This window comes from Gorilla gorilla, chromosome 3 (genome assembly GCF_029281585.2).
Source record: "Gorilla gorilla gorilla isolate KB3781 chromosome 3, NHGRI_mGorGor1-v2.1_pri, whole genome shotgun sequence".
Taxonomy (NCBI): Eukaryota; Metazoa; Chordata; class Mammalia; order Primates; family Hominidae; genus Gorilla; species Gorilla gorilla.
The window spans coordinates 205,745,468-205,889,646 of NC_073227.2; the positions used below are offsets into that span (position 1 = coordinate 205,745,468).

The window sequence follows — 144,179 nt, forward strand, 5'->3', positions numbered from 1 at the left end:
CCTATCAATGGCCAGTCTCACTACTATCGTTCAGTTCTAACCCTCCCCACCTCTCGAGCTAGCCCTTTCCTAAATCATTCTCTTTCTTTGCTGGATCACTCCCACCAGCATGTCATTCTACTCCAGTATCTCCCATCTTAGAAACCACCACTACCTGCAAGCAAAAGCGAACCTCTCAACCCCACATCTCTCTGCAGTTATCCATTCATCTCCACTTTCTTCACAGCAAAATAGAGCTATTTACCCTTTGTCCTGACCTCCTGGGAGTTCATTCCTCAATGTGCTCCAGCAGGCTCTGTCCTCCCTATTCTGCTGGAGCAGTTACTGGCAGGGTCACCACCACTGCTGAATGCAGTGGACTATCCCCACATTATTCTACCTTAAAAAAAAAATTCTACAGACAGAGGTCTTGCTATGGTTGCCCAGGCTGGCCTCAAACTCCTGGCCTCAAGCAATCCTCCTGCCTCGGCCTCTCAAAGTGTTGGGATTATAGGCATGAGCCACCGTGCCTGGCAACATATTCCGCTTTTAACAGCATATGCCTTAACCAGTGCCCCTTATGCCTTTCCTGCAATGCCTTTCTGCCTTGGCTGCAGGGACACCGCACTCTTGGTTTTTGGTCGTTCCTGCAAGGCAGGTAATTCTCAATCACCCTTGCAGGCTCCTTCTTTAACCCACTTGTCAGAGGGTCTCAGGACTCTGTCTTGGGTCCTCTTCTACTGCATTTCCTTTCTACACAGCTTCCCCAGGTTACCTGATAAGGTCCCACAGCTCTAAATCCCTTCTCTAGCTGATGGCTTTCTGAACTGTTCTCTCCAGCTGGAGCTGTCTCCTAAGTCAGAGACGCAGACTGGTGTGTTATCTTCAAGTGGTGGTCTGACAGGAACCTCAAGGGAAAACTTCCAGTCCAAGCTCTTGATCCCCTCCTCCTAAACACGTGCCTCGGCATCTTCCCCGCTTCAGTAAGCACAGCCCCACCATCTACCCCAGTATGCTCATACCTCAAGCCCTCTCTGCTCCTGGTTCCTCCCATGCAGTGGTTCTACCTCCAAACTGCTTTCAAATAAATTCCTTCTCCAGCCACTGCCACTTACTTGGCTCAAGCTGCCCTCGCACACTATACTATCTCCACCTGTCTCTGTACCTCTCCTCTTATCCCTCAGCAGCTGTTCCCAAAAGGGGAATTCAAGGAATGTCACTCCTTGCCCCAAACCCTTTCCTCCTGAACCAGGGGAAAACTGAGATTCCGTCTAGGGCGGCAGGGCCTGGCAACCTGCCCCCGCATCACCAACTTCTTTCCAGTCCACTCTCCCTTGTTCATGATGCTTTAGACACATCGGCTTCCTTTCAGTTCCTTGAATAGATCGAGCTCTTTCCCACCCCAGGGCCTTGCACCCACTACTTCTTTTGTTGGAAAACGTTTCCTCCAGAGCTTTGCAAGGCTTTCTGTTCATTCTTTGGCTTATCACCCCAAATGTCACTTCCTCAAAGAGACCTTTTTCTGACCACAACACTTAAAAATGGGCACTGTGAATACAACTGCTTTCTTCAAAGCATCCATCACAATCTGCAGTATTCGTTTGTTTTTTTTTTTTTTTTTTTTTTTTTTTTTTGAGACGGAGTCTGGCTCTGTCGCCCAGGCTGGAGTGCAGTGGTGCAATCTCAGCTCACTGCAAGCTCCGCCTCCCGGGTTCACGCCATTCTCCTGCCTCAGCCTCCCGAGTAGCTGGGACTACAGGCGCCCGCCACTACGCCCGGTTAATTTTTTGTATTTTTAGTAGAGACGGGGTTTCACCATGTTAGCCAGGATGGTCTCGATCTCCTGACCTCGTGATCCACCCGCCTCGGCCTCCCAAAGTGCTGGGATTACAGGCGTGAGCCACCGCGCCCGGCCTCGTTTGTTTTCTTGTCAATTGCCTCCTTCTCTCCATTAGGAAGTAAGCCTCCCAAGGGCAAGGATCTCGTCTGCCACACTCACTGCTGCACCTCCACAGCATACAATAGCACCTGGCCCTTAGTTGACGGTAAATACATCATTATGGACCGGCCACTCATCTAACAGGGGTTTTGTGAGAATTAAATGAGAGCATAAAGAGCACAGCATAGCATACTGCCCGTTAGCAAATCCACAATACCTATAGCTATTACTATCGCCATGCTTGGTGATTCGTGGACGTTCTGGGGAATCACATGAACCTGCGTATCTGTGACTCATGCATATGTTCCTCCTAATACAGAGTATCTGTTTTGTTTTTTTGAGACATGTTGTTGTTCCGTCACGCAGGCTGGAGTGCAGTGGCAGATCATAGCTCACCGTACCCTTGACCACCTGGACTCAAGGAATCCACCCACCTCAGCCTCCCAAGTAGCTGGGACTACAGGTGAATGCCACCATGCCTGGCTAATTGTTTTATTTTCTGTAGAGATGAGGTCTCACTGTATTGCCCAGCCTGGTCTCAAATTCCTGAGCTCAAGCAATCCTCCTGCCTCGGCCTCCCAAAGTGCTGGGATTACAGGCGTGTGCCACCACACCTGGTGAATGGTGTTTCTGTCAAGCTTTTGTTCTTGATGGATTTGGGGTTTCATTTTTGCTAAGTCGTAAAACCAGAATAAAACTCTGGGAAGTGGCATTAGCCTCTACTGGGGCAAGGCAAAGTCATTAGACTGGAATCGAAACCATTTGTACTGAAGCTTGGAGGCAGAATTGTTGGCACCAGGCAGTCCAGGTCTTGTCAGGAAGTTCAGTGCCAAAAACACACATGAAGGAACAGCAATCCACAGCATGAGGTTTCGAGTACAGTCTCTGGAGGCAGATGGCTAGCTCTAATTCTGTCTGGGGGCATGACGCTGACGAAATTATTGCTGTGCTTCCATTTCGTCAACTGTAAACTGGAATAATGGCGGCATGTGGCTCAAAAGTTTGTAAGTATAAAATGGATAATCTATGTAAAATATTCCTGGCGTGCAGCAACACATTTTAATTATTCCAATAATCTACAAATAGGGAGTGGGACAAAACTATTTAATGACCACATGCCAAAGAGACTTAAAAATAGATTGCTTTCTGAGTTTAGATGTAAAATGAGGGTATGGCAGAGCTGGGGCCTGGGAGGGGTCCCTGGGGAGCTCTGAGGGCAGCAGGGTGGCTCTTGCCAGACCCTCACTTCCCCACTTGGGCCTCCTGACTCAGGCCCTGCTGGAGACTTCAGCTCTCAGGGAAGTTACAGAAATAAGTGGTATTAGCATGCCAGGGGCCTGGACGGAAGAAAGGACTGGCACACAGCCAGGCAAACAACCATCTTGGAATCAATCATATTTTTTCTTTTCTGTTCTGGCTGGAGAGAGACCACTGGGCTTTTGAGGTGGTTTTGATTTGAGGGAAGAAGCACCATCACATCTCTAGTGCTGTCGAGGAGGCACTGAACCCAAGCAGGGGAGTGAAAATTAAGAATTAAAAACAGTGTTTAGGGATTAATATCTAGAATATATAGAGAACTCCCACAGCTCAATAACATAAAAACCCCAAGCGACTCACTTTTTAAAAATGGGCAGAGTATTTGAATAGACGTTTCTCCAAAGAAGAGATACCAATGGTAATCAAGCATGTGAAAAGACGCTCAACATGACTGACCATCAGGGAAAGGCAAATCAAAACCACAGTGAAACAACACTTCACACTCATCAGGATGGCTACTCCTGAAAGTAACAGAAAACAACTGTTAGTGATGATGTGGAGAAATTGGAACCCTTGTGCGTTGTTGGTGGAAATGTAAAATGATATAGTTGATATGGAGAACAACATGGCATTTCCTCAAAAAAAAAAATGAAACATAGAATTACCATATGATGCCGCAATTCTACTTCAGGGCATATACACAAAAGAATTGAAAGCAGGGACTCCAACAGAATTGCACACTAGTGTTCACCGCAGCATTATTCACAACAGCCAGAGGGTAAGAAGAGTATGAGTGAGTGCCTATCGACGGATGAGTGGATAGACAAAACGTGGCCGATACATACAATGGAATATTATTCAGCCTCGCAAAGGAAGGAAATTTCTGACACATGCTACAACATGGATGAACCTTGGGGACATTATGCTGAGTGAAATAAGCCAGTCACAAAAGGACAAACACTGTATGATTCCACTTATATGAGGTACCTAGTCAATTTAATAGAAACAGAAAATAAGTGGTGGCTGCCAGGAGTTTAACAGGAGGGGAGAACGGGGGGTTGTTGTTTAATGGGTACAGAGTTTGCCTGGCAAGATGAAGAGCTTATGCAGCTGGATGGTAGTGATGACAGCACAGCAGTGTGGATGTCCTGAATGCCACGAACTGTACACTGAAAAATGGTGACGGTGCTAACTTTATGTGAATTTCACCATGATTTTAAAAGAGCCCAGTGTTTATTATCCACCTCATTGCAAGAGGAGCTTTGTTCAAAATTTCAAGTATTTGTTCAAAAGGTTTATTTAATGAACATCTATTAGTTTCTAAGCCCTGTGTTCAGTGCTAAGGGAGAGGGGAGAAAGGAAAGGCCTTAAGAACCTCACACTTCATCAGGAGAGAAGGGGAGGAAAGTAAGCTGAGAAGAAATGAGAAGGATCTTCATTAAAAAAAATTCCTGCCAGGTGCAGTGGCTCACGCCTGTAATCCCAGCACTTTGGGAGGCTGAGGTGGGCGGATCACCTGAGGTCAGGAGTTCGAGACCAGCCTGACCAATATGATGAAATCCTGTCTCTACTAAAAATAGAAAAATTAGCTGTGCATGGTGGCATGTGCCTGTAATCGCAATTACTTGGGAGGCTGAGGCAGGAGAATAGCTTGAACTTGGGAGGCAGAGGTTGCGGGGAGCTGAGATCATGCCATTGCACTCCAGCCTGGGCAATAAGAGTGAAACTCTGTCTCAAAAAAAATTCTTTTAAGGGGCAGGCTGGACTCGAAATCCTGGGCTCAAGGGATCCTCCTGCCTCAGCCTCCCATGTAGCTGAGACTACAGGTGCACGCCACTGCCCCCTGCTAAGATAAGGATCTTAATAAATAAAAGTGGAAGAATGGACAAGATAGCATCTGCACATGGCTTGATGTACACATCATCACACCAAACAGAATTTAAGACAGGAAACTAGATTTAAACACAACAGGCTTGGAAGAAATTAGGGGGTTGATTCATTAATACCTGTGGAAAAGAAAATCTTTAAAATGGTAACAGAAGGAATAGGGTGGAGATAGAAGAAAAGAAACAAGAAAAAGTTGGCTGCTATAAAGAGACATCTGAAATAATTCTACAGTAAGAGAGTGACTAAATAGTGCTAAAATACAATAGTGGAATTAAATTCACCACAGAATCACCAGTTACAGCCAGCGTCGCCTGAAATATATTTTCCAGCAAGGAAGCTGCATTTTCAGGACCTTCTCTGTTATTCACACCATGACTTTCTTTTCCACAACCAGTTAGGACTTCTGCCACAGACAACCCGGTGGGAGGCTCGGGTCAGTGTCTGTCAGTGCCTGAGGCCAGCTGAGTTAGAGAAGGGTGACTAAGAAGAAAAGGAGACAACCGGGAAGGATTCCAGGCCCAGGGCCATTCTTGCTCTTCGCTTGTGCACATTACGGGCTGTTCCGAATATTAAACATGACATTAAAAAACATGCCTCACTCACCTGAAATGCAGAAATATTTATTTTGGTTTCCTTCATTGTTTTTGGAAATTTTGTTTTGGTTTATAAAACATAGAAATAGCCAACACTTAAAGCAAACATTCAAAACCCCAAGGTGACAAATTATTGACTTTTTGTGCAATTAAGAATACATATATGAAGTTAGGCTACCAAATAGTGTTATTACAATGACAATTCTTTAGTGCAAGCCCTGTTGTGCTTGTATATAATACATGTACTCTCACATACCCCAAAACAGCTGCTTTAAATGTACAAATGACAGCTCAATTCAGTCAAATGTGGCAAAGACTCACAATAAAGTGAACTGCTGTTAATTTCCCAAATTAACTTTAAAAAATCCCTGGAGAAGTGAATCCCAGGAAATGAACTTTCCAGATTTCTACATCCTAGAATTTTGGCTTGTCAAACACATTTCATAGAAATCAGGTAGCATTATAAGAACATTTGCTTATTACTGTCCATTTCAATAAGTACTCAAGTATATACTCCCTTAATAGCTTTAAAGAAATGCTTGCCTGAGAGTTTATTTTTTGGGGAAAAAGGCAAGTTAATCCCAACATGATCTTTTGATATGAAAACCACATTAAAAATCTGTTGGCCTTTACACAGAGTGAGTGGTTCAGTGAAGATAAAGTAGACAGTTATTCAGGCGTCACAGCTGAGCATGGCTGATCCAGGTAACTCTTTCCTGAAATGCTTGTCTTCACTATAGAATCTAAGGCAGATTTTTAAATAACCCCTGAAAAAGGATGGAGTGGGGGAATCAGGCCTGGAGAACCGAGTCCAAGAGCATTCTGCCATGAAAGAGAATCCACGCGTTCTGATGAGCACCCATTTGCCAGAGGCTCCTTATCTGCATGGTTCTGAGTTGGATCTGCCCTCCCGCTTACTGGAAACCTTATGCTCCAACAGAAACCACAGGGGACTGAAGAAGAACATGAGTTTCGTAACCCTTACGAATCAGAAGGGTTCTGTGAATGCCTGTGAGAAGGGACAGTAGCAGGGATTTAAAAAGATCTCTGGTCCGCTTGTGAGATTCTCCAGCCAGGACAGTTGTTCTTATTTTTAAAGGGAACACTTCCCTCTAGTGCACTGTACTCTTTAGAGCAGCAGACAGCTGCAGAATTTGCAGCAAGTAGCAGACATCTCAGAGATAGCAAAGTCCTAACCCCTTGATTAGAAAAACAGGGAGACAGAAGATTTAAAACCCACTTTTTAAACTGAGGAAGTCTCAAATAACTTAGCACATTTATAGTATCCCCTTTACAATTTTTAAGGCTCATTTTGGAAAGTGTGTATTACCATAAACATGGTCTGCAACACGAGGTGACTGTAAGGCAGTGTTCTGTTTCCTCTAGCATTCCTATGAGAAGAACCCCGAATGGACAAGTCAAACACGAACGCTTCCTTCCCTACACTTGCTGTATTCAAAATTAACAACATGAAGGCCATCAGCAGGAGAAGAGACTGTGGAACTGTGCCATTTCCTCTGAGCTTTCTTCTTCACACTAAACCTTGATAGTGGAATAGAGTTCATCTATCTGCGACCTGAAATAGTTCCGCAGCTCTGGCCTTTTCGCCTTCATTGTTGGAGTCAGAAGGCCATTGTCGATAGAAAATAATTCAGGGTGCAATGTGATGCCTTTGACCTGCCAATAAACAAGGCAGTTAAAAGAGGAAAAAGGACACAGGCCACCGGTCTCAAAAGCACGTAAGCCTTGGAGGGGATCAACACTCTCCAGCCATCCAATCCATCCTCTCATTTCAGCCAAGCTGCACCTTCTCAACAAAGGACAGGCGTCCTATTCTTAGGATAGGATTCGGGATCATATTCTGATGTCCAGGAAAAGAGAATAAATGCTTTTGATTTAAAAACCTTTCCCCTGTCAAACCACTCCATTATTTATTCCTCATGTATGTCTTTAGGTCACCCCATATATTTATATAATCTACCTGTAAAAAAATCTTAATGGAAAATTTATTTTACAGGAATTCACGCACTCAGATGAAGGTCATACCTGTTCAAATGGTTTCAGACCAGAATCCTTCCCAAGTCTCACCATATCTTCGAGGATAGCTTTTTTGACATCCTAAAAGGGTAAGAAAAATAAATTACTTCCTCTGTTGGAGGTCCCTGAATATCTACAGGTACATTTAATGCCAAGTTATGACGAGGACAGACTGGACCCTTCAGAACCTTACCTTATTTCTGCACAGTTCCTCAAACGACCCTTCAAATCCTCTCTTTTGGGCCCAGGAACATAATGTCTCAACATCTGGTACCACAATTGCAATGAGAAATGCCTTTAACACAGACAAATGAGTTATTACATAGCTTGATCCAAATGCTCTAAAATAGTGGTTCTTTATTTTTCCATCTCGTGGACCCCTGCGAGAATATGATGAAAGTTATGGCTCATCTCTTCAGAACATACTACCCCCTTCCCCCAGGAGTTCACTCAGCCCAGATTAATAACTCCTGGCTCTAAAATGTGGTAAGCATCAGGAATTTTGCAATTAATGTTTTTAAAAAACCACTGGAAATACCAATCTAACAAATCTCTAATTTGTATTTACTTTTATATACTTATTTTTTAAAAGCAGGGTCAAATAAACAAGGTGATGGATATCAGATAACTGCTTTTTAAAAAAAGGGAAAAAAGGAAGCCTGTCTCATGCTTGTAATCCTAGCACTTTGGGAAGCCAATGGGCATCACTTGAGGCCAGGAGTTCGAGACCAGTCTGGGCAATATAGTGAGACTCCATCTCTACCAAAAAATTGAAAATCAGCTGGGTGTGGTGGCTTGCACCTGTAATCCCAGCTACTCAGGAGGCTGAGGTAGGAGGATCCCCTGGAACCCAGCAATTTGAAGCTGTAATGAGCTATGACTGCCATTACACTCCAGCTGGACAACAGAGTGAGACCCTATCTTTAAGAAAATAAATAAATAAAATTTATATAGGTTCATTTTTAAAGAAAAATCTCTAATATCCCATTCTTTATAATCTACTAACAATAAAATTAAAAATCAAAAGAATGAGAAGATTCTAGATCAAACGAAAATAGCTGCAATCTCAAAGAAAAATAAGTGCATTCTCTTATAAGAAAATATCCTAAAATAATTTTAAAATCTAACAACTTTTTCTTTTTTTTTAAATTATATTTTAAGTTTTAGGGTACATGTGCACAACGTGCAGGTTAGTTACATATGTATACATGTGCCATGTTGGTGTGCTGCACCTGTTAACTCATCATTTAACATTAGGTATATCTCCTAATGCTATCCCTCCCCCCTCCCCCCACCCCACAACAGGCCCTCGTGTGTGATGTTCCCCTTCCTGTGTCCATGTGTTCTCATTGTTCAATTCCCACCTATGAGTGACAACATGCAGTGTTTGTTTTTTTGTCCTTGTGATAGTTTGCTGAGAATGATGGTATCCAGCTTCATCCATGTCCCTACAAAGGACATGAACTCATCCTTTTTTATGGCTGCATAGTATTCCATGGTGTATATGTGACACATTTTCTTAATCCAGTCTATCATTGTTGGATATTTGGGTTGGTTCCAAGTCTTTGCTATTGTGAATAGTGCCGCAATAAACATATGTGTGCATGTGTCTTTAATAGCAGCATGATTTATAATCTTTTCGGTATATACCCAGTAATGGGATTGCTGGGTCAAATGTCTAAAACATCAAAAGCAGTGGCAACAAAAGCCAAAATTGACAAATGGGATCTAATTAAACTAAAGAGCTTCTGCACAGCAAAAGAAACTACCATCAGAGCGAACAGGCAACCTACAGAACGGGAGAAAATTTTTGCAACCTACTCATCTGACAAAGGGCTAATATCCAGAATCTACAATGAACTCAAACAAATTTACAAGAAACAAACAAACAACCCCATCAAAAGGTGGGTGAAGGATATGAACAGACACTTCTCAAAAGAAGACATTTATGCAGCCAAAAGACACATGAAAAAATGCTCATCATCACTGGCCATCAGAGAAATGCAAATCAAAACCACAATGAGATACCATCTCACACCAGTTAGAATGGCGATCATTAAAAAGTCAGGAAACAACAGGTGCTGGAGAGGATGTGGAGAAATAGGAACACTTTTACACTGTTGGTGGGACTGTAAAGTAGTTCAACCATTGTGGAAGTCAGTGTGGCAATTCCTCAGGGATCTAGAACTAGAAATACCATTTGACCCTATTTTCCAAAAGGTTAATTTTCAGGAAACCAGATCCTCTCTTCCTTGGCATCATCTGTCCAACATTTTGGCAAATACCATACATGTTTCACTGCAATACTGATTTTGATTTTCAACTTTGAGTATTCTTGGTTCACAACCACCATTTGCTCAAAAATGATTAGGAAGCATATCATCAATAGGCTGGGTTTAATATGTTTGAAAATTGTAAACTTTCTCATAACCCATGTCAATATTTTCTTTCATAATTGGAAACATATATTACCCATGCCCCTGTCCCCCAGTATGTTTATCCAACCTCCCCTTGGTACATCAGACCTCTCTAAGTAAAATAAAAATGTGGAAATTAAAGAGAACAAATTTTTCTGAGTAGGAAATGCCAAGCAACAAAAATCAGTAACAGGTCAATGATATTCTAGCAGATTAGACATGAAAGCCAAGTGATAGGCATCTCAAACTTCCAATCACATTTAAAGCCCCTGGAGTACCAGGCAATGGCAATGTCTATGCAGCAAGATTCAAGACCCAGAAAGCACATACCTGCAGGCTTTCTCCGTGGACAAACACCTGAGCAACAGGCTCACTTCGCACGTAGATATTTTCAATCTTTTCAGGGGCTATGTATTCTCCTTGTGCCAGCTTAAATATGTGCTTTTTCCGGTCGATAATTTTCAAGGTGCCATTCTGTTGATCAGAGGGGAGGGGGTTATGAATGAGCTGATGGCTGGTTTCCAACCAGGATGGATCCCAGTACAACACTGAAAGGTATTTAATACACACTATTGATTAATTCTAATAACATCCCACAGAGGTCAGTTATGATCCCACTTTACAGAGAGGAAAACTAAGGCTTAGAGAGACTGAGGAACTTGTCCAAGGCTATTTGGCCAAGTGCAGAGACAGAGAAGGGGTCCTAGAGCCCGTGCTTATTCAGCGTCACCACTTGGCACCACTGACTGGTCAACACTAGCAAGGCTTTGCTCGCTCATTTAGCCTCCTGTCTGAATTAGGCGCGTACACATCTGGCTCACCAAGTGACTCAAGTTCCTTAAGAGCAGGAACACAACTTTTCCTTCCAAAGTGCTCTGCACAGAGTAAGAGTTCAAGAAATGTTTCCTACACAAGGGCCAAATTCCTGTTTTCTTCCTCGATGTCTGGAGGGGTGCTCTTGGCCCTTTGAGAAGAGTGAGTCAACTGCGGAAGTGCTCTACCATCTCTGGACCAGACCAGCCACATCCCAGTAGTGCCGTAAGCAAAACCCTAGTCCCACTTTTACCCCATCCCCACCTCGGGGCCACTCTCATGCCTCCAAAAGTCATCTGGAGAAAGTGTCTAGGGTTCTTTTGTTCCACACCAGTTCTCCATTTTCAAAAGGAGCAAACCAAGGTCCAGAGAGACTATGGGATGTGTTCGTGAGTGCCACAGTAGAATTGGAACTGACACTTAATCTCTCTTGAACCGGAAGAGGGGGACTTAATTTAGCTCTAAATAGTTTGGGTATTGCAAAATCTGAAGTAATTTTGGGAGGTATTTTTCTAATCAATACAAATTCCAGAGAAATAAGCACCTAAAATCTACAAGAATCTGCCAATGCACAATAATAAAAATTATATTTGTAATGTTAGGGCTTGCAATCAGCATCATAATAACTTCAAAACAGCAGGTTACTGGTCAAACCAACAGGTAGGACAGGTCAGGCTTCTTGCACAAGCTTCTCACTCTTAAGATAGACTCTTCAGAATTTCTCTACAGTAAATGGTTCTGAGACTACATTCAACTAAATTCAAGGAGTTCATCTAATCTGTGAAACACCCTATTTTTAATGAGATGACAAACCTAAGAAACACATTTATTCCCAAATCCTTACCCATCCTACATTGCTGGAAGTCTACCACAACTTCCCCCAGATCTTATTTAACTGAGGCCTCAACATCACGGCTCAGTACGGATATTGTAAAAAAGCCACTGTCTCTGTGTATTCCAGTTGAGAAGCAACAACCAGAATTGATGTCAAGCATCAAAACGGGCCGGGCGCGGTGGTGGCTCACGCCTGTAATCTCAGCACTTTGGGAGGCTGAGGCGGGTGGATCACCTGAGGTCAGGAGTTCGAGACCAGCCTGGCCAACATGGTGAAACCCCGTCTCTACTAAAAATATAAAAATTAGCCAGGTGTGGTGGTGGGCACCTGTAATCCTAGATACTCGGGAGGCTGAGGCAGGAGAATCGCTTGAACCCGGGAGGTGGAGGTTGCAGTGAGCCGAGATCACGCCATTGCACTCCAGCCAGCCTGGGCGACAAGAACATGATTCCGTCTCAAAAAAAAAAAACCCCCAAAAACACAACAAAGAAACAAAAAAGCATCAGAACAAAACATATTCGCTGAAGTGAAAGTGAAAATCCAACCAAGGATGCTAAGTGTAACCCTGTCCCCTGCAGGAAATGGAACAGTCTACATCATACCACTCACCAAGGAGGAAGCGAAAGAGAAAATTCAGGGTGCCACTGCCACATGGCAGCTGCACAGTAGATAAGACATTTTCTTCCCTACAGTGGAACGGAACTGTTTGTGACCTGAGGAGGCGGCAACTTACTGGTAACCATTTTCCAATGTCCCCTGTGTGTAACCAGCCGTCTTTGTCCAAAGCTTCTGCTGTTTTCGCTGGGTCCTTCAAGTAGCCCTGAAATACATTTGGCCCTTTCACACACACCTAAAGAAAAGAAGATCATCAGTGAACAGCATTTACTGGGGTTTTTCCAGAGAAAACTGGTGTGTGCATGTGTGTACGTGTGTGTCTGCCCCAACCTTTAGGTGGAAGCCCTAAACTCCAGGATGCAGAGGGAGTTACCAGAGCCCCACCAGGGTCTGCGAGGGATCTCCAGTGCCCCTACTTCCCTTCCTGAATTACCTCAGCTCTGGCCAGTTTGTAGGGCAAATGCTTGCCCTAGGTTCTGGCTCAAAGCTGTTGGAAAGCCCCGCAGGGGATGAAATCATTTTTAAGTAATTAGGCTTCCCATCCAGTAGCCAGCAGCTCACTAATAGGTACCCAGGGCAATCAACAGGCAGGACCTTCGTCCCAGGAACTGAGGCCACCGGGCCTTTCTTTGCAGGCTCTTGAGCCCAAATCCCTATGAGGCCTGGCAGAGGAAGACAGGCATCAGTGTCCCTCCTGCCCACTCCCCGAGAGCTGAACATAAATGTACCCTCAGAAAGAAGCCTGGCAGACTCCAGGATCACCAATGAAGTCAAGTTCAATGGCTTTATTGAGCTGTTGGGAAATACCACAGCATTCTCAAAGGCCAGCGATCACAGGAAACGGCAGCGAGGGAAAATGACTGACGGTTTTCACTCACCTCGCCCTCGCCCTCGGCAGCCATGTAATTCATTTCTTCCACATCAACAAGTTTTATCAAATTGCACGGCATCGGGGCCCCAACATGGCCTGTATATTAAATAAGCAAATGGTCATTCCTAAGGGAACTACTCATAACCTCAGGTCAAATTATTTTGATAGCAAACAGGATTCCACATAAGAAAAACGGCTGGGATAAACTTCTGATTTCTGCAATTATAGCCATTCTCTTCCTAGTATAATTTAAGAGAGTCTATTCTTAGACTAGGGAAGAACATATTTAGTGTCTTCAGGACCTTTTCCAAGTGTGATGCTCTGAGTTATTTATGAGTAATTTGGCCTCTATGTGAAGGTTCCTACAACCACCTGGAAGCAGCCTCTCTCAAACCTTCACTCGGCTTCCACCCTCCGATCGCTCCCACCCATTACTTGCACTCATCTTACACAGAATTCTTAGCATCCTGTTCTCTGTAAGAAGAGAGAACATATGCAGCTTTGGCAAACCTCACGCACCACCTGGTTCTGATCAACACGGCCTTTATTTCCTTGCGTATGAAGAAGCATGCCTTACAGTTTTTACTAAGACGGGACAGTGCTTATTTCTACAGCTAACTTAACTCTCTTGCCAAAGGCTGTTAAGACTGGGCTGTCTTTTCCAAAAGCAGCAACAACAGACATTAGATATGTTATATATCACATTAGATATCACAAATAATTCTTCCTATGTTTTAATAATTTGAGCTTCTAGAGATCAGTATTCCAAATTCTCTGTTAAGGAAACTGAGGTTGAAAATTAAACAAATACCATAAAGAAGATTCACAGACTGTCTGCGTCAATTCCAGTAGAATGATGTCAGTGGACAGTGCTAGGTTCTAGAATATACGTTACTAAATGGTGCTAAGACTTATAATACTCCAAATAAGCCGGGAAGTTTATTTATCACAGTGTAGAATTTACTACTCAGGTGACACAGAGGAAGCACAGAAGCTCTGCAGTCAGGCCGGGGTTGAAATCCTGGCTCCAAAGCACAATGCCGCGTAAATTCTCACACATCATTCATGTGTTACTGAAGCAACAATCTATAATTTCCTCTGAGAAGTATCAGAACTTATCTCACAGGGACGCTGTTGGGGTTACACTGACGTTAGGTGCATCCTAAGCACCCATCACAGAGGCTTACCCATGACAGATGCTCAATTATTTTTGTTTGTCCTCCTCCTTTTTCCTTTTGAGAAAAGACTCTTTGAGAAAAAGGACTTGTATTTATTCCTATCGGTAGTCCCAACACCTAGCACAGCACACAGTACAAATTTAATAACTATTTGTTGTTTGAAATGACCAGCAAATAACGAGACCCTACTCAATTACTAGGAAGCTCTGTTGGGCCAGACACTCTCAATCTGGAACACAGGGCCCCTCTCAGATGTCACTAGTAGAGTCTAGGCAAGTCTCTGCTGCCACCAGCTTTACAGTCAGATCCCCAGCGCCACCCCTCAGTTGCAGGAGGTGTTCTCCCCACAGTGCCCTGACTTACAAGAGTGTTTGCCCCCGGGGCCTAATGATCAGAAACATAGCACTTTTGTTTAAGATGGTTAATGAACCAGTCAGTGATTAACCCAATTCCAGACATACCAATAACCCAGGATGAATAACAAAATTCCAAAAAGGAGCCTCCCACAGCCATACCTGCGGTCCAGTCTCCAGGCATGGTCAGGCAGCACCCGGCAGTGCACTCGGTCTGTCCGTAGCCTTCATAAAACTGGGGCACCAAGAGACGCAACATTATTAAGGAGAGCACAATCACACCTTTACTGGAAGTGCACAAGCAATGAAGTCTCACTAACTCCCAAGTCATGGCTGACTGGTGAAATCTCATTTCAAATGGTCTGTTCAGTAAGTTCATTCAATGGTCCAGTGTGCTTTATGCCAACACCAGCTGTCACCCAGGTACACCTTCTATTTAACTTCCTGTGGCCAAGCGAGGGAGAACCCCTATGTGACCCAGCAGCAGTGAACTCCCTTGGCCAATTCACAGGACATGTACCCCACACATGCCCCGTCTGCCACCAAATCCTCCTTTCTCCCTTTACTACAGGTTGTCAGCATGGTGTGCGGCTAGGCTCATCACCCGTGACCCATTCCACAGCTGCATACCTGCTTCTAAAGGTTGTCTTGCACCTGATCCTAGAGAAAATTCAACAAATGGCAGACACACACATTCCCCTGCCTAGGGTAAAAAATATACATATGGTTGCTTCTCCAAGCAACCTAATAATAACATATCTTCCAAACAAACATAACACACACACACAAAGTAGGGGGTGGGAAGGATAGGGGTGATGTTGGTGAAAGGACACAAAGTCTCCATCAGGAGGAACTGGTTCAAGAGCTCCATAGCACCACGTGGTGACTACAGCTAACAACAATGTATCATATACTTGAAAACTGCCCAGAGGGTAGATTCCAAGTGTTCTCACCACGTGGGAAAAAAAAGTATGGGTGGTAAGACACATGTTAATTAGCTTGATTTAGCCATTCCACAATGTTTACATATTACATACATCAAAACATCATGTTGTACGCCATATAGATACGCTTGTCAATTAAGAACACACACACACACACACGCACACACACACGCACACACACACACACACAGACACACAGAGTACAGATGACTTTTGGTGCAGAAGAGGACTGGGCATCCTAGTGTGGGAGAATCAGGCGCTGTGACATCCACCTCACCTGACAGCCCAGGGCTGCTCTGAGGAACGTCAGCACAGTGGCAGACACTGGGGCCGCTCCTGTCACCATCAGCCGGACTCTTCCGCCCAGGCTCGACTTTCAGGGAGGGAGAGTGGGAGAAGGTGAGGGTTACACACCTGGAAGTCGGCGGCCTCTCCGCCAAGGAGGCCTGCTTGGGACCCCGTTCCCTAACCCATAGCTGCAGGCCACACGGAGGCCACACGGAGAACTCACAGCCCTCACGACGACAGCACAGGGCTACAGTTTGTTTCCACCCGTGACTGCCCTGTTCCCTCCCAACGGGGATGGAAGTCAGCCCCACCTCTGCAGAAGCTATTTCAGGGAATTAGAACACGACTGGGCGGATCTGTGGCAACTACCACAATTCTGGCCTTCTGGGGGGCATGATATTGTTACATGTTATCACTCATGCTTGAAAAATTACCTCAAGAGTGACACGCTTGTTCCGGAAAAACGCAACAAAATGGAGAATGAGAAAGGCTCCACTACCCTGACTCCTTTTCCCCCTAGATGGCTGCAATACTATTGATCTTAGAAACTGAGGCTTCCTTAATGGCTTTGCCTTAGTTTTTAAATGTGTGCCAGAATTAACAAAAACATGTTATTCTCTCCCTTACCTTCATCTCTCCCTCTCACAAAAAAAGCCCTCCCAGAACTCTGAAAAGCGAAGTCGGTTTCCACGGGAGCAGTGGCTGTGAGTCACGTGTACCTGTACTTTGTGGAAGATCAGCCGGTCCCACAGGCTGTTGTTTCTGATGATGCCGCTGCGAAGCTCTGCTTCTTTCCTCTTGGAGGCAAAGTCCAAGAGCCATCGCTTCAGCGTGGTGTTTGCTTGTCCGAAAATCTAATGAGGCAAGACATGAGAAAGTTTTCACACCTACTAGGATGGCCAGAGTCAAAGAGTGTGGAGAAATCAGAACCCTCACACACAGCTGGGGAACACAAAATGGCACAGCTGCTCTGACAGCCTGGCCGGCCCTCTAACGGCCCCACATGGTCAGCACAGGACCAGCAATTCCACACCTCGGTATACACCCGGGAGCAATGGACACATACATCCCCAAATGCCCATCGAGTAGGAATGCGTAGGCCAGGTGCGGTGGCCCACGCTTGTATTCCCAGCACTTTGGGAGGCTGAGGTGGGCAGATCTCCTGAGCTCAGGAGTTTGAGTCCAGTGTGGCCAACATGGTAAGACCCCATCTCTACAAAAAATACAGAAATTAGCCGGGCATGGTGGCACACGCCTGCGGTCCCAGCTACTCAGGAGGCTAAGGTGGGAGGACTGCTTGAGCCCTGGAGGTGGAGGCTGCAGTGAGCCATGATAACACCACTGCACTCTAGCCTGGATGACAGAGAGAGAGACCCTGTCTCAAAAAAAAAAAAAAAAAAAAGGAATGGATAAATAAAATGCATTATACCCATACAGTGGAATACTATTTGGCCGTTAAAAGGAATGAAGTGCTAATACGTGCTACATGGATGCTTGTGAAAGACGCCAGTCACAAAGGAGCACATATGGCATGATTCCATCCACAGAAAAGTCCAGAATAGAGAAATACACAGATTTAGAACACAGATGAGCGGATGCTGAAGGGTGGAGGGGGTCAGGGAGCTGATAAAGAATAGGTAAGGGTTTCTCTTGGAGGTCATGAAAATGTTCTAAAATTGATTGTAGTGATGGCTGGAGAACTCTGTGAATGTACTCAAAACCTTTGAATTACACACTTTAAATCAGCAAATTATACAGAGTGTTATATGTTGATAAAGTTGTTCTTTTAAAAAGAACCATTAAAAACATAAGAAGGTTCTGAGAGATAACAGAAGTCCTGCCTCAAAATAAAGAGTAAGTGAAAACTCTTTCTGGAGATTGCTCATGCCCCTCGCGCCTGGCCCTGGCTGTGTGGTCCACGCAATGATACCCAACGCAGAGGGGCTGGTGTTCTCTTGGGCTCTGCTGTGGCTTAGTCACTTCTTTCAGTGTGGCCAATTAAGTAATGTTTTACATGTCCATGCAAGGAGCTTTACAATGAAGAAAACCATTTCATAGTTACTATTCTTATGTGATCCCATTAGCAACTTTTGGAGACAAACAGTAGGAGAGAAGAGGTAACAGTCCATGTTACGCATGAGGAAGCAGAGGCTCAAAGTGTTTATTGTAAAAATAAAATGACCTCCCACATTATGCTTGTGTTGTGACCATGGTTTACAAAGTGTGTTCATGCATTTTCTCTTATAATCCTTATCAGCAACTCTGAGAGGTAAACGCATTCTAACTTTACAGATGAGTAAACTGAAGTTCTGCAAGATTGGGAGGATTGTCCAGGGTCATACAGATGGCACATGGCACAGCCCAATTCAAGCCCAAGCCCCTGCGTCCAAGTCAGTGCTCAGTCCTGGGACTTCGCTGCTTGGAACTTACTCGGTCAAACATCCGGTTCAGCAGTCTTGGAACCACGGGGAAGACAGTGGGTTGAAGCACCTTGAGGTCATCCATGAGCAGCCTGATATCTCCTTGGAAAAATCCAATTTTAGCTCCATGACACAGCATTACACACTACAGGCGTAATGGAAAAAACAAACATTTTATCACCACAGCAGGGGTTACACAACATATGGACAACATCCAACATTTCAGTTTTCGCATTTCAGGCCAGTTTCCAGAAATCTTGAATTTCCTAAATATAGGTAACTTAAAAAAATGTGCATTTACTAGTCATTGTACAACATGGAAATGTGGTATTTCTCTTGGTTATCCTGAAGATACGGGACTCAGTAAAAAACCAGGCTATGTTGTTTTTAGTGATGACCACAGAGGTTCTACTCTTTTAGTGCGGTGGTAAGTATCTGTTCAATGAATGACATGGTATTACATATTCTAAATATTTTTAGTGGCTGGGCGCAGTGGCTTACACCTATAATCCCAGCACTTTGGGAGGCCGAGGCAGGTGGATCACTTGAGGTCAGGAGTTCCAGTCGACCCTGGCCACGTTACGGTGAAACCCCATCTCTACTAAAACAAAAATTAGCCGGGCTTGGTGGCGGGTGCCCATAGTCCCAGCAACTCAGGAGGCTGAGGCTGGAGAATTGCTTGAACCCAGGAGGCGGAGATTGCAGTGGGCTGAGATTGTGCCACTGCTCTCCAGCCTGGGCCACGGAGGGAGACTCTGTCTCAAATATATATATATATATACAGCCTTCCAGAAACTTTACATTTAATTTATTCTCAGAATAAAAACTTAACTTCTTGCCTAGAGTCCAAGTTTGTTAAAGTCTCACTTTCTTTTGTTTGAACCTAACTAGAAGTTTCTGAAAGGCCACCAAGTATGATGAATTTGTGACACCAGGGTATCTAATATCAGAGTGGCTTGCCATTCAGCTAGAATACACTGCATGATTGTTTTCCTGTCTAGTACAAACCATGCTGGCAAGCCATATGGACCTGACAGTTTGCCTATTTTAAAATTTAAAAAGAAAAGATTCAAAAGATGACACAAGAGAAGTACAAATGTTCTCTGTCTTAGAAGCAGAAACCACGAGAAAGGTACACCATGGTTCACTGTTTAACAATTACAGCTCAGAAAGCTTTTGTTCAGTGTGGCCTGCCTTCTAGGCACACCTCTAAAACTCGTTAGGTACAGCAACTCATGTGAGATTGCTTTATAAACCCAGAAGATCCTGAGGTGTGCAGGAAGTAGAAGGAATAGATGGCAGATGGGATCTAATCGCCTTCGATCCTTTGGGATGAGCAAATCCGACAGGGCAGCTGTCATCCAAAGCATCGGCTGATAGTCACCTCTGTCTCCAACACAGCAGAGGGCACACAGCTAGAGCTCAGTAACTACTCACTAAATGAATGAATGGTGCTCATTGGTTTTTCCTACAGCATAAAATTCAAAATTGTCAAAGAAGGAAAAAAGGTGGTTCTTGGTCAGTTCTAAAATTAGTCACACAGTTGATTACAGGGAGCCTAGGCAAAGGTCAACTCAAGGATCATCCCCTTTTTCCAAGGGCACTTAGAATATTGCTGAAAAAATTAGTCGCAAGCCAACTTGTGCATTAGGAACAAGCACAATCAAAAATAGAGACTTCTCACAGAACGGAAGCCTCGCTGGGCTTTGTAGAACTGAATTAATAATGACTTTACCTTTATAGTTGGTTTTTCTGGACCCATGTCCACATTAGTATCCTTCAAAAGTCTGAACTCCTAATTTTAAAATGAGTGATTAAATTCCAGTATCCTGTTCATACTCAGAAAAAGAATTTATATTCTTTCAAATAATCTGCACCATTTCTAAAACGGGGCTGAGCAGAGAATTGTCTATAGGGATGACAGTCCGCACGCCACACTTACCTTCAATAACTGTTCATACATGTGAGCAAGTGGTAAATATGAAATGTGTGTGTCACTGGCACTCAAGGGAAGTGCTTTCTGTAAAACACAACAACTTAGCAGAACATACACAAACAAGCAAGGAAAACAAAATTAAATGCCTACCTCTACAACTCTCTCAAACATATGGGCGAGAGGCAAGAAAGATATCAAAGTATCATCTGGGCAAGGATTGACCGTATTCTGTAAGCAAAGACACCAGCAAGGCAGAAAAGCATTAAGACTCCCAGTGAAGGGGAACATAGCACACCGGGGACTGTTGTGGGGTGGGGGGAGGGGGGAGGGATAGCATTAGGAGATATACCTAATGCTAAATGACAAGTTCATGGATGCAGCACACCAGCATGGCACATGTATACATATGTAACACACCTGCATGTTGTGCACATGCACCCTAAAACTTAAAGTATAATAATAATAAAATTTAAAAAAAAAAAGACTCCGAGTAACCTTCCATTTTATTTCTGAGCACATAGTACCTCAACACTGAGGAGAAACAGCTTTTGCTTATGGTCTGCAATTTCTTCTCACCAAAGAATAAAATGAAAAACAAGGGGCATGGTGGCTCACGCCTGTAATCCCAGCACTTTGGGAGGCCAAGGCAGGCAGATCACTTGAGGTCAGGAGTTCAAGACCAGCCTGGCCAACATGGTAAAACCCCATCCCTATTAAAAATACAAAAATTAGCCAGACATGGTGGCACATGCCTGTAATTCCAGCTACTCAGGAGGCTGAGGCAGCAGAATTGCTTGAATCAGGGAGGCGGAGGCTGCAGTAAGCCGAGATTGCACCACTGCACTCCAGCCTGGGCAACAGAGTGAGACTCTGAATCAAAAAAAAAGCAATACTTTAATTATTCAAATAAAGTGGAAGTCACTCCCAATGACAAAGTAAATCCACTTCAGGGCTTTAATCAAAACAAGGAAAATTTTGCTCAAATTGGAAGGTTAAGGGATTATATGCTCTAATCAGTTAGTATTTCATCACTACAGTATCCTAGTACCCAGCAAGTTCAATTTTACCTTAAGAAATACAGGACCCATTTCAACATAAAATTGCATTTTATGTTGTTAAGGGAAAGGAGGAAAGAAGATAAAAGAAGGCGGATTTCCAAGGTCCTTAGAGTATTTTGAGTTTGATCAATATTTTTAATACCTTAAAGCCCTACTTTACATATCACAATTTGTTTAATGCAACCTCAGATCTGGCACCCAGGAATTTGCTCTCCTATAAAATGCTGATCATGATGGGTCCACAGACAGATTAAGTTTGGACATCTGGTTTCCCTCAGAATGGGCCTTACTTAGGGCAGGCACAGTGAGGGTTTGTATAGAATATTCATGTTATTAACATAAAGAATTCTGGCCAAAACAGAGGGTGTGCAACAGCAGCTGCTGTCATACCAACTAAGAAATGAGGGCATTGTCGTTACCTAGGGGATGATATACCAAGTTCTGAGCCATGCCCCTTCCTTTCCTAAAGCTGGGTCACCCTTAATAATAATGTGACAATGGATGAAAGCATCAATCCTGAGCAAACACAGCAGCCCCAGAAGCACTGGATGTGGGCTGAGCATGCTATAATCTCAGCTTGATTTTATTCAAGTCTGACAGGCATCCCAAGTAGTACTTCTCAGGATGAAATTGTTATATTAATATAATGAGAAATCAGACTCCATTCTATCTATACTTTTCAACTTTCTGACTTAGAACAAAAATATTGTCCATTATCATGATTAGACATCTTACAAAGCTGAGAAGATACTGATATTGTAATTGATTTGATATTGTAACTGACTTTAAACAAAGTTCTGTAATCATTTGCCTGAATGAGCCACCAATGCATTTTAAGTTTTCTTTGAAGGCCAATTAGGAAATTAAAATTTCACTTTGGTAAGGTACTAAATGTTGAACTCTGTTTAGAAAGTATGCACCTTTAAAAAGGGCATTTGGAAAGTGTGAGCCAAGTAAAGTAAGTGGCAAGATCCCTCAAAGATCAGTTTTCTGCAGCCACCAAACATGTCCATTCCCCAAAGCCATTAAGCTCAGGCTCCTGCTACAAAAAATCAGAGCTACAGAATACTTCCAAAGAGACTGCAAAAGCCAATTATGTTAAATGTAAAAAAGAGTATAAGGAAAAGGCATTATATGGTTCAATAAGCACCTTTTTAAAAGGCAAGTTTGGAATAGGCTGTTGGTGTTATGGACTGAATCACATCACCCCCTTCTAAATTCGTATGTCAACATCCTAACTCCCAATGTAGATGGGGCCCTGCTGTGACTGGATAGACTAAGACACTGGATAGTAAACTTTAAAAGTATGGGAAATTAGCTGAAGTGCAAGGCTTTACTACTTCTAGTGCAATGGAAGTCACACTGACCACAACAGATAATAATCATTCAAAAACTTTTAACATATCATTGCCAATTTAAAATAAATTATTTCCCAAATACAGGGACACTGGATAAAAACACAAGAGAGTCCATCTCTTCTCTGTCCTTTCTTGGACATGTTTCTAGGGCAATATCCAAATAGAGTTTCTCTATATAAATGTTGCAGTGAACTTCATCTGTCAATTCACCTTAATTATCATAAGGCAAGGGTTGGCGATTAGGTTCAAAGTGAAAAAAGAGAGAAGGTGGACTTGGGCCTAAAGTTCTGACCTTACCCATATGTCACATCGTTTCTAAATGCCACATGGACCTAACACAGTGGTGCCACCTTCAGCACTTTCATTCTCAAGGACTAATGTCAATCAATGAGGAAAGATGATGACATCCCAAAAAGTTACCTCTGTTGCTTTCACAAAAGCTGAACAATCGCTCACTATGTTTCGATGAGTGACCATTGCTCCTTTGGGGTTGCCTGTGGAGCACATATGAAGCAGAACAAAGTTAAAGAATGACAGAAATGAAGGAGGCCCAGAAACCTCACATAATTAGGGCCTCAGACACCTCTACTGTTAGATATATTGTGAAAGCCAAATGTTGAACACTAAATTCCTAAGCAACCTGCAATCCTTACACTGACTTATCTTTAAAAACCTTTATTAATATGGGCACATTTTAAAGGGTATATACGTAGTCATAAGAGAAGAAAAACCAGAAATTTTCTTCCTGGGAGCCACCGATATAGTCTGTCCTAGGAAGACAGGTGAATCTAATATCACCCTCAATAAATGTTTGAGGAATTATCCGGCACTCTTGGACTCCGAGAAGATCTTACAGAGCAACAAGAAGCCAGCACTTGAACCGCTTCCTTCTCTTCTGCTTTTGGTCCGTCTACTGTTAGCTGATAAGTCATCCAAAAGAGGTAGGGGAGAGTCCAGACCAATGGCTGCCACATGTAGAAGCAATTCTATCTCAAAACTCACCTGTAGTTCCACTTGTGAAACAAATTACTGCAAGATCTTCAGGTGCTGGAGGCTAAAGAACATTAAAAAAAAAAAAGCTGGTATAAATCAGAACAGAAAAGAGAACTATAAGCCACAAGGTACCAGGCTAGATATTGAAAACTACAAAGAGGACAGAGCAGGGTCTGACACGGTGTGCTTACCTTGGGATTCCGTCTGTTGGCTCTTCCCAGGTCCTTAATTAGAAGAGAAAAAAAGTCTTAAATGGAAACGTTTTCTAACTGTAAAGGATAAGGTCACATCGAGTCACTTAAAGCTGGCTTTACTGTGGGGTTCATTCACACCTGGCTCGAAAACAGCATAATTTTCTAATTAAGGAAACTATGGCGGTTTTAATTAACCAGAACCAAAATATTTATTCATTGTTCTGAGAAGCCATTTTCCAGTTACCTCTTCTCTTACATAAAACTACATAAACAGTATTAGGACTGGTCTTTGAAATAGGATGTATTAAAAAAAACAGCAGCCAAAGTCTTTACCATGCATTTCTGGTCCCCACTTCCACTTCTTATTAGGGCCTTTAATAAAGCCCTGTTCTTAACCATAACGAGATACTGCAGATACTCCGTAGGTTCCTCAAATCAGAGCACAGCACTACCTCACCCCCACATTCTGCACAACTGACATCTGCAATCTGGGAAGAAGAAAAATCAATCTCTGCTCAATTGAAATGCTAGGCATTTTGGAGAGGCTCAAATATCTCCCCTCGTAGAGTGGAGATAGGATTTGGGAGCCCCCAATTATAAAACAGGCCACAGCAGACCCTCTAAGACTTCTTCCTGAATGGACTTGAAGGTTAAGAATGACAGACGCATTGCGCGGGGACAGCATTTCCCAGCGGCAGGCTTCCAGTCACTACCACTGATGGGGTTCGGTTTACTGCATTAGGGCAGTCTTGGTGACCACTTTAATATCTATTAATTTTAACAAATGAACTATTTATATTCTTTTCCTATTAAAACGGAACAGCTTGAATGAGGATATGGAATGAACATGCCATTGAACACGCCATTGAACATGTTCAATTCACGTGGAAATGAGATGGGTGTGCTCAGGGCTTAGTGAGTTTCTGCCCAGCATACATTAAGTTTTCAATCTTAATTACATTTTAAATGATGTAGTGACAGACCACCGATTAAGAACAGGAACTAATATATCCAATTAGAGGTCAGCCAAAAGCTAAAGCAATAATTCTGTACATTTTTTTCAAAATAACCTTTATTAGCTCCAGATTTCTACTTGTCTATTAAAAATTCTTACATAACTTCTGGAGATGCCCAATTCTTCAAAAACTGATGTTAAATAAAATAAAGCACCAGTTACATACAATTTGGCTCTTAATTTATTGGGAACAAACATTATCCAAATTAGTGCACTGTTGCCACAAAAGTTTCACAGCCTTACATCTGTCTTACAGTATCACTTAGGAAAAATACTGCAATTATTATTATTTTTTGAGATGGAGTCTCGCTCTGTCACCCAGGCTGCAGTGCAGTGGCGTGATCTCTTCACCTTTTGCTCAGAATATTTTTAAAAACTAAGTATAGATCATATTAAGCAGGTAAGTGTAAAACAATGTCTTCTATAAATTAATATTTTAATATAAACTTTATATTATAGTCTTCAATCATCTAAATAATTTTTAAATTTCAACATTACTTCTTTATCATACAGCAGTCAAAAAACACCAGAAAAATTCCTGCATCTGTGGGAAGGTAAGGGAAAAAGAGATTACATTATAGTAAAACAGGGTTAAAAGTAAAAAAACAGAAGTGGGGAAACACTAGGTAAGAAGCTATAAAACCCCAATTCAACAAGGAAGCACCCGGGTCAGCACTTGCGGAATCATGTTCGATGCTACTGAGAGAGAGAGTTGGGCAGGGGCGCACCCACGCACGAGAGAGAAGCTTCTGTTAGAACACTCGCGCTTCCCTGTGCCTACTGGGTTCCTCAGGAAAGATTCTACAGATCCTTACTTATAGCCTCAAATTCTTTGTAGGAGGAGGAAAACTACACATAAAAATTTAAAATCCTATCTATAACAGTTTCAGAAAAATATTTCTAACACCTTCAGAAAGAGAAGAACTGACTCTGTTTTCCTATGACTTGTTATGATATGTATATGAAAAGATCTTCCTCCAGCCATGTTCCTTGGATGGAACTCTAATCCAAGTCCAACTGACGGGGATCAACTTCTTATATCATCTGACATCAAGCACCCAAGCTGAGCATGGACCACGCTCATTCTCCTGGAATGGCTGCCTTTAAACTTGTGATTGGTATGACTCTTAAAAGAGTCAATATGAAAACAAACCAAATCAAACATGTATGTTGGAAATTCACCAAGACTCTCCACGAGCCATCCAGGGAAAAGAACGATGAGGCTGATTTCTATATTTGGCTTGGCATTAGAGACAAATTAGTAAGTAAAAGGCATTAAAGCCCAAAGAAGACACAGAAACTGAAAGTTCCACCTGCCTGAAGCTGTAATTCCCATTTCTGGCATTTCCGGGCACAGCTTGTCAGTGCTCTGGAATAAATATTGGAGTGCTGAAAGCACTTGGGTAAGGTGTGATGTGTTAACACTGGGCACACATGTAGAATCCTTTTTCCAGCAATGAGACAGAAGTTTCTGCTCTCTTTCATGGGTTGCGGAGGCAACCGGCCAGCGCTGGGACTGCACGATAGCACTAGATAGCACTGGATAGCACGTGTGAGCCAACACGGCCCCAGGGAAAGCCTTCAGAGAAGGGAAGGAGGCGGGGCACTCACCTCCATCGCCTTCATGCTGGTGACTTCCACCCCACACCTCTGGCCTCGTTCCACCAGTTCACTGCCGTAGGCATCCATGACAACTATGATTTTAAGGCCTGGTATTAACTTATTTTCTACACCCTCTAATAAGAGTTTGGCCTTCTCTGGCTTGTCAACAAAAACCAGAGAGAGTTCAGCTGTAAATGAAGAGATACAATGAAGAATAAGCTCTGGGATGTTAGAAGATTCACTCTGTCATATCCAGCACAAGGATACTTGAAGTACTACATTCTTTGAATAAAAAGGTAGATATATATTTACATGTAAAATCTTTGTCAAATCAAATGTAAGCAAATGTAAAGTCACTGAACCTAACCAATAACTATGCCAATAATCCAGGCAAAGATCACAGACGTACCTTTGTTGACTATGTACGTGATGGCTTCATTTCCAAGGGTATCATAAAGTGGAACGATCACCATCGAATAAGCAAAGCATCCTTGTTCAATAATCACCCACTAAACAAACAGTAAAGGTCAGGGAGAGAAAACAGGATGTCATCATGTAATCAATAAGGAGAACAATACTCAAGAGAGATTCAAAGTGAAAACATTTGACGCAGCAAAATTAACATCTGTGTTAGCTACTACTCTGTGCCAGGTGCTGTAAGGGATTCAGAATGAGAACAAAACACCTGCCCCCTTCTTAAAAAGAAATTAAGGCCAGGTACACTGACTCACACCAGTAATCCCAGCACTTTGGGAGGCCAAGGTTGGGGGAATCAGTTGAGCCCAGGAGTTCAAGACCAGCCTGGGCAACATGGCAAAACCCTGCCTCTACAAAAGTTATCTGGACATGGTGGCACACACCATGTCGCAGCTACTTGAGAGGCTGAGGCGGGAGGATTGCTTGAACCCAGGAGGTTGAGGCTGCAGTGAGCTGTGATCACACCAGTGCACTCCAGCCTGGGTGACAGAGTGAGATCCTGTATGTATGTATGTATGCATGTACAAAGAGAGGGAGGGAGGGAGGGAGGCAGGGAAGGAAGGAGAGAGAGAGAGAAAGAAAGACGAGAGGACAGAGAGAGAAAGAGGAGAGATTAAGACAGAAAAGAAAAAAGAAAGGAAAGGAAAGGAGAGAAAGAGAGAAAGAAAGAAAAATTAAAATCTGCCTGAAGAATTGAGGCAAATATGTTAAAAGATAATTAGCAATAATTATCAGACAGGGACTGACTCAGAGATAAGAAAGCCCACCATCGGCCAAGGTAGCTACAGATGCTACTGGGAGGGTGTAACTGAGATTGCCTTTGGAAAGAGAAAGAAAGAGAGAGAGAGAGACAGAGACAGAGGGAGGCAGGGAGATGCTAACAGAGGGGATGGCAGGATCAAAAGCAGGGATAGTGAGAGCGATCTGACTGGCACAGATGGTTCTGGCTGGAGAGCAGGGAGCAGCCACTGAGAGTTTCTCAGCAAAACAGCGGCTGTGGGGCTCAAGGAAGACCCCTCTGGCAGCAGGGCACTGTATGCCCTGGAATAGGGGAAGAAGTACCTTGTCTAGCAGCAAAACTGTTTTGATAAAATCCCTCTAGAAAAGTGCAGGAAAGAAGTGAGACAATAACTGGCCACACTGCCACATGCAAGATGCAGTAAGATGTGTCTGAAGGCACTGGCCACATAGCCACTTGCCCTACCTACTGGACAAAGGTGAAAGATCACTCTTTCACTACCATACCCAGGGGTACCCCACTGCCTCCGGCTGCAGCTTTCTAATGAAATCATCTGCAGAACTCTGACACACAGGACAGATAAAGGCACAGCCGGGGGAAGGGGGCACAACCCACTCACATCCACTTGGCCTGGAACTAGGCTTCTGAGTTTCGTTTTTTTCCCAGAAGGAATTTTCAGCCAACAACATAGAGATCAGGTCCAAGGTCCTTAGGCACATGTGACGCATAAGGAAGGCTGTCTTTCCTGCCACTCCACCACATGAAAATGCTCCACTCCCAGACACAGGTGTGAACGTGGGCATTCCCTTGGCCTCCCCGCCCCTATTTCCTTTGAGATTCAACTCAGGTGCCACCTCCAGGGAGCCCTCCTTGACTGAGCTCCCATAATCCTTCTGCCCTGCGCCCACACTTACCACTTGACAGAGAAAGCACCGGTGTTTAGGTCTGTCTTGCCTTATGTGGTACCTCAGGAAGAGAGGCCGAGTCACTGTGCTTTGGCACCCCAACACAGTGTCTGACATATAGTGGGTGCTCAGCAACATTTGTTGAATGAACTCATAAATACAGGAAGGAACCTATTTCTTGAAGAGATTCGTTTTGCAGTTCTAGATTCATGATAAAATTCCATCAAAACAAACATTTTGATGTGTTCATTTGGGATGAAAAAAACTAAATTCTACAAGCCCAGTCACAGTCCAGCTGTGGAGAATGCTGTTTTCCCCTTGAAAGACCACAAAACTCTAAGAAGCCATCTTTATTTATAAAAAAAAAAAAAAAGTCAGTAGCACAGGGATTGAGTCAGCATGTCTTCTGGACACAAGCAGGTATAAGAATAAATTCGATTTCTTCAAGCCAGGTGCTTCCATTTTTCTAAGCCAGCTAGATCTACTAATCTGTTGAGTCATACCATAAGCAATACTTCCAAAAGAGCTGCTCATTTAAACTCAGTTTCTGATATGTTTTGGCTGTGTCCCCACCCAAATCTCAACTTGAATTGTATCTCCCAGAATTCCCATGTGTTGTGGGAGGGACCCTGGGGGAGGTAATTGAATCATGGGGGCTGGTCTTTCCCATGCTATTTTTGTGATAGTAAGTTTCATGAGATCTGATGGGTTTATCAGGGGTTTCTGCTTTTGCTTCTTCCTCATTTTCTCTTGCCGCCACCATGTAAGAAGTGCCTTTCACCTCCTGCCATGATTCTGAGGCCCCCACAGCCATGTGAAACTGCAAGTCCAATTAAACCTCTTTTTGTTCCCAGTCTCAGGTATGTCTTTATCAGCAGCGTGAAAATGGACTAACACACTTTTACACACTGGTTTACAGAAACCGTGCTGGGCTTAGACCAATGACAGACTGCCCAAAGGAAGGCTGGCTAGCAGTGAGTACTGTCCCCATCACCCATGGTATTTTAAACTCTAGAAACCAACCAGAGGGAAAGCCTCATACCTTTCAGAAAGGAAAAAAAGGAACCTGCTATTGACAAAAATGTATCTAAGTCTCTCTATAACTTATTAGTGCCATTTTTCTAACCACAGAGGTGACTCTTAAAGTAAAAAGACTCCTTTGTTAGTTATCTGTTCTAAGGATTTTATTTGGGAACCTGGTTTAAAAAAACTAAAATAATCCCCTCAAGAAAGTGATTTCTTTTTCTCTTAAAGGCGATTAAAAGGCCCTGGTTCAGGTTTTCCTTTCTTTTTTTTTTTTGAGACGGAGTTTCGCTCTTGTTGCCCAGGCTGGAGTGCAATGGCACAATCTTGGCTCACCGCAACCTCTGCCTCCCGGATTCAAGCGATTCTCCTGCCTCAGCCTCCCGAGTAGCTGGGATTGCAGATGTGTGCCACCAGGCCTGGCTAATTTTGTATTTTTAGTAGAGATGGGGTTTCTCCATGCTGGTCAGGCTGGTCTGGAACTCCCGACCTCTGGTGACCCACCCGCCTTGGCCTCCCAAAGTGCTGGGATTACAGGCGTAAGCCACTGTGCCCGGCGGCCCTGGTTGAGGTTTTCATATGTGTAACTTTCTAAGGTGTAACGTAAAGCTATACTTTTAGTAGAAATCAGACTACAAAATCTGGTCTCTAGCAGAAGTTAGGCTCTTATATCTGAGAATTCTCAAAATCATGCACAGCAAGTACCTACTGGTTCATACCTCAGGTCTATTTTGAGCAAAGATGCCAATGAACTGATCTGGGGCGGTCTTGAAGCCCTTCTGGATCAGTGCTGAGCCTATGCACTCCGACAATTCTGCAACCTAAAATGGAGAGGAAAAAGTCAGAAGCAGCATTGGGCCCCAACTCCAGAAACAAAGCTGACCGGATGGCAGGCTTGTATCTCAGCCAGCAAGCAATGCTGCACACAGAAAGGGAGAGGAACATGCAGGTATTCCTTTATTGATAGATTTTTTGGTAAAACACAAGGTTTTATTCACAAGAAATCAGAATTAAGAGAACTGACTGCAGGGTTCCTTCTGCAAAGCAAATTAATCTTATCCCAATGGCTGCAGGTCACAGATAATTATATGGCAGGGCTATTTATACATTTTTTTCTATTTTAGTTTTATACAATTTTAAAAATAATAGAGAGATGGATTTATTTATTTATAAAGCAGCCAAAACTTGTTTATTTGGTACAAACACAGAAACAGCAACTTTTGAGAGACCTATAAAAAATAAGAGCAAGCTCTTATCCTTAAGTTCTACAATTCCATTCTTGAGAATGTATTCTTAGGAAACAATTCAAACTCAGGAGGAGGTTTTTAAAAGCCTACATACAGGCCAGGCACGGTGGTTCACGCCTATAATCCCAGCACTTTGGGAGGCCACGGCAGGCAGATCACTTGAGGGAGTTCGAGGCCAGCCTGGCCAACATGGTAAAACCCCGTCTCTACCGAAAATAAAAAATTAGCCAGGCATGGTGGCGTGAAACTGTAATCCCAGCTACTCAGGAGGCTGAGGCAGAATTGCTTGAACCCAGGAGGCAGAGTCTGCAGTGCACTGAGATCACCCCACTGCACTCCAGCCTGGGTGACAGGCAAGACTCCATCTCAAAAAAAAAAAAAAAAAAAGCCTACATATAAACAATATGCAAATATTTCAAAATTATTGCATCAAAAATCTCTAGGGTAAAAAACCTAATCATGGCTGGATGATTAAGTAAATGATGGTAAATCACTAAGAAAATGCTACATAGTAAATATTATAATTATGAAAACTATCAAACTTAGGACAATATTACAATGATAAGCAACACATGTAAATATAAAAATGCATATTATAATAACTAAGTAAAAATTGATAGGTTTGCAAAATTCAGCAGGGTTATCCTATCCTCTCCCTGTTCCTACCCCAAATAAACTAAAATTTTTAAAAAATCTTAAACTTTGCAGTTCTTTTCTTTTCCTTTTTCTTTTCTTTCTTTCTTTCTTTTTTTTTTTGAGACATAGTCTCATTCTGTTGCCCAAGCTGGAGTACAAGGGCATGGTCTTGGCTCACTGCAACTTCCTCCTCACGGGTTCAAGAAATTCTCCCTGCCTCAGCCTCCAGAATAGCTGGGATTACAGGCACCTGCCACCACACTCAGCTAATTTTTGTATTTTTCAGTAAAGACAGGGTTTTGCCATGTTGGCCAGGCTGGTCTTGAACTCCTGACCTCAGGTGATCTGCCCCCGTCGGCCTCCCAAAGTGCTGGGATTATAGGCGTGAGCCATACCGTGCCTGGCCTGGAGTTATTTTCTTTATTCTCAGTTTGCAAATTCTCAAGAGTACTCTTAAAGCACACCCATACCCGTAGGAAATAAGGCCATACCTACTCCTGGCCTGGAACCCTACTGGTTCTGGGCCTTGGCACCATCCTGGCCCTACCTATGAGGAACAGACTGATCGTGGTAAGGTGACAATAGGATGACACAAACAGGCTCATTACTACTCTCTCCTTCACAGACGAGTTCAAAAGTCTTGGTTGCATTTAAGGAATCGGAGCCTGAGAAATGCCTGCAATTGGATGCTATATAGCTGGTAAATATGATTGAATAATACACGCACATTTATATTTCTAGATCGGTCATACATTCTTAAAAAAAAAAGAAACAACCCTTTAAGGCATTCCTAGCCACCAAAAGGTCATATTCATTGGATGATTGAAAAAAAAAAAGATTTGAATGTACAAATCCAAAGTTGGCTTCAGTTTTGTATCTTCACCTGCTTCCAAATGAAGTGTGCAAGTCATAGATTCACACCTTCAGAAACCCCAGTGATTTTCAATCTGCCTTGAAAACGCCTATCTGCAATGGACGTGTCTTCTCTCTTCCAGCCACTAAACAAAAGAAGTAACCCAGGAGGCAGAGAGGATTCCATGATGCCTCAGGACCATCACACACAACACACACATGTTCAACACACACAGGCTGTTCTTACACTTGTGAAAATGAGGGCTCCTGGAAACTACTATTTGTGCAAGAAACTACTATTTGGCTCTGACAGGACAGAATAAAAATGGGAAATCCTTCCAATCATGTGAGATACTGCTCCTAGCTCCTTCTACATGGGAGGTGTGAGAAGTTGCTTCCCCTTCTCTTGAGAGACAGATGAACACCTCTCAAGCAAAGCCTTCTGCATCCTGTCGACCCCAGAGGACGGACGGGGAGAAATCATGCACTTCAGTCTGAGAAGAACCAACAAGCACTACTGCAGGAGTGTGGCTCCGAGGCTGCAGAGAACGATCCCTTCCACAGACGCACCCCAAATACACCAGCTCCTAAGCTGCCCTTCACACAAAACCCAGAAGGAGGAAGTGCATTTGTATTCATGAATCCGCATGATTACCTGCCCCTAGAGCAGGAGAAGGGGGGCCAGGGACAGGAGCCTTTCCTGGACAGCTGTGTGGAAGCAGCAGGCAGCAGAGCTGGCATGTGTGGAGCACGTGCCTGTCCCGGGGTGCCGTGTGGACTGGGGAAGAGCTGTGGCACCCACATTCATTGTAATCATGATAAAAATAAAAATAAACAGCAACGTCTTCCTGCACTGCTACTGCCACTCATGAGCCGCTGTTTCAACAGCTGTAGCCGTCGATGGGTGGGGACTAGAGACCGACAAGGGCCACCATACTCAGATCCCAGCTTCCTTTGTGCTTATACAGTAACACAAGCGCCTTCCCCGAACATCTGTGTTCCTCTCTACAGCTGCCTGGGGGTAAGTGTCACACAGGTGGTGAGTTGGACCACAGCTTTGAGGGTCAGCAGCACGCACTAGGAAAGCCTACACAAGAGAGGCTGCAGGCCTTGCTTCTGGTCCTGGTTCTGCCACTAACCAGCTATGACCTTCGGTGAGTCACCTCTTTTCCTGAGACAGGTCCTCCTCACCTGTGAAATGAAGACGTATTCCCACGTTCCAGCTTCTGAGTTTTTCCAGAACCCCTCAAGTGCAGAGAAATAATCCTATGCCGCCAGGAGGACCGGGAGAGTTTCTAGAATTTTATCTTAAAAATTATACTTGACTTCACAATGTATCCACATCAGCTTTGAAATACAATGCTTTGAACCACCTGTGAAATTCCTTAACTTGTTCTCCCCAAACCTTTGTGTCAAGTTTCTCCTTGGATGCCCCATGCTTACGGCAAGGCTCTGAGCTGGTCCAGCACATACACTCTGGAGAAACCTTCCGGCTCCAAGAATTCACATACAGAAGCACCCCTGCTTGCAAGAGGAGTCCACAGAGCCTGTCTCATACAAACTCACCTGTTTATATGAAAGCCATTCATAGGGTTGGTCTGGTTTCCGAGAGCCTAAACAAGGGCCGTTATCTAAAAAAAGAGAAACAACAACAGATGGGCTGAACGTACATAAATATTCCTAGATTTTAATTTGTATCGCAACCCCACTCTATTAAACATCAGCTAGACTCTACTTTAGTCCTCAGATAAGAAATGGTGGCTTCAGATTGGAAATGTTTTCTCCCTCAGTTTTGGTCTGATTTTTTCTTTGCTTGTTTATTTCTGTTTTGTTTAAGTGGGGCAGGAGAGGGGCACAGAGGGGAGAAAAGGCAATATCCAGCTCTTAAGGGCACTTAATTTGTGATTCCTCTTTAACACCCTACTGGTTTAGACCGGAAGTCAGCAGATGAGTGGTAAAGAAAGCTGCTGTAGTGGTAAACAGATACCTTTTCAGAAGAGGTATTCATCAAAACTTTTCAAGAAGTCTAAAGCATTCTAACTCAGAATACGGAAAGGAAAATATAATTCTTTATGTGTCCAAATTTTGATGACCAAAGGTATCAAGAATTACCTGGAATCCTGGTTACATGGGTGAAGTCATGATTGCAGAAAAACAGAAACAAAGAAAAGATGCAAAATGAGGTGACGTGAAGCGGTATCTGTGAAGCAAAAGTTAGGAAATACCGAGATGTTTCCCGATTCCTATTCAGGTTTCAAAGAAGCAAAAGGGGACCATAGTGCATCTGGCTTTAGCATGTTAGGTCTGAGTGTTCGTGAGGAGGCTCTGATTTGATGTGAGGACCTAAGGAAGTAGGATGGAAGGCAGGGCTGGCCCCATCACACAGATCATGCCCCAGACAACGGCAGTGTGCTGCACATGCAGATTCAGGAATCAGCCACGTGGCTGAGGAGGACGCAGGCTGGACACACTGACTTCTTTGCCATCCCTAAAAACAGTCCTGATGAAAACAGGAAGAGCTATTCTCGGACCCTCTCCAATTTACAGAGACTGTAACAAGCACCATACAAGATGAGTCCAATCAGATGTTGCTTCCAGATGGGAAAAAAATTGCATTAGCCATATGAAATGATGCGATTTTATTCCTCAAAAACAGAGACGGGCACACTGCAGCCAAGGGCCAAATCAGGCCCACTGGCTGTTTTTGTAGACACAGTGATAGTGGCACACAGCCACACACATTCATTTTTGTTCTGTGTGAGGCTGCAGTTGAGTAGTTGCAACCAAGACCATATGGCACCAAAGCCAAAAATATTTACTACCAGGCTTTTTACAGAAAACATATGCCAGCTCCAGCTCCAGAACTAGCCGTTAAGCTGCAGGCTCACCAGGGGAACTTGATACTATACCAGGTTCTATTATACCCAGGCTCTAGAATTTTTTATTCAGTTGAATAGGGATGGGGCCTGGGCCTCAGTATTTTTTAGAAGCTCCCCGATGGCACAAAAGTGCAGCTAGAGATGACAGCCACTGAGAAGCAGGGAGCTCAATCTTTATAAATGGCTTCCTTGGTGCAGTTTTAAAGTACTAGGTTTAAAAACTCTAGGCGGGCTGCTTCTATCATTCAACAAACTTCTGACCCCTTATCCAAGTGCTGGGTCTTGCTCTTTTGTTTCAGTTTAATTCTACAGTAGCCTAAGAAAATCAAAGCTTAGAATAAAAAGATCCTCTGGGGGAAAAAGAAAAAAAAGGAAGCAAATCGAGACCCGCAAAGCAGCTCCCTTCAATGAGTACAGATCAGGAAGACTGGACATACTTTCCTTCACCTTCTCTGACACATCCATAAAAGGACTTTCATTTTCCAGGGGGAGCAAGCGACCAAAGAAAAGTTATGTGACTTGTCTTCAGATCAGAGGAGAGTCAAAAGCATAATGTAAGTCACCACGCTCCTCGATGAATGTATATACATTTACATGTATACAGCAGGTCCTCAAATAACGGCATTTCATTTGCACGTTCTCCCCACATCTATGTGGTTTTTCCTGGGAACTCTGGGTTCCTCCCACATCCCAAAGCTGTGCCTGTGAGGTGAACTGGTGCATCTCTATGGTCCCAGCGAGTGTGGGTGAGTGGAGTGAGTGTGTGAGTGTGAGTGGGTGTGAGTATGAGTCTCCCTACGATGGGAGGGTGTCCTGGCCAGGGCAGTTCCCACCTGACATCCTGAGCTGCCCAGATGGGCTCCAGCCGCCCATGACCCTTAACTGGAATAAACAGGTAAATATCTTACTTATTTTTATCAATTGTTCCTAAATGTCTGTATCGCTCACATTTATTTCATGTTTAACATAAGAAGTGTGGTCTTTATTTAGAAGTTTGGTGATGTTTTTGTGACTAGAAATACGCTATGGGAATTTAACTCTTGTTCGTATCAATTAGCCTATGGGAAAAATTGGTTTCATTATAGTCGTTTTCAAGTTGCAGTTTCCAAGAACCTATCAAAGACATTAACTGAGGACTTATCGTATACGTGCTCTGTGGTGGTGGTAAAGAACACACACACACACACACACACACACACACACACACACACACTGTTTCATGTGCCATATGTTAGGCTGATCCACCTGATGGATATTTACTATCACAGACAAACCCTGACCTTGACACCAACTTTGAAAATGTTCATAAATTAAATAATACACAAGTAAGCTTGCTTTTCCTTTGTAATAGGGCTTAATGCACGTGCTATGGGAACACTGGGACAAACTCGCCAAGCTGAGACATCCAATGTTACCAGTGTCAAGTAAAAAACAATAGGCACTTTTTTTTTTTTTTTTTTGAGGCGGAGTCTCGCTCTGTCACCCAGGCTGGAGTACAATGGTGCAATCTTGGCTCACTGCAACCTTCACCTCTCTGGTTCAAGCGATTCTCCTGCCTCAGCCTCCTGAGTAGTGGGGGTTACAGACATGCACCACCACGCCCAGCTAATTTTTGTATTTTTAGTAGAGACGGAGTTTCACCATGTTGGTCAGGCTGGTCTCGAACTCCTGACCTCGTGACCTGCCCGCCTTGGCCTCTCAAAGTGCTGGGATTACAGGTGTGAGCCACCATGCCCGGCCAATAGGCACTTCTTGAGTGCATATTACATGCAACGTATCATGAGGGATAGAGCCAGCAATACCGCATGGTTCCTGGCCATAAAAAGATTACAATCTAGCTAGCAGTGGCCCAAATAAAAGCTAAGCATCAGAGGATTTAAATAACAAAGCACAGATTCCAAGACCATTTTTAGAGAAGTACCTGGTATAAGCAAAAATGAAGTGGCTAAAATAGAGGGGTGGAGAAACCAGAGGTACTCCCTCCTTCACTGAGGATGCATTAGTGGGGCGGCGCTCACTGTGTGCCAGGCACTGTCAGTGCTGTGAAAACAGATGACTGATAGCCACCCTGTTCTTAAGGAGCTCGGGCTAGGGGGGGCAGAATGCCAGGTGAACACCTCTGTGCCATCAGGAGTTATGCAGAAGGAATATAACGTGCTGGGAGGGAAAAGGGAAGAAATGCTTCACTCGGAGGTAGGGGATGAAAATGATAGACTAGGAAGGTTTTAGATAAAAGGTGAAATGCAGTGAGTTTTGTAAGATTAAAGAATACATCAAGCACCCAGGCTGGGGGTAGAAAGAGGCTTTATGATCAAGAAAAAAAAGTGCACGGCCGGGCATGGTGGCTTGCGCCTGTAATCCCAGCCCTTTGGGAGGCCGAGGTGGGTGGATCACCTGAGATTGGGAGTTTGAAACCAGCCTGACCAACATGGAGAAACCCCGTCTCTACTAAAAAATACAAAATTAGCTGGGCGTGGTGGTGCATGCCTGTAATCCCAGCTACTCGGGAGGCGGAGGCAGGAGAATCACTTGAACCCAGGAGGTGTAGGCTGCGGTGAGCCAAGATCATGCCATTGCACTCCAGCCTGGGCAACAAGAGCAAAACTCCATCCAAAGAAAAAAAAAAAAAGTGCACAATTCTGGGCATGGTGGCTCACACCTGCAGTCCCAGTGCTTTGGGAGGCTGAGGCAGGAGAATCACTTGAGGTCAGAAGTTTGAGTCCAGCCTGGGCAACATAGCAAGACCCCATTTCTAAAAAACAAAATAGAACTGCACAAAGCCTCAGGGCTGGGAGAGAGCAGAGGAAGTCGTGGCTCTGCAGGAAGTTCAGTATGACCTGAGGGCCCTATACAGGAGGCCTGGGAGGGACAGAGGCTGGAAAGGAGGTATGCTGGATATCACAGGGTTTCTTACACTACAGTTAATAATTAAGGGTAATCCCATGAGCCAACATTTCCCAAGTATCTTTAACAGAACACTGCCATCCTGGGATGTCAGTATTTCTTTCTCAAAATATGGGTCTCATGGTCAAGTAAGCATGAAAAATGCAGGATTGGGCCCAGTTCAACAGATCTCTTTATTGCAGGAAACGTCAGAGCCTATTGTGCATTGGTGTGACATGTGACTCACCATAAAATACAGGATGTGACACTCACATATTTGACCATGGAGCCCCCAGGGCCACAGGGAACATCTAGAGGGTCCAGTGAGCTTTGGGACTGACTCTGGGAAAGTTACAGTGGACACAGAGGGGCCTGAGCGATCCTAAGGAGGCGAAAGATAGGAGCAAATGTGCATTTCTGAAAGGCCACTCGTTCTTCATGAAACACGGTGAGCGGGAGCCACGCAAATGCAGGAAAATACTTACTTGACACCTGTATTCCCCTCTGGAAACCTTCGTATAATGTTGTGACATCATCATAGAAATACACCAAGGGCTCGTCGCTGTCAAGTAGTGCGGATCTTCGTGCACCACCACTACCCTATCAAAAAAGAAAGGGGGGCAGGTTAGAAGGCAGTGAAACATCTATGCACTGTGGAATGGCTAAATCAAGCTAATTAACATATCCATTCCTTTACATTCTTGTCACTTATCTGTAGTGAGAACACTTAAAATCTATTCTCTTAGTAATTTCAGGTATATGGTACATTGTTATTAACTACAGTCACCAACTAATAGTGAACATAGTCACCATTTTTATTAAAAATAGATGTCCTGAACTCGTTCCTATTATACACCATAAATACACATAATTTGTATTTGTCCATTAAAAAATAAAATGCTTAAAAATTAAATATAAAGTCTAATATGCCCCTGTGGTATCCGCACCCCTCTAGGCGGCCACCTGCGGAACAGCTGCCCAGTGAGTAAGTGCTGAAAGACTGCAGTGCAAGATGTGCTGATGTAAACCAATCATTCGCCTGGAGGTAAACACAGGCTTCGGGGAACCACGGCTAAGTCAGAAAGATGCCTGAAGAGAGAAAACAGGTTTACAGACCTACAAGTGCTGGTCCTGCCGGATAAGGCCAAAGAGAGCAAGAGAAGAGCCACAAACTGCCACCACTACACACACTGACAGTTCTCAAGGCACTGCCATCCACAGCACAGAGGACTGATCCTGTTCAGCTCTGGTGGAAATGAAACCCCATTTGGTTATACTTCTAAAATGTTACCTATATTCTTTTTGAGACTATTTCCACTATTTTATCTCCTCACCAAGCGCAATATCATCTGTTAGAAACTTCACTTTCTTGCATAGCATCTCTAACAATTAAAATCATCAGCTACCAAACATATGCATGTGCAGAGACAGGTCTTTATTAGTTTTAGGTGCAACATTTATAGGTGTGCAGATTTGACATCGCTGTGCACCTTTCTCTAAGTCGTCTTCATCTGTTAGCTTCCTGAGTATATTTGCTATGTGCAAGAACTCCTAATGATGGATAAGGCGGCAGGGCCTAGCCTCCCACAGTAGCAGCAGTAGTCTTTACAGGTAGCAGGTCTCCAATGTGAGCTGCTGAGTCCTCTGGGGCCAAAGGACACTGTAAGGCATCCAGACATCCACAGAAAGCCAAAAAGCACTCTTTAGAGACTGATAAATAAAAGCTCAGTGACTATGACGTTAGAGCCTACCTTTTTTTTTTTTTAATTTCAGAGAGGGGCCTTCACTTTTACAACAGTCTGGAAACCCTTGGAGAAATTAGACTGTGATATGATAACTTCTGGTACCAACAGGAGAGAGCTGTCCAAAAGTGGAAGAGATCATTTCTGGCTTAAGGTGTGATGAAACAAAACAGGAGACACCAAAAAGAAGTGTGGAAAAGCTAGGTCTCAGAGCAGGGCGGCAGGCTGAGGAGGGCAGCGCTGAGGAGGAAGTGGATGGGTGCCAGGGGATGAACTCACAGGGAGACCCTTTAGAAGGTGATGACTGCCTGATCTGTTTCCATGGACTCTTCTATTTTTATTAGGATTATCCATTTCTCTTCCTACAAGCTCTTTTGCTTTTTGTCCACCCTTAAGTTATAATGTATATACTGTTTAAAAAACATTTAAGTGATACATAAGTATATCAAGGAAAAATGATTACTATTAGTAGTTTGGTAAATTCCTCCCAGTCTTTTTTTTTATGTTTATACATTTATAGACATTCTGTCAATATCTACTGTGCGCTACATATGTGTATTTAACTCGATCCCAAACTGCAAATAGTTTTCTGGAGTAAATATGACCTAATCATATCTTTTAATCATCACAATGTCTTCTCTCTCTTGGCAGAAACTTTCTAACACCTATGGCTGTGATTCCAAACATACTTACTAACTACAGCACGCCACTTTATAAAGCAAAAACGTTATTCTTTGTGTGCATAAGAATGGGAGAATATCTTTGTGTTAGTGTCACGCATTATTGTTACTTAATCGCTGAGTCTGTTTTCTTTTCTGTAAAATGGAGACATCATGAGTCCACTTCCAGGGTTATTTTTTGTTAAAGAGGAACTTTCCTGTAAAATATGATTGTGTAGAATATTACTTGTGCACCCAATAACATGCTCTAACTACAGTACAAGTCCATCACCTCAATCTTGACTCCAACAAATAGCCTGAAATTCAGAAGCAATTTTGTGGCTTTGTAGTGAATATCAGAAGCCATGAAGCCACCGAACACACCGAAGGCACCAAGGCTAAGGTAGGAAGAGAAAGGGGGAAAGGACAAAATGATAGAGAACAGGAAGAATGAGAGAGTGTGAAAAGAGATAAGAAAAGTACCAACTATGATGGTGAAGTGTGGTTGTCTCAGTATGGCCTAGAGGTACAGGCAGCCTGGCCGCCCGAAAAGTACCAAGTATGATGGTGAAGTGTGGTTGTCTCAGCATGGCCTAGAGATACAGGCAGCCTGGCCGCCCGAAAAGTACCAAGTATGATGGTGAAGTGTGGTTGTCTCAGCATGGCCTAGAGATACAGGCAGCCTAGCCGCCCGAAAAGTACCAAGTATGATGGTGAAGTGTGGTTGCCTCAGCATGGCCTAGAGATACAGGCAGCCTGGCCACCCAAAAAGTACCAAGTATGATGGTGAAGTGTGGTTGTCTCAGCGTGGCCTAGAGATGCAGGTGGCCTGGCCGCCCACAGGGAGGTCCTCACGATGCTCTGCTTACAATGGTGCCTTCTATACCTCTTGACACAACAGAAATGCATTCATGGTCTTTTTCAGTGCTCTTTCTTCAAAAGCAACACCTGCACTCTGCAGAGGAGTTCCCCTAGCTGTGAATGGGCAGATGGGGATAAGATGAACAAGACACAAGCTTGTTCTGAAGGAGCCCACGTCTTGTCTCTAAGTGACCACAGGGACTCCAGGGAACCCTGGCTGAGCAGAAGAGTGCAGGGAGAGTCAGGATGAACAGACAGAAGCAAGCCTGAAATCTCAGGTGCACAGGCTCATTCTAGAGCCAAGGTTCTCAAAGTGTGTTCTGCGGAACACCTGGCACTGGTTAGGAAAGCAAATCACACCAGACCTGCTGAATCCGAAACTCTGGGAATGCGATCCAGCAATCTGTGCTCTAAGAAGCCCTCCAGGGGATGCTAAAGTTTGAGAAGCACCTTCCTAGGGACAGCAGTTTCCAGCAGGGAAGTTTTCAGCAGGGAAGTGGTGAGGATGGGCTAATGGGTTAGAAAGAAATCTACAAGAAGTGTAAGCAGTGTGTGGAACAGGAGGGAGGGAAGAGACTGGGGAGAAACTAACTCCTACAGACCTGGATAGGGCAGTGGGAGTTGGGAGCCGGGAAGGACCAAGGCATTGGGCCGTGCTGCAGCACTCAGGAACAGATTTGACAGGTAATGGGGTGTAAGCAGAAAGCAGGAGGGCTGAGAAGAAAAACTGTTCCCTTTAATCAAATAGAAGACTGGGCACTGGGGGTAGGCTTCAGAAAAGAGATGAAGTTTAGCTTTGGACATACAGAGACCATATCCCTTCAAGACAGGTCAGCCACCTTGGTCAATGTCCCAAATTTTATTTTAAGAACCACTGCTCTGGAGGACCATTTTATAACAAACTTTTAGCTAAATAATTTTTTAGTTAGGTTTAAGTTTTTGGTGGTGTATAATCTTCTGGAATCCGAGAAACATAGAGGCAAACAAGCTAAATCAAAGTTAAAGAAGTGAATGATATCCCCAATAAAGCAACATCTTGACATGTAACCTGGGGCAAGATATTTATTATTACCCTAATTAGCAATTAGAATAATGAGAAAAGCTTGAAAATGAAGCAGTAAATGAGACATCTGCCAAAAGGAGACTGAAGGCTAATTGAAGGCTCGATGATACGGGATAAAAGGTCACACTGTCACTCAGTTGTCAGACATAACTGTAATTTCAAGAAAGGGGGTTGAATAAGAAGGGGAAGGGCACAAAACATTAGGATCTGTGCTTCAAAATCTGTGGCTCTATGAAAACACCACACATTCTAATAATGACTTTTTTTTTTTTTCGAAACAGGGGCAGGCTCTGTCGCCCAGGCTGGAGTTCAGTGGTATCATCAGAGCTCACTGCCGTCTCAACCGTCTGACTGAGCTCAAGCAATCCTTGCACTTAGCCTCCCGAGTAGCTGAAACCACAGACACGTGCCATCTCGCTTGGCTAATCTGTTTATTATTTGTAGAGGCAAGGTCTCACTATGTTGCCCAGGCTGGTCTCAAACTCCTGGGCTCAAGGGATCCTTCCGCCTAGGCCTCCCAAAGTATTGGGATTACAGGCGTGAGCCACTGCGCCTGGCCCAGTGTTGCTATTTTTTGAACAAAAATGCTATATTTAAAACTGGGTGTTAGCAACCTTAGTTATATCTACATAAGCAAGGGGTTGCAAGCTGAGTGCTGGGAAGCAAAGCTGTAACAACTGGAGTCTAAAATGCTTGTAGGTTTTACAAGACAGAATCACTTCAAAAGCTGGGGACTTAAATACTGTATTAGGTAAGTCCACACAGCTATTTCTAGGGATGCCTATTTAAATGAAAAATAGCTTAAATTTGGCCCTTATGGCCTTCTGACATAACCTACTGATCAGCAGGCAGTGTGTGGGGGTCGCCTGGGCTCAAGAAACAGGGCAAGCAAAGCAGACAACCCCAGCTGAATGTGTAGGAAATCAGTCATGAGCCAGTGAGTCAGCAGGCATTATGAGTCTTTTATTCCTCCTGCTATAGACCTCTTTAATGTGGTTACATAGTGTTCCCAGTTAAAAAAAAAAAAAAAAGATGGTGAGTCAAACCCACTACAGTGAAATCGGTGGTCATGAGTATATTCCGCAACATCTCTACAAGCTCAGGTTCCTCCTGAGGTCAGTCTCCCCACAAGCGCTGAATTAGGAAACAAGTTCAAGTTCCCCTTGGGGGCAGGAAGGGCAGAAAACCGTGAACATCTGCATATCAAAGGTTTCCAAGGCCAGAACTCTCACCAATATTTGACTAACAGGAACACAATGGCCAGTTATTTTGTGCCACTCCCCTATTTAAGTGCGAAAGCAAATGATGCCGTTGAGGATTTCTTAGGGGTAGAGAAGCCCAAGCTTTACCATTCATAGACTCATTCATCTCCATCTCCAAATGGGCATCTGCCAGCCATAGCAGTTAAATGCCCCTTGTGTTGCTATTGTTTACGCAGGAGAGGGATAGGGAGGTGGACGCAGGGCGAAAGGGAGAAGGGAGAGAGAGAGAGGAGGGAAAGGAGTAGAAGGGGGAGAGGCAGAGCCAAGTAACTTCTGAAGAGACTGCCAAAGACGTGGCTGGGTTCTAATGCGGGATCCATCTCTAGGGTGCAAAGGAGCATGTAGAACCACAGTCCGGGGGTAAAAATGATTCCTTTTTGTTCCTTCTAATACCTAACACGTGGTCTATACAGCTGTTCCCCTTCAGGATACCCAAATCCAGATGCTCAAGTCCCTGATATAAAATGCCATAGTATTTGCATATAACCTATGCACATCTTTCTGTATACTCTAAATGGTCTCTATATTACTCACAACACCTAATATGATATAAATAAGTAGCTGTTATACCGTATTGTTCAGGAAATAATGACAAGGAAAAAATGTCTGGCAATGTTCAATAGACAAAACCATCCATTTATTTCCATGGAATATTTTTAATCCACGGATACAGAGCGCCAACCGCATCCTCCTCAGCATTTACATTTTACACGCATCTTAGCCTGCTCAGAACTCCGTCATGTGCTTCTTTTTGTAAACAGACACAAAACTACTTTTCCATCCAGTGACCTTTCAGAGAGGAACTCTGGCCATCAATTCTCGTATCTAGCAGACTACATCTTTGATATATTACACTAGGTCTTTTAAAGGCCAGCCCCTGGGCAACTCCCCCTCCACAATAATTTCTAAATGACAATGGACAGATATTTTTAAAATTCCCAGATTCCCCCCAATACAGTGAACTGTAAATGTCACAAGGTAACAATGAGGCCTCACGCTCACTATTCATACTCACTATTGAACTAGCTGACTTCCCAAGATCCTTTCCTCCCAGCTGAGCACAGAAGGGCAGAACTATCCTGACACCGGCGTGCAGTAAAGATGGAAGGTGAGTGAATGTGTACGGAGCCTGCTAAAGGCCAGCCCCTCTCCACATGAGGAAGCTCAGACTTGGGGGGCCGCTTCCCTTCTCAGTCCCATGTCCACCACATAGTGGAGCAGAGCTTTGAACCTAGCTCAACGAGACATCCAGATACGTCAAGGTTTGCTTGGCGGTTCACAGGCAGGTCCCAAACGTGCCCACACCTCCTTCGTCTGTGTGTGGAGACATCCTTCATCTTTGAGGAGGCGGGGTCCAGGTCACCTGTGCCTGGCTGGGTTTTCTGATTTTTCAACCCTTGCTCCTAACCCTCAGAACCTTTTTTCTTTTCATTCCTAGTCCATCTCCAGTTTCCAACTTCCTGGCTCCCCACTATCCCAATCAGAGGATTTGCTGAAGAGGGACGGGGGGTAGGGGTAGGAGGCTGACACAGTACTTCGCAAAACATCTCATCACCAGAAAAAAAATCAGCTGACCACAAACCCGCCTCAATGAAAGGGAAGAAAATTTGAAGTCACAATGTCCAAATTCCTACAAATACACATTGTTCCAGAAAATAGGACTGCCAGTAGAAATTTTACATGCCAACCATTTGAATATACAAGGCATCTGCTTCACTTCTGCCTAGTTCAAAGGGAGCCACATTCCTATCTACTACCTTTGGTCGGCTTTTGGACAATGGGTGCTGAAGGTGTTTTGTCAAGAAACACAGTCTACACTGGTCATTTTTCATTTGGCACCAGTTGGTTCCATCTGGCTATTTTTAAACATAAGTAAATATTACAGCACGCATTTCTGTCCTTTATGCGTTTCTGTCATCAAACACGTTCTCTGTTTAATGAAGCCTGTGAGAAGTGACATCATTTGTACAAAATCAAATTGTGTTTTCAGACCTGCTTTATCATATTCCCTATGTATCTGTAGGGACCTTTAGCTTTTTCTTCCTGGGTAAAGAGAGCCCGGAAATAGTTTTTTAAATATAACAATCAACCTCTTTCTTTCTTTAAATTCCTAAGCCAGGCACTTAATACTCCTGTGGCCTGGTCTTGGCATAAAGATCAGAAACTCTGCCTTCAGTTCTCACCCTGCAGGCCACCCCACCCAACCACCACTGCTCATTACCAGCTCTAACACTTTTCCCACCTAATTCAGCCACCTAAAAGCGTCCCTAAGTCAGCAGACAGGTCTTACAGTCTCTTAGAAAGCAACTCAATTGTTTCCTGTAATGGAGATTTGTAAGAAAAAGTAATTTAGCAAGGTTTTTCATAACTTGTTATTAAGAAGCTCATTAAGTTTTAGAAAAGGTGCTGAAGTTACCTCAAGGCATGAAAATGCTGATGTTTGCACCCTGCCAGAATAACATTTCTAAATAAAAACACCCCCTCTAAGCATACTCTCTCCATCCCAGCTATGCTGGTTAATACTGAGTGTCAACTTGATTAGATCGAAGGATATGAAGTATTGATCCTGGATGTGTCTGTTGAGGGTGTTGCCAAAGGAGATTAACATTTGAGTCAGTGGGCTGGGAAAGGCAGACCCACCCTTAATCTGGGTGGGCACAATCTAATCAGCTGCCAGCATGGCCAAAATAAAAAGCAGGCAGAGGAATTTGAAAAGACTAGACTGGCTTAGCCTCCCAGCCTACATCTTTCTCCCGTGCTGGATGCTTCCTGCCCTCGAACATCAGACTCCAAGTCCTTCAGCATTGGGACTCGGACTGGCTTTCTTGCTCCTCAGTTTGCAGATGGCCTACTTTGGGTCCTTTTGATGGTGTGAGTTAACGCTCCTTAATAAACTCCTATATATCCATCCTATTAGCTCTGTCCCTCTAGAGAACCCTGACTAATACACCACCCCACTGCCCCAACTGCCAGGATTGCTTGCTGCAAATGTCCTCAAATGCTGGAATACTTTTCAGGAATTCTCTGAGCACCATGTCAGCAAAGTTGCTAGGGGTAGAATTAAAAGGGGAAATCTTTGCTCCCATCTTCATTTGACCATTTGCACAATTATGTTGCTATCAAGACCATGGAATAACAGGCCATGGGGAATAGTGACCCAGAATCTGCAATCACATATGGTAATAAATGGAAGTTAATGCCTAAAAACAGCCCAGATTTCCATATGGATGAAGGATAGGGATGTAACCAGAGCATTGGATCAGGAGATTCTTCTGAAGTCTCACACAGGCTTCTAGTTAAATACACATCAGATAACTGATTTCTGTTCCAAACCTTCCCAGAGATGAGAATTAGGTTTACATTTACAAATGACTGTAGAAACAGTATTTATTAGGTCATGTATACAAATGACTGCAGAAACAACCAGATGTTACTACTGTTCCTAATACTTGTCCCTTCCTCTCAGCGTTCACCTGATACCACCCACCTGGTTCAAAATCATTCATCTATTGCCCCGCCTTGCAACTGACTGTGACAGTCCTTCTTCAGACCCATCAGGCTGGTGTCAGTGAGGGCGAATGACACCACCATCCAACTCAACCCCAGCTGCCCTTCCTGGACACCTCCCTTCCTGCCCACTCCTGGCAGTTTCCACTAAGGCTTGTCTCTAAATGTCTGCCTCACAGACACGTGTAATCCTGCCCAGATCAACAAGAGCTCCCGCTCACAGCGGGCCCCAGCCACTCAAGTCCAGAAGGGTGTCTCGCCGCCCTTAGCGTTTCCACTGGCATGATCCCTATAGGCCCACACTTGCTTTACCTCCACAAGTCTGGTGTGAGTCTTCATAAAAACTTATGAATCAACGAGCTGCTCTCTTCTCCTGCAAAAATTACTTCTCCCAGTTTGCAAGTGGGCCTTTACATGCATACATGTGTGAAGTATGGTTACGTGGAAATGAGGGATTCCACCAGCCACACGGGGAAATCCTACTTGGTAATATGCTCCATATACACCCTCTAAACATGGATGAAGGATGCCAGTCCTTGTTGCAGTGTGCATGTGAGCTGGAGGTCTGTGGTTTGTTCATGCAGGCCATGACACTGAGAAGGCCTCTGGTGGAGTGTGACTTTTGAATTGTAAACCATGCTGTTGATTGAGCACGGCTCCCACAGCCTGGATATGCTGCCTTTAGTTTGCTTCTTCCAAATCCTTACCTGAGAATGAACCCACAGCTGTAGTTCTATGGCATGAAAACAAGTCACTTGCATTGACTGCTCTAGTCTCAAGATGGCTCTCACCCTCTGCCAAGGACAAGGGGTCCAAGTGGTACTTCCTGCTGGCCTGGAGCTCCCTGAGGGCAGCAGCCTTCTCTGCCCTGGTACTGTGCACATCATGCCAGAAAAACTCAAGTCCTTGCTGAGTGAATATAGATCTGATAACTATTCTCTGTGACTTGTGGAGAATGAAACCCAAAGCGCCACATCCTCTGTGGCAGGCTTTATGAAGCACAGGATTAAAACGCTAAAGCAAGTTGCTAACCATATATATGCTAACATATGGACGTATAAATTTCAATCTCTCATGCAAAAGGGCCACCGGCCAGCATGTGACCTGGAGGTCAAGAGATCGTTTGGTGTGGAATTTAGTCATCCAACTAGGAAACGAGATCAGTTATACCCAAGGAACTGGTTCTGTGTATTGTAAGATATGAACCCGTGCTGGAACCAAGGTCTGATAACAATCTAAACAGTGAATCTGTGATAGACTAACTGGGTTAGTCACCAGAAGTAAACCTTAATCCAGGTTCTGATATTCCTAAAATTAAGTCTTAGAAAAGACGTGAAGGCATAAAAAAGTTTTTACTTGCTAAAATTTATTCCCTTCTCCAACATCTAAAAACAAACAGATAACACATACCACAGGTTTTTGTTTAAGTACATTATGATCTTGTAGTAGTTGTCAAAAATCTTTCCGAACTAATTTGACAAGTCAGTCATCTCAATGCCCATACCACGGCTCTCATAAGGAGAGGAACTCACATATTCTCTCTGGAGGGTCTCCATCCCCCTGGCTTAGAAGGAGCAGGTGAAGGGCAGATGCCACTTGCATGGGGCTCATCACCAATGGCCCCCTCTGGCAAACAGGGCCACACAGCAGCCATTCCCATTCCCGGGTGACCCTAAGGCCCAGTATCCAAAATTACAGTGGCTCCCCTCGGTCCAGCGAAACTGCTTCCACAGCAAGCAGCCCTTGAGGATGCCTCCAATCCAGAGCAGGGCCAGGCTGGCTGTGCCAGCGTAGCACTGATTGTGATCATTGGAGTTGTAGCTGCAGACGGAGATAAGGTAGCCTCCAGAGCATCTCAGACATTCTGAACTTCTGTGAATGTCACAGGGGTCCGTACTAACTGGGAGCAGCAGGTCTTGCACACAGGACTTGCCTGCACTACTACCTCCTTCAGCAATTACAAAGGTTCTCATCTATATTCATAATGGTTCACGGCCTAAATCTCTCAACTCTGATAGGTGGACCTGAAACCACATCAACACCAACTCCTGCTCTGATTCCATCTATGTCTGACCTGGTTCAGGGATAGAGGATGAGGGAAGGACAGAGTCACTCAGGTTTTCACAGTCCTGTGCCCCTTTCATGCCAGTCCTCACCATTACCTGATTCTTTTTCTTTTTTTTTTTGAGATGGAGTCTCGCTCTGTTGCCCCCGCTGGAGTGCAGTGGTGCAATCTCGGGTCACTGCAACCTCCGCCTCCCAGGTTCAAGCAATTCCCCTGTCTCAGCCTCCCGAGTAGTTGGGATTACAGGCACACGCCACCACGCCTGGCTAATTTTTGTATTTCTAGTAGAGACGGGGTTTCACTATATTGGTCAGGCAGGTCTTGAACTCCTAACCTCAGGTGATCCATCCACCTTGGCCTCCCAAAGTGCTAGGATTACAGGCGTCAGCCACTGTGCCCAGCCCACTACCCGATTCTTGACAATTTCTGATCCTATACCCAACAGAACTTAGACTCTGTTTTTATTTTACCTGTCCCTTTTGCTCCTTCCATTTCCATCACTACCTTTAGACTCATTTGCCTGCATATCCATTTTCAAAAGATCCTGCTCTAGGCCAGGTGCTGTGGCTCACACCTGTAATCTCAGCACTTTGGGAGGCCAAGGTGGGAGGATTGTTTGAGCCCAGGAGTTTGAGACCAGCCTGGGCAACATAGCAAGACCTCATCTCTAAAAAAAATTTTTTTAATTAGCCAGGCATGGTGGTGCATGCCTATAGTCCTAGCTACTCTGGAGTTAGAGGTGAGAGAACCGCTTGAGCCCAGGAGTTTGAGGCTGTAGTGAGCTGTGACCACACCACTGCACTCCAGCCTGGGCAACAGAGCGAGACCCTGTCTCTAAATAAATAAACAAACAAACAAGCCTGCTCCTGGGTTTAGAGGCTCAAGTCACTGACTCTTCATATTGATCTGGACAGATCCAAACTTTCTATCCTGGTTTACTGCCCCCTTCCCCAAAGCCCTAGTTATAATATACAACTTTCTACTACTATAATGAAGGCAGCATAACAGAGTTCTGGACCTTCTACTAACTGTATGATATAATTTTACCTCTTTGGACTCAGTTTTCTTGTGTATAAAATATGAAGATTAAAAGACAAAGGGAAAAAAGTAACATTTGCTGCATACTTATTGTGGGCCAAGCAGACATTGCATAACTCTTCAGTCCTCTTAGCAACACTGAAGGAGGAAAGGTACTGTCACTTCTGTTTTCCATATGAGGAATCTGAAGGTCAGAAAAGCCTGGTGAACTTGCCCAAGGTTGCCTGGTCTAAGCTGGAGTCCAGTCCCACATCTGCCCCATCCCTCTTTTCCCTGGTCCCTTTCTGCTCCAACATGCTCCTGTACTTTGCTTAACTGCAACCACGTGTGTCTGGGGTCCGACCAATCCAAAAAGGTTTCCAGTCACTCCAGTGAAGATCATTTTCACTAGGGGGCCATGGGGCTTCAATCTCAGAGAAGAGGCTAAAACATGTAGCCAGGCTAAACCAGAACACTGGCTAACACCGGAAATCTTGCATTATCTGTGACAGTGATGTAAAAAGAAAGCAAACCCACAAAATCTGCTTCCATCCATTGCTCAAAGTCACAGAGCAGCAGCAGCAAAATCCTTCAGAAGATGGAAGCTCTTCCTTGGCACGCAGGGCGTCACAGTTATGACTGTGAGCTGCCACTACAGACACAAGGACGTGGTTCTCCAGACAGGGCCCTGATCAGTCCAGGCTCCAACACTTAGGAAACACTTTTTTGGATTCTGTTCCTAACCCAGCTTGTCTGTCCCGTTCTCTAATTTAGGTCTTCATTAGAGGTGACCAGCATGAGTGTTAACCTCCTCTTTACAACCCTGATTTTTATTTTTCTTAGGGACAAGGTCTCGCTGTGTTGCCCAGGCTGGAGTGCAGTGGCACAGTCATAGCTCACTGCAGTGTCCAACTCCTGGGTTCAAATGATTCGTCCACTTCAGTCTCCTGAGTAGCTGGGACTACAGCCATGAGCCACCACACCCAACTAATTAAAATAAAAAAATTTATAGAGATGAGGCCTTGCTATGTTGCCCAGGCTGGTCTCAAACTCCTGGCCTCAAGCAATCCTCTCACCTCGGCCTCCCAAAGTGCAGGGATTACAGTCATGTGCCACTGCACCCAGCTCTACAATCCTGATTTTTAAAAGGAAATTTCAGAAGGTATAATTTACAAAGAACCTCTGTGCTACTGCCTTAAAAATCAGTAGCTGGGAAACAGCCAGCGTGGGTTGTGATGAGAAGTGGCCAAACCAAAAAGTGCGGATTCTTCTCATTTTATTACCCGTGTAAACTTTATTGGACAAGGAGGGTAATAAAAACTGTGCATGTGAGATGGGGGTGCAGAATGAGGGTGGGAACTGGCAAACCCTGCTTACTTGTTTTCAAAGTAGGAACACAGCAACAATATTCCACTCCGGCCACCAGCCCCCCGCAGCAGTGCCAGATGCACAGGCTCTTCACCGGTACCTTATGAAGTGAATCAAGTTCCTCTTTCCCTGCCCTAGGTGTCCACAGGATGATGCTAGCTATATCAAAGCATCTGTAATTATTAAGCACCAGAATTCCAGAGCTACTTTTAAATTTAAATTTTTAACTTCTTTTTTAAAAAGGCAAAGCAAGCTCAGTATCTATTTCTAAGCCCCACAAATTCTGAAAATCAGAGCTAAATCAATGTCTATAAACAGAGAAAAATCAGGAAGCCTCTATACTGGGCAGTAAAATTATAGATTTTCATTTCTTGCTGCATACCTCAAGTTTTAAACTGTTCTAGAGAGAACATATGTAATTATTTTAATAAGGCACAATGCCTTTACGCTAAGCTAAAGTCTTAAAACCACAGGTAAGTGCCCCCACAATTTCTCATATAATAGGAATTACTCACTTCTTACAGTTACTGCTAAGTTATACATGTCTTAACACTGCACTTGCCAACAACTCTTCATGGAGATGGCAGCGCTGCCGTGACACATCAGGTGCTCTGCCAGTAGAGAAGGAATGCCAGAACCTCACAGGAATCCCTTAGGAAAAGGGAGATTCCACTCATTCCCCAGCCTATGTGATTAGCTGAGGTGAAATATTAAGGTACCCTGACCTTCTAAATAGAAATCAAGTAGAAAGTTAACTTTTCTCAGCTGTAGTTCAGTCATTCTATATTTATATTTTGGCATGAATTAGACTGAAGAATCTTTTATATATTTTAAGAGTTTCACATTAATGAATCCAAGAACTTGTCTAAAATAAAACAAAGACCTAGAATCCCATAAATAACAAAAATGCTGACTCCAGCCAGGGCTTTATGTGGAAGGGCACACACTCCCTCTGTGGCGGTCAGCCCGGGAGGGTGGGGGAGGCCTTCCATCTCTTACATCTGGAAGCAGTAAATGGGGGGATCTTGTGTTTCACAATGTTCTTCTGCGTATCTCCTGAATGCGGGAAACACTGAAGGGCGACTGACTTGGGTAGGGGAAAGCAAGCGACCACAGAGAAAACCAAAGAACAGGTGAGGAGTGGAAGCACCAGTGAGCATGCGGCCTCTTCATCTTCTCCACACCCTGCCTTTCTCACTAGGGAAGGCAGGGAGAGCAGGAGCACTGAGAATCTTCCTGAAAGGATCCTAAGGTTTCCTTACGCCATCCCTCCTATTAAGCCCTAATTGCCCGCGTTCCAGTTTCATTTTCCTAACATGAGAGCACAGCCTGCAGTTTGCCCAAGTCACACACAACCACAGCACTCAGCAGCCCAGCCAGACGCGCCTCTTGAGGGTTGTTTCTTCATGTCCTGCCCCGAATTCTGCAGCCGTGTTCTTCCGTCAAGTTCTTACTCCAGCCCTATTCTATTTGAAATCCCAAAGTCCCTTCCAACAGGCTAGGGATATGTTCTAAGTGTCAGATGTACCACGAGTGCATTCTTTTGGTAACATTTGTTTGAAAACTCTCATTCCTGCCAGAATCTAATCCCTGTGAGAACAGGGGTTCTGTGCTGTATTTTTCCTTATGGAATCCTCCAGGCTGACCACAGTGCCTACCACAGCATAGAAAAGCCTTCAACGTCATTTCTAGAATGATCTTCCATGTGACGGGAGGTAGACACCCAACCGACACCCTCTCATCTGTCCCTGTGCCTATATTTTGCCCTGTACCTCTATTTACCACCATCAGTAATTTGGCACATTTCCATTTACAAAGTGCAGTTATAAACAAATATTCGATCTTGATGGCTATCACATTCAACAGGGCTCAGCTCATCTGGGGAAATGCGGAGAAAACGCACGAGGCAGGCTGGGCCCTCCACTCACCGCCACTTCCACTGACTGCATGGAGAGGTCGCATGGCGGCTTCAGGGGTTTGGGTCTCGTGGCGTACCAGAAGGTGGTGAGTGCTGCAAAAGCTCCGAAGCCCATAAGCGTGTTGGTCGGAAGAGTACGCACGTACTGTCGGAAGTCAACCAGCTCTGGCATTCGAAAATACCGGAACAGCTCGTGGGCTTGCATTGTCCTGTGTTGATAGTTCTCTAAGCTGAATTCTGTTGGGAGAGAAAAATGTCACGTTCGTTCCAGGGAAGCAGGACCCCTCTCCAGAACTCCAAAATTCCACCGGCCAGCCATCTAATTGGGTAGCTGCTCGGCCAGTCCAGGCATTAAACCCACAATCTAACGATCCGGGGCTTTTCCTGGCTGTCAAGTGTCATTTTTCTAAAAACACTTTAGGATTTCATTTTCATTCTATTTCTCCATTACCTTGTATTGAAAAAACCCCATTCTCTTCCTTTCATTAACCATATTAAAAAGATTTTACTCAGGAAGAATTCTTCCCATAAAAACTCAAATAAGTAGATTTAAGTTTCTATTTTCTTCTTTGCTATTATGTCTCTGCTCTCGTCCATCCACCTAATCAAAAACACTCGACTCTCATTGTCAAGGCTAATGGGGATATGAGTGAAGGGGAAGTACAAGCCCAAACCACCTAAGGGCCATCAGTTTCTATTTCTTCCAACAGATCTCAGAACAAGTTCCCAAACTGGTTAAACACACCAGTGTAAATTTCACCTTCTGTACTCCTCACACGACAACAGTGGCAATATAAATGCTGGGAAACCCATAGTTGGCTATCTGGTAAGATGAGTTTCTTTTACACTCCCCAAGACATTATAGCCAAAAGAAACAAACAGATAAATTGGTGTGCATAAACTTTAAACCAACCACCAGATATCTAAAGAGGGAATACAGCACAGTGTTGGAGAGAAAGTACAGAATAGTATTTGAGATCCCAGATGCAGCCAGACGTGGTAGCTCACGCCTGTAATCCCAGCGCTTTGGGAGGCCGAGGCGGGTGGATCACCTGAGGTCAAGAGTTTGAGATCAGCCTGGCTAACACGGTGAAACTCCATCTCTTCAAAAAATACAAAAATTAGCCAGGTGTGGTGGTGGACACCTGTAATCCCAGCTACTCAGGAGGGTGAGGCAGGCGAATCGCCTGAATCCAGGAGGCAGAGGGTTGCAGTGAGCCGGGATCGTGCCACTGCACTCCAATCTGGGCAACAAAGTGAGACCCCATCTCAAAAAAGAAGAAAAAAGACCCTAGATGCTAGAGCCAAATTCTGCCTCCCTGGCCTATGAGCTGTATGATTTGGGACATATGACCTCCCTTCCCTGTGCCTCAGTTTCCTCATCTGTAAATGGAGACGGAAATAGCACCTTATCTCGCAGGGCTTTTCTGACTGCTAAATGACTCACGTAAAGAGGTAAGAATGATCTCACACACGTTAGAAAGTGCTCAAAAATATTAGATTTTATGATTATTTCCTCTACCAACGCTCTGTGATTCATCCTGAGTGCAGAACAAGTAAAGCACGCAGGTAAAAACACTGCCTACAAGGAGTGTTCAGACAAAATAAAGAAGCTTCTGCACAGCAAAAGAAACTACCATAAGAGTGAACAGGCAACCTACAGAATGGGAGAAAATTTTTGCAATCTATCCATCTGACAAAGGGCTAATATCCAGAATCTACAAAGAACCCAAACAAATTTACAAGAAAAAAAACAAAAATTTACAAGAAAAACAACAAACAAGTGGGCAAAGGATATGAACAGACACTTCTCAAAAGAAGCCATTTATGCCACCAACAGACACGTGAAAAAATGCTCAGCATCACTGGTCATCAGAGAAATGCATTGTGGTTTTGATTTGCATCTCTTTTTCTTTGTTAAAATACAGAAATTTTCTGCTAAAATTTAAATTTAAATGAAATTAATTTTAAATTTAATGGTCTCTGTTTTACAGGCCATTAATACTACCAGAACCAACATAATGTATTTGCTCTGCTCATTCAATCTCTGCTACAATGAATCCATGTAAGTGTACACACACACACATACACACACACAAGCACACACATGAAATTTCAAGGTTTACCATGACAGCAAAGAAAGAACAGATAAGCAGATTTCTTCAGGCCATGGTTCTGGAAAGAAGGCACCAGCACTTAACAAAACCACTCACCATCTGTGCCACCAACAGCTGACTACTAGGTGACACCCCACTGCAGACACAGAAGAGGGCAGTGAGCCTGGGAGTGGGCGGGGGTTAGCAGGGCTCAGCCGCGCTCCTCCAGCCTACCAAGGTCTCTCAGGGCATAAGTCACATGCCGAGCCCCACGCTGCTGCCCACTGGGCTAAAGGTAACTAGCAGACAAAATCCACACTTGACTTCTCAGGAGAGCAGAGGGTGGAGGATAGGCCAATGGGCAGCCAGCAGCAAAGTCACCCCACTGCTCCACCCATGGGCAGGGACAGGGACAGGCATCAGTGAGTGTTGCTGCCAGGACCGGTTCTGAAAACAGACACTGTTTTCTTTCTGCTCAGCTTCCCAATAAGAGACAATGGGCATATATTTTTTAAACCACTGAAATAAAGGATAGGATGCCGGGTGGTATGTCTAACCAAGGTAAGGCATACCAAGAAAGAAACAGATTGCCCAGAGCATGCTGACAGCACATTTATTCTAGACGAATACATAGGAATTGAGCTACTCCCGTCACTGCATATCTGAGCCTAGTGTGAGCCAGGCTTTGGCCAGGCGCTGGGAAGACAGTGTTGATGACCTGGTCTAGGCTTTCAGTGGGCTAACCTTCTAGCAGGGAAGATAAAAATCAAACAAGCAAGGTCTGCAAGGCACTGGGGAAGGCCTTTCTGAGGAAGGGATGTACACCAGGCGGGATAAGCAGACAAATCAAGTCCATGTCCTATTGACACTGAGTGTTCAGATTTCAGAAACAGTATTGCAACTCCACAACCTCAAAGCAGCCTTGGGAATATAATGTGCAAACTTGCCTTGCCCTCAAATCCTTCCACCTCTAGTTGTCTCTTCATCACCCTGCAGCACTCCAGGTCTGAATAGGAAGTACTCACCCCGACACACACTGCCATGCCTTTCTCTCCTCTCCCCAAAGCTCCTACAGTAACTCTCATAAAACCTAGATTGTGTGAATTTGCAGGTGCTGTTCAACAGGATCACATCCCTGAGTGAGAATCTTAAATAATTCCTCTGTAAACAAATACAGTCAGACACAGGGGATTAATTCATCTATTTTAAGCATCAGCAGTAGCCATGTTATAGACTGCTTTACACCAAGAAAGTTTATGAAATCTAAGAAAGAACACTTTAAAAAAAAACTTCAGAAAATTATGTATTTAGTAGCATGTGTACAAGAACATTTCATTGGATACTGATCTATAATACTAAGGGTTTGAATCCAGCCAAATTCCTATATTTAGTGGGTGATAATGACAAACTATAGCAGTTTAATTCATGCCTCTTAGATGGCAGCCAGGCAACAAGCTGCAAGCCAACTTTACTGAACAAACTGATTAATGCTATACATAGGAACACTATAGTCTATGCATAAAGAACTAAGACAATAGCTCATTTAGATATGTGTGAAGAACAACTCTTAGACACTGATAGCATTATAAATCTTTTCCCTTCTATTAACTGCTATTAAGGAAAAGGCACTTGGGGTATTTAAAAATGGAGGCACACCTACATCCAAAGAAAATCAGGCACAAGAAATAGTCTTTCAACGCTGTATGTGAACATAAGCATTAGACTAAGGGTCTCTAAGAAGGACTAAGACTCATACACTTGCTAACAAATGGTAAAACTCAGACAGATTGTATTCTTATTCCAGTAGTGTTCTGGTTTGAATATTTCTTTATTCTTTCAAAATCAAATTTCCACATAAACATCTAAGGAAATTTACAGCCTGGGCATGTAAATCATGCTGCTGTTTGCCAAAAATATAATTCAACTGGCTTAAAGGCTTAAGGAGACAGTATTTCCCAGCTGGGAACACATAAGGCTACTGACAGCCAGCTTCTCCTTCCTCTACAGCCACTCCTGTGTGCCCTCCTCCCCACTCTTACAGAAAGTGGGTTTGCTCAGCTGGGTTTTCTGTAAACCTGGAGTCTAAAACCACAGAAGGATAGGGAAGGTAACAACGGCCAAGGAAATCTGGGCACAAGCCCAGTGTAAAGATCCAGCACAGAAGATTCCTTTAAATCGACCTGGGCAGAGACAGGCATAGCGAGGCAGGGTGATGGAAACTGAACCGCACTGACTGTCAGAAACCGAAATCCTGGTACCCGTCTACCCAAACTTTGGATAGAAGAACTAAAAATGCAATTAGCATTTACTTAGTGTTTTGGAAAGGCTTTCATATCCAGTGTCTTATCTGAACATCACAAAAGCAAACTGATGAGGAAGAAACCAAGGCCAGAGACTTATAAGCCTTCCCCAGGACGTTAGTCAAGAACGGGACACCAACCAATGTGACTCTAAATCCAACCTATGCTAATAATTCTTAACTATGCTAAGCCACTGACCCTCTCCCCTGAGAACATACATAACTATCACAAGTCTCCTTTAGCCCAACCCAGGTTAGGAACCATGAGGTCAGGTTTCTAAAGTCCTTCCAGTACTCACACTCCCAGGTATTATGACAGCTCCCTGCTGAGGTCCATCTAAATGCTCAATGTCTTACAAAAACGTTAGCATTTATTCCATCACCCTGGCCTCTGAACATGTGGTGAGTTCAAGGCCCACTATACACAAAGGTTCACCTCTTCACCATTTTATTTGTACCATGAAAATAGTGGCTCAGGGCCAGAGGTGACTCACAAGGATATCATTCTCTTGAGGATACACATACACAAACATACACACACACACACACACACACACACACTGCCCCTGCAATTCTGCAAACTTTTACTTACATTAACATTGTATTCTCTTCATGTCATTTAGAAACCAAAAACCGGGTGGTCTGGATGTTTCTCTCCTTCTAAAGTTCCTCAAGCTTTCATCAAGATGAATAATGGCAGTTCGATGGAATACTTCACTAGGAATGCAGCCCTCAAACAAACCCATATAAATAACACCCTTGCCCCTGCAGTGGCAAATTTAAAAAGCCTGACATCTTTCCTTAACGCAGCAACCCAAGCTGGCAAGATGCTGCCATTCCGTGCCCCGCCTCCTCCCCTTGTACAATAGGCTATTTACAGAGGCTGAAAGCGCCCCCTTTGTCCTTCACTAGCTGGGCAGAGCTCAGGCTTCAGGGAGGAACAAGAGAGCAGCAGCCAGGCCATTTGCTGCTCTTTCAAAGCACCACTCCAAACCTGTTGGATTCGTGCTCCTTAACCCTGGCTTGGCAAATTCCCTAAAGTTAGATTTGCTTAAGCCATTCCCTTTTGAACCAAAAGAGCAGTCAGGCTCTGCCTAGAGAGAGGGAAGTACAGCAGCTCAAAAGAGATGCCAGTCTCCCAGCTGGAGAGGAAAGCAGAGGTTGCTGTCCAAACCCTACCCCACTGATCTCCCTGACTGTGGTCACTGCTCTGGGCCCATCTCCTCACTCTGAGCATCAGGAGAAAGATCTGGGATAACTTTGGGATCCCATCATAAACATGCAAGTGGTTCCACAAGGAGTCAGTTATTCCCACCCACTGCCTTGTGGCTTTTTCTTCCCAATTAAGTATAATAAATCTTAAACCCACTTAATTTTCATTAAAGTGATCTTATAGATCACCAACTGAATTTCCTAAGGACGTAAAAAGAACAAAGCAGATGCCCTGATTTTATTAATCTGACTTATTGAAATATTCAAGTCCAGCTGAATACTTCTACACTTAAACCACTCCCTGCCTATCCCCTTATAAAGTTATCAGAGAAAGAGTGAGACACAAAGCTTTGAACTGTTAACCAGTAAAATGAGGACCATACCTCAACCATTCACATTGGTCACAAATATCATATATGCCCCCCAAAATAAAGAGATCTCAAACACAATATGTCAAATTTGAACAGATAAATTTTTAGGATGCAGGGTCAAATATCTTATAGCAGTTTCTGTATTCATTAAACTACATCTCCAGTTAAATCACATGAAGAACTAAATTACTTTAGAAATACTGTTTTAAATTCACATTTCATTAGGCCGGGCGCGGTGGCTCACACCTGTAATCCCAGCACTTTGGGAGGCCGAGGCAGGCGGATCACGAGGTCAGGAGATCAAGACCATCCTGGCTAACATGGTGAAACTCCACCTCTACTAAAAATACAAAAAAAAATTAGCCGGGCATGGTGGCAGGCGCCTGTAGTCCCAGCTACTTGGGAGGCTGAGGCAGGAGAATGGTGTGAACCTGGGAAGCGGAGCTTGCAGTAAGCTGAGATCGCACCACTGCACTCCAGCCTGGGCGACAGAGCGAGACTCTGTCTCAAAAAAAATTAAAATAAACAAATAAACCACATTTCATTAATATGTTATTTGAGTTCTTTGAATATGCATCTTCAAAAACAGGGTTTGGGGCATCTCTACAGCCACTTTTTGAGGCATCGAATGGTTTTCTGTGGCATACATTCACATCTTCCTCTTCCACTGAAGTTGTTGAAATTGAAGCAGTTTTTGAAGTCATGTATGTGCTACTAGTGAAAAAGTTCTCCCAAGTCACAAGAACACATTTGAATGATATTAGAACAGGAGAAATTTTGTCCTATGGGTCCACATTTATCTAACTAAACCTCATACTCTATTTATTGCTTTTTAAACTGATTTTTAAATGCACTTTTCACAGTAACAACCAACATTTGCCTTTGTAAGGTGAAACCCTAAGAAATAATTACCCAGCTAGCATTAAATTTGCTGTAGAAAAAGTCTAATTCAGCTAGTTGACCTGTACAAGGACCCATGACTAGGACTGGTAGAGACGGTTTCAGGACAAGGTGCCTTCTCTCCCCGAGGCTGTTCCAAATACAGGGGCTGAGAGCACCTCATACTATGACAGCCTTGGTAAGACTTAACTAGGAAGGCTGAAGGAGAATTTTGGGACACTTTCATCTTATATTGGGACAGGAATCTTATATTGGGCTTGGAATTAAAAGACATAACATAAATGTATACACAAAATAGTGGATAACAGAGTAGCAGTAAGTGCAAGATGAATTCTGACAGGGAGCATTTGCTCTTAGGGAGGGTTGCATGGAGAAGGCACAGCTGAGCTGGTCCTTGACAAATGAGAATCATCTGGGAAAATGAGCTACCCTTCATGCCCCAGGGACAGAGACAAGGCTACTAGAAGTGCCTCCTGACCTCAGGGCTTGCACTTTCGCACATTAATCTGGAACAAACGATAGGGCTCAAGCGGATAGGATAGGATAGGATAGGATAGGAAAGGGGAAGGAAGATGTTTGGGGAAATCAGCTTAGCTATGATTTTGTTAGGAGCCACTGTGCTTAAGCACTTGCCGTGTGTCAGGTGCTGTGCTAAGGGACTGCGCACAGGGCTAAATGCGTCCTCGCCACAGTCCTGTTACTGCCTTCAGCTCAAAGATCAGGAAACTGTATAGGAGTCAAATGTCCTGCCCTAGTTCCACACGAGAACAGGATGAGTGCCTGGGTCTGAAGCCAAAGCCCACAGACCTCAAGAGCTGAGCACATCAGCCCAGTCGTGCGTGGGTGTTCAAGTCTAAACAGAGGGCATAGGTGACACTGACAATGACAAGCCATGACGCACAATGCTTTTCTTTTTTTTTTTTTTTTTTTGAGACAGAGTCTCACTTTGTCGCCCAGGCTGGAGTGCAGTGGCGCGATCTCGGCTCACTGCAAGCTCCGCCTTCTGGGTTCACGCCATTCTCCCACCTCAGCCTCCTGAGTAGCTGGAACTTCAGGCACCCGCCACCATGCCTGGCTAATTTTTTTTTTGTATTTTTAGTAGAGACGGGGTTTCACCGTGTTAGCCAAGATGGTCTTTATCTCCCGACTTCGTGATCTGCCCGCCTTGGCCTCCCAAAGTGCTGGGATTACAGGTGTGAGCCACCGCACCCAGCTGCACAATGTTTTAAGAGCCCAGGATTCAAACCCAAATTTCCAACAGATGAACGGATCAAAATGTAGTCTATACAATGGAACATTAACATTATCCAACCTTTAAAAAGAAGGAAATTTGGATACATGCCATGACATGGATGAAGCAAAGGACAAATACTACATGATCTCACTTCTAGGAGGTAACCTAGAATCAGCAAACTCACAGAGACAGAAAGCAGCAGAGAGGTTACTGGGGGCTGGGCAGGGGGAAGAGGAATGAGCGTTATTGCTGAACGGGTACAGAGTTTCAATTCGGGATGACTAAACATTCTGGAACTAGATGGTGGTAATGGTTATACAACCCTGTGAATGCACTTCATACCACTGTGTAACTGTATACTTAAAAATGATTAGCATGACAAATTTTATGTTACATGTATTTTATCACAATAAAAAAAGTTTAATTGTTTTTAAAAATTGCTTAAGTGGATACAAATGGACAAAAGAGAAATAATTTTGAGCCTGAGAATGAATGGCAAAACACTGAAGAGACACTGGGAGGAGGAGACAGGAGAGTGATTTGTGAGCAACCGGCCCAACCTTCCAGGGTCCTCAGGGCCCTCCTTCATGTGGGAGGAGGCGGCGGTTCCACAACCACCCAGAAATCTTACACAATCCCCTCTATGAGAAGCAATCAGTCCTTCCTCTGAACTCCAGGACTTCTTTATTTGTAACCCCTGTGTGGTACTTAGCACCCCCTGTCTTACACTTACAGCGAGTGGTACTTAGTACCTATGTAGATGCTTCTTCCTCTCCCCGGCCAGGGTCTCCTCCCATCTGTCTTTGTACGCCCTTGGTTCTTAACACAGTCCTGAGGCAAGGACAGGTGCTTAACAAACATCTACTGAGTCATGAATGACCCTCTGTGATTCTGACCGTGTCAGACCCTCTGTGATTCTGACTGTGTCTCTGCGGCAAGTCCCTGGAGGATATATTCATAGAACAGTGATTCTCCAAAAAGAAAGGGGGTATTAAGCATTTTCCAACTTCAGTAGCCTCCTTCTAGCCGCCACCAGACTCCTGTACAGCACACCAGAAAGGAGTAGGAACATCTCCTGGCTGACTGGGGGAAAAGGAAAAGGGTGCGAGCCACTGATTTAAAGGGGACATAAAAATATTCTCCTGCTCTTATTTTGATCATGTTTTATATTTCTCAAATTGTTTCACTTATGTAGAATGTCAGCCCAAGACTGCCGTCAACTCTAAGGGCTAGTGTCTTCAGAAGACGCTGAGATACAGTAAGATTTGGACAGACGACTGATGATTCATTTAAAACAAATCAAGGCTGCCCCGGGGGAAGGGAAGAGATCAAATAAGTACTTTTTTTAAGTAAAACAGCAAATATCAGAAAGGCTTGCGCCCAGAGCCCCATACCAGGGCTGGACTCCAACATCTGTGACTTTTCTATGACAGAAAAGAGAATCTTCCAAACCAGGGAAACAGACAAGACTCAAGCACAAGATCCAGAGTCCCATGCGAGGGCTCTAGTGAGGAGAATGCTCCCAGAAACACAGAGCTGGTGGGCGGCCACCTGAGATGTATGGAATGCTGACAACAGGATATGCCCAACATTCTCCAGAGCAAACAAAACAAAACAAAACAAAACATATAGCTCTCCTCCCTTCTCTCTTCACACACAGCTGCAAAGATCTGTCATGTACATCCACTTGAGAAAATGATGATTATAGTTAGGACATGCCCCATGAAGATATCCAGGTCATGTACAGCCTTTGCGTGGGACAGCAGGGCTAGATTTTGGCGGTACATATTTAAGAGGGCAAGTTTCCATTCAAAAAAATTCCTATGAGAAGAAAGATGATTCCACTTGTCTTCCAATACTGATTGAATAAGGCTAAGCAACTGTTGTAGATATGTCACAATGAGGCAGAGAAGTTTACTGATAAGAGCTAGAGAAGGCAGCCGACTTCGGCAGATAGCCTCCGTCAACAGCTTTGTGGCAGCGGATGGAGACAAAAAGATCCGCTTTTTAGGCTGACGCAATCCTTCTGCAAAGAGCAAGACAGAAAAGGCTTGTGTAGACTAAACTTCTCACTCATGAACTGGATCAATACGGCATGTTATTTCAGCTGATGTTCAGCACAGGAAGAGTCGGAATTGTGTCTCTATGACCGCAAGTTGAAGAACATGACAGCACGTTCTAAGGGTATTAGGCAAGACAAGCAGGGCCTGTTATTACAAAAGCTAAAGAAGGAAATAAAAGGCTTTTTGCCACTGAAATAATCCAGAAGACTCTTCACTTTACTGGACTCAGCTAACCACAAAGTAAGCCCTGAAGCAAGAGACCACACCAGGAGAAGAGAGCACAACTGAACAGCAGAGAGGATCAAATGTCCTTTCACAGTAGCCAGAGCTGGCTCCAAGCTATGCAGGCACTCTCCTCCGAGGGCCATGGATGGAGAGGAAGCTCCACTTGTTTGAGAAACTGCACGCAGAGAAGGTACCTAGATCCTGGGGTCCTCTCAGGTGCTCTGCCCAAAGTCAGGATCTTCCCATCTTCCCGTGGTGACTATGGAAATAAACAGAATATGAACATGTATGGCCGGGCGCGGTGGCTCACGCCTGTCATCCCAGCACTCAGAGAGGCCGAGGCGGGTGGATCACGAGGTCAGGAGATCAAGACCATCCTGGCTCACACAGTGAAACCCCGTCTCTACTAAAAATACAAAAATATTAGCCATGCATGGTGGTGGGCTCCTGTAGTCCCAGCTACTCGGGAGGCTGAGGCAGGAGAATGGCATGAACCCGGGAGGCGGAGCTTGCAGTGAGCCGAGATCGTGCCACTGCACTCCAGCCTGGGCGACAGAGCGAGACTCCGCCTCAAAAAAAAAAAAAAAAAAAAAGGAGAGTGGGAACAGAGGAGAGCTACGCCTCTTTCCATCATGAACATCATGGTAGCTTCTCCAAGACTATGTAAGAGAAGGGAAAAGATGGCCACACAATCCTGGCGTCCAGGACTAAACAATCAAGTTTCCACCTCATACCCAAAAGCCCCAGGGAACAGTGATATATGAAGAAAAGAGTCAATGTTAAAACCTTCAATTCTATGTGGCGAGTCTATGGGTGTTTTTACTACTATGTTGTTGTTCTTTGTATGTTGCTGTATTTTTCCCAATTTTTTACTATGGAAAAATTAATATAAAACTTGCCATCCTAACTATTAGCTGTATTTTTAAAAGTTTCTCCAGATAAAGAAGCTATAAGTGAGTCAGGTCAGTTAATGTCCTCCTGTATTTATGTATTTCCCACCTGCTCCATGAAGGATTTAGGTAGTGACCTGTCCTCAGAACAGAATGACAGATAGGATATAAACCCCTCCTGGAAAATATGTAGCTATGCTTTGCCCCGTCTGCCCACACTGGACCCGGCTCAGCCACTGACCTGCTATGTGAGCCACTTCCACTTTCATGCCTCTTTGAAAAAGGAGTCACACCACAAAAAAAGAAGCAACACTCTGAACATTCCAGGGGGATAACCAACTCTCCTTAGTTCCTGACAATCAGAAAGCCTGAGGATAAAGTACTTACAAGGTTTTCTTTGCCTTCAGCAAGTTTAGGATATCAATGAAGACGAACACACCTGCAAGAGTTAACAGAGCTACAGAAGACAAATCTGATAACCACGGCAGGTAGGGCCCTGGTGCTCCAGGAATCTAGGGGAGGGAGAAAACAGTACGCATGCACCAGGCATCCGAGGGAGGGCTGTCCAGAGAGCTGAGGGTGGAACCAGGCCAAGTCTGAACAGGCAGAGACAGGAGTGGGTGGAGAAACACCAGCAACAGCCAGACAGTGCTGCAAGCAAAGAGGCAGGGAGGAGGCCCTGAAGGAGCGGCAGGTGGGCTGGGGACTCGCAGCCGCATTGTAAGGCAACCGTCGGGAGCCTCTGCCTCTCTCTCTCATGACAGCATTCTTGTCAATGTCTTGGCTGAGTAAGAAACAGCTGGCTAAAGGAGGCTCGCCCTCGCCCAGTGGGTGTTTAGTTCACAGAGCCCTCCTGTCCCCGCCAGGACCCAGGCCTGGGGTGGGAAACTGGGAAGAGCAAGACCCAGTCCTTGTCTTCAAGGAGTCCACACCACCCCACAGCTCGCAGAGGTCACAGCTATCACGTATCCGTGACCTGGATAAGAAGGTTAAAAAGGGCAAAGGTTGGGTAGAGTTTCTCACACCTCTTAAAATAGACCAAGGTTTCAGAGTCTGATAACCACAGAAATGGCTTAGCAGGACATGGGTGAGAAGACAGGACACAAAGACCTCTCTGCCCAGGGAGAAGAAGATCAGCCTCTCACGAGTTTGGAGAAATCCACTTCTGAGTTGAGTTTTTACAGATTTCAACAGGTACCTGCTGTTACTTTAAAAAGCAGAGATGAGGCCAGGTTTACAGGTTCATGCCTGTAAACCCAGCACTTTGGGAGGCAGAGGTGGGCGGATCATCTGAGGCCAGGAGTTCAGGCCCAGCCTGGCCAACATGGCGAAACTCCATCTCTACTAAAAATACAAAAATTAGCCAGGCGTGATGGTGCACACCTGTAGTCCCAGCTACTCGGAGGCTGAGGCAGGAGAGTCGATTGAACCTGTGGGGGGCGCAGTGGCAGTGAGCCAAGATGGCACCACTGCACTCCAGCCTGGACAACAGAGACACCATCAAAAAGAAAAAAAAAAAAAAGCAGACATGAATGGAATCTAGAAGACAATCACAGGCTATGAGGTTCCCCAGGACTGGACACAGCCTGCAAAAACCACGGGACCCTGTTCTGACCTCTGAATTGTGCCTGTTATGTGGAAGACCTCAGTGGTGTTGGAGGAAGCAACAAGTGAAACAGCGAAAAGGTTAACCAGGATTTAGCTCATCGTATGGGGAAGGAGAAGAGAGGTACTGGTGACAACCACGAGACATGAGCTAAAATTACACAAAGAGCTCAGGTAACTATAAAAAGAGGTGACTGGCTCTGGGGAAGCCAAAATCAAAACAAACCTAACAAGTTGCAGAAGATTATAGAATAATGACCAGTGTTTAAAAGACAGAAAGAAAAAGAGACTATGCAGTTCGGCCATTACCTGCTCGGAATGGGTGATACTAGTTTGGGGTCTCTATATTCCCTTTATGTTTCACTTAAAATTTATTACGAAAATTCAAATCTATTCAAAAGTAGACACAGAAGTATAATAAAACTATATTTTATGTACCCGTGACTCCAACTTCAGCTTCAGTAATGATCAACATTTTGCTGTTTCATTATACCCACTTCTTAAAAAATTACTTTAAGTTACATCCCAACACCCTGTCTCTCAGGTGACATTTCTGAGGCCTCCACGGCTCTATGGTTCTACCGCGTGGGGGTATCATGTGCAGGACAGTAAAACTGACTGGCATGTAGGCTGCATCTTGCCAACTGCCCAAAGGTTTAAACAAAAGGAGGCAACCTGAATATTGACTTGAAGCATCCAACTCAGCATAATACTTAATTATCATGCAAGAAAAACGCCCATATATTTAATTTGCAAATATTGAGGATATGCAAGTCAGCTCCAGCCTCAGGGGATACGATAGTAAACAAAAGAGAAAAAAATAAAACCCTGATCCCAATGAGGCTTCCACACTGCTAAGTTTTGGGACCAGAGACAAAACATACTCTGGAGTTAACCTGACTCTCCTGAAGTCACAGGCCTATTTGACATGAATCACAACCTAGCCAGAGAGCAGTTTCTATTCCCCTTTAATTGACAAATTCTTTCCTTTTTAAAAAATGGCATTCAGAGGTCTCTCATGATACTGGTGCTAGAGAAGGAGTTAACTTTCTGGTTCTCTAAACTTCTGATGATGTACCCTAATAAATAAATGCACCCCTCACATTAAATGCTTTTATCTATAAACTATATACATGTACATTCTGCAAGTATTTTCTGACCATTAGAAAACACACAAATATGAATTTAAAAGATGGCCAAAAAATAACTATCCATAGAAGTTCTAATGTTTCTATTCTATTCTACACTCTAATGGATGGTCTAGGCAGCCACTATGGGGCATACACCCCACTCTGGAGACAGTCCTTCCATCTCCTGAGCAGCCCTGCAGCCTCTTTGGTGGCTTGCCTGCCTTGTGTCTCCATCTGTTCCCCACCATGGGCAACAATGCACGAAACTGCTAATGGAGGCACCCTGAAATGCGTGCCACACCTGGGAGGCAGAGGGACAGTGCCTGCAAAAGCCTGCAAAAAGGGACTGTCACATCAAAGAGGGAGGCAAAGACACTCAGCATCACCCAGTGATGGAGGGAAGCATGCCAGAGAGAGCAGGACGCTACTGGTGACCGTCACCTGGCCTGCCTGAGAGGGTGAGGAGACTGAGCCGGCCTCTCTGCAGGACAGAGAGGCTTGAGGCCGAGACCCACGCCAGGCTCCAGGGCTGGCCTCCTCTGAAGGTCTGTCCTGGACACCCTGAAGCTTCAGCCCTGACCCCAAGGACAAGGATCTTCACCCTGCCTGAACTCTAGGGAGGTCTTGGCATCGGCAGAGTTTGCCTCTGACTCACGTCAGGAGAGAAAAGCACAGACTGGCTGTCTTCAGAGTCTAACCTGGGAGTCTGGGCTGCTCAGCCACCCCCTCAAGAACTCAGTTCTGTCCACTGTGAGGTGCCTGGCTGGGCTGCTTGACAGATAAGGTCCCCCGCCAGCTCCCCATCCTGGGATGCCTCAGAAGCTTGCCTGAGGCGCTATGTAGGTAACTGTCCTACAGAAGGAACAACGAGCCATTTGACCATTTCACTAGTGGCACAGAAACAAGGGGCAATTTGAACACAAGCATACCAGGTAAAGGAAGACTACAGTAGAGTTATGTAACATCAGCTGGAGCTCAGCACTGATCTCCTCCCCTCTCGCACCCTGCAAAGACCACAGCCAGCTGCTTCTCCAACACAGCTGAAACTACACGGAAAGAAACGCCTCAGATGTACTCCGAAACACAAACTTCACCCAGTGAAAGCACAGGCTTAGGTCCACAGACTTTCGATGCCTTGATCTTGGCTGTAAGATCTACGTTTCGCACCGTATCAGAATAGACAAACCTGGAACATTGCGATGTATTTTCTTGTTAGGGACCACCTTCTATGGGACATCTGACCATCGGAACCTGCCCTACCCTCAATCTATCATTACATAATCTTACATGCTTACTAGCGATAAGGCCCTGTATTAAACGCTGCTGAAAACACAGAGATGACAATGACTAGGTCTCCCATGTGCCCAGAGCTAGGAGTGTGGCTGGGGTGCCAATCTGTGGAAGCCAGATATGCACTCATGAAAAGATGCACGTGGGACAGAGGCTGGGATGCTCATCAAAATATTTAATAGCCAGTACGGCCAGACACCAACCAGCCAGAAAAGACACAGGCCAGTGCACCAAAACAGGGCTCCAAAGTTCCTCTACTGCCCCATGTATTAACCCTTTAGTTTCCACAAGAAGGGTGGGGCACTTGGGTAGCAGCTATTCTCTAGCCAGGATGGGAGTATTTCGATATTTTAACCACTAGCATGATCGCTGCTGCATCTACAGCTGAATGACAGTGAGCGTAGGTGAGGAAGGGGAGAGTCACTCCAGGAAAAGTGCCTCTGAGGAGCAGGGCTCTGTGGGACAAGGAATGGCATTCCAAATAGGCCAACATGGGCATCGTACCATTTAGATGTACTTTTTTTTTTTTTTTGGAGACAGATCCTCACTCTATACCCCGGGCTGGAGTGCAATGGCACGATCTCGACTCACTGCAACCTCCGCCTCCCAGGCTCAAGGGATTCTCCTGCCTCAGCCTCCTGAGTAGCTGGGATTACAGGCACCTGCCACCACACCTGGCTAATTTTTGTATTTTTAGTAGAGACAGGGTTTCACCATGTTGTCCAGGCTGGTCTCGAACTCCTGACCTCAGATGATCCACCTGCCTTGGCCTCCCAAAGTGCTGGGATTACAGGCGTGAGCTACCACACCCAGCCTAGATGAACTCAACACAAACTTTATCCCAGCAAAAGCACAGACTTGAGTCTAGAGATTTTCAGTGTCTTGATCTTAGCTATAGGATCAAGGACACCATCGGACCAGGACACAGGAAGGTCAGTCAGGCAGATGACAGCACCCAGGTACAGTGTCTTGGGTACACAGACCCATTAACCCCATGCCACCAGAGTTTGCTTTCTAGAAGCCTCAGGATATGGTGGTTTGGAGAGGAGTGGAGATAGCAGGTAGGAAGCAAGCAGCAGAAGCCCCTGACAGGCAAGGTAAGTAAACACCTGGAGCCTTATGGAGGGGAGCCTGGAAGGCTTCTGCTTAGGAAGGATTTGATCAGAGCTGTGATTTAGAAAAAGCAACCATCCCCTCTGCACCCTGCCCCTCTTCCTAACAAAGGCCCTCACTGTTTAAATTGGGGGTGACAATTCTGGATCACGATGGCAATACTAAGAAGGCAAGGAGGAAGTGCATGTGTGTTGGGCAATACTGCACAGAGAGGGTCAGAATAAGCAGAACTGCTCACTGACTGGACTTCAGGGCAGAAACCAAGGGCAATACCGACGTCCAGCCATTCTTTGAACAGGCACAGGGCCCGGGAACAAACTCCACACGTGTGCATGGCCAGAGGGGCAGGCAGGTTGTGTCACCTTGGCCAAGTCACCCCCCTCCGATCCCTGCAGACTCCCAAGTAGCTGGGACTACAGGCGCCCATCACCACGCCTGGCTAATTTTTTGTATTTTTAGTAGAGACAGGGTTGCACCATGTTAGCCAGGATGGTCTCGATCTCCTGACCTCATGATCCGCCCACCTCAGCCTCCCAAAGTGCTGGGATTACAGGCGTGAGCCACTGCACCTGGCCAATCATGCGTCTCAATTGTTCTCCAGCCTTACAAGACCAATGTCCAGGGCAGGCAAAGCCTTTTATTTTTTAATTCTCTAGAAAGTCACAGCTACATAGCAAGTGATCTTATCACTCCCTGAGCCAAGCTGAATCAAAATTTGTGGTCTCTTTCAGCACTCTAGTGGTATAAAGAGATAATTCAAGGCAGAGTGTAAATGAGATGGGGGTAAAATCAAGGAGCAGTGACACCGAAGGAGACCCAGCTCTGTTCTTCCTGTCTTACTGCCAGCTGTATAACCTGGAACTTTCTTTTTTTTTCTTTTGGAGACAGAGTCTCACTCTGTCACCCAGGCTGGAGTGCTGTGGCGCAATCTTGGCTCACTGCAGCCTCCGCCTCCTGGGTTCATGAGATTCTCCTGCCTCAACCTCCCCAGCAGCTGAGACTACAGGCACGTACCACCACGCCCAGTTAATTTTTGTATTTTTAGTAGAGACGGGGTTTCACCATATTGGTCAGGGTGATCCACCCGCCTTGGCCTCCCAAAATGCTGGGATTACAGGCGTGAGCCACCGCACCTGGCCTAACCTGGAACTTTCTAGGCCCTCCCGGACTGAGAAACTTCTAGCTCTGGAGGGGCAGTAGAGCCCAGCAATTAGGAGCACAGACCCTGAAGCCAGACTGCCTAGGTTCAAATTCTGGTATGGGGAACTTAATCTTTGCACCTGTTCCTTTATCTCGTGTACAGTAAGGATAGCAGCAGGACCTACCTTACAGGGTTGCTGAAGGTACTAATGAGTTAACCCATCAGAAGCTTAGCAGCACCTGGCTCTGTCTGCTGCTCTCATCACTGCTCTGTTCCTAAGCCTGGCCGTGTCCAGGCTGTGGCTACCACCTCGGTCAGCTACCACAGCCCTGCTTTGTGGCAGACACCTGGACCCTGAAGGAGAAACTAGCTCCGGAAGCACTTTCTCATGACTCTGCTTAATAAAGGAATAAATAGTATTCAGAGTGTTTCAGTCCTTCTTATATGGACATTTCTCCCACAACAAACCTAAGGGGAAAGTGCCCATTTCTATAGCAGCCAAAGCTGTGCTAATGGATAGAGCCTACATTTATCAGAAGTCCCCTCCAGAATGAGGAAATGGTCTACAGGCAGGCCCCGTTTCCTCCTCTGATGCCCTAACTTCTTTCCATTTCTCTTTCCAAACCATGAAATCCCTATTTCAACTGCTTTTGACTAGAATACATGAACCCAAAAGTCCATTAAACCTATTCATTAGTAAAAACACTTTTCAAATTATTGTTAATTTCAAGAGTTTTAAAGCAGAACATTTTTTATTTTCTAAAGACGTATTTAAACATATAACAAAGGTTGGTAAACTGTTCTGAAAAATATCCAACAAATGGGGAGAAGTAACTAAATTATGGCCCATACAGCAAATAATGCAGTCGTCTTCAGAACTTATTTTTTGAAGAATATGTAACAACGTGTAAAAAAGCCCACAATATAACTTAGGTGATAAAGTTAAATTGTCAAAATTGTAATCTTTAATTAACAATGTATGCTTAAAATTTGTTTATTGTATAGGGAAAAAAGACTGGAAGGAAATATAACAAAATGTTAATAGTATTTAATCTCTGGAAGAGCTTAATTTTTCCTATTTCCTAAATTTTCTCCAGTAAGTATGTATGACTCTTAAAATATGAAAAACAAATACAGCTTTTCTGTGGCAAGTGGTTTTTAGATATTAGACAGCTTTCAGAATTTTATTTAAACTTGAAGACCAGCAAATAATTCATAAAGAGAATCAGCCCAGGCACCTGTATGGAACCACCAGTTTTGAGATTTTATCTTATTGTTTTTACTTTTTTTTTTTCTAGAGATGGGGTCTTGCTGTGTTGCCCAGGCTGGTCTTGAACTCCTGGCCTCAAGCAACAAGCTATTTGCCTCCAGATGATCACATCCTTCTAAGGCAGGCAGCACAGGGGAGCAGGGCCCTTACTCACCTCCACTGAAGTTTTTGTCCAAGGGTGACACCCTCCAAGCCAGCCACACTTCAAGGAGTCTCCAATATTTCACCCGCCCCTCTTGATTCCTCAAAGGTCATAAGTGAATCAATACTGTGTTGTTTCTAACACAGTCAAGAACATGAAAGTGGGCTGGGTGCAGTGGCTCACGCCTGTAATCCTAGCACTTTGGGGAGGCCAAGGAGGGCAAATCGCTTGAGCCCAGGAGTTCGAGACAACTGGGCAATATGGCAAAACCGCTTCACTACGAAAAAAATATAAAAATTAGCTGGGCATAGTGATGTGCGCCTGTAGTCTAAGCTACTGGAGAGGCTGAGGTGGGAGGATCAACTGAGCCCAGGGAGGTGGAGAGGCTGCAACAAGCCATGATCACGCCTGTACTCCAACCTGGGCGACAGAGTGAGACCTTATCTGGGAAAAAAGAAAAAAAAAGAAAGTGAAAATGTCATGATGTAGAAAATGAACATAACTCAGATTATGTGATAGTTTTCTCTTCTTGTCATTATATACAACCTAAGGCTTGCCACAAACTGAAATTTCTTATGCATTGACATTCAGCATTTGATGTAAAATGACAATCTTAGAGTTGCTGCCACAAACCCTGGTAAAACTGCCCCTGCCTTCTCCAGTTCACTAAGTTCAGCTACTCCTTCAGGGCTTGTGCTCCTTTAAAACTTTTCAGAAGCCCCTTGAAGTACCAACATGTTGAAACTCAAACTCAACTGCCTGCAGCTTCAGATCAGCTCTGGCCACTGAGAATTCTTCTCCAGGCCCCAGTGTCAAAGGCACTTTTGACCATCATGTGTTTGTCTGACTACCAAGTTGGACTGCCAACCTTCACTAAAAACTCCGGCACCTTTATCTACCTCCTGTCAGATCACTGCCTGTCAGAGAGGGAGGCCTAAAAAGGCTTTAGGATATCAACAGCTTTGAGCTGCCTTAGAGGAACTTCTTTTCTATTTTGTAGTACAGGAGCCTCATGCACTGCATCATCCAAACAAGACTCTCCACAAAACATTACTAATGGATTCTAATTGAACAGAGTTTGGTTACAAGAGACAGTAAACACAAATGGGCACCTGTTTTAAATGGCAAACTTACACAATAAATTCAATTGATCTTAAAAACTAAACATTCCTCTAAGGTTACTGACTATAAATATCTAGAAATTACTACTCCTATAGTCTTGCTATTTCCAGACAAGTGAAACTGGAAGGGAGAGAGGAGAAATACCCAGTTATAATGACAAGACAACCTTATCTTTTCTCAAAAGCCTCCCCAAACACACAACCATTTTCCACAAAACAGTTACATCAAAAAAGACGTAGCAAGACCTAGACATTAAGCATGCTAGAAAGTAGGGACAGTTTTACCAGTGTTTGTGGCAGCAACTCTGAGATAGTCATTTTACATCAAATGCTAAATGTCAATGCATAAGAAATTTCAGTTTGTGGTAAGCCCTGGGTTATATATAGTGGCAACAAGAGAAAACTATCACATAATCTGAATTATGTTCATTTTTCTGCATACACCATGCATGCTGGTACACTTTCAGTTAGCCTAAACTTCACCCAAAAGTAGAGGTGGCTATGAAAACTCTACCTGTATGGTATAAATAGATACCTATCCCTACATGCATGGGTCACTTGTATCTACCTCCTAAATACCAAAAACTTAGAAGCCCAGATTTTTCAGTCAGGCTGCCTGCGATAATAATAAAAATACTGCCAAAATAGGAACAACAGAGACAGGAAGGAAATATGTCAAAATGCTTATAATTGTGGGGAAGGGTAATTTTTTGTTTTGTTTTGTTTTTTACAGAGTCCTGCTCTGTTGCCCAGTCTGGAGTGCAGTGGCAGGATCTTAGCTCATCACAACTTCTGCCTCCTGAGTTCAAGCGATTCTCCTGCCTCAGCCTCTCGAGTAGCTGGGACTAGAGACGCATGCCACCACGCCTGGCTAATTATTTGTATTTTTAGTAGAGATAGGGTTTCTCCATGTTGGTCAGGCTCGTCTCGAACTCCTGACCTGAAGTGATCTGCCCGCCTCGGTCTCCCAAAGTGCTGGGATTACAGTGAGCCACCACGCCTGTCTGGGTAATTTTTTTTTTAAGTATTCTGTTTACAGTAAATTCAGAAAACAGAAGTCTTTAATATGTCTATTTTAAAGGGGAGAGGTATAAGGTGTGCTGCTAACAAGTTTATTTTTCTAGTCACAGAATTTGGACTCATGAAAGATTTTAGTCTAATGCAGTTTGTTCACACATATAAGGAGGGGGGCCTCAGACTAGGGAGGTGTTTTCCGAGTTGAGTCAGAACAAGAAAGTAAGTCTCCCAAGACCTGGTCCTTTTCCACTATATCACACTGCGCTGTCTGGCTCCAATCTGATGGCGAGCAATGGTTCCTTAAAAACCATCTTCTCAAGCCTACCCGGCATAGACCTACAACTCAAACTTTAAGTTTTAGCTAGCCTATTCTTCCACGTCCACTTGAAAAAAGAAAAAAAAGTAAGAAACAATCAACCAGAAGCCTTCGATTTTTTTGCTAGCAAGAAGCCAATAATTGTTTTCTTTGGGACAATCACAGGTTAAGTTGTGAAACGTGTGGCAGAAACTGCAAGATTTAACCAGTTTCTCTCAACGCTAATCAAAGGTCAAGAAAATAAAAGACAGGGCAGTGAGAGTCGCGGGACTTTAGACACTCCTGCACCAAGAAGCTTAAAAGTCTTAGCCAGGGCACTAGAGAACGCTTTTAGAATGGTCACTCTTAATTATGCTCCATAACCTTGAAATTGGACTCAGTGGGGAAGGGGTTTCCACACTCTCACAACGCACTGACTGGGCGAACGCCTGTCCCCAGACTCGAATCCACGTGTCCATTCAAGTCATCTACCGCCACTCTCCGTCTACGCTGCCAGGTGACAGACATCATCTTTGCTTCTCAATTTCAAAAAATGCCAGCACTCCTTAGATCAATGACTCCACGGCCAAGTGCAGGGGCCACGGGCACTCCTCTGGAGTCACCGAGAGAATGTCTGCCTCTGGCAGCGGCCTCTGAGCTGCCTGTGGGCCTCGTGCCGGCGCGCTGCGTGGGGCCGGCATCTCAGCGGGCGCGAGTGCAGTCTCGCCCCACGCGCGGTCCGAACGCCCACGAGCCCGGCCTCTGGGCAGGCGGGGGCCGCGGACGAGGGCAACGTCAGCGGCCCAGGGGGGCCACCTCCTCCCAGCCGAAGCGCGGCGTCCGGCTGCTTCGCCGGGCCGGTCCCCGCCGCCGCACACGCAAGGGTCGGTCCCGCGCGCATCCCCGGCCGCGCACCAGCCCCGCGCCCGCGCCGCCCGCGACTCAGACACAGGAAGCTGCGGCAGCACGGGCACCCTGGAGGCCTCCGGCTGCCGAGGGAAGCGGGGCCGCGGGCAGGAGGCCGGAAAGGCGGCGCGGCCCCACGAGCCTGGGGTGGCTCACGCGCCTCCGCGGCGGCCGCTGCTCCGGGCTCGGCCCTGAAGGGCAACGTGAGCCGGCGCCTCGGCCGGGGCCCGGGCACCGCCGCGGGAGCAGGCGCGGCTCCGCACGGCGGGCGCACTCACCTCCTCCGTGGACCGGCCGCTCCGCCGCCGGCTGTCACTGCAGCCCACTCCCTGCCCCACGCCGGCTCTGGATGCTATTTAAGGCGCCGCTGGCGCCGCCGCCTAGGCCCGCTGGTTGCGCCCCCGCCAGCACCGCGGCTGAGCCAGGATGCTGCTGGTGCGCTCGCCGCGCCGGCCCCGCCCTCCCGCGGCCCCGCCCCGCCCTCCCGCGGCCCCGCCCTCCCGCGGCCCCGCCCCGCCCTCCCGCGGCCCCGCCCCGCCCCCCCGCGGCCCCGCCCCGCCCCCCCGCGGCCCCGCCCCGCCCCGCCCGCAGGCCCCGCCCCCGGCAGGCCCCGCCCCACCGAGCGCCCGGCCGCCCTCCAGTCTGGGCGCGCGTGGCTGGCGGGTGGCCGGCGGTCGAGAGGCTGCGGCGGCCGAACGCCGCTGGAGTCGCCCGAACGCCGCTGGAGTCGCCCAGACTGCCTCGGATTTCATAATGAATCTGAGGAAGGACAAAGGGTACATTGGACCGCCTCAGCTCAGAGGCGCCGCGGACCCTGGGCCCCGCGATGCCCGAGGGGCGGGCGGCGCCCTCCGGATCCTGCACCCTCAGCCGGTGCCCCGCTGGCCTCCTGGCAGGCCGGGCAGAATTCTGCTGCGAGGGCCCTGGAGGCAAGGGCCTTCCTCTCCGTTTTTCCTTGACACTGACGGGCGCGGCCCCACAGGGTTTCCCCACGCTCCCTGGCCGGAAGACCTTTTCTGTCTGGTGTCTGCAGAGCCTGACGTGGGCAGCGCCCGCAGCTCGCGCCGGTGCAGGGGAGCTGAGGGCCGACTGCGCGCTGCACCACGGCGGCCACCTGCTGTGCGGTTCTGAGGGCTTCCGCGTCCCTGCCATGCCCATCTGGGGGCTTCAGAAGCCAACACGATGGTTTTCGGGCTCACATCCCAAAGGCTGCTCTTCCTTTTAGCACCTGGGACCTACCAGGAACCTCAACCTCTAACAACATTGGTCCCCGTTACCGTGGGGTTTGCGCCTAGCGTTCGCTGGAGGACCGTTTGAAGAATGACTGTTGTCATAAAGGCCTTTGATAATAATAGATACTGTTTACCCAGTGCTTGATGCCAGGCATTGCTACAAACACTGAGTACACATTATTCTATTTAATCTTCATAAGCCGGTGGGGTAGGTACTGTCATTACTGTCCTTTCACAGAAGAGGAAGCTGGGGCACAGAGGTTAAATGCTAGTGAGGGCAGTACCACACTTGGCACTCAGGCTGCCCCCAGAGTGTGGGCAAAACCAACGCAGGGCTATGCCTGGGCTGCAGGCAGGGGAAACTGACCACGGGTTCGCTCCAGGCCTCAGCCACACTGCAGTTCACTCCCACAAATAACTGAAGGACTTTCCCTGGGTGTCTCCCACAGTGTGCTGGGCGCAGTGGTGCAGTGGGGTGAGGACAACGCACACACCAGCAACCTCTCTAGCCGCTCAGTCCTTTTAGATCTCCATCTTCCAGATCTAGAAAAAATGGACTCCACGTTCGTTTTCACTGGTTCCCGCTTGGCTAATCCCTGGTTTTTCTGTCCAGATCTCGCCTCCCCATCCGTGATTTTGTCATCTTTGCCTCTCCTTTTTCTTCTTCTCCAACCGGTCCCTCAGCCCCAGAACCTCTGCAGGCACCTCCCAAGTTCTGTGGTCTATTTTTTTCAAGCGCTGCTGGAACGAAGTACCACACACTAAGTGGCTTCAACAACCGAAATGTATGGTCTCTCCTGGTTCTGGAGACTAGAAGTACAAAATCACGGCGTGGGCAGGGCTGGCTGCCTCCGAGGCCCATGAAAGAGCATGTGTGCCCGGCCACTCTGGCTTGCAGATGCCCATCTTCTCCCTATGTCTCCTCACACCATCTTCCCTGTGGTGTGTGTGTGTGCAAATCCCTTCTTTCTATAAGGACACCAGTCATACTGGACTAGGGCCCACCCAAATTGCCTCATTTTAACTTGACGACCTCTGTAATCATGAGGTAATGTCCAAGTGAGGTCCCATTCTAAGATACCTGAATGCCCAGGCACGGTGGTTCATGCCTGTAATCCCAGCACTTTGGGAGGCCGAGGCAGGCAGATCAACTGAGGTCAGGAGTTCAAGACCAGCCTGGCCAACATGGTGAAACCCTGTCTCTACTAAAAATGCAAAAATTAGCGGGGCATGGTGGTGCGTACCTGTAGTCCCAGCTACTCGGGAGGCTGAGGCAGAAGAATCGTTTGAACCCAGGGAGGTGGAGGTTGCAATGAGCCAAGATCATGCCACTGCATTCCAGCCTGGGAGACAGAACGAGACTCTGTCTCAAAACAACAACAACAACAACAAACCCCTGAACATATGAACTTGGGGAATGTGGGGGTGACAATTCAACCCGTAACATGTGGATGGTCGTCACTGGCTGTCTCACCTTATCTCTTCTCCTCAAGACACTTTTCTCTTAAACTGGGTGCCTCTCCCTGGGCTCTAGCCCTTAATGAGGTGATTTCCAACTCAAGGCTGGGAAAGGCACACAACCCAGAATCAGACCTGAGTTCACACTCCTTCTGGCAGGAACTTCTAGGTGACATTGGGAAGCAACTTCATTCCTTAGAACCTAGATTTCTCCTCTGGCTATAAGGGGGCTTGGCTAAATAATCTCTTAGGTCTCTTTCAGCACACACACTTAAAAAAAAAACAAAAAAGTTTTTATCTAATCACTCCAAAAAGTTTTACAATGTATGGGGTTGTCTTGTGGATTTGAGATAGAGACTTTGATGGGAGGCAGTATTGCATAGTGGTTAAGAACACAGGCTTTGGGGTGGGTGAATCCACATCAAGCTTCATTGCATCCTCCTTAAATCAGGAATAATACCTACCTCAGACAGGTGTCATAGGATTGACAGCCATGCCCTTGGTGTTCTCATTAAATGAAGATTCCAGACTCTATAGTTGGGACTTTGTGACTTAGGTAAGAAACCAGTCTCTTTTTTTGAGACAGAGTCTCACTCTGTTGCCCAGGCTGGGGTGCAGTGGTGCGATCTCGGCTCACTGCAATCTCTACCTCCTGGGTTCATGCCATTTTCCTGCCTCAGCCTCCCAAGTAGCTGGGACCACAGGCGCCCACCACCACACCCGGCTAGTTTTTTGTATTTTTAGTAGAGATGGGGTTTCACTGTGTTAGCCAGGATGGTCTCGATCTCCTGACTTCGTGATCCACCCGCCTCGGCCTCCCAAAGTGCTGGGATTAGAGGCGTGAGCCACCGTGCCCGGCCTTTTTTTTTTTTTTTTAAATGAAGGACATGATTGTTTTTAAAAATTGGGCCAGGTGCGGTGGCTCACACCTGTAATCCCAGCACTTTGGGAGGCAAATGCAGGAGGATTGCCTGAGTCCGGGAATTCAAGACCAGCCTGAGCAACATAGTGAGACCCTCCCTCTCTAAGAAAAAGTTTTTAAAAGTTGTGTCACAGTGATCACAATGACCACTATTCACATCATAATGGCTTTTGTTTTGGCTATTAACACTGCAGTGTTTTTGTAGACTGAAATGTGTCTGTGGGACCAACAGCATTAAAGAATAAAGATCCTAGATGAAAATAAACACTAATAATCCTGGTGTCCTCTCCAATAGAATTAATCTAAACTCCTTATGAATCAGTAGCATTATAATGTTATGTAGTTATGAGGAATAGAATTCTTTTAGAAGCAGGCAGCATGAACTTATACTTCCTTGTACTTACTTCTTTAAGAAACCAGTCTTAACCCTCCTTTCTACTGTCTTTTTTTTTTTCAAGCATCTCTCTAGCCAAGGGAATAAGAGCCAATTGGATATTGTAGTGGTGCAAATTTCCTAGCGGAAATTTGAGTCTTTTTTCGGTCGCTCCTGCCCTTGTTACATTTTGGCCTGATTAAAATGTTGTGGCTAATTCTGGCTAAATCCACATTGACATCTGCCTAACACCGATTAATCAATCTCCTGGAGAAGCTAAAGAGAATTGGGCCAGGTGCAGTGGCACACGCCTGTAATCCCAGCATGTTGGGAGGCCAAGGTCGGCGGATCACTTCAGCCCAGGAGTTTGAGACCAGTGTGAGCAACATGGCGAGATCCTGTCTCTACAAAAAATACAAAACTTAGCCCAGCATGGTGGTGTGCACCTGTAGCCTACAGTCCCAGCTACATGGGAGGCTGAGGTGGGAGGATCTCTTGAACCCAGGAGGTCGAGACTGCAGTGAACCGTGATTGCACCATTGCACTTTGGCATGGGCAACAGAGCAAGACCACGTCAAAAAAAAAAAAAAAAAAGAAAGAAAAGAAAAAAAGAATCGAAGTCTTTCTGGGTCAAGCTGATTAGCAGGTTTACAGTGGCCTTGTCTCAAAAGTTCCCACTTGTGATTAGGAACTACAAAGCTGTGATTATTATTAATCTTCTGCACCTATTGCTTTTGAGCATGGCTATCTGAAGTATAGCCACATCAATTAATAATGGCCGATGAGCTTTTAATTACAGACCTCGGTAATTGGCTGGTTAAAGGAAGATTGGCATCAGTAACTGAGTGCTTTTTGTTCAATCCATTTTGGGACTGCAACTATATTAGGCATACATCCATGCCCCCATGAAAGGGACTGGAAGGAGGCAGTGTGTCCCGTGAATCCTCATGAACCATCCCAGTCTTTCTTACTCCCCTGCACATCCTCTTCATTTACACAGAGTAGGTATTCAATTGTTGAGTTGGACACATTTTTCTAACTACTCAATGTCAACCAAGGGTAGATCCACGTTTGGAGCCTTCAACTTACGCAGTTTAGGGAACCTCTATAAGAAAATTACAAATACAAAGTTGGATACAAAAGTGAATGTTTCCTTTAGAATTAGAACAGAAATCACAGTAAACTACACATTTTAAAAGTTTGGGCTTTCTAGGGCCTCCGGCAGTAGGGAAGGGAAAAAATGTTGCCCACATAATTGCAATCATAAATTTCACAAAATCCAGAAAAAAATCACCTAAAAATTTTATTAATTCTTTTTTCCTACCACTCTAATAAGTTTTTCTCCTGTGTTTTGGGCTGCGTACTAATGAATGTTTTCTTCATGCGACATTTTAAATAAACTTTATAAAACAGTTTTTGATGTGTAGAAAAATTGCCAAGTTCCATAAACCCCCCACCCAATTCCACTGATTAACATCTTAGATTAACATTTGTGATGATGACTGAGCCAATATTGACACATTATTATAACCAAAGCCCATCCATTGTTTAGATTTCGTCCGTTTTTACCCAGCATCCTTTTTCTGTCCCAGGATATCAACCAGGATATGGCATTGCATTGGATCCCAACCAGGATATGACATTACATTGGATCCCAACCAGGATATGGCATTGCACTGGATCCCAACCAGGATATGGCATTGCGTTGGATCCCAACCAGGTTATGGCATTACATTGGATCCCAACCAGGATATGGCATTGCATTGGATCCCAACCAGGATATGACATTACATTGGATCCCAACCAGGATATGGCATTGCACTGGATCCCAACCAGGATATGGCATTGCGTTGGATCCCAACCAGGTTATGGCATTGCATTGGATCCCAACCAGGATATGACATTGCATTTACTCATCACGCCTCCTTAGGTTCCTCTTGGCTGTGACGGTTTCTCAGACTATCCTTGTTTTTTAGGACCTTGACAGTTTTGAGGCATACTGGTGAGTGTTTTGTAAAACATACTTCTATTGGGAGTTGTCTGATGTTTTTCTCACGATTAGACTGGGGTTATAGGTTTTTAGGAGGAAGGCCACATGTGACATTTTTATAATATAATTTTCTACAGGAAGAAAATTCGGACTTTTCTCTACCATGATTGATGGGCTTTTCTTACACTGTTAGTTTTGATTCAAAATCAGAACTATGTGGATGGGTACCAAATTCATTGCTTTTCATTTTAAATGAATGCTGATTGGAAAAATTTTCAGTGGTAAACCCACCGGCTATGTCCATTTCACTCCGTGTTTCTCTTCCCCTGCCCATCTCCTAAGATGCCTTAGGAGAGGGCAGGTATGATCTCTGGCCTTGAACCTCCTGCCAGGATGCTACATAAGTTGACAGAGAGGGTGGAGAAATATCCCTGAAGGCATTCCTGTGCGGAGAAAGCTAGAGCTATACATGCAAGTCCCTGTGAATTCCGTAACTACATCTCCCCAGACCCAAAGAAATGTATGTTCAGCTCCGGCTCTTGTTAGCTGGGTTCCAAAGATGACCTTGGTCACTTCAGCACCATGATGGGATGAGGTGGTGACAGAAGAGACTTTGCATAGAGTGCACCAACTGTGCTATGTGCTGTATCAACTGATTGCAGCTACGTGGTCTTACTTTTGCAAATTTTGTGGAAACATTTAACCATGTGACTAGGTTGCCAGAGCCCCTCCCGAGGTCTCACAAGGGGCTTCTATAAATGAGAAGCCCTAAAAATTAAGCTACATGAGCCTCGCAATGAATCTACTCCCGTTGGCAATGCTTTTTGCTCCGTTATTATGCCACTGCTTGGACTTGCTAGTACAACTCTCCTGGGCTTCAGCAGTAGTGAAGAAGAAGCATTTCCACCAGGCTGACACTGTTCTAACGCTACTGATAATTATCCTGTGGTCTTCAGTGGCCCTAATGAAGTCATAGTCCCTTTCTCCACACCCCTTTTAGTTTTAACATGCACTTGATCCACTGGCTTCATCCACTCCATGTGGGAGAACAATCCACAGCTGCTTAGGCCGCAGCTGCCCAGGGTTTCCCCTCTCTTTTCTGGGTCGGAGGACTCCAGCTGTCCCAGACTCACTGCTCAGGCCTTCTCCTGGCATTGCAGTTCTGCCCCAACACAGAGCTGACAAACCAGGGCTTCTAGACCCCACCCTGCGTCCCCACAGCACTCTGTTTTTTTGTTCTTGGAAGTGATATGAAAATCGTATGTAGTCAATGTCAAAAAGAAATGATAATTACTTCATTTTTCCCACTCAACTGGCCACTTATTCCCAACTAGTAAAATTCAACCTCTGCAAGGGTTTCTAAGGCACCCTTCATAACCTGACCCTGCTTTCCCCACCAACAAGTTCATATCATTTTCCTCTCCAGCTATCTGTAGTCAAGAGTAAAAAGTCTGGAGTCACACAGGTTGGAACCAATTCCACTACTCACTAGTTCAGACCCAAGGCAAGTAACTGTCAAATCCCTATCTTGCTTATCTGCTGAGTGAATATAATACTGTATTGCATCAAATCTAAATCATCAATTGTAAGATGCACTATTAATTTGTGTAGCCCTGATAAAGAAAAGAATTTCTGCTGATTTTAATTGCAAAACATTGTCCTTTGGAAGATGCACCCTCTATCAATTTGCTTTTGCTGTATGACAAATCACACCAAAACTTAATGGCTTAACACCACAATCATTCATTAGCTCATCATTCTGTGGGTTGGCACTTGGGCTAGGTTCAGCTGGGTGGTTCCCCTGCTGGTCTCTCTTAGGCTCAGTCCTGCAGCCACCAATAGCTGGTGGATCAACTGGGGCCAGATGCTCTGGGATAGCCTCATTTACATGTTTGATGGTTGGCTGACAATTTGCTGAGGCTCCTCAGTTCTTCACATGGCCACCCTAGCAAACTAGCTCAAGCGTGTTCCAATAGTAGTGTCACGGCTACAAGCACAGCAAAGGGGACAAGCCTCAGGGCATAAATGCTTTTCAAACCCCTTGCATCATGTCTGTGTGCTTGAATCCAGGCAGTCTGGTTCCAGACCCTTGACTCTCAACCTGCAGAGAGTTCCGTCTTGCTGGAGAGGGGAATGAGAGCAGGGATGGGTCCCGTTGGCTAAAGCAAGTCACATGACCAAGTCAAGACTCAGTATGGGAAAGAGCTACTGAAGCACACGGGTACGAGGAGGAGAATTTTGCCGGTTATTTTGCAATCTACCCACATCCTGACTGTGTACATAAAAAAGTCTGAAGAAATTTGTACTAAGAGTGCACAAGTACTAAGAGTAGTAGTGTTTGCCTCAAAGAGTTGAGTAGTAGGGCTCTGTGAGATAATGTCAGTAATATCACTTAGTACAGTGCGTGGCTCCTGGTCAATGTTCTGTACGTACTATTACTATCACATTTGTGTCTGTGCTTCTTTCTACCAGAAAGCTGGTAAATTCATGCTTATCCTCCCAATCCTAACTCAGATATCACTTTCCCTAGGACACACACACAATTTGTTGCTCCCAGAGCTGTGCCACCCTGTACTTTACACACATTGCCTTTGTTGCAGCAGGTTGTCATTCTTGTGCTTCTGTGGGCCTGGCTTTGGGCTTTTTGGTAGCAGATATTCTGTGTCTAGACACCTTCCATCCCCAATACAGTGCCTGGCACTTGATATGTGTTTATTTAATTGAAGTGACATGTTACTTGCAACAGAACTGCTTCTCATTCCCCTGGGTATCATCTTCCTTTCCTCTGGGGATGCTCCCACAGCACGCTACCATCTTTCTAGTATAGGACTTGTGACACTGAGCTGTGATGACTTGTTTGCGTAACATGCACACATAAAGAATTTTCCTTATTTCTTTATATTACACAGAGCTCTATATTACACAGAGCTCCCCAGTACCATGACTAGTGGTAGCAGCAAATACTCTATAAATACCTGTTACATTTATTTATTTATTTATTTATTTTTGAGACCGAGTCTCACTCTGTCACCCAGGCTGGAGTGAAGTGGTGCAATCTCAGGTCACTGCAACCTCCACCTCCCAGTTCAAGTGATTCTCGTGCCTCAGCCTCCCTACTAGTTAGGATTACAGGCACCTGCCACCAGGACCGGCTAATTTTTGTATTTTTAATAGAGACAGTGTTTCACCACGTTGACTGGGCTGGTCTCAAACTCCTGACCTCAGGTGGTCTGCTCACCTTGGCCTCCCAAAGTGCTGGGATTACAGGCATGAGTCACTGTGCCTGGCCAACACCTGTTAAATTTAGAAAACAGAGTTTTCAATCTCTGTCTTACACCCAAGAAGGCCTGTGGCCCAGAGATCCGGAGTAAAATTAGATTTAGTATTTAATCCATCAATAGCTGTTTCTTACTGCATCCCTAGGGTATGAACTCTGTTGACTTTTCTCTCCTCTTTAGGTCACAACCCAGTGACATCACCACAACAGAGAGAATCATTGCAGGCCCTATCCATGTCTCCGTGGTCTCTCTGATCCCCCACCCCCACCCCAACACACACACACACACACACACACACACACACACACACACACACACACGCTCACAAACGTCAGTATTTTATGTGAGTAGAGTGTGTCTATAAATACCATGGACGGTGGATGGGACTTGGATCAGGTCTTTTGTCACCCTATGATACCCTATGGGGGCAGGACCCCAGGACCCCATAGAGTTGGTATATTGGCTCAGAGGGATGTTGAAACTGTGAGTGGAACAACATACCACCATCCTCCACTTCCATTTGCACCCTCTACTTCTCTCCTGCAGCAGGCTGACGCCGGCCCAGAGCCTGCATACAGCCACAAGCTCACTTCTCAGCCTTTTGGAGGCCATGCACCACCTTGGGAATGCAATGGAAGATTCAGACCCTCCTCATAAACGTTTCCCACATGCTTTCTATGGGTTCCCTGGGGTCCCTAGTTAAGAGCCCCGGTGGAATAGAAAGGGCACTGGATTTGTACTTGCAGAGATCTAAGTTCAAGGTCTGATTCTACCTTTCACTAATTCTATGGCTGATCTCTCTGAGCCTCAATTTCTACATCTGAAAATGAGGTATAGCCAGCACTGCAGGTTGTAAGGGGCCTGCTACATGATAGGTCCTCAGTTTTGCCTTCCCCGTCTCAGCCTCCTAGGTACCTGGTTACCATTTGCAAGAGCCTGTAGCTAACAGGTGGAAGTTTCATTCCAAGTTCAGGTCTTCATGCAATCACGTGAAACCATTTACTGAGCATTTATTATGTGCTAGCCACAGTGGTAGATGCTGGAGTATGCAAGTGTGTGTTTATACCTGGCTGTGAAAGGTATACAGAGTTGAACATAATATAAGACCTCAGGGAGCTGGTAGTACGATGACCTAGTGCCCATCTATCCACAGAATGCAATTTGCCTAAAATGTTTAGCACAAAATGTTTTACCTGATTAACCCACTAAAAAGACATCTTATTATTGATACCTCCAGCATTTTGGCTATGGGATCAAAGTCTGGCCTATGTTTGACACCCGTATATCTCTGTGAAAATACATTCTCTTCCTCAAGTCTATTAAATTCAATGCCAGGAGCCTCCATTAGGGATATTCTTGTGTAGTCAAAATTGAGTGAGATGTCTTTGGCATGAATATATTGAATGCACAGCTTTTGAAATTAGTTCACTATGGTAAATATCAATGTTTTCACTGACTGAATAAAATTGATTATAATATTGTACTCTACACAGCTAAAGATTATTAACTTTTAGGGAAATGATTTTTTATCATGGCTAAAAATCCATTTTTAAGATGCTTGTCAGGCTGTTCTTTTCAGCATAGTTCTCGATTGAAAATGTAGACAGCTCATGGTATTGTGGGCATTTGTGCTCACTGCTGAACACATTTGAATACCTCTGCTCTCACAGTCTTTTCTTCAAGTCAAGCAGTCTACCAGAATGCACTAAGCTCCCACTTTGCCAAGAAGCTAGCTGTTTGATAATAATCTGGAGAGATTCCTAAAGACTTTGATAAGTGTAATTTTTTGAAAGCTCTGTCTCTCTGGTGTCATTCCTACTGAGGCTGCTCATGTCATTCAGGTTCCATAATTTGGATGTTAAATGAAAAAAAAAATGAAGTACAGTGGTCTAGTTTACAATTTAGGTTAATTGGCCTACTTCAATGTATCTCATTTTCAAGTATTTTCACCTTTACTATGAACTCCTACTTACTGAGCACCTACTATTTTGTACAGTTCTGGGCCAGGAACTGCTGTGAGTATGAGACACCTGCCTTCTTGACTGTAAGCAACAGAAATCCACCATGAGCAATATGAGTAGATATAGAATTCACTGAAAGGAAGTTGGAGACTTTCAGAGACTGAAAGACCTGAGCTGGTGTGTGGTCCAAGAAGCAGGAAGAAGAACCACAGCCATCTCTTAACAAGAACAGGCTGCTCAGAAGGCTGCCGGCCAACACAGCCACAGTAACTGCTACCAGGCTGGGTCCACTGCAGGCCACAGCTGCTGCACAAGGAGGTTCCAGCCCTCCTTTTATCTTTGCCGCACGCACCCAGGAGTCAGAATTCTAGGCAAGAGCTCCTGGTTGCCAGTCTTTGGTCCTGCGCCTGTGCCCTGGCTGCTGGGGGTGGAGTGAGGAAAAGGATGCCTTTGCTTTGTTGTCTGTAGTTGCAGACAGGGTGACATGACCCCTCCAAGTAGGAAGAGGTTATTAAATACTGGATAGTAAAATATGACAAAGCTCCACCACATTCTTTGTTCAATGATAAGACAAGTACTAGCATTAGAATTAGTTTAGACAAAGGGAATTAAACTTTTTTTTTTTTTTGAGTCTCGCTCTGTTACCCAGGCTGGAGTGCAGTGGCACGATCTCGGCTCACTGCAACCTCTGCCTCCCCAGTTCAAGTGATTCTCCTGCCTCAGCCTCCCGAGTAGCTGGGATGACAGACGCATGCCACCATACCCATCTAATTTTTGTATTTTTAGTAGAGACAGGGTTTCACCATGTTGGCCAGGCTGGTTGGTCTCAAACGCCCGACCTCAAGTGGTCTGCCCACCTCGGCCTCCCAAAGTGTTGGGATTACAGGCGTGAGCCACTACGCCCAGTGGGAATTAATTATTTACTGGAGAAATAAAATTTTGAAGGAGGAATGGCTAAGAATTACCATGCAGATAATGATAAGCCCAGGCATAAATGCGGATGTATACAGAGGCCCAGATACATGAGACAGCATAGAGGGTGAGGTTGGAGGAGTAGAGAAAGGAGATAGGGAAGGATTGGCTGCCCTTCTCAGCCAGCTTGGACCATTGGACAGTGGTACGGAGAGACACTGAGCAGTTTTAGACAGAGGCAGGTCACATTTACCTTTTAGAAAGCTCACCTTGGTCCCTCTACGGAGAGTGGATGGCAAGAACTGGTGTGGGTTGCGGTAAGCCAGGTTCGGGGAGACCAGGTTTTCTCATTCTGGCTTTTTCTCCAATTAGCTGTGTGATCTGGCCTCCAACTTGATCTTAACCTGTCTCATTATTTTCATCTTTTAAAGTGCTTTGATTGGAAAAGACAATTTTAATGTGGTCCATTCTACCTTCAAAGTTTAGACTTTGTTACTGTAAAGGCAAATTGGAGTATGACTATTAAAAAAAACTTAAGTTGCAGGATAAATTATTTTAACTACTTGTTTACTTATTCAACAAATATTTTTATTTTTATTTTATTTTATTTTTAGAAACAGGGTCTCACTCTGTCACAGGCTGGAGTACAGTGTCGTGATCATAACTCACTACCGCATTTAACTCCTGGGTTCGAGCAATCCTCCCACTTCAGCCTCCCAAGTAGTTGGGATGACAGGCACATGCCACCACATCCTGCTAAGTTAATTTTTTTTGGTAAGGGTGGGTAGAGACAAGGGTCTTGCTTTCTTGTTCAGGCAGGCCTCCAACTCCTGGCCTCAAGTGATCCTCCCGCTTAGGTGTCTCAAAGCACTAGGATTACAGGCATGAGCCACTGCGCTGGCCTCAACAAATATTTACTGACTATTATTTATGTCTCAAACACTGTTCTAGGCTTCAGAGAATTAGCAGTAAATAAGAAAAGTCCTTACCACTATGTGAGGTCTTTTGAATGAGAACTAGATTCTAGCAAGAGGAGTGAGGGGCAGTCAACAATAAAGAAACAACTGTCTAACGATATAAGGTGGTGATATGTGCTATAAAGAACAAAGCAGGTTGGGGGGATTTGGGAGTGACCGGAGAGAGGCAACTCATCATAGGCTGGCAGGGCGGCCTCTCAAAGAAGTGGAAGAGATTTTAAACAGAGATTCAAATGAAGGGAGGAATCAAATGAAGATAGGCAGGAAGAATTTTCCAAGCAGAAAGATCAAAGAAATGGCAAGTGGGAAGGTCTCCAGGCATGTGAGAGGAAGAGCAGGCAGGTCAGTGAGGGCCGAGCACAGAAGAGGGAAAAGCAAATACAAAGGCTCCGAGTCATGTTGAAGAGAAGACAAGAATATCTACATGACGTCATGGAGGGGCCAGAAAAGGGTGACGAGAGATGACTTCAGAGAAGTGGCCAGGGACCAGCCTTCATTCGCGGATTGTTGATTGTTTCATTCTTTCAGTGCAAGAGGCACTGTGCTAGGATCTGGGAATGCAACCATGAACTGGCCATTCCTTCAAGGAGCTTAAACCCCTTCCAAGGGGCTCAGAAGACATCAAACGTGTCTTTATTTTTTTTTATTTTTTTTTTTAAGACAGAATCTTGCTCTGTTACCCAGGCTAGGGTGCAATGGCGTGGTCTCAGCTCACTGCAACCTCCGCCTCTCGGGTTTAAGCAATTCTCCTGCCTCAGCCCCCCAAGTAGCTGGGATTACAGGCACGTACCACCACACCTGGCTAATTTTTGTATTTTTAATAGAGATGGGGTTTCACTATGTTGGCCAGCCTGGTCTTGAACTCCTGACCTTGTGATCTGCCCGCCTTGGCCTCCCAAAGTGCTGAGATTACAGGTGTGACACACCACGCCTGGCCAAAAGACGTCAAATGTATCTTCTCTCGTCAATCTTTTTTTCCATGTCTCCATAGCTTGCCAACTCTCCTGCAGTCACACTTTTCTGGCCCATTGAGCTTTTGCTAAGGATGTTGGCTTTGCCTGGGTTTGCCCTTGTTATCACCTCACACGGCTAAATCTTCCTTAGCCTGTAAGATTCAGCTCAAATGCCAGTTCCTTGAGGAAGTTTCTAATACCCCAGACTGCGAGAAGTCTCTACTGCTCTATGTCACTCACCCATTTATCTGTCCATCTGTCTATTCAGCCATCCTTCCATCCATCCATCACTTTCATTGATCTTTTCCCCTCCAGTCAGTAACAGGCCTGTCCTGGGTACCACTGATGCCACAGTGGACAAAAAAAAATCTTGCCTTTGAGTAAGTCAGAAAGCAATGGCAAAGTCAGACAAGAAAATGAACTTGAAATATAGGGAAATATTACAGTGAATTATTTTTTAATGGGCACTGCTGTTTGTTCAATGTCATATGGAGCACAATAAATAATAATGAAAAGTGAAATATCAAATCCTGACTTTAAGCATGGCTCCTGTTTTACACATAGAGTTTGTAAATAATTTTTCAATGTATAGGATAGATATTAAATATTGGCTTATCAAAGATTTAATATACAGTCTAAATGGTAGAAATTCAACTGGACAATTTGCTATGATGACAACAGTAAAATAATTGTCTCATCTTCTCCTTTATGGCTTTCACTGACGTAATGTAGTCAATTCCTCAAACAGTAAATTTCTTTTTCTTTTTCTTTTCTTTTCTTTTTTTTTTTTTTTGAGACGGAGTTCTACTCTGTCACCCAGGCTAGAGTGCAGTGGCACGATCTCAGCTCACTGCAAACTCTGCCTCCCAGGTTCAAGTGATTTTCGTGCCTCAGCCTCCCGAGCAGCTGGGATCATAGGCACATGCCACCACGCCGGCTAACTTTTGTGTTTTTAGTGGAGACGGGATTTGGCCATGTTGGCCAGGCTGGTCTCGAACTCCTGACCTCAAGTGATCCACCCGCCTCGGCCTCCCAAAGTGCTGGGATTACAGGCGTGAGCCATCATGCCCAGCCCAAGTAGTAAATTTCTATGTAGATAAAGTAATTAATCAAAAATTGGTATGAAACACTCTACCAACTAAAAATCTGTGGGAGAACCCTCCTCAAGGCATTTATATTATATAATTGTGGGGATAAGACTCAGAAATGAAAAAGTAATTTCATTTGTGAAATGCATTTTTAAAAAGGCAGTAGAGGATAAGAACCAAATGAATGGTATATAGGAAGTCAGTGATATGAACTCACAGAAGTATTGAGGAGGGAGGCTTTGAATTGGTCCTTTCGTGATGAGCAAAATTCAGAGGATAAAGTAAGTGGAGGAAAAACTTCACATTGGGGAAATAATGAAAGCAAAGGCCTGATTGAGAGCTGGTGAAGGGCTGAAAATCATACAGAAGAGTGTGGAGTTCAATGGAATTTATGAAGTTGGTGCTAAGTTGTCTTGTTTACCATTATCCCCAGCACCTAGCATATAGCTTGGCATAGCTATGTGTTGGATGAATGGATTTTAAAAAAAATGAATGAATAAGCCATAGGGAGCTACTGCAGATTCTTATTTACAATGACTTAAAGAAAATGGTGCTTATGGGAGATTAACCTGGCAGCAGTGATCATGATGAGCTGGACTGAATAGAGAAGACGGTGAAGAAAGGACCACCTCCTGGGAGGTCACATGAAGTATGGATATATAGATCTGCTCCAGGTGGTGCCTGCAGGTTTAAGAAACAGTTGAAGGAACACATAAGAGTCACCAATGGAGATGACTGGTCAGGCAGAAGGAGGAGTCAAAGATGACTGGAAGAATGGCGGTGTGTTTATGGGGTCTATTGAGTTGTAAGAGAGGAGGGTGTTTCAGGAGGATTGCCATAGGAGAAGGTGACATTTAGGGGCAGGAAGAGGGAGGGCATGAAGGTGTGGAGTCCTTAGTCTAATTGCAGAGAGGAGCATCAGAGTCATCTGCTCTTGTGGGCAAAGGCCTCACGTGAAACGTTTAGGCTCCTAGTCCTCCGTCTTCTTGTAAGCTAAGTTAATTTCCTCTGCAATTCTGTAGCAATACAAACTCATTAAATAACCAAATCAGGAAAGTGTGTCTGTGAGGTAGTTCCATCATCTTTGATTTCTCCTTCGTTTTTCTGTGATCCTGCAGAAGAAGGCTATTTTTTGTTTTGTATGTTCTAAGTAGGGATGAGGGTTCTGCTTTGCTTGCTTCTGAACTGGAGAATGCTATTGGTGAGGTCCCCAAAGGCAGCAGGAAAAGCCCTGGGGTGGAAAGTGATGCTTGCTGTCGTTATTGTACCCGCTATTGTACCCACCCTGTGGGGAAGGCTATGCAGCCAATGAATGGTCTAGTCAAAGCCTGGGCCTGCCTGTCTCTGGACCCCCCATCTGTGGAGGGCTTTATAAAGAGGGTACATTTCTGTCTGGACCAGCCAAGTGAAGACTTGCCTGAAGGCAGGTGTATATTTAGAGGACTGCCTCCAGTTGTTTCCCTCCCACAGTGGTGTCTCTGTGGAAGTGCATCTGCTACATGCGGATCAAAGTCATCTTGCCATGCAGTTCATAGCATCCATGTTTTTGTCTTTATCAGAAAGATAATAACGGCTTACAGAATTCTGATAGTGGTGGCAGCATCACCTGGACAGTCAGAAATAATGCACATGAGAGATGAAGGGGGCTTATCCCTAGGTGATAACAGTGACAGTGGAAAAAGTGGATGTAGTAGCAATGGATGTTGCAATGGGACTGTTTTCTTTTCTCTTCTCTTCTTCTTCTTCTTCTTCTTCTTCTTCTTCTTCTTCTTCTTCTTCTTCTTCTTCTTCTTCTTCTTCTTTCTTCTTCTTCTTCTTCAGACAGAGTCTCACTCTGTCACCCAGGCTGGAGTGCAGTAGCATGATCTCGGCTCACTGCAACCTCCGCCTCCTGGGTTCAAGTGATTCTCGTGCCTCAGCCTCCCGAGTAGCTGGGATTTCAGGCACATGCCACCATGCCCAGCTCATTTTTTTGTATTTTAGTAGAGACAGGGTTTCACCATGTTGACCAGGCTGGTCTCGAACTCCTGACCTCAAGTGATCCACCTGCCTCGGCCTCCCAAAGTGCTGGGATTACAGGCATGAGCAATAGGACTGTTTCTTGAATGGGTGGGATTGGGTGGTGGTGATCATGGGGGAAGAAGAGTAGGAAACTAGAGGACTCAAGAATGACTTCTAGGTATTTGCCCTGAAAAAAAAACAGATGGATCATGGTGCCATCTATTAAGATGAAAAAGACTTAGGTAGGAGCCAGTTTGCGGGGAAAATAAAAAATTCTGTTTTGGAGATGTGAAGTTTGAGATGTCTATTACTCATCTAAGTGGAGTTTGCAAGTAGGCAGTCAGATATACATCTCAGGGGAGTTCAGGGCTGAAGATTCAAATTTGGGAGATGGATTTTTGTAAATCTCCCACCTCCTTCTCAGGCATTAGTTTAAAATAAGGAGAGGGTAGAACTGCTCCTTGACTTACCAGAAATGAGGAGCAGATGCTATTTGTTCACTTGTACTTTTGTCCATCCCTCAAATATTTATGGAGTACTTTCAGTGCTAGGTACTGTGCTGACTTTTATGGACTGGATGAGCAGATACAGGTACAGACACCGCTCTCATTGAGTTTGACGTCCAGGGCTGTGCAGTAGAAAGTGAGCCTACTACGTAAGCTGAATTTTCTAATGGCCATGTTGAAAAGGTCAAAAGAAAGAGATGAAGTTAATTTTAATAATCTATTTTATTTAACCCAGTATATCAAAAATTAGTATCATTTCAACATGTAATCAATATAAAATTACTGAGATATTTTATGTTCTTTTTCTCATACTGTCTTCAAAATCTGTTGTGTCTCTTACACACAGCACATCTCAATTCAGACTTAGCCGCATTTCAAGTGCTCGATAGCCTGGATCTAGAAGATGCTGTAAAACTTGGCTCCCTGAGGTCTAAACCCCTCCCTTCTCTCCTGCCCATTGGTGATCTCCAGACCCTCGGGGACTGTTGGGAGCTCCAGTGTGCTGTAAAATAGTGAGGTGCAAACATTGGGCACACAGCCCCAGAGCAGAACCCCAGTCCACCTTGCCCAAAGTGCCAGCAATGGCAGCCTGATGATAGAGGTGCCATCATCACACAGATCAGTATCCAGCTGTTCCTAGCCACACCTGGATTAATTAGTGACCACTGGAAGATAATTGCTGTGTTTTAAAACTGAGAGCATTGCCACCATGTACCGTGGTAAATATATTTGTTAACAAGATAAAAAAAAATGTTTTTTAGTAAAAGCAACTTCAATCCTGGTGTCTCCCCCGACAACTCCCCTTGTCCTGTTTTGCTGGCACTGGGTGCTGACTATTAGGCAGCACTTCTTCTCTGAATCCCACCGCCTGGGCACAGGAGAGATCAGAATGTGTTTGGTGAATGAACGAGCTCAAGAATGGGAGGCTTACTCTGTGACTTGCGGGAGGAGAATGTGTGGGATTTTTGACATTGGTTCCTTCTTCAGATGACAGATACAGACAATGACGAATGCTCTCTCTTCTTATCAGGAGAGCTCAACATGGGCGTTTCTTTCTGTAACAAGTATGCATCATGGCTGGCTGGCTCCTCCCCATAACAAGCAGTTTAAAGGTGAACGAAAATGGATCTTGACGATAGCAGCTTTTGGAAGCCTAGGCGCGGCACAGAAGGTCAGACAGGAACGGCTTGTCTTCCACTGCAACATGGGGCTTCGTCGGAAGCACCGCTGCTGAGTAACAACCACCTCCTCCTGACCATCGCAAGCTGCCCAGGCAGACATGCTCATAGCAGTGTCCGTTTCCCCGCCTAACTTTCCACCAGAAGATTCCTCCATGTCTACGGGCGGACCCAAGCCGATCTTGGAATGCATGTTTAAGTTTGTCTGACCTTTCTATCTTTTGCCTTCCTCTTCACTAGAGAACCTGAGCACTAGGTTCTCCTGTATTATTTATTTTATCTTATTCTTTTTTTTTTTTTTTTTTTAGGCAGGGCCTTGCTCTGTCACTGAGGCTGAAATGCAATGGTGTGATCATAGCTCACTCCTCGGCTCAAGTGATCCTCCAGCCTCAGCCTCTAGAGTAGCTGGTATTACAAATGTGCAGCACCACAGCCAGCTAATTTCTTTTCTTTCTTTCTTTCTTTCTTTTTTTTTTTTTTTTGTAGAGATGGGAGTCTTGCTGTATTGCCTACGTTGGTCTCCAACTCCTGGGCTCAAGTGATCCTCTTGCCTCAGCCTCCCAAAGTGCTGGGATCACAGGTGTGAGCCACCACATCTGGGTAGATTCTTCTTTAGGTTCCTGAGCCTGGAGAGATGGCCTGCAGGGGCATCTGCTGCAAAGGAATGAGATAAGCTGTGATAATCTGGGTCCTCCAAGAAGCAGAAGCCATAGATTTTATCAGGGAGCTGGAAAAAAGTGGGATGACCATTAGACTGCAGTGCAAGTCTGACTCCAAATGAAGGAGAGGAAAGGTTGTATGGAGGCCTCCTTGGCTCTAGGGAAAGTTCAGCAAGGCAGAAGAGAAGTGATGAGACAACATTCTAGGCAGAGGAGCCCCATGTCTCTCAGGAAGGGGCCTGCCTAGTGCCCCTGCCATGCCCCATCATGGGTGGGGAGCAGCCCGTGGAAAGGGGGGCCTCAGCACAGGCCAGGATGGATTCAGAGCATGGAGTGGCAGCTGGTGCCCTGGGCCAGATGTGCTCCCAGCTGGAGGCACTTTCTCACAACCGCTGTGTAGGCCTGGGTCCACGTTGTTTCATGAGGAAAAGCCATGCGGGTGCTGCCTGGCACATATGTAGAGCAAGTGCCATATGACACGGTGGAAGGTGCCCTGGAATTGGCATCAATGTCCCAGGTCAAGTCCCTGATCCGTCACTTATTATTAGTTCATGATCTTAGGTGAGTCACTAAACCTCTCAGAGCCTTGGTTTCTTGATCTTAAAACAATACCTGTCTTACAGTATGGTTGTAGAGTGAAACTAGCTCTTGTGAGAAAGAGTGCTTTGTATAATGTTGACACAAATGCACACGTGGTAACAAAAGCAACAAAGCACAACTATTAAAGACCAATGACAGGAGCTCTGGAATTTTGCTATAAGCAGTCTGTGGCAATGATAGAGATTTGTCTGTCTCTGTGGTTATACTTGCATGAAACTGCACACCATGCCAGTATACAAATTCCACAGTGTCTCAGTCACTTAGCAGATGTCAGTTGTCTTGACTGTTCTGGGCAGGTATTTATAAAAACAAAAAAATAAAAAGCATTTCAGAAAACCCTATTTTTTTTTAAACAAAAGATGGCTATTCCACAGCTGCTGAATAATTCAAAGTCAGCAGTAATTCATAGTGAGTCAGCGGTAGCTTCTTACTGCTTCCCACTGCTTTTTTTCCTTTTCCGCTTGTAAGATGAAGACCCTGGCGATGAAAGGGCCGAGATGTTTTAGTTCCCGGAAGTCCCTTGGTCTTTTTTTTTTTTTTTTTTTTTTTGAGATGGAGTCTCTCTCTGTCTCCCAGACTGGAGTGCAGTGGTGCAATCTCCGCTCACCACAACCTCCACCCCCGGTGTTTAATTCTCCTGCCTCAGCCTCCCAAGTAGCTGGGATTACGGGCACGTGTCACCACGCCCGGCTAATTTTGTATTTTTAGTAGAGATGGGGTTTCTCCATGTTGGTCAGGCTGGTCTCGAACTCCTGACCTCAAGTGATCCACCCGCCTCGGCCTCCCAAAGTGCTGGGATTACAGGCGTGAGCCACCGTGCCTGGCCGCTTGGGTTTTGTGCTAGCGAAATACTGAGATCTGTAGGCTGTGGAGCAACCTGTTAGCGATGATGGGTGAGTTCACAGGCAGAGGCAGTGGCTCCAAGGCCTCATCCAGAGACCCAGATCCCAGGGCAGTGTCACTCATTTTGTCAATGATTCTAGGGGATGGGGAGACAGGAGCTGGAAAAATAAACCGGAAAGACTTCGTGGGTTTATTTCTAAACAGATGAAGGTTACAGAACAAGGTAAATTTTATGCAGGAAAAACGGGTGGCAGTAGATGATCTAGTGTTAGAATCTCAGCATGGCCCTGGGGCTGGGAGCAAATGAAATTAGACGTGGGATTGGCGGGAACCAGGTAGCCAAGGGTGGAGGCCTAACCAGAGTTGAGTGATTCACACCATTAACAATGACCAGCTGTGAAGAAGCAGATCACCCCACCTGAGGACAGCCCCGAAGGAAGACGTGCTTTTACCACCACCCAAGGATGAAAGCAGTGATTTCTCCTTCAAATCCAGCCCCAAAGCTGTGGCTCTCCTCACCAGTTTTCCTTTCCTTCTGGCCATGCAACCTCTTCTGCTCCATGGCCAGTTCAGAGGACACATGACTCCAGCAGGAGGGGACAAACCAGTCACCATTCAGAAGCCTGACTAAACCAGGGCTTCTGACACCGTGGGCCTCAGACTGCCCACATCAGCACCACGTGGGCAGCTTGTTAAGGAGGCGACTGCATCAGCCCACCCAGATCTGCCCGTTCAGAATGTCTGGAAGGGGACTCCAGAACCTGTGTGCCCCTCCCGCATCTTCCTCAAGGCATTCTTTTGCACACAAACATGTAAGAATCACCGGGCGCGGTGGCTCCCACCTGTAATCCCAGCACTTTGGGAGTCCGAGGAGAGCGGATCACGAGGTCAGGAGTTTGAGACCAGCCTGGCCAACGGGATGAAACCCCGTCTCTACTAAAAATATAAAAATCAGCTGGGCATGGTGGCCCATGCCCGTAATCCTAGCTACTCGGGAGGCTGAGGCAGAAAAATGGCTTGAACCTGGGAGGCAGAGGTTGCAGCGAGCTGAGATCCCGCCACTGCATTCCAGCCTGGGCAACAAGAGCAAAACTCCGTCTCAAAAAAAAAAAAAAAAAAAAAAAATTGTGAGACCCAATTAAATGATCTCTAAGCTGCCAGATCAAAAACACTGTGACTTCAGAATCCCAGTTTGAGAAAAATGATCTTATTTCTCAGTAATTTATAATTTTAAAGGTTTAATCTTCTTTCTCCCCTAAGTATTATCTCTCCATCTTTAAGTCCCAACAAATTATTTATAAAATAATGTATGGGCTGGGCGCAGTAGCTCACACCTGTAATCCCAGCACTTTGGGAGGCCCAGATGGGTGGATCACCTGAGGTTAGGAGTTTGAGACCAGCCTGGCCAACATGAAGAAACTCCGTCTCTACTAAAAATACAAAAATTAGCTGGGTGTGGTGGCATGTGCCTGTAGTCCCAGCTACTCGGGAGGCTGAGGCAGGAGAATCACTTGAACCCAGGAGGCAGAGGTTGCAGTGAGCAGAGATTGCATCATTGCACTCCAGCCTGGGGGACAAGAGTGAGACTTCGACTCAAAAATAATAATTATAATGATGATGATGATGTGTGAAGTTTATTATGTGCAAAAACCTATGTTTTGCATGGAGGAAAAATATATGAGGCAACCTGCCCTTAAGGTGCTTCTAGGCTAGAAGAGGAGCTGAAAAGGTGTGGAACCAACTTTGCCGCAAGGCAGAGGGTGCTCCCAGGGCTGATAATCCAGGAAGCTTCCCTTCCGGGTCAGTTGATAAATATCCTAAATCTCAATCCTGGCAATAAGTACTGTATAAATGATAGAATCAAAGGTCTCCAGGATTTCAGAAGAAGGAGATAGGAAAGCCGGCGGGGGCAGTGAGAGAAGCTTCAGAGAGGAAGCAGCATTTGAGAGAGGCCTTTAAGGATAAGTCGTATTCAGTAGGCAGAAAACATTCTGGAAGAGATGGCATGAGAAAGCCATAGTGGTGGGAAATTGCAAAGTGTACTGCAGAACAGGGGGAAGCTCATTTTGGCGTGAGTGGAGAGGGATTTCACTGGAAAGCTGGGATGGTGTATCAGTTTTCAGTTGCTGCGTAATACACCACTCCAAAATCTAAAGGCTTAAAACAACAATAGTCATTTCTTTTGCTCGTGGATCTACAGCTTGTCTATGTTCCACCCTGTCAGCTTAATGGGACCTGGAGAGACCACTTTCAAAGTGGCTCCCTCACAAGGCTGGGAAGTTGGAGGTAGCTGTCTGTTCCTTTTGTGGGCTTCTCTATGGCTTGAACTTCCTCACAGCAGTTTGATTTCAAGAGAGCCAGGTGAAAGCTGTATTGCCACTTATGACATAGCTTTTGGAGTCATAGTATCACTTCTGCTGCGGTCACAAGACGACATCCAAATTCAAAGAGAGGGAGCAAAGTCTCCTCTCAGTGGAGGAGCGTCAGAGTCATCATAAGAAGAGAATGTGGGAAGGGAGGTATTATTGTAGCCAATTTTGGAAAATACATGTAAAATTCTTAACGCATGAAATACACAAAAACTCTAATCAGGCATTAAATAATAATATACTTTTTTAAAAAAAAACACAAATTTCATTATATATCACAATAACCTTTCAAATAGGAAAAGCAAATATTATTTGTATTTTGCAAATAAAGGAACACAACTCAGAATTGGAGTAGAAAGGTGGATTTGCAATGAATTTAATGAAGTTTTCACTTTTAGAGCCCCTCACTAGCACTGACACCTTCTTCCGAGGCCCCAGAGGGGACCCAGAATTGTGTTCACATGGTCATATGTTTCGTAAATGTTCAGAGGTAAAGTATCTTTACTACAACTAGTTAAGTCTGCTGTACCTTCACTTCAGCCTCCCTTCCATCACATCCCCTTGTGTCAGGTGTTACTGGGCATTTTGGAGACCCAGTTAAGGGGAAATTGAGTTATAGCTATATTTAGTTTTGGTGGAGTAGGTTATAATGATATGGTTTTCAGTAACTTCAACATATGGTTAAGTTATTACTGGGCACCCCAGTGTAGAAATGACTTCCAGGAATACTCCTATGGCTTACTGACTAACTCAAACAGCATTGTGACACTAAAGTCAGGACCAGAGGTCATACTGTGGTATGACTGTATCTTCTAGTACCCAGAATTCGCATGAAAATATATGGGTAGTGGAGAAAAACAAGGTTTGAAAAGTACATTGCCAGAAGCTAGTCTGTGGAGAATTCTTCCAATCAGATATAAAATTACAAGGACAATACCTTTGTGTATAGTTCTGGCTTTTAAAATCTTTTGAATGTTTCACATATTCAAAGAACAAACTTAAAATGAATAAGGTCCGGCAAGGTTACAGGATTAAGAGCAATGTACAAATATTAATTGTATTGTATACAGTAGCAATGAGCAAACCAAAAATGAAATTAAGAAAGTAATTTCACTTAAGATAAAAATTCTAAAATACTTAGAAGTCAATTTAACAAAGATGTACAAAACTTATACTGTGAAAACTACAAAGCTTTGTTGAAATAAATCAAAGAAGAAACCAAATAAATGTAAAAAAACAGTCTATGTTCATGGATTGGAAGATTTAATATTCTCAAGATGTCAGTATTAACATAACAAGATGTATGTTATACTTTAGTTTTTAAAAATGGCCAAAAACGTGGTGGGATAGTTGAATATGATTCATCCTTCCCAGACCCACATGACCTGAACACTGGGATGCATTATAATGGCAGGGAGAGGAGTTTTGGATTCAACCTGATCTGAATTGGAACCCTGGCTTTATTATTTACTAATGTATGACTTTCCTCATTTTTTCTTGATGTTGCCAGTTCTGATTTTCTTCATTTGCTCAATAAGGATGATAAATAGCTACTCCTCAGGGTTGCTGTGGGGATCAGATATGATACAAGTAAAGGGCTGGCACTACTGGTTTCCTAAACCCAACTCCCTTCCTTCTTGCCCAAGTCCCATGCAGGTATTGGAAAACCCAAGCGTTGACTCTCCAGACCAGCCTCGCACCTACGAACGCCGTGGGATGCAGTTTCAGACAGTGAGAAATCTGCTGGGGAAGCCTGGGAAAGGGACATACCTGGCAGGTGCCTCTCCATGGCCTTCTTGCTGCCTTGAATTGGGACATGAGCCTGAGTCGCAGCAGCCGTCTTGTGACTGAGAGGTGGCAAGCAGGAGGAAGAGGCTAAGAGAATAGAGACACTGTTGAGCTGCTGAAGCACAGCAAGCAGCCACTTCTCTATGCTTCTTGCTATTTGACTGTTAAGCTAGTGCAAGTTACTTTTCTGGTCAGAATGAATTCATAAGTGAAACACGCTTTAAAGTATGACTATTATTATTAAATGCAGCATAAGCTTTCCATAGCTGCTACATGATCACACCCACTGCTGTCTCAGACTGACCAGTGGCCAACTAAACATGACAGCAAGTACTGTTGCCAGCCTCTGCCTTCTTGTACTTGTGGAGTTTGTTTAAATCTAAATTCAGGACTCACCCTGTTAAATTTTGTCTCCTTAGCTTGTCCCCTTCTTTTCAGAGATTTGCAATTCAAATTAGTATTATAACCTCAATTGATATATGGCCGTGGACCAGTCAGGAATCATTGAATCACCCCCCACTTTGGAAAGCTTAAGAGCCTGTAACCGCATTTCATATCAACCTTCTCCTATGCCCTTCCCCTCACATGCATCAACATCTGTTTTCTCTCAGAAAGACCTCATCTTAGTTGAGGTGATATTTGAGTACATAGTTCCTTTTAGGGTACTGGGGACCTTTTTGGTGGTAGGGTGGAGAGTGTGCACCACAGAGACTAGTCGCCAAGAGTCCCTGCAGTTAAGTCTGTGTATCCTGTGCTGGTGAAGGGTAGATGGGCTTTATGCAAATCTCTGCTTGGCTGCAGAATCTCCCAGTGAGATGAGCAAGGGTGCTTTGAAGTCAGTGTTGAAACCCCAGAAAAGCAGGAAATGATGCTGTTCCTGCCCAAAGGCAGAATGAAATGCAAGGAAAGGAGAAAAACATTATGACATAAGTATTAAGAAAGATGCTGTTTACGGGAACTCTGAAAGACTGGAATTCAGAGCCACTACGAATTAAGAAAGTTAATGATGACTTGCAGCAGGTTTGCAGAAAGTGAAAGGAAGGTGAGGCTATTTAATTGCCACCATAATAGAAGAACTTGTAGAAAATAGGAATGGGATCACAATCATTATTAACTCATAAAAAATTTATAGGGTGCCATTTCTAATATGACACTGTGCAGGGATACTGCAGTCTAGCGTTACCTCCAGTTTAGACAGGCTGAAATACATACAGTTTCTCATCTGTATGAGATAAGGTGATATAAAACGAAGCTGATCGGGCTAGTTTATTGGATAAAACCAACAACGAAGGGAAATAAGTAACTATTTATACAACATGGTAACTATCTACATTGTTCATGAGCAGACGATGTTTGTAACTGGAGATGAAATGCATTAAGCATGTTTGGGAAAGGAATAAATGGGATGTAACCATGGAGGTCCTATGCTTAACCAGGGTGGGGAGGGGGGCAGGGATATAGAGAACTTCAACTAGACAGGCCTGGTGGAGAAAGTGTGTGTCTAAGAATTACTTGCAAAGTGAGCTGTGTCAGGGAGCATCCTGGTGCATGCTCCAAGATATGTTGGATAACAGTTGAGTACAACTCATGATGGAATTACAAAACTCCAAGATACAGTTGGGTAGTTGGGTAACAGTTGAGCGTAACCATGATGGAAGAGATGAAGAGACTTTTTGAATGTGTTTGAGAGGAGTGAAATGAATCCTACAATGATAATAATAATAATTGCTATTATTTTTTCAGACACGTGTGAAACCAGAAAAAAATAAATTGGTGAAAGAATCTTCATTCCTGGTGACCCCTGAGAAGAAGAAACAGACAATCTTGGATGGATTTGTTAAAGATCAGAGGATCCATAATGTCATCCAAAATGGTGGGATTGGGGGCAAACAGATCAAGCTGATGAGTGGGGTTAGCAACAGTGAGACCTGAAAGAGAAAACAAGTTAACAGAAGCTAGACTAAGTGCAGGACTAACCTGCACCCTAAGAGAGTGCAGGCTCAGGAACCAGTCCATGAGGAGTTGCACCATACTAAGGGGTAGAGATGAACTGAAGCTCGCTCAGGATTATCAGCGGTATTGGCCTCTCCAAGAACTAAAAATAACCTCCTTCTTTGTCTTGCTGTTACTTCCAAGCCACAGCCGAGTTCTCTCTCTATACTTACACCTCAGATGAATGGTCAGTGCCTGTGGCTGTGGCCAGTGTCTTTTATTCCCACCTGGTTCCTCCCAGTCTGTGTTCCATGTTGTCATGCCCCAACTGCAGAAGCCTTTTCCTAGTCCTCAATCTTTTCTCCCCACAGCAGCCCTGGGCACAGTAGACCTCCCTAGCCTTTTGAGGAACCTCTTCCTGTTACCTGACTGCTGTGGTCTACGTGACCATCTTACCTCTTCCTCTGCATTTTCCTTGTGTCTGTCACTGACTCTCTCCCGTGTCCCGCTCCCCAACTGTGGGTGCCCAGATGTGTCAATCCTCATTCTCCGATCTTCTCTCTTTATACTAGATTCTAATTCACCTTTATTCATCTACACTCCCAGAGTCAAGTTTTGATTATGTATATATAACCAAATGGCATATATCTCTATCTATCTATCTATCTATCTATCTATCTATCTATCTATCTATCTATCTATCTATGCCATCTCATTTCATGTCTTCAGGAAATATCTGTTAGCTGTTTTTCTCCAGATTATCATCCTTAAGCGCTGTTGTGGTAGCAGTGGTGGTGGTAGTAGCAGTAGTAACAGCAACAACCTCTATCATATAGTAAATGCTAACTATATCTCAGATGCTTTAGTAAAATCTCATTTAAGTCTTTCAATGTTGTACATTGATATTGCTGTTGAACACGTTTTATAGAGGAGGAAACAATCTCAGCAGGTTTAACTGTGGTTCCCAGTCACACAGCTAACACAGAACACGGCCTTGAACTCAGATTTTGTCTGACTAAAGTTTGTCATCCTATTTCTGTGCTAAAGCTTCTACAGCAGTCCCTGTTGCTTACCAGGTGAGGACCAGCATCCTCACTGACCATCCCAGACCTCCGTAACGTAGCTCCATTGGTCTGCTCCAGTGACTGCCTTCTTCTCCCAGAGTGGCACCTCCTTAACCACCCTCACCTTCCTACGCAGTGAATGAAGTGCAGACATCAATCCTGAGTCTGCCATTTAGTACTTCTCTAAAACTGACTTCTTGTATTTGTAAAATACCCGCCTCGCAATCTCAGGATTGCTGTGAGTATCGTATATAATGAGTGCAAAGGGCCCGGCATAGTGCAAGGGACATGATAGGTGCATAACGAATAGGACCCACTGAGGCTGTTACTCATATTTCTGCTCTTGTGCCTTTGTTCGTGTTATTCTCTACATATGAAATGTTTGTACTTCCTATTGCTCTGGCCTGACAGTCCTTAAGGGCTAAATTCCATCTTTACTAAATGTTTCTAACACACATTGATCTCTCCCCTCCCCAATTCTGAATGCACTTTCTTTTTTCTTTTTTTTCTTCTTTTTTTTTGAGACAGAGTCTCGCTCTGTCGCCCAGCCTGGAGTGCAGTGGCGCGATCTCGGCTCACTGCAAGCTCCGCCTCCTGGGTTCATGCCATTCTCCTGCCTCAGCCCCCCGAGTAGCTGGGACTATAGGCGCCCACCACCACGCCCAGCTAATTTTTTGCATTTTTAGTAGAGACGGGGTTTCACCGTGTTAGCCAGGATGGTCTCGATCTCCTGACCTTGTGATCTGCCCGCCTCAGCCTCCCAAAGTGCTGGGATTACAGGCATGAGCCACCGTGCCCGGCCCTCTGAATGCACTTTCTATATACACCAGGTGGCTGGTGTTATCTACTGTCTTATTCTTGAATGGCTTCGGGTAAGCAAGCCTCATAAGTTACTGGTGAGCTTGCTTGTATATCTTCTGTGCTCCTCTCAAAGCTACTGGCACACTGTACCAAAGTGATTTGTTCATTGATTGATGGAGAAATGTAAACATTGGGACAAATCAGAGAGAAAAAAGGGCAAATTGGACATTATCTTGTTCGATTTCAGTTGGCAGTCAATGGTTTGTGTTCAAATTATCCTACAGAGGCTTGAACCAGGAGGGGTGGTTCAGAAAACAGATGGTGGGAAAGAGAACAGATCTCTGTATTATGGAGCTTTGACTTTAAAATTATTTCTCTTAAAGAAGAGATAGACCCAAAAGGAAATGATCTGAGATAAATTTCCAGGGACCAGTAAGACAGAAGTACTGCTAAATATGAAGAGGCAGCGGGCTGGGAATAATGAGAGAAGACCCAGGCAATCATGCCTGTAAGTTACGATAAAGAAAACAGGAAGCACATTTTGACAGAAAAACCATACTTTACATTAAAGAAGTGAGACTGTGTCTGTCGCAAGAGTGAGAGGGAAAGCCCGCAACGACCTCAGGGACCCAGTGAATTAGCTCCCGGGAAGCCCAGGGCCTCTTTTGCTAGCTGCTAATGAAGGGAATTAGATAACCATGTTATTTTGAAAGAAAACAGATTATGTTTATTGAATGATCTAAAAGAAGCGAAAAGGGCTAGGTAAAGATGCCATGTTTTGGATTCTGATGTTGGGTCACACCAGGGCGCCCATTCTTCTGTATTCACGAAATGCCCAAATAGGGAGAGGTCTTGCCAGGCGCGTGAACTCGCCACTGTGGCTGAGCAACAAAGGTACATTGAAAGGAAGCGTGTGTGTTTGTGGCTTTGAGCCCCTTTTCCTATTCTGCTGAAGATTAGGAAATTACAGGTTACACTGCTTGAAATGAAGACAGAGTAAATGGTAGGAGGGTTGTAAATCACCTGCGAAGCACCGTCTTTGACCATGCCATATAGCAAGGCTACCCAAAACACTCCAGTCTCTAATTTGTTCAACTTAAAGAATAAGAGGGATATGTCAGTCAGGGCCCGCTAACTGCTGTATCAGACAACCCCAGATCCCTAACGAATTACCTCACAGTCATCAGGGGCTAGACAAGCGACCACGATAATTCAGAGATACTGCTCCTTTCCTGTAGTTCTCCAGTCCTCAGCACAGAGTCTCAAGATCATCTAGCATCGACCAGTCAGCAAATGTCGGAAGAGGAAAGACAGCTTCCTTAGTCCCTAGGAGACAGCATCTCGTTTTCACTACATTCCACTGGTGAGAACTACTCATATGGCCACACCTAGATGCAGCGGTGACTGGAAAGTTAATTTGATTGTGTTTCCAGGAAAAGGAGATGGACTTGGTGAGTCAGTCTCTCTAGAGGAAAATATGGAACTGGGTTGGATTAAAAAAAAATCCAGGCTGGGCGCGGTGGCTCATGCCTGTAAGCCCAGCACTTTGGGAGGCCAAGGCGGGTGGATCACCAGAGGTCAGGAGATCAAGACCAGCGTGGCCAACATGGTAAAACTCCGTCTCGATTAAAAATTAAAAAAAAAAAAATTAGCCGGGTGTGGTGGTGGGCGCCTATAATCCCAGCTACTCAGGAGACTGAGGCAAGAGAATAGCTTGAACCCGGGAGGCAGAGGTTGCAGTCAGCTGAGACTGCACCACTGCACTCCAGCCTGGGTGACAGAGTGAGACTCCGTCTCAAAAAAAAAAAATTCAGGTAATGATTTATATGTTTCTATCAAGCAATATGCCTATAAACATGGAATGATTGAATTTTCAGTTTCAAATACATGTTTTGGGTTGTGAAGACTCAAAAAGCTTGTGGGTCTCTTTGTTTTTGTCAAAGTATATGAATAAACAAGGATTGCAGAAGTTTACTTGTGGAATGAATGCATTAGTAAATTAATGAAGCTTTCTCCTGTGCTGAAAGAAGAGTATAAGGTCATGACTCATGGTCATGAGGTAGGAAATAATTCTGCTCACCAAGAAACAAGGATATTTTAAATATCTAAAAAAGCAGAAATGAGAAAGGAAGCATGAAAAATAATCATTTAGCCAACAGTTACAGCACCTACTGACAGACAGAAAGTACAGGGCATTGACATAGTTTAAATCCAGTGACTTCCGTTTTTCCTAATAGAATCAGAGTGATACTGCATTTTAAAGGTTATTTTTATTATTTCATGTCTCCAAACCATTTTCAGAGGGAAATTATCATGGCTGTCACAACAGTAGCTTAATACACAAGGTTGATGGTATTTTACAAAAGTGTCACAAGTGGATTTTAAAGTTAAAAAAAAAAGGGGGGCTGAGTGCAGTGGCTCATGCCTGTAATCCCAGCACTTTGGGAGGCTGAGTCAGGCGGATCACCTGAGGTCACGAGTTCGAGACCAGCCTGGACAACATGGTGAAACCCCGTCTCTACTAAAAATACAAAAATTATCCAGGTGTGGTGGTGCACACCTGTAATCCCAGCTACTCTGGAGGCTGAGGCAGGGGAATCACTTGAACCCTGGAGGCAGAGGTTGCAGTGAACTGAGATTGCACAACTATACTCCAGCCTGGGTGACAGAGGGAGACTCCATCTCAAAAATAAAAAATAATAAATAAGGTTAAAAAAAAGATCAGTATGATATAGCTTATATGAATAGAAAAGATGATTCTCGAACAATAGCATGAGGCATATGAGTTGAAAATAAAGACTACAGGTCTTCACCTATGGCAGAGAAAATTTTCACTCTCCCCCACCCCCCAGTAGACAGACAGACCTACCCCAAGATTAAAATGACATTAGCCCCATAAGCATGTTTCCCTCCTCAGGTAACAAAGAAGATACCTCAGTTCTAAATCCACACAGTTTTAAAGATGTCATATATTTAATGCTCTTTTTTTTTTCTTTTTTTTTTTGAGATGGAGTCTTGCTCTGTCACCCAGGCTGGAGTGCAGTGGCGTGATCTTGTCTCACTGCAACCTCTGCCTCCCGGGTTCAAGCAATTCTCTGCCTCAGCCTCCTGAGTAGCTGGGATTACAGGTGCCCGCCACCACATCCAGCTAATTTTTGAATTTTTAGTAGAGACGGGGTTTCACCATCTTGGCCAGTCTGGTCTTGAACTCCTGACCTCGTGATTCACCTGCCTTGGCCTCCCAGAGTGCTGGGATTACAGGCGTGAGCCACCATGCCCGGCCTAATGCTCATTCTAACTAGAAGGAAGTAAAGCCTCAGAGCAGTAAAATGATTTGCCACATGTCACAGTTGCAATAAACAGTTCAAGTCCACTCCATAAAGAGATACTAGCAATCCTACGGTTTGTCGAAAGCCAGGCTTCTTGGATAACAAAATATTCTAGGTTCTTTGACAAAATGGGTGATGGGAAGTAAGGAGGAGGGCCTAGTTTCCGAAGCTGCAGGTCATGTAAGGAGCTTGCCCTCAGGCTGGCAAGGCCTAGGAGTGGGGGGTGCAGGCGGCCTTCAAGTGCCTGGGGGCCAAGAAGAAGTGCTGCTGTCCCCTGAAATCTTTTTATGGGAGGAACTGACACTGTGGGTCTGTTCAAGTACCCAGAATGGGGACAGGCTGGGGGCTGAGGACACAGACTCAAGGCCCCTCACTGGCAGTCATGGCCAGGCCAAGGAGCCCAGGTCAGGGCTGCTGGCTTATTCTCAAGCCCCCCAGGGATGTGAAGAGGGGTGCAGAGACTCATGTTTTGCACCCACGGAGTCCAGGACTGGGGTGTTAGAAGTGGGGCAGATTTAGTGGACACAGCAGATCAAGTGCATGTGAAGAGCACCCCAGCAGCTCTGCATCTCCCAAAGGTCCCAGCTGGTCCTCTGAAGACCTGGGATCACAACTCTACATGGTCACCTTGGGGTCCCAAAGGTCCCAGCTGGTCCTCTGAAGACCTGGGATCACAACTCCACATCATCACCTTGGGGTCCCAAAGGTCCCAGCTGGTCCTCTGAAGACCTGGGATCACAACTCCACATCATCACCTTGGGGTCCCAAAGGTCCCAGCTGGTCCTCTGAAGACCTGGGATCACAACTCCACATCGTCACCTTGGGGTCCCAAAGGTCCCAGCTGGTCCTCTGAAGACCTGGGATCACAACTCCACATCGTCACCTTAGGGTCCCAAAGGTCCCAGCTGGTCCTCTGAAGACCTGGGATCACAACTCCACATTGTCACCTTGGGGTTGTAGACCCAGGCAAGTTGTTTGTACTCATGACGGTGCAGCTCCTTTCTTTGAAAGGGGGGAATAAGACAGCTGATCAGTAGGCCAGACCTCAGTGAGCTCACTGTGTGCAAAGTTCACACCTGGAGCAGATGGCAGAGTTGCTGGAGGCTCAAAGGCTCTGAGGCACGCGGAAGTGGCTTCAGGGCAGGGCAAGAGAGGCTGTTACACTTTCCAGTCACCTCCTCTCTGGCACCAGCAACCCATTCTTCCAGATTTTTCCTCACAGTTCCATTATACATTTTCTCCCCATATGATAAAGTGTTGGGTTAGACTGAGGCCATTAAGAAAGGGCTACCTACCTAGATAATATCATAACCTCTATCTATTTAAGTAAAATGTTACTGAAATGTTACTAACAGTCAACATTATTGAATCTTTCATCAGTTGCCAGGTTCTATGATAGATGCTCTTTTTTTACCTTCATTACCCCTCCTTCGGTAACCCCACAACCTGGTGTCTATGACTAGCACCAGTTTACAAATGGGGACACTGAGACGCGCAGAGGTTACAACCATCAAATGGTGGAATTGGGACTTGAACTCAGGAAGCCTGAGCTTTATAACCTCCAAACTACATAGCCTTCCTTAGAGAAAACTACTAGATCATGAACAAGTCAGAACAGAGAGTAGAGAAGAAATTTTCCATGGAAGAGCTGATAATTGGAGATTTTGGGGAGAGGGAGATGAAAAGAATTGAAATGGAGAAGAAAAATCCGTTTTTGTGGGGGAAAATATAGAAAGTAAGATTTGTCTTGGAATGAGATTAAAATGAAACCATCAAAGCTGGTTTTATTTATTCATCATATACTCATAAATTAAACATCCATTCATTAGTTAAAATTAAACATCCTATCAGCCTTGAGGGGACTCACAGTCCAAAAACCAGATGTTCCTACACTTCCAAAATCTAGTTCAATGATGAGAGAGGTTTCTGACAGAGAGGGAGTGGAAGTTACTGTCTAAAATAGATCCCTAGGCCAAGGGATATAGAAGAATAACAGTAGCCAAAGATGCCAGGGACCATCGTGTGGATCTCTTTCATCTCATACTCCTGGGGCGCAGGCTGCCAGAGATGAGAGAGAGCTGTGGGGTCTGAGGGATTCCTCCTATCTCCGCACAGAGGAGGTGGGGCGTGGGGCGGTGTCCCTTTGCAGCCATGATCAACGAAGCAGAGTTTCATTCATCTGGGTCAGACTGCCTCTCCTAATATCAGCCAAGATCAGACAAGAATGAACAAAAACTCAGGGTCAATTAGTTGGGTATGGAGAGGAAATGTAGAAATGAGGCCACTGGGGACTTTTTGCATTGCAAAGCCCTGAAATTCTCGGTTTTGCTATGTTGCAAGAGGAGCCCCAAATTAGCAACGATTTCTTGGAGGAAAGGTGCTCAGCCCTTTCATTTATTAACCTCTGCCTGATATTTTCAGACAGCTTTTCGAATCTCTAGAAGGGTTATGGCCTGGTATAAGCAGAGGAGGGGTCAAGACAATTATCCAAGAGCTATTGCAGGACTATTGTTAAAAGAATAAAAATCCTAGCACCAAAAAAAGAGAAGCTCTGGATCTTTTGAACACCGATGTAAACACCCACTGGGTGGAGTGAGGGGGATTGACAGATCACTAGAGTCCGGATGCCTCTGGAAGCCAGAAAGCCCAAAGCATAGTCGGGAGACAGCAGGATGGCGGACTGAGCAGGCGCCACTCTCTTGCTCCATAAGTTCCGATCCTCCTGCATCCCTCCCTCATCATCATCGGACCTGGTCCTCTCTGTATTGATGAGGTGTGTGCTCACGGCATACGCCCAGGAGGAAGAGGAAAATTAACAATCATCTCAGGCCAACATTGATTTCATAATTGCCTCCCTTCTTCCATTTATATTTTCCCCATACATAAAAATACAATGCTCATTGGAAAGATTTGGAAAATATATAAAGCGGCAAAAAAAGAAAGAATCTTCTTATAACCCCAGTGTCCATTACCCCCTCCACTAGAGCAAGGGGCTGTTTGTCTTGTTGACCAAGCTCTGTCCCCAGAACCAGAAGAGTAACTGGCACAAGTAGGGGCTCAATAGAATTATCTTTTTTCAATGAATCAATGAATCAATGAATACTCTGAGATTACATCTTAATATCTCATTACACATTGTCCTATATCTCAAAGCATGTGTTTTAAAAAAAATCACGTACACGGTTTTTTTCTACGCATTTTCTATTGTGGTAAAATATACTAACGTAAAAGTTACCATTTTAGCCACTTTCAAGTGTAAATTCAGTGGCAGTGTTTCTTCACAATGTGGTTCAACCATTACCACATCCAGTTCCAGAACTTTTCCTGGAAAAAGAAACCGAAACTCTGTACCCACCAGAGAATAATTCTCTATTGGTGCTTCCCCCCAGCCCCTGATAACCTCTATTCTACTTGCTGTCTCTAATAATTCGCCTATTCTAGGTAACTCCTATAAGTGGAATCATAGAGTATTTGTTGTTTTGTGTCTGGCCTATTTCAGTTAGATAATGTTCTCAAGGTTTACTCATGTTGTCACATATAGTGCCATTTAATTCCTTTTAAAGGCTAAAAAATGGCTGGACGTGTTGGCTCATGCCTGTAATCCCAGCACTTTGGGAGTTGACCAGGTGACTCTAAAGTTTATGGGAAAATTAAAAGGACCACAAACATTCTACGCATGTTTGTGTGTGGATCATCTGAGGTGGGTGGATCATCTGAGGTCAGGAGATCGAGACCAGTCTGGCCAACGTGGCGAAACCCCATCTATGCTAATAATACAAAAATTAGCCAGGCATGGTGGCGCATGCCTGTAGTCCCAGCTACTTGGGAGGCTGAGTCAGGGAGAATCTCTTGAACCCAGGAAGCAGGGGTTGCAGTGAGCCAAGATTGCACCACTGCACTCCAACCTGGGCGACAAGAGTGACACTCTACTCAAAAAAATAAAATAAAAAATAAAGGCTAAAGAATATGCCACCGCATGTATGTCAATGCTACGTGTTGTTTCTCATCCATCTGCTGCTGGTAAGTGTTTGGGCTGTTTCCAGTGTATCCACTTTGCATCTCCTTCTTTCACTTTACAATTACTAGCATTTCTTCATTTTATTAAATTGCCTTCAGGAAACATTTCCTCTGATTGACTGCCAGTCTCACTATAGGTGGACACGGTAATCTAATCATTTTGGTGTGTGTGTGTGTGTGTGTGTGTGTGAACATTTAGGTGATTTCATACTTTTGCCACAGCAAATATAGGCTGCAGCACCCTCAGACATAAAACTTTAGCCAAGTGTGTGATCAATATTATTTTCAAAGGATAGATTCCTAGAAGGTGAAACACTGTGATGGAGGATATGAAATTCTAAACATCTCCATGTTTTCTTTCCAATTTGCTTGTCAAGTGGCTTTCCAGATAGGTTGTACCTGTGTGCACTCTTCCAGGTGTGCATAAAAAAATTAGTTTATTACACTGTCGCCAGCATGGAGTGTTATCATTTATGATGTCTTTGCTAATTTGATTGATGGAAAATGGTGTTCTGTTGATTTAATGTGCTTTAGATTGGTTACTTGACCTTCCTCCGGGGTAACTCCTTCTGTTTGTGGTCCTTTTAATTTTCCCATAAACTTTACAGTCACCTGGTCAACTGCCACAAAAAATAAACCTGAAACTTCTTTTGTTTTTGTTTCTGTTTCTTTTGAGACGGAGTCTTGCACTGTCGCCCAGGCTGGAGTGCAGTGGTGTGATCTTGGCTCACTGCAACCTCCACCTCCCGGGTTCAAGTGATTCTCCTGCTTCAGCCTCCAGAGTAGCTGGGATTACAGGCGTCCACCAACACGCTCAGCTAATTTTTGTATTTTTAGTAGAGACAGGGTTTCACCATGTTGGCCAGGCTGGTCTCGAACTCCTGACCTCAAGTGATCTGCCGGCCTTGGCCTCCCAAAGTGCTGGGATTACAAGTGTGAGCCACTGTGCCCAACCTGGAACATCTTTTGACTCTATAGATTAATTCATGGAGACTGACATATTCTATATTACAATATAGAAGCTACTAACCCATAAACATGATATAACTTTTCACTTATTATGTTTTAAAATTTCTCTTAATAATATTTTTACAGTTTTACTGAAGATTTCTTACATGTCTTTATTTAGGTTTATTTTTACATTGTTGATGATAAGTTTAATGCTATTATAAAAGGTATAATTGATTTTTTATATTTTTGCTTGTTGTTGGGATAAAAATATAGACTTGGTTTTTGCATCTGTATATCCAGCAACCTTGGTAAACTTAAATTTAGTAGTTCATCTGTAGATTCTTTGGGATTTTTTTTTTCTTCTTCTTCTTCTTTTTTTTTTTCAGACAGGGTCTCCTTCTGTCACCCAGGCTGGAGTACAGTGGCATGATCATGGCTCACTACAACCTCAAGTGATCCTCCTGCCTCAGCCTCTCGAGTAGCTGAACTACAGTCATGCCACCAAGCCTGTTTTTTTGTTTTTTTGTTTTCCTAATTTTCTGTAAAGATAGAGGTCTTCCTGTGTTGCCCAGGCTGGTCTTGAACTCCTAAGCTCAAGAGATCCTCCTGCCTCAGCCTCCCAAAGTGCTGGGATTATAGACGTGAGCCACCATGCCCAGGGGATTTTCTGTGTACATCACTAAGTTGCCTGTAAATAGGCACAGGTTTGGTCCTTGTGTTCACATTCTTCTGCTTGCTTTCTCTGTGTACATCACTAAGTTGCCTGTAAATAGGAACAGGTTTGGTCCTTGTGTTCACATTCTTATGCTTGCTTTCTCTTGCTCATCAGATTGGCCAGGACACTCTTCTCTATTCTCAATTTCAGAGAGAAAGTTTTTAACATTTAATCAAAATGTTTATGTAAGTTTTTTGTTGGTGCATTTTATCAGATTCAAGCAGTTCTATCTATATTTGCTAAAAGATATGATCATGAATGTATACTGAATTTCATCAAATTCCTTTTCAGCATTTATCTAGAAGGCAGTGTTATGTTTTCTCCTTTTCTCTGTCAATGAGATGAATTTTACATTTTCAAATATTTAACCATTCTTACTCTTGAAATAGGCCAATTTGGTCACAATGTATTCACCTTTTCAGACATTACTGTTGTAGTTTTGCAAGAATGACAACAACAAAAAAAACCCACGGGCCAGGCGTGACAGCTAGTTCCTTGAAAAGACGAGCAAAGTCATAAGTCCCTGGTGGAATGGATCAAGGAAAGGAGAGAAGGTTTATATATATATATATTTGACTTGTTTTCTATTCCATTTAGTTCTCCTCTTTCATGCTTTCTCTCTTTTACTATCTTTGAGTTTAACTTGATATTTTTCTAACTTTTTGAAACAGATGCTGGGATATTACATAATATATACAATACATACATAATTAAAACATATATGTGTAGGTTTTTTTTCCACAGCTCCTGTCTCATAACTCCCATAGCTCTTGTTGTAGTCGTGTAATAATGTTGGGGAACTTCAGGCCTCAGAAGCAGGACTCGGAAAACAAAATCTCTCTCTTTCTCTGACCATCTCCTGCCCTCCTTTCACTTGCTAGAAATGGAACCCCCAGGAGGGAAGATGATTAGGTATAAATGAAAAGACTCAGAGTAAAGAAAAAGGCAACCTACAAAAGAAAATATTAGAAATCATGTGTACATGAACTTAACATGTTTGTGTTTTATATAAAGAGCATAAAATGAACAGAAGTGAAACATGGGTATAGTCTCACAATATTTCTTTTATCCTTGATTACACACACACGCACACCCCTCTATAACAATGTCCTTACTTTTATACATTTACCTGGGAAGTGTAAGGACATTTGTTATATAAACCCAAACTGTTAAGGTATTAGTGAGAAACTTAGAGGAGAAAAAGGAAATTATATGCACTGCAGTTACTGAGGCAATAAAACAAGAAAATGAGATGCAATTGGTCAATTATTAGGGGTCAAAAAGATTGTCCTTCAAAAACTGATCATTCCATAGAAAGATGTGAGAACAGTGAAAACCTAAAATATACAAATTTGGGTAACTGTATGGTTGCTGTGAGAGGGGGAAAAAAGCCAAACTAAGAGTAAGGGAATACCATCAAAACAAAAGTACAGCAGTGTTTTTTTAACAAAGAAAGAAATCTTAAAAGAAACATTATCATCAACAAAAACAATGGAAGACGAAGTAGTCATAAAATAGAAATTAATGAAAGTAAGGTCCTTAAGCAGAAAACTCCCTTAAATATAAATTCTTGTTGAAAAATCAGTTTTGTATAAGGTAATCTGTTATTTCCTGCCTCAATAGTTACATTTGAATATCACATATTTCAACAGCTTCGAGTGCTTTGAGATTTATAATCAGTTCCTTAGGATCACCACTTTATACCATCTTTTTTATTGAATAGATGGAAATATAAAATGTGTATAGGAGCAGGATGAGTTTATAGAGACCTAATTCATCCTGAATGATGTTTCTGGAATAAATTCCTGATATAATTTTTATTTTCTTTGTATTGGATTCTTTTTCATTTAAAAAATCCGCTTACAAAAGCATTCCAATGAAGTGGTTAATCAATGATTTGAAATAAAAATAAAAATTTAGAGATCAGGTATGTAGCTCATGCCTGTAATCCCAGCATTTTGAGAGGCCAAGGAGGCCGGATCACTTGAGGTCAGGAGTTTGAGACCAGCTTGGACAACATGGTGAAACCCCATCTCTACTAAAAATACAAACATTAGCCAGGTGTGGTGATGGGCACCTGTAGTCCCAGCTGCTTGGGAGGGTGAGGTGGGAGAATTGCTTGAACCTGGGAGATGGAGGTTATAGTAAGCCAAGATCATGCCACTGTACCCCAGCCTGGGTGGTAGTACAAGACTCTGTCTCAAAAATAAATAAATAAATAAAACTTTCAGAGGTGAAGCAATTTGGTACTATGCTATAAAATCATCAAAAGATGCATTTATAAATAGGGGAGAGGAAAGGAAATAGAATTAGTGAGGATGGGGTGTTAGAAGCAGTTGAATAAATATTTTAGCTTGAGTCATTCTTTAGTGAATGATGGTGAAAGCAATAGTAGCCAACCAAGGCTAAGATGCAGGAGCATCGTAATTAGTCTACTCGAGTGTCAAAGAACATAAATAACAGCACTGCAGGTGCTTATGCTAGGTGCATTCTAGAAGTCAACACAGAGCATCAAATGCTAGATAGACACAAGAATGCTGAGCTCTTTGAATCTTGCTCTTGTAATTCAAGAATAGTTTGATATTTGGAGTACATTAAAAAAATGTAGTGTTGTAAAAAAAAAACACTCTGATGTATGAAAATGGAAAATTCGCTCTAAAAAAACTGTATACACACAAGTCATTTAAACGAGACCGAAATATGAGTGAAAACGCATAGACTGCACTCTCAAAATGGGATAGATTTTTCAAAATCTGACTTTGTGACTCAGGACATCTCCTCTATGGGTTTCCTTCCACTTATTATTGTGAAATGATTTGGTGCAACATCCACTGTATTGATCCGGAAATCCTGCTCAAGAACAATTGGTTGATTCTTGCGTTTTGCCTTCCATCAAGTTGAGTCCCATAGCGCCTGTAAAGCTCCTGTCTCTCAGCTTCGCGCTTCTCTTCTGTGTTCTGCTTGCGATGACTGCACACATCCTTTGCCTGCTGGCTCCCTTTTGCACTCCGCCAATGAGGACCACTAGAGGAAAACCAGCAGGCAGGAAGAAGGGAGAGGGATCTGCCCCTTCTTGGAGCTTCTTGTGAGCTTCCTGTCTGTTTCCTGCCTGGCCAGCATTGCTTCCCACCCCACTGCCCAGCCCTCACCCCACGCCCCCGCGGCCGCACTTTACTGTGGATGCAATAGTTTGCGGTTCTCCCCACCTTAAAAGAACCTGCCTCACTGGGCCCTTCCAGAGACACCAGCACTAGCCATTGACATCTCAATCTCAGAAGTCTGGGTTTCTGCCCTGTGGAGTCCCATTTTGAAGGCTCCAAGTTTTAAACATTCCAACCTCTTCTCTTCATGACTTCAACCCTAGGGGAGGTTGCAGCTTCCTGCAGTTGCTGATTCAGTCCATAAATTATGATATCTTAGAGTTCTGTTTTTGCTTGTTAGTTACTCTTTTAGAATAATCGTCCTCTAAAGAGGCCTACATCCTAATCCCCCAAACCTGGGAATAGGTTATGTTATATGGCAAGAGGGACTCCGCAGGTGTGATTAAGTTAAGCACTGAGAGATGGGAAGATTACCCAGAATTATCTGCTTGGGCTCAGCGTAATCACAAGGGTCCTTATGAGAGGAGGGCAACAGGGCCAGAATCAGAGAAGGAGACGCGGCAAGGGAAGCCGGCTGGAGCGATGGGGGCCATGTCACAGGAAGTGCAGGTGGCCTCTAGAAGCTGGGAGAGGGAAGGAAATAGACTGTCCCCTAGGGCCTCCAGAAGGAACACAGTTCTGCCAGCACCTCGATTTAGCCCAGTGAAACGATTTCAGATACCAAACCTCTGGAACTGTAAGGTAATAGATTTGTGTTGTCTAAAGTCACTAAATTAGAGGTAATTGTTACAGCAGCAATAGGGAACTACCATTCACCCAGTTAATAATACTTTAGATCAAATTTTCCCTATTAACTGCTGTGGTTTGTTCTCCTGACTTGACCCTAATTGAGTCAAGTAGAATCTGCATGTCTGATTCTATGTTATTTTTTTTAGAGACAAAGTCTTGCACTGTCAGTGAGTGCAGCGGCACCATCATCACTCACTGCAGCCTCGAATTTCTAGGCTCAAGTGATCCTCCCACATCAGCCTCCCCAAGTAGCTGGGACTACAGGTCTGGGCCATGATGCAGGGCTAATTTTATTTTATTATTTTTTTGTACAGATGGGGTCTCACTATGTTGCCCAGGCTGATCTGGAACTCCTGGCCTCAAGCAATCCTCCCACCTTGGCCTCCCAAAGTGTTGGAATTTCAGGCATGAGCCACTACACCTGGCCTAATTCTGTATTATTAAAAGATCAAGTACTGCTCATTTATTTAATTTGAATTCTCAGGTCTCAATTGTATTTTTCAAGGTTAACATTAGTTTGCAAGGACATACTTAGCATTGAATTTTTGTTTGTTTGTTTGTTTGAGACGGAGTTTTGCTCTTTCACCCAGGCTGGAGTGAAGCGGTGCAATCTCAGCTCACTGCAACCTCTGCCTCCCAGGTTCAAGCGATTCTCCTGCCTCAGCCTCCTGAGTAGCTGGGATTATAGGCACCCAGCACGACGCTTGGCTAATTTTTGTATTTTTAGTAGAGAAGAGGTTTCAGCACGTTGGCCAGGCTGGTCTCAAACTCCTGACCTCAGGTGATCCACCTGCCTTGGCCTCCCAAAGTGCTAGGATTACAGGCATGCGCCACTGCACCCGACCAGCGTTGAATTTTTTTAAAAGTAGTTTTCCTACTTGTAAAAATGGTCCTTTTACCTTGTAGAATGTAAAATTAAAATATATGCACTAAATTAGAAATTAAAGCAAAGGGCACTTACATATCAGGTTGTAAAGTTGTCATGGTGATTAGGAAGAGCTGATGTCAGATCCGTGGCACTGATGATGGGCCTTGTGTGGGAAGCCAGGCAGGATGGCCTGGACCAGCTGGAGCTGGGAGTCTGGCTAATGACAAAATGAGTGAATGTTATTTATCTGGGCATGAAGGCAGAAAGCCCAGGAAGGCTGGGATTTGGAGTCTAGTGCAAGGTCCAGGAATTTAGTGAATGTATGAAGTTGTAACTGTGTGTGGTGATTCAGGTGGTCGAGCTGAATCCAACATTTAGGAAATCCCCAATGGAATAGAAGCAAGGCTGCCATCATGGTTTTTAGTAGGCAGAGTTCATTGTCCAGGGACATCTTCCAAGGCAGTAATGAACAAATGTGTCCACAAAAGGGTTGCTAGAGTAGGAATTTTGACCTCTGTTCTCAAGGCAGATGCACGAATAGATGTACAGTAGATCCCCCTTATCCATGGGAGATACCATCCAAGTCCCCCCGTGGATGCCTGAAACCATGGATAGTACCAAGTCCTAGATATATTGTTTTTTTCTTATATATACACACCTATAATAAAGTTTAATTTATAAATTAGGCACAGTAGGAGATTATAACAATAATAAAAAAGAGAAATTATAATAATATGCTGTAATTAAAGTTATGTGAATGTGGTTTCTCTCTCTCTCTCTCCTCTCTCTCTCTCAGAATACTGTAATATTTTTAGACCGCAGTTGACCATAGGTAACTGAAACCATGGAAAACAAAACTGTGAATAAGGGGGACAACTGTATTATTTACTCTGATTTCTGTATTCAGGATGAAGCTTTTTTTTTTTTTTTTTTTTTAACAGAGGCAGCGCTGGTAGCAGACAGATTCCACTAATAACAAAAGTGAGGGGCTGTGCTTTTTAGGAGGTTCTGATTGCATTACATTGTGCAAAGCGCAGCACACAGACTTAGCAATAGTTCTTTTATTGCCATTGGAAGAAGATGGCTCAGAATCATCCTAGTGAAGCCTCCAGCTCATGGTAAAGAGGACTACGTAGCAAGTGCCCTGAATTGATGTACTCTTAGAGGTAAATTCCACAGTCGTGTGCGCAGCTTTCTTTTCAATATGGGTGAACACTTCATACGCTGAAATCACATTTTCTGCCTTCCCTCGAGTATTGTGGTTCGTTGGTATATTGGGGCCATGTCAAGGACCTAAATGGCTGGGCCTGTGTCTTTGGCTAAGTACAGTGGATGGTGTCAAGAACTGTAAAGACGCTAGGAATTTATCCTACTTGCAGCTTACCTTGCCACAGTTTCGTGGGTGCTGGTGGAACCTATGACATATGTCATATGTGAAGATGTCAGAGACTCGGGATTTCATTACTCACAGCAAAAGCAGTAGGCTGAGTAACGTTTTTTACACCAGTTCCTGGAGCCCCGGTACCCATAGGGCAGCACAAAGAGAGGCAGGTGACAAGCGGACGTGCAGTGAATAGCATTACTGGAGGAGAATTCTGAATTTAGGAAACTTGAATTATAACAGGCGGTAGGCCAGCTTGATCTTCGCCCTCAGGGAACCCTAACATTTGATGGCCAGGTTACGTCTATGTGACACTAAAGCAGCCGATCAGCCAAATTAGTTTAATCAATGTAGTAAAAAAAATTAATTGAATGAGTCATCAAAGGCTATGTAGAATGGGGCTTGCCCATCTAGAACATAACTAAAACACATGCTTGCCCACCTAGCAACTCCAGGAGTCTGGTGTGAATGAATTAAATACACACACTTTGAATGGCGTCTCCCCAGTGCCTGGTTCCTCCTTCCCAGGAATCCTGCTTTCCTACACACCCCCACCTCTCCCTTTTCTCCTCCTGTGACAGTTAATTTTAGGTGTCCACTTGACTGGGCTAAGGGATACCCAGTTAGCTGGCAAAACATTTATTTCTCTGAGAGTGTCTGTGACAGTGTTTCTGGAAGAAATCAGCATTTGAATCAGTGGACTGAGTAAAGAAGATCCCCCTCACCAATGCGGGTGGGCATCACCCTTCCATTGCAGGCTCGAATCGAACGCAAAAGTGGAGGAAAGGCAAATTTGCTCCCTGCTGAAGCTGGAACATCCATCTTCTCTTATCCTTGGACATCAGCACTGCTTGTCCTTAAGCCTTTGGACTTGGACTGGGACTTCTATCACTGAGACAGAACCACACCACTGGCTTTCCTGGGCTTTGAGCTTGCAGACTACAGATCATAAGCCTTCTTGGCCCCCATAATCACAGGAGCGAATCCCTTATACTAAATCTCTTTTATCTATCTATCTATCTATCTATCTATCTATCTATCTATCTATCTATCTATATACCTATCAATTATCTATCTATCATCTATCTATCTATCTATCATCTCCAATCATTTCTGGATGAAATGTTTCATTTAGAAGAAAACTGACTAATACACCTCTCCACTCCGCTAAGAATTTATTCTTCATGTCTGTAATTCACAGCATTTAGATGAAGTTTGCTGCTTAACATGAAACTAACCTTGAGGATTTCTCCCACATGTTAGTAATTGTACTTTTGGTACCTAGTGATTAGGGGAAAAAAGCAAAAACAATCAAAAGTTGCTATGAATTCGGTAACATTTTCAAATGAGCTTATATTTTATTAATCATAATGATTTTTTATCTATATTGGAAAAAAGACTAGTTATTATCTATTTAGCCATATAACTATAACCTACCAAGAGTTTGCTTCCGTTTAGTGTCTATCACACCAATTAGGGAACTGTTAAAGACCAAACACCTTTTGGAACACAAGAGAAGAAAACAACCATTCTGGGACAGCAGGAGCCAGTGTTAGTATTTTGATAGCAGGGTCCTTGGCCTACATTAAAGAATAGTTTCAACCCAGAGCTGCAGGGAAAGGTTCATGCTGAGTTGAGAAGAAGGGCTGCTTAGAGACCAATGCTATCCTACTATGTTTCTATTGTTTGTTCTATTCTTCTATTTCTCCCATTAGATTGTAGGCTGAGAAAGGGTAGGGGTCATACCTGTTGTATTTCCAAGCCCTCGCACAGTTACTAATACATGGTGAGTGTCAACAGTTATTATTTTGGATAAACAAATGAATGAATCATAAATCTAGTCTTATACTACTGAGGCTTAGTATAGTCCTAATGATCTCTTACCAATGCCATTGGTCAAATAGGTGACTTCTTGCGATGGCTGCATCCTGTTCTCAGCCCCTACTCACAGAAAGAAATAAATGAAGGTATGTCTTACTACCTCTGAAAAGCTTCTAACTCTGGGTGTAGGCAGGATAATGCCTTGGTCCCAAGGTTGATGTTACTAACAGAAATTATATTGTTATGTAGAATAATAATAAACCCTACTGAAAATAACTCTATGGCTATTGCCTGTAAGATAAAGTCTAAACTCCTTGGTCTAATAGAGGCCTGATAAACCAGTCATCGCCTTACCCTCTGGTCTTCTTGGCCATTCTCTCCTTCCCTGGCCTTCTCCTGGCCTCCAGCTAAGACAAGCGGCTCGCTGTTTTCAAACAGGCCACCCTCTTTACCCCTCTCCACCGTGGCATTCGTCACTGTCCTTCAGAATTGCGTCCGTGCAGCCAGAGGCCACCTCCTCTTTTCAGTTCCCACATCACCCCATCTATGTCGCGGAACAGCTTTTGCGGACTCTGAATTGACTGCAATCGTGTTGAGGCCAAGAGATTGTATTTGCTTATGTTTATATCTCCAAGCTGCCGTACAATAGGTGCTTGATAAATGTTTATTTCAGGAACAAACTTATACATTTATAAACTTTCCACTGTCAAAGGAGAATTCAGATAAAACTTCTAATTGTAGAGAAGCACCATCTTGACCTGCCTTGGATATTTGCTTTACATTTTGCTCCCTTTGTGCCTAATGCCTGGAAATATGCCCTCATATTCAAAGGCCTTTAAACAGTAAGGAACACCCTTCCTTTTCACTTGCCTCAATACTTAATTGGCATTTTATCATCTTCTTTCTAACTTTCCAGCTGCACTGATTTCACTTTTCCATCAAGACCGTTTTGTGAAAATAAGGAAATATTCCCTCCATGGACTCCTCCAAGGATGACAATGACTATCCAAGGGTCAGATTTGCAACTGCACAGGCCAGCTACCTTTTCCCTAAGGGAGATTTGATCTCCGTGATGACCTCTGAGTTTGATGTCTCTAAAGGAGCCATCAGTTTCCCTTGTACTGTTTCACTGAAACTGTTAACAGGAACTCTCACATTCTCAGAATCCTAGTATCTATTTAGATCGCAATGGAATAGAGTATCTGACTGTCTGATGTTCGCTGTAGTTGGTGGTAGCATCCATCATTGCAAAGAGAGGGAAAAAACAGATAAAAATCCACACGAAAGAAAATAAAATGTACTATGGAATGTTTTTATGCCAATAAATGTAGCTCTAACTTGTGATTTTTTATGACTTCAGAGGTTTCTATTTTATAACTTTATAACAACCCAATCCAATCTACATTCTTGGACATTTAATTTTCTCATGCTATACACATGTTTTGTAGATGGTTTTGAACTCTAGGCTGATCAAGAAAGTTAACACAACAACAAAACGGAATCCGGTGCCTCCTCTTTTTTCCAGGATGCCTGATAACAGTGATTGATTGTGTTCAACTGGCCTCCACCAAGTGGTCTTAAAGCCAAGAGCCTGGGTGGTCACACAGCAAGGCACTGGCCAGGCTGAGAAACCTGAGCTTTGTGTCCAACTCTGCCTCTTGCTCTGAAACCGTGGTCTTTCACAAGACATCAGTGGTGTCTCAAGCCTGAGGAAATAGATCTCCTTTAAGCAGAGTTCACCTTGTGCTGAAAGATCTTGGCTAATGGAAATTTGTTGGAGTAAAAAGAATCTGTAGAAATCAGAATGTGAGGTTGCCAATTTCATGAAAAGCAGTTCCAAAAGCAAGAAGCCCTTTGATATATGGGCCAAAGAGCAGTCAAGAGCTTAATCTTCCAACATCCCCTCTGACAATTTGGCATAAAATGTAACTCCGAAATGATTAAAAGAGTTCTTTTGTAGTGCCTGCAGTTTTGGTGTGCTCTATTCTTGCTATCTCCTTATTATCTCTTTTATCGATGTGAAATATGTGAGCATCTTTTCAAAGTACTTTCAGTACTTTCAAACTTCTCAGTTTTACCACAGTCTATATTCTGCCCCACGGCTCAGCTAGCTCAGAAAGCTTTTCAGGTTTTTAGAGAATTACAGATGGGAGTTTATCATAGCTATAAAATCAAAAATAATATTTGGTATCACAGTTAATAATGTGCTTGGGTTTTCTCTATAAAAACATAAATTATTATATTGCATATGGCCATGTGTTTCTTTAAAAAGGGAAGAAAATATCTACTTCCAATTCAGGCAGGATTTTGAGGGGGACTGTAGGACTGTGTCATTCTGAGGGTGCTTTTTGGAATTTAAGTGCTTATATAGGGAATGAGGGCGAAATGCTGGTGAAATTCAGAAGCTAAACCTATTAAGGTGTGGGGAAAGTCTGGCAAGTATTCAAGCCATAACAACCAAGCAGGGACAGTCCCTTCAGGGGACAGGACAGGACCTGCATTTTAGAGGCAGGAAGGACCTTAGAATATGCCTGGCACAGCCCCTCATAGCAGAATAACACAGCCCACAGGACATGCACCCGACACCCAGCTGGGCCATCCTTCCTCCACCTGCCCGGGGGGCCTCATTCCCCTCTCAGCTGCTCCTCTCTGGGAGCAGGAAGAATTCTAGATACAGACTACAATATATTTCCAGATGGAAAATATGGTGTCTGGGATTCCCAGGCAGTTGGGGGGCATTGGTGGAGATATAGATGAAACAAAATTAGTCATGAGTTGATAATTATTAAAGATGATAATGGAGCCAGGCGCGGTGGCTCACGCCTATAATCCCAGCACTTTGGGAGGCCGAGGAGGGCGGATCATGAGGTCAGGAGTTCAAGACCAGCCTGGCCAATATGGTGAAGCCCCGTCTTTATTAAAAATACAAAAAAAAAAAATTAGCTGGGTTTGGTGTTGCACGCTCATAGTCCCAGCTACTCGAGAGGCTAAGGTGAAGAATTGCTTGAACCCAGGAGGCGGAGGTTGCGGTGAGCATCTCCTCGAATCCAATCACCCCTACTTTGCCAGGAGGGGAGCACTCACATTTGGGCTGCTGCAATGCTTAGGTGATTGCAGATTGTGGGGACAGATATTGGAGGCAGTTAATTGTTTCCAAATCTGAGTATTTCAGAGATGTAGCTCCCACAGGACACTAGAGTTTCTCTCTGGATATAATTTTTGCCAAACCAATAATTATAGCAGTTTATGCAACTGACATATATTTCCACCAGGACTGAAGTGGCAGAGTTGACAAGAAGCTCGCCAATTGTGTACGATTTGGGGCCCGTCTGCATAGATCTATTCTCTAAGAGATCAAAAATGTCTTTCTTTGGGCCTCTTCCTTTTTGTTATTTTTTTTTTCCACTTCGGCTTTTGAATTGGACGTAACAGGCTGCAGCTAGCTTAATTTTGTCGTTGCCACTCAGGGCCTCTCACCCTCCTGAAGCACTGACTTCATCTTCCACTCACTTTATCAATGACATCCACTCAGGCTAGAAATAAATGAGGAAACACCAGTCAAGGGGAACATGAAAAATTTGTAAATTGCGGAATTGGGCTCTGCAAATTAATCATAATTTGGAAAATGTTTTCATGGTCACTGTTCATCAGGTATTGTCTCCTCTTGCCTTCTGCAGATGTCCAGGCCTCTTAGCATGCCATAGAACCATGAAACAACACCCACTCCAAAAACTCACTTTGCAAGTGATGGCAGAGAGGTCCCAATGGTGGAGTGATTTGCCAACACAACGGGGCACGGCCATGGCCAAGGTGGGAGCCAGAAAACCTTGCCCGCCCTGCTAGCCATCCTTAGCTGCTCCACCCTCCCCCAGCGGGCCCATGTCCTGCCATATGTACCCCAGTTCACCTCCACATCCCATCCGTCGGCATCAGTGCAACGTGAGGTCTGGGTTTCTCTTTTCTACCCAAGTCAGGCTGACTACCTGGTGAAGAGGAAGTTTCCCATCTGTGTTAGTTTCCTAGGGCCACTGTAACCGAGAACCATGAACAGGAGGCTTGAACAACAGAAGTTTTTGTCTCTCATTCCTGGAGGCTGGAAGTCCAGGATAGTTCAGGTGTGGGCAGGATGCGTTGATTCCTCCCCAGGGCTGTGAGGGAGAGCCTGCTCCATGCTGCTTGCAGCTTCTAATGGCCCCAGGAATTCCATGGCTGCAGTCACAGAGCTCCAGCCTCCGCCTGCATCTTCCCCAGTCGCCTCGTCCCTGTGTGTGTCTTCACCTCAGCTTCCCTCTGTGCATGTCTGCCTGTGTCCATGTTGCCTCTTTTCATAAGAACACCAGTCACATTGGATTAGGGCTCACCCTAATGACCTCATTTTAACTTGATGGCCTCTGTAAAGAGCCCATTTCCAAATAAGGTCACAGTCTGAGGTACTGGGGGCTAGGACTTCATATCTTTTGGGGTGAACATAATGTAACCCATAATATCATCTGAAACCCTTTGTCTGTCAACCGATCCGCAAAACCCCCACCTGACAGGGAGAAGATGGATAATGAAATGCAGCCAGGGGGAGGCTTCCTAAACCAAGGTGGAGTTTAAAGAACTGAGCAGATAGGGGCCGGGCGCAGTGGCTCACGCCTGTAATCCCAGCACTTTCAGAGGCCGAGGCGGGTGGATTGCCTGAGGTCTGGAGTTCGAGACCAGCCTGACCAACAGTAAGAAACCCCATCTCTACTAAAAATACAAAAATTAGCCAGGCGTGGAGGTGCATGCCTGTAATCCCAGCTACTCGAAAGGCTGAGGCAGTAGAATTGCTTGAACCTGGGAGGCAGAAGTTGCAGTGAGCCGAGATCCTGCCATTGCACTCCAGCCTGGGCAACAAGAGCAAAAAACTCCGTCTCAAAAACAAACAAACAAACAAAACCCTGAGCAGACAGTAACTTAAATTTAAAAGTAGTATGATTGTTATTATTGTTGTTCTTGTTATTTACTTTAAACATTCTCCTTAACCAAGTTCTCTCTCATTCACTTATTAATTCATTGCAGATTGATTGCATGCTTACTATATGTAGGCACTATTCTAGGAGCCAGATACATCAGCAAGCAAAGCAGACAAAAGATCTGATCCTCATGGAGCTACATCCTAGTTATGGAAGATCGACGTATATTAAATATGTACTTAAGTCAGATTATAATAAATACTATGAAGAAAAAGCAAGGAAGGAAGGGTAAGAGTGCCAAGGGAGGAGAGTAACCCAGTTTTAGGCCAGGGGGTGAGAGAAGAGCTGACCGAAGACATGGCATTGGAGTAAAGACCTGGAGGACGGATGAGGAAGCTGTTGGAGGTACCTGGGGAAGTGCATTCCCAGCAGAGGAACAGCAATCATGAAGGCCCTGAGGTTGGCTCATGCCAAGAGCAGCTGAGGACCAGCAAGGAGGCCAGTATTGCTGAAGCAGAGGGAGCAAGTGGGGCAAGGGCAGCAGGAGGGAAGACTGGGGAGGTGCAGCATGGAGGTAGGTGCACAGACCATGGGCCTTGCAGGACATTGGAAGGATGTTGGCCTTTCGCTCTGAGAGAAATGGCAGCGAGGATGGGCTTTGAGTGAGGAAGCATGCCATGGTTTGGATATGGTTTGCTTGGCCCCACCAAGTCTCATGTTAAAATGTGATCCCCAGTGTTGGAGGTGCGGCCTGGTGGGAGGTGTTTGGCTCCTGGTGGGTGGGTCGCTCGTGAATATCTTGGTGCTGTTCTCAAAGTAGTAAGTGAATTCTCACTCTGTTAGTTCATGCAAGAGCTGGTTGTTAAAAAGAGCGTGGCACCTCTTCTACTTCTGCTGTCTCACCATGTGACATGCTGGCCCCTCTTCTCCTCCCACCATGAGTGGAAGCTTCCTGAGACCCTCCCCAGAAGCAGATGTCAGTGACTTGCTTCCTGTGCAGCCTGCAGAACCGTTAGCCAAATAAACGTCTTTTCTTTATAAATTACCCAATCTCAGGTATTTCTTTGTAGCAACACAAAATGGACTAAGACAGAGTGATATGATCTGACTTGCATTTTTAAAATAACGCCTTTGGCAGCTGCACTGAGAGCAGAGTCCAGGGCACAAGGGTGGAAGCAGGGCAGTCAGCCCAAGAGCCGCAGTGATGAGCTGGGCAGGAGGAGTGGAGACTGGACCTTGGTGGAGAGTGGGCGTGGGGAAAAGCGGTTGCATTCTAGAATCTAGGCACGCTGGGAAGGTAGAGCTCATCTTTTTTTTGTAATAGATTAAACTCAGTTTATGAAAGAAAGGGAGGGGACAAGACTGACTCCAAGATTTTTGGCCTGGCAAGTGGGAGGATGCAGTGGCCATGAGTGCATCCCAAGATGTAAAAACCTGGGATTTGGAGCTCAGTTTAGAACCAGTGAAGTTCAGGATGCTTATTAGACACCCACATGGAGATGCCAGAGTGCCTGTGAGTAGATTGTGCCTATAGGACAAAACAGCTGCTTGTTAGGCCCTCATGGCCCTGCATTCATCAGTCCCACCCAGTTACCCAGTGTGATTCCCCCACTTCTTCCCACTATGAACCGTGGCAGTTTTCCTCCCTGTCCCCACTTATTTGTGCCCCTGTGACTTATCTGGTATTTTCCCTCTTTCTAAGAATGTCATCTCAACTCGTTTCTTTCTATCTGAATTCAAACTACCCCTGATTTTCTATTTTTCATTCGACAAACACTTACTCTGATCCAGACACTGCAGAGGCAGAAGTCCAGTGGGTGACTGGGCCCCTCGGCGCCTTTCTCAGCTGCCTTTAGCCACACTGCTCTCCTCTGACCTCGGCCCTGACTGAATCCTGGCTGTCTGGAGCCTCCTTCAGGACTTGGCTGCACACAGCCCTGAGTGTTACTTAACAATTTGGGGCAACTCCACAATTGTCTAATGAAGATGTAAGCTGTCTGCATTGAGCACTTGGTCCATGTTCAGTGGCTCCTTGTGGGGCTGAAGTCGCAGCTCTGGTTTGCTTGTTTGATCTACAGAACCTTGATTTCCAGGTGCACCTCCAGACCCAGCCCAAGCTTCTCTCACCTCCCCAGGGGTCTCATCTCTCCTGCACTGGTAAAGGAACAGGAGGGAGGAGGGGAGGGAAAGGAGGGAAGAAAGGGGGTAAGTTGTCAGTACTGGACTCCTGGCTTGATCTAATGGGCTGTGGGCCTTTGGTTCTTCTGTTGTGGCTCATGGCCCTGTCCTCCAGATGCAGCTGATGTATAGCATTGCTCTGAGGAAGGTTGTGTGGTATTGTATAAGCAGCATGAGCTTTGCACTCGAGCTGATTTGGGCTTGAATGCTGACTCCACTACCTGGCAATATAAAGTAACTCATTTCACTCTATCAGTCTCATCTTACTGATCTCTAGAATGGCATACTCTTCAAGGATTTTGTAAGAATTAATACATATATATATAAAACAGATAGCACAGTGCCAGGCATAGCAACCATGCCAGGGAAAAAATGCCACCTTCCCGGAAAAGGTCCACTGGGATCTTCTCTGGTTCCTGTGCTGGACCATGGTCATTTCAGCATGGCCAGTCCCTTGGCTCCAGGCTTTGGCCAATTCCAGAGGATCATGTCCAGCTTGAGATACCTGCCCCACAGTGGGGGGTAACTGATACGTCCCAGGGTCAATTAGGGATGAGAGAGTTTATATGGGGGAGTCACAAAGGAGCTATGGGAATTCCATGTGGAACCTCATTCTAGACTCTTGGCCTTGGTCTAACGGGCTGATCAACAGTGAGAACCTCTTTTCTTGGATCTTGAGCTTCAAAAAAGCTGTGTGTGTGTGTGTGTGTTTCAATCAAGAAATAAGAGCTTGGGGAAATGTTAGTGAAAAAGATAAAGATGCCTTTTCTATACTGACCCTTGAGCAATGCAAGACATGCCAGGAAGTTCACTGCTGATCAGGTCCTTGCAGTGGAGGAGTGGAGGTGTGGGGGTTGGGGCTGCAGTGCAGGCCAGATATGGGGAGGGTGGGGAGGCGGGGATGGGGAGGGGTGCTCTGTGAGAAAATCTGACCGTTTTCCCAGCCTTTTCATTGTCTCTGTTTCCACTCAGTCCAATTTAAGAGTCCAGCTCTCTTCTGGCCTTGTCCAGTCAGTTTTCTCAGAGCCCTTGCCCCCATCTCCTGGCCTTAGCCCCTCTCATTGGCTCTCTCAAGGCTGCTCACCTCCCGCTTGGGTCTGTCTTGCCCCCTGGCCTGATCAGTCAAGCAGAAATGACTCCATCTGGAATTGGGCCTGGATTCTCAGCACTGCTCAGAGTTTCCTGTAACTGCTACCGAAGACCTTAACCTTGCGGGTTTGGAATCCAGCATCTTAACCTTAATCTTGTACCTATTCATGGTACATACTAATAATTATTCCTTGGGTAATTAGCACCTAATAAAACTTTCTTGAACAAATACAGTTGTGAGACAGAGTAGCAAATGTAAGAAGCTGCATTTTCTCAATTTGCTGGCCAGCATAATTTCACAAAGCCCCTGACACTGTGGCGAGTGTAGCTCTCCGGAGGGATGCTTTGAAGACATGGCAGGGTAGAGCACACGGCTCCCACATCTCTTGCCTGGGTCACTGTATTCCAGAAAAGGTAAGTGACCCTGGTCTTTGCCCTTTCCTAGACGTAAGACAACATCTGGTGTGGTTAATGATTATGCCTCTGTGACCTATAATCAGATGTACTCTTACATCCTAACCTTGATGTATTTCTGCTTTACTGTAACTTCTGAACAAGTTTGATGTGATTTTGCATAAACTATGAACTAAAACACTGCTTTGGAGGAGTCTGACCTCTCTGAAAGACTCCTCCCAGGCTGTAGTCCTCAGTCCGTAGTCCTGAGTCAGACTTCTGAATAAAACTAACTTTAATTCTTTAAAAGCTCAATTTTCTTTTCTTCAGTCAACATAATACCAGAGCCCCAACACTTCCTTTGCACTAAGCAGAAGCATGATTTGATCAGAAAGAACTTTTGAAAGGTACTTACTCCAACTTTCTTGCAACACACAATCTTCTCAATAAATATTTATTGAATAAATGAACATCTCAATACATTTGTGAATAAATAGGACACAGAAGTTTTTCCTACCAAATACATAAAGTTTCAGAGCGTGCACTGACACTTTGCATAATGGGGAACCTCATACATTTGGAAGCAGCCGACCCTGCTGCTGCACCATTTTATTCTTTCAGGCTCTTTCTTAGGTTGGGCCAGCATGTTCTTGCTGATGAATGGCTTTTGAGGACGCCTGCCCCTTCTTCTCTAGTAAAGCACTTCAGATATAGAGAGACAGTTGCCGTAGCCCCGTCTCCTCTTTTCCAAACCAGGATCTTGCTCTTGACTCATGATGCGTTGCAGCCCTTCATTTCCCGGTGGATGATATCCCTATCCATATATGGTCCTCAGAGGCAAACACAACTCCAGCGAGTTCTGCCCAGCACAAAGCCCATGGTGTCATTCGTGATCTTAAGTAGCTACCATGTTCATGGACAGGCAGCCTATGATTCTGATAGTTTTTTTAGTAACCAACATTATACAGTTGGCACACAAAAGTAATCAGTCAACTCCAACATCTTTTTTAAAAAATCAACTTTTCTCCCTTGATTAAAAAGCAATACGTTGTGACTATTGAAGACTTCGTGGAAAATACAGTGAAAGTAAGGTCACTTATTATCAATCTGTTTGCTAATCCTGAGTTAATCACAGTTAACAGTTTCTTATATTTTCTTACCATCTTTTTTCTGCATATGTATTTTCATATAGTTAGTATCCTAAAGTGTATGCCACTTTGCATCTTGGTTTTGTTTTGCCTTTACTCCCTTCTAAAATGATTTTCACATAGATTGGTCCCACACTCAGTCAGAATCTCTGGGAAAGGATCCTAGTCATGTGATTTTTCTTTTTTCTTTTATTTTTTTTAAATTCCCGGGGAAATTAAACTAAATTAGAAAGCATGAATATTTTTAAAATATGTTTCCCTGTTGATTCTAGTGCACATCCAGGGGTGAAAATCATTAACAGAATCTTATGGGCATTGATTTGGTTTTGTTTATCATCTATTTAGTTAGCATTTGCTATTTGGTTGTAAGTATTTTTCCCGCATTTGCAGATCTGATCAGCATGCTTTCTCTGCATTACTCATTACGTTGTCAGTTTGACCATGGCCAAAAACAGAGACCTAATGATCTCCCTCTGGCTAGCACACTGATATTAATCAACTCTGAGGAAATACTCATTCAGCAAGCTATGTTCTTAATTAGTTTTTCACCTCCCTCCTACAACAAGATCATGTGCAACTCTATAATATAGTATTTTCTACAGAAAAAAAGGAGTTAGTTGAATATGACTTGACCATGATCATTTCAGTGCCTGGACAGTCAGCAGAATGCTAGCCTCTCTCTGTTGCTCTAAGAGAGTAAATTTGGGATTAGACACAGGTGAGCTATTGCTAGAAGAACCAGCCACAAAGCTCCTGAGGGACAGTGGGGTTGGTCACCAGCCTCAGTCCACACCTGCCTAATCAAGCTGGGTATTCATTCCTCGACTCAGCCAAGAATATCTGAATAGCCAAGAAAGAGGAAAGGGGTGGTGGATGTAAATTATAGGAGAATAATTCTCTGCAATTCTTTCAATGCACTTGCAAAGATACAATTTCATTTACTTCTTATTCCTCTCTGGGATGTGTATTCCCCATGTTATAGATGAGGACATTGCCCAGAGCAGTGGGATGGCAGAGTCAACCAGGTTTTCTGACTGCAAGACTAGTATTCCTCCCCTCTCTATCTTGCCTCCCATACAAGTCTCAATCTCCCTCTTTCCTCCACGAGTCTAGTGGCAACTGCCTTACTGACTGAATTGCACATTGTACTCCCTACCTGACTTTTCAATAGGATGACTTATGTAACACCTTTTAAAAGCCCATTTTCCTGGTATTTATGAAGAACTGGGAGCTTGGCCATGGGCTATGACTTTCCTCTGCTTGAGTTATCCAATATGGGATTGCCAAATATGGGTAAATACGACTGCTTTCCCCAAACTGGCAGGAGCGAGTCAGAACCTCACATCTCTTTACCCTTCCTTTTTTATAGGGTATAAGGGTGAAAAGTCTTAGCCTTGCAGAACTTCTAATAGATAAATATTTAATAGAAAAGAGCACTGGGCTAAAAGTCAGTGCAAAGTTCTGCCTGGTCAGCAGCCTTCACCTTTGTCCCTGCACCAATCCCCTTAACTATCCCAAATCTGCAGGCTCAACCCCCATCTCGCCTCTGGGACCACCCCTATCTATGGGCCTAGCGGGGTTGGCCCAACACTCAGACACCTTTTTCTGGACCCTGTGGTGTTCTTTGCCCCCTCTCCCTTCATGAGCCCCATCTTTGACGTAATCATGAGGTTCCAGCCCTATTTCTTAAACCTGAATATCCATTTATGCCTCTTGCCAACAACTTCAGTCCCCGTGGGACTGAGCTTCTGACTTTTTTAGTGCTGGATACCCTCCCAGGGGTAAGAGGCCTGTTCGCAAAAATGGGGCCCAGTGCCTGCGGCCTGGATACCAAACACCTCAATCTCCGACGTCGCCTGCTCCCAGCTTCCTTTCCTGGGTTCCAACGGCAGTCAATTACATTGCCTCCTTCTGCAGCCACAACATTCAAAGATTTCATTCTGTTTCTCAGGCTGCACTGCTCTTGGCAAAGGCCTCTCCATGTGTTCCCCAGGTGCCTTATCTGAGTTCTGACCTACATAGTCTGACCCTCCCGAGGGATAACCAGGGAACCAGGGCATGCTAGCCATGTCCCAAGATGGGAGGGTACAGAGAACTGGTTCTAGGCCTGGCTCTTCTACCAATTGTCTGAGTGGCCTAGGACAAGTCACAGGGCCTCCTGAAGCCTCCTTACCCAACCTCAGAACAGGTCTTTATACTAAAGGGGGTAAGTGGGGGTGGTGGATGGACCTAGAAACGTACTAGAACATGTGCAGTTTGAAGATTCTTTTAAAGTCATTTATGCAACGGGTAAGAGGGAAAGCCCTCTTTCTCTAAATATACACTTGCACACTCTTGACTTGTGTCGAATTCTGGTGTGTCTAACAGTGAACAAAGAAGTTTGGTTGCCACAGGCTGTCAGCCAAGACCCTCCCAGGGGAACTTCAGGCCCAGGAGAAAGGAAAGCAGCTCTGTGGAATGGGTGCTCACTACTCTCCCTGAGCCACAGCTCGCCTGAGACTCACCTTCAACATGGCACTCCCAGCAACCAGAATCAAAAGACCACAACACAAAACTTATTGCTGTCTTTCCCCAGAGCAAAGCCCACTGAGTAGAACCATTGACAGAGATATTAACTCAGGCGAAATTAAATGCACCCCAGAGGCAGCCAGGAAGGGGCAGGGCTGGTACCAAAGGACAAGGGGTACTGGTGGAGGCTTGAGAAGAGGAGAAGGGGGTGTTCCTGCTTCCCACCTGCCCCCTTCCTGGGATTGTACGTGTGTGTGTAGGAGTGAGCCTCCTTCTCCCCTTTGTTGCTTTCAGAGCCACTCCTTGTTTTCTGGAGGACAAGGACACATTCCCTGCCAAATCTCCTTCGTTTGGTAAAGCTATACCCTAGGTACCTTTGGGTCAAGGAAAAGAGATTCCTCATAAATTCATCTAAATTGCCTGTTCTGGGCATTTCCAAAGTAAATTTCTTTCTTCCTTTTTTTTCTTTTTTTTTTTGAGACAGAGTCTCACTCTGTCGCCCAGGCTGGAGTGCAGCGGCACGATCTTGACTCACCACAAACTCCACCTCCCAGGCTCAATTGATTCTCCCCGCTCAGCCTCCCAAGTAGCTGGGATTATAGGTGGGCGCCACCACACCCAGCTAATTTTTGTATTTTTGGTAGAGACAGGGTTTTGCCATGTTGGCCAGGCTGGTCTCGAACTCCTGACCTCGAATGATCCACCTGCCTCAGCCTCCCAAAGTGCTGGGATTACAGGAGTGAGCCACTGTGCCTGGCCTCCAAAGTAAATTTCTTAAAACTGATTTCACTCCTCACACTCAGATAATTGTATAGATTTTAGTTTATAGACCAAACGGTGGCATAGTTTTATATTTGTAAAAACTAACAAAATAGGTTGGCTTATAAATATGTATTTCAGTTTATTTGACTAGCTAGAATATTTGTTATTTATTCTTCAAATGCAAAATGCCGAATTCATTTTTTTAAAACAACAATAATAATGAAGTCCCGTGTGTGCCAGCCAGGGAGTGTGGGGGCTGGGTGGGGAGGGTGTGTTGGCATGGTGGGGGGAGGCTTCTCTCCTGCAGGCTCACCGGAGGTCCCAGGGCAGCCCTGCCCAAGCATGACATACGTTAGAAAGAAACCATTCCCATCATTCACAACTGTCTTGTGAGGTGGCTTAGACAAGTGTTGTTCTCATTTTACAAACGAGGAAATTAAGGCTGGAGAGGTTAAAGGGCCTTTCCATGATCTCATGACTCGTTATGGCTGGAAACAGAATGTGGTCCCCTGGCTTTTTCTGCTGCTTTCTCAGGGACTGGCAGCTATGACAGTTCTGCTTTGATATGGAGTGTGCCCCTCCACTTCTCTCCATCCCAAGGGACACATTTACACGCAGTGAACATCAGTGCACACCAGGGACCCTTCTTCCTCACCAGCCAGCCCCGGATGAGTCCCCCTGATGAACCGATGCTCTGAGGAATGAGTGAGGGACCACAGTGAAAGATCATGCAGCAGGGAGGCAGGGTGAGAGGTGTTCATCCTCCGTGTTGCCAGACATGCCTGTACCCAGAAGACGGAATCAGATGCAGGGTTTCAAAGGGAGACAGATGCAAGAAGTCCATTCAGATGCCTGCAGCTTCCCATCCCATGCCTGCAGCTTCCCGTTCGGATGCCTGTAGCTTCCCATCCCATGCCTGCAGCTTCCCATTCGGATGCCTGTAGCTTCCCATCCCATTCCTGCAGCTTCCCATCCCATGCCTGCAGCTTCCCATCCCATGCCTGTAGCTTCCCATCCCATGCCTGTAGCTTCCCATCCCATGCCTGTAGCTTCCCATCCCATGCCTGCAGCTTCCCATCCCATGCCTGCAGCTTCCCATCCCATGCCTGTAGCTTCCCATCCCATGCCTGTAGCTTCCCATCCCATGCCTGCAGCTTCCCATCCCATGCCTGCAGCTTCCCATCCCATGCCTGTAGCTTCCCATCCCATGCCTGCAGCTTCCCATTCTCCAGTTTCTTACCCACCACTTGTTGCCGAGTGACCCAGACAAATCAATGACCCTCTCTACACTTCTGGGTCCTGGCCTGTCAAACTTAGAAACCAAGAAAACTCACCTTGCAATGTCATCACAGGGGTGAACTGAGACAGAAGCACTTTGTAAACAGTAAACTGCTGTCACAATGTCACCATTATTGTCGTTAGCTAACTGGAGTGTGGGATATAAAAACAACAGATGGTTTCTGCTTCCTTCCGAGGAGATTACAATCTAGGAAGCACATGAACTATATTCACATGAAAATATTTAAAGGTAGCCACGTTCCGGAAAAAAGGCATCATCCAAGATGTGCCTAATCTAAGTCTAATTTTCCTGTAGATAATCACAAGACAGGAAGGGAGTATGTTCTCAGAGTGACTACATCTAGATTCATGGTATACTTGCTTTAAAGATGCTTCAAAACACTTTCTAGCAGAATCTCTTTTATGTTGCAGAGTCTTTCTCCCAAATTAATGGCCCAATGGATCACGGCCAGTGACAGGCCTTCTCCGTCTATCACATCTAATGTCACTTCATACCACAGTTGGCCCTCGGAATCCAGGGGTTCAACATTCTCAGATTCAACTAACCATGGATGGAAAGTATTCAGGAAGCAAACAAAAAAAGATGGTTGTGTCTGTACTGAACATGTACAGGCTTTTTCTCGCCATTATTCCCTACACCAAACAGTATAACAACTATATACATAGGATTTGTATTGCATTAGATATTATAAGTAATTTAGAGTTGATTTAAAGTATATGGGAAGGGGCTGGGCATGGTGGCTCATGCCTGTAACCCCAGCACTTTGGGAGGCCAAGGTGGGTGGGTCACTTGAGGTCAGGAGTTCGAGATAAGTCTGGCCAACATGGTGAAACCAGTCTCTACTAAAAATAGAAAAAAAATAGCTGGGTGTGGTGGCATGTGCCTGTAATCCCAGCTACTTGGGAGGCTGAGACAGGAGAATTGCTTGAACCTGGAAGGTGGAGGCTGCAGTGAACTGAGATCGTGCCATTGCACTCCAGCCTGGGAGACAGAGCTAGACTCCGTCTCAAAAAAAAAAAAAAATGTATACAGGAAGACGAAAGTAGGTTCTATGCAAATCCTAGGCCATTTTCTATCAGTTAGTTGAGCATCACAGATGTTGGTATCCTGGGGTGGAAGGTGCCGGGGGTCCTGGAACCATTCCCCTGTCATACTGAATGGAGTATAATTTACAGCACGTTTTCAGTGCCACTATATTATAAAAGCTTACATGATACTTTCATAGGATAGAAAAAATATTAAATTATTAACACAATGAATTAAAAAAAAACAAAAAAAACCCAGCACTATAACCACAAAAATCACTCAGGAAAACATCTGCTTTGATTCATTGTACTACTCCCCGTCACACTGACCAAGGCCTGTGGAGGTTTCCCTGTGGAGGTTTCTGTTTACCGCAACTGTGGCACAGCCATCAGACCAGGGTCCAAACACAGTGTAAGTTTCACTGGCTGTGCTCTGGATTTGTTATGCCATTCTGGATAAATCAGGCAAATTTGGAGGAATTTGGACTATTTCAAATGTTGCCCATTCTGAAATTGAGCAATCTCCAGTAGTATTTTATTGCTATTTTACATAGCATTATTTAAAATTTGCATGATTCAAATTTGCCTGAAATGTGAGTGTATTGTTCAAATGACAGCATCTTAACAGAGCAAACAGCATTCAAATGACCTCCATATCAGTGGAATAAAGGTGGGAACAACTGACTTGCAGGGGGCTGGCTAATGGGGGAAGCACTTTTTGAAGGATGAACATTTTGAATATGTTGAATAAAAATACATTTTGAGTACGTTTGAATAGAGAGTGATTTGGAATGTGCTGAATGGAAGACATCTTCTAATTCTATAATATACCACTTCTTTGGTACCACTGGAAATGGCTCAATTTCAGAATCAATAGTTCTGACTTCTGCACTTTAGAAAGGACTTTGGATGATTTCTGTTTTGAAAAGCTATGCCATTGTCATCCTATGGGTTTCACTCAGAGGCATGATAAACACCCAGGGTGGGGAATGAAGACACCCTCAAAGAGTAAGGAATTCTGCCTCAAATTCCTGAGGGCCCCAGAGTGGGATCTGCTTCGTCAAGCACAGCGCACGAATTATGCAATATTTTTCAATAACTAAAACTAACCATTAATATCTGCCTGAAAGAAGCTTGACCTGGGAGTATTATCTTTGGTTGCCAGAGGATACATTCAATCCTTTTTGGTGTTTGTTTGAATAATGGAATAGACAGTTTAGGTTGCTTAGCTGAACACAGAGCACATTTTTATCCTGAAAGGGAAATTAGAAATCCTGACTTTAAAACAAAGACAGGATTCCTTCTCTGCTTGGATCAGCACATTAATCAGCTAATAAACAAATATTTATTAAGTTCCTGCAATGAAACCTTTGACTCTCCTGTGTAATAACTTTTGACAAATTCTCTAATATCCTGGCAAAGAAAATATTTTCTCTACCAAGTCATCTTAAAACATGTTTATTTTTCCATTTCATCTTTGAACAAACTAAAGGTGTTTCATTTTTTTGCCCCATAGAGATGGGTTATTCAATTACATGTCTCTTTCCAGTTCTAAGTTACACAGCCTTCGGTCAGCAAAACAAATTTATTTTTCCATGTTGAAAAAGATAGACTCATAAGATAAGATCACCTACCTAATGGTTCCAAAATCTGATTTGTGCGTTAAAATCACATGGGGAACCTATCGATGTATAATCAAATGCTAGCTAATTTGCCATTAGTCCAAATTTCATTTTAGGGACCACTGACTTCATTTTACAGGCAGGGAAGTTGAAGGTAACACAATTTGTGGCAGAGTTGGCCAAGAGACCCCAAATCTCCTCCCAGCTTACAGTCCTGTTTTCATTCTACTGAACCTTCCCTTACATGAAACAACTTCCAGGATTAAAGAGACAAATATCTGTCAATGAAATTTTAAATGGATTTTTGGACATATCTCTTCTATTTGTTTCCCCTGAATTTCTACTTTCTATGAGTACATTGGATGTCAAGTTCCTTAATAGCAAGAACCTTTATGAAAAGTGACCAACAGCACAAAATCCTATACTAAGTACTGGTCAGAACAAACTTCGAAGACCCAGTTTCATCCATTAGGAGCTTATTTACTCAGCATTTACTGAAGGCTCACTCTGTGCATACTCTCTGCTAGGCCCTCTGGGGATATAAGAATTTTAAACAGATTTGCTTCAAAGGAACACGCAGTCTCATCGAATAGAGAGGACCCAAACATACAAAAAGGTAACTTAACCAATTTGCGCAATAATAGCTCTTGTCTCTGGGTGTTTTAGTTAAAGTAGCTGCTGTAACCCCAAAAACTCCCAAATGTGTAGTAGAAATTCCTGATGGGTGGGTAGTTTTCCTCCAGGTGGTGACTCAGGGCTCCAGTCTCTTTCCATCTTTTAGCTCTCTCATCTTCAACACGTGGTTCCCAGGGCCATTGTGTTTTTTTGTATCAAGTTGATAGAAGGGACACAGCAGTGGGGAATCTTTGGGAGGTGAATCATCTTCTTTCTTTTCTTTCACACTCTATTGGCACTATTTCACACTTAACTGCAAAGGAGGTGAGAGTGCAATGTGCTGTCCTCCTAGAAGAGAAAACGGAAATAGAAGAGAAACTCATTAGTTACCCCACAAGGGGCTTTGGTGTTCTTATCAGTAAAAGAGATCCTTGTGAATGCTCTAACATTCTCTTCCAGGTGGGGCTTCCCTTGGGCCCCAGAGGACCCCATCTGGAGATCATTGTAGGCGAAAGGAAATCGTTCTCGAGATCATTCTAGGTTAAAGGAAAGAGTTGTGCAAAGAAGAGGAAGGGATGTCAAATAGCAGGCACGGTGAGCCTGAGGCCAGTGTTCAACTGGAATGGCAGGTGATGTGGAGAAATAGGCCCAAGGCTATATATATATTTGTTGGTGTTGGATTGTGGTGGCCTTGAATACCAGGCTAAGGAATTTTACCAACATTTTAGGATAAAACCAAAACTCGTTTAGACTTTATAAAGTTGGGCAAGGGCTTTTTAAGACCCAGCCCTAGTTTGCTGTTCTCTGGGCACTGTTCAGTTCCTAGTATTGACTGCCAGCTTATCAGAAGATAGCAGCAATGAATCTGGCAGCTGGAAGGTGTCTCTGTCCTCTCTGCCTACCCCAGGAGATTGTGTCTGCACATGGCTGTTGTTGGACTCTGGGTGAGTTTTCAATTATTGGTTGACAGTGTTTTAAGACGGTTAGAGTCCATCAAGCAAGAGTGCTTGCTTCATGGTCCTCTCCTCACTGAATCAGCTCTAAGGTGACCCTCTGTTTGGGATCCTCCTTAACCACTAGGAAGCTCCCGGCTGAGTTTCCCATCCAACCTTGGTAACTCTGCAAGGCCTTACAGCAAGTGTTCTGCACACTAATTTCCCCGGCCTCCTTTTCTTCTACTTTTCTTCTGATTTGTTTTTAACATCTTATTACAGCATAAAATTTTATAAACCAATACTTATAAATGTAATAAATAAAAGCAAACAAATGCTAGCATACCATCTTGAAGCCTGTTCTAATGAAATACAATATGCATAGGTAAATATATAAAAATAAACGACATCGCTATTGAATCCAAAGCGAACTTGGCCAGCCTGTCTGCCCATGACATTTTTTAACCCAAATGAACCAGTAGCTGAGTGGGAATGTCAGGCTCTCTTCCTGGACTGTGTGGTGACTGCCTTCCTATGCATGCCTTCCTAGGCCATGGAACCACAAGGGACAGAGGTCTTAAATGGGTTCCCCTTTGTGGCCAGGCAATAGGACCTAACCTTACCAACAGAATTACCATTAACACACACATAAAAACGAATGTCTTCTTTTTTGTAGGATGGGGAGGGGCAGAGAGAGGATCATTTACAAAACAGATTAAGCACGGGAAAGCCTGTTTTTAAAAATAGTGTCAAAATAGGGAAGTTCTTCCCTGCAAGCATGTGCACAGCCACTCTTGCTAATATGGTAACAAGATTCCACCCTTTCCTTCCTGAGACTAGGTCATGCAGAGAATTTAGTGAGTAGATATTTTTTTAGGATTCTTTTTGGCTCTTTCATGGGCCCCTCACGGTCCTGACATGGGTGACCTACCCAGAGATGAAGGTAAGGAGATGACACAGGATTCTCTGGCCAGATGGAATAGTGCTGGATGTATGCATGCATACCTGCCACTTCCACATGTATACTGCTTTTTTTCTGATTATGCAAATAATGTATGCTTACTGTAAAAAAATTATGAAAAATTTAGAAAAGATAAAAACTATTCCTCACCCCATCTTCCAGAGACAAACTATACTTCACACATCTCTTTCCTGCTTTTATATATATACATATATCTCACCACAATGCACTATCATTTCCTGCATATATATATATATCTGTAGGAAAGAGATGTATTAAGATGTATTACAAATGTGTAACATTGTATATGTCTTTTGTCATCTGCTTTTTTTGTATTCAATTTTATATCATGAGATCTTTGACCATCTCACTGAAAAATCTTGAAGGACATTATTGGTGAAGGCTGATAGAAATGGACCATGATTTCCCCAGCCGTCTCATGTTGCTGACCATTTCAGTTGTTTCCAGTTTTAAATGCAACAGGAGAGAGCGTCGTGTCAGTAGCTAAGCTGCTGCAACACACCTAAAGGAAGCATGTTGCTGGGTGCCCTGCTCTGATCCCCTTGGGGAAATGCTGAGCATGGATTTGATTTCAAATACTATAAATCAGGGCAGGCGCAGTGGCTCAGGCCTGTAATCCCAGCACTTTGGGAGGCTGAGGCAGGTGGATCACCTGAGGTCAGAGTGTGAGACCAGCCTGGCCAACATGGTGAAACCCCGTCTCTACTAAAAATATAAAAATTACCCAGGCATGATGGTGTGCCTCTGTAGTCCCAGCTACTTGAGAGGCTGAGGCATGAGAATCGCTTAAACCCTGTGAGGTGGAGGTTGCAACAAGCCGAGATCATGCCACTGCACTCCAGCCTGAGAGACAGAGCAAGACACTGACTCCAAAAAAAAAAAAAGCCACAGTATGGGTTTCTATGCACATATGGCAGCGAGCCCATTCATTGACTGTCAGGTAGCGTCTACATATAATGGAATATTATTCAGCCTTTAAAAGGAATGTCATTTGGATATATTCTACACTGTGAATGAACCTTGAAAACATGCTAAGTGAAATAAGCCAAATACAAAAGGAAAAACATTATATGATTCCCTTTACCTGAGTATCTGAGATACCTAGAGTAGTCAAATTCAAAGAGAGAAAATAGAGCAGAGGTCGCCAGGGGCTGCAGGGGTTGGGGGGAAAGGGGAATATTGCTTAATGGGTACGGAGTTTGTGTTTGGAATGATGAAAAGTTCTGGAAATCAGTGGGGCAATGGTTGCACAACATCGTGAATGTGCTTACTGCCACTGAATTGTGTACTTGAAAATGGTTAAAACGGTAACTCTTATGCACATCTTTCCGCAATTTTAGAAAGCCACAATGAGGCAGAATTACAACACAGGAGGGTAAATACTAAGGTTCCGCCTAAAGGCTTGGTCCTCCTCGTGGCCTTGGATGACCTCATCCCCCTCGAGGGGTCGCCCGGGGACTTTCCCACCCTTCTGAATCCGGCCTCCTCATTCTCTGATTTTCATCCAGGCTCCCCTATTCCAGCATAGCCTCCATTTCCTCAGGTGTCTCGTAAGTTCACCCCCAACCTCTGAAGAGCTCCACCCCTTCTCACAGGGCAAGCTCACTCCTCGGTTCTTCTTCCCTTCCAAGGCTTCCATTCTTATCCCGAGTTTCCAGCTTCAGCCAGGTGCCCAGGGATGCTTGCTGTGGCCGGATCCAAAGGCCGAGGCAGGAGGAAACAACGCAGCTCTCTGGGGACAAGGGTGGGCGGCATCTCCCAGTCGGGTTTCCTTTTCAGCAACTGCCGGGAGGGCTGCAGGCCGGCTGGGTATTTTCATAGCTGATCTACTCAAACAAACACATCTCCTAAAGACAAATGTTGGTTATGTTCTCTGGAGACACTACAGTTTAAATCCACATTGGGGAATTCCCCCACTAGCCAGGCACCTGTTCTGCTCTTGAAGTCAGCGGGTCCGCATCCCTGAGCAGAGGAGCTTTTGGTTTCTGACGTTCTCCTCCTGAGGCTGCTGGAATCACAGAAAGACCTCATTCCCCTTTAATGTCAGCTTTCCCATCCCCTGCGTGTGGTCTCAAGACCTTGGAGCTCTTTCTTATAACAGGTGGGTGGGGGCGGGGGGGCAGGGGAGGGGTGACAGTTTCTTCTGTCATGTAAACATAAAAACTTCAGCAACAGTGTCTGATTGTGTCAAAGCTGAGACCCAGATATGCTGGAATGTGGAGACAGAGACAGTCCTGGTGTGCTGGTGTGGGGGAGGTTAAGGGACATCAGACCAGCTGTTGAACCACACCCTTCATTTGCCAAAAGCTCCATGGGGAAAAATGGGAATCCTGTCGAAAGCTTGCACGTATTCTGACACATGCGGATATGTCTTATGGGCTTAGCAGGCCCCGACAGAGGCAGGGATTGAGCACGAGGTTCGCGAATGTCTGACTCCCCACAGGCGAAGAAGGAAGAAGGCTGAAGGAGCCACGCTCACAGCAGGACGGGAAGGCTGTGGGTGTCTGGAAAGCTGTGGGTGATGTGCCTTGATTGCCCCCGTGGTGGAGCCCAGCACTCCAGGAGGGAGAATACTTGTAAAGAATTAAATTAGAATGATTTGCCTGGGAGGTGGAGTCAGCAGCATAAGGAGACTGCTAAAAGGGCGAGAGCAGAGTGTAGTGAGAAGTTTCTATACAGGCTGGAGATCCCTGGAAGCCAGTGGTGGTGGAGTGAGAGAGGAGAGAACAGACACGTCAAAGGCCAGGGGCTGTCGCTGGTGGCTGGACTAGGTGAGCAGCTCAGTGTTAGGGGGGCAGGTGGCCTCCGTGGGAGCAGCTGAGG

General features: G+C 44.5%; 1 protein-coding gene and 1 long non-coding RNA gene across 11 annotated transcripts; both read right to left on the reverse strand.

The window, feature by feature from the left end:
* Positions 1-5,666: 5,666 nt before the first annotated feature.
* ACSL1 (acyl-CoA synthetase long chain family member 1) lies at positions 5,667-77,152 on the reverse strand. 10 transcript variants are annotated; one of them, XM_019025440.3, is made up of 21 exons: positions 77,017-77,152; positions 53,696-53,922; positions 38,709-38,823; positions 34,028-34,092; positions 30,446-30,547; positions 26,992-27,091; positions 26,592-26,770; positions 23,963-23,995; positions 23,781-23,832; positions 23,199-23,272; positions 20,513-20,590; positions 18,437-18,571; positions 16,726-16,860; positions 15,996-16,091; positions 14,937-15,009; positions 13,251-13,339; positions 12,491-12,607; positions 10,440-10,583; positions 7,886-7,987; positions 7,702-7,773; positions 5,667-7,332 (listed from the first exon to the last, which is right to left on the reverse strand). In XM_019025440.3, the coding sequence occupies exons 2-21, from the start codon at positions 53,888-53,890 to the stop codon at positions 7,192-7,194; spliced, it is 2,097 nt and encodes a 698-aa protein (XP_018880985.1). In that variant the 5' UTR covers positions 53,891-53,922; positions 77,017-77,152; the 3' UTR covers positions 5,667-7,191. The 10 variants fall into 10 exon arrangements, with proteins under 10 accessions (XP_018880985.1, XP_063561747.1, XP_055240865.1 ...); XM_063705677.1 differs by lacking the exon at positions 77,017-77,152 and adding an exon at positions 76,284-76,482; XM_055384890.2 differs by lacking the exon at positions 77,017-77,152 and adding an exon at positions 65,363-65,641.
* Positions 77,153-93,859: 16,707 nt separating this feature from the next.
* LOC134758379 (uncharacterized) lies at positions 93,860-106,241 on the reverse strand. The gene is made up of 3 exons (XR_010133560.1): positions 106,064-106,241; positions 101,076-101,180; positions 93,860-95,488 (listed from the first exon to the last, which is right to left on the reverse strand). It is a non-coding gene; the product is annotated as an uncharacterized lncRNA (long non-coding RNA).
* Between the last annotated feature and the right edge of the window lie 37,938 nt (positions 106,242-144,179).

What these genes read in the sequence shown, in the direction of transcription:
- ACSL1 (XM_019025440.3), bottom strand. Translation starts at nt 53,890, where the DNA reads ATGCAAGCCCACGAGCTGTTCCGGTATTTTCGAATGCCAGAGCTGGTT. An exon ending in TGCAGTCAGTGGAAGTGGCG is followed by an intron (nt 38,824 to 53,695) that starts GTGAGTGGAGGG and finishes CTTTTTTGATAG; the next exon opens with GGTAGTGGTGGTGCACGAAG. An exon ending in GTCTGAAACCATTTGAACAG is followed by an intron (nt 7,333 to 7,701) that starts GTATGACCTTCA and finishes GTTTATTGGCAG; the next exon opens with GTCAAAGGCATCACATTGCA.